The sequence below is a fragment of the Hypomesus transpacificus genome, chromosome 12 (assembly GCF_021917145.1).
Source record: "Hypomesus transpacificus isolate Combined female chromosome 12, fHypTra1, whole genome shotgun sequence".
In the NCBI taxonomy this organism is placed as follows: Eukaryota; Metazoa; Chordata; class Actinopteri; order Osmeriformes; family Osmeridae; genus Hypomesus; species Hypomesus transpacificus.
The window spans coordinates 918,009-1,056,168 of record NC_061071.1 but is presented as its reverse complement, the minus strand read 5'-3'; the positions used below and the strand labels follow the sequence as shown (position 1 = coordinate 1,056,168).

The window sequence follows — 138,160 nt, the reverse complement described above, 5'->3', positions numbered from 1 at the left end:
ACGCGAGACAAAGGTGACTTATCAATTATTCATTCCCAATGGAGGCTGGCATGGCATTCTGAAAAGGAGTTGACATTTGAGCCTTTCCACCAACATCTGCAAAATTATATCCTTTCCATTGTAAGTCAATGAAGAAGAGTCAGCGCACCATAAAAGAAAGTAAATTGCCTTGTCAATTTAATAAGGCCATCGTTATACAGCATTCACTCTTCAGCGCTTCTAACCAGGCTTTGAATCAGCTCTGTCACCTTTCACTTCACTATTTATCTCCTCCCTCTCAGGTATCTCTTTAAAAGGTACAAAGCAGAGGTATAACTTTGATTTTACCTGTTTTGATACCGACTACACCAACCAAACCGGTTGAGGTTTGCTCTTCCCTCTCTTTTTCTCTTCAAATGGATTCTTGGTGGTTTTAGCTGACAGCTCCACACTACTACACAGAACGATGTTTAAAAAAACCAAACACACTGTTTATCCAGGGCTCTTTGGCTAAGTCGTAGATGTCACAACGTCACAAAGGACAGTAAACCCAGTCATTTAGATTGATCAGAGATCTGTGTAGTTTCAACAGTAACAAGAGCATTAACAACAACTCAGAAACAAGTTACTCAAAGCCATGTGTGGAGGTGTTATATTAATGGCCGGCCAGGTAACATTTTCGCTCTATCTCTCTGTCTCTTTCTGTGGCAACCAAGCAAGCACCGGTGGCGGCTCTAAGCTTTGTCCTCATGTAAATCTCTGCTAGGTGTCATTCTCTCTTTCCAAATGTCATCCCTTGCTTTCGTTCCAAACAAAAGACGAGCCTCACTTGCCCGCTCTCTCTCTGTTTCCGTCCCTTTTCCCCTTTTTTTCACTCAGACTGGGCCAAAGCCAGCGATTAAATCTCCCACAATGCCTTGTTTGGTCCCCATGGACGGGAAGCCTTTATGATGCCTTTGATTTGGCCTCATTGTTTGTTATAATGGTGTGTGAACCTTGGGCACCCAACTCAAGAGTGGCGGTTAAGCACTTTTTGCAGAATCATAACTGATCCCCAACCCTGATTTGGACCTCAACCACTGACCTGTTTCAGTTCCTGCAGTTCATCTTTGAGGCCATACACCATGTCCACCAGGGTCCTACAACACGGTAACGGAGGCATGGGTGAACAGTGCTGAACTAAACAGCATGCTCTGGTCAACACCAAGTTATCAGAGACAACCCCTTTCACAGTACTACAAACAAGTCCCATTATATTATAACTATAATCAATTGTGGCACATCAGAGCCCAGAAATGAGAGCCGTTATCAGCCCCCACTGCAATGGAGATCGAAATGAAACAGTTGAGGCAGTGAGCAGCAGTGCGCCTCGTCAGGAGAATGGAAAGTCAGGTGGTTTCTTACTTCTCCTCCATGACGGTCTGGCCGTTACTCTTAGTCTCCTCCACAATGATCTTCTCCTCCTCTGGGAAAAGCATGTGCACACCTGACTCCTTCCTGGATCCTGCCGGTCCAGGATAACAACAACTCAGAAACAAGTTACTCAAAGCCATGTGTGGAGGTGTTATATTAATGGCCGGCCAGGTAACATTTTCGCTCTATCTCTCTGTCTCTTTCTGTGGCAACCAAGCAAGCACCGGTGGCGGCTCTAAGCTTTGTCCTCATGTAAATCTCTGCTAGGTGTCATTCTCTCTTTCCAAATGTCATCCCTTGCTTTCGTTCCAAACAAAAGACGAGCCTCACTTGCCCGCTCTCTCTCTGTTTCCGTCCCTTTTCCCCTTTTTTTCACTCAGACTGGGCCAAAGCCAGCGATTAAATCTCCCACAATGCCTTGTTTGGTCCCCATGGACGGGAAGCCTTTATGATGCCTTTGATTTGGCCTCATTGTTTGTTATAATGGTGTGTTGGAATAGAGAAGGAGTGTTCTTCAAGGCAGTAGGACCAGCCTGGCCTGAGACTGAATAGGTGTATTGTCACCCCACTGTATCTCTTTAGGTGAGTTTCAACAATACCTCCGGGCCCCCCCCGGCCCCAGTCTATATTTATTGTACACCTCGTGAGAATAAAGTAGCCTTTTCAGGGTGATGTTATCAATTTGAATGAGCTGCAATGTTTGACAACAGACAGAATTTGATCCAAAGGTAGGTAGGGGGGGTTCAAGTATGTTTTCCGTCAACAGACAGATGCAGGCGCCCAGCCTCCGTCATGAGTCATGGCCAACACCTTCATCCATCCCTCCATCCCTCCGTTTCCCTCCCTCACAGCCCAAACCTGGATTACCGGTGGGAACAATGGGATCCCAGCAGTGGGCAGAGGGATGTGGACAATGGTGGAATTAGAATGGAGGACTTATAGCACCCCACAGGCTTATGCCAAGACAAAGGTGGGCACAAGCCGTCAAGAGGGTTCAGAATGTTTCAGTACCCTACCTCGATCCCCCTCCACATAAAAGCAGCTTTGCCATGCGGTTGGCTCATCCGCTAGCGGCCTAGACACAGGCCGACACACCATCACCTGCGGTGCCAACACAGCATTAAGACCACATGGATCATCAGCATCAGCATGGAACATCAAATGAACAGGCAGTGAGGAAAGATTCAATTGACTGGTTTTATTCAGAGACACAAACCCGGCCAATGAGTGTAGAGCTACCCCATGACCCTCATTGGATGACAGTGACAGTCCTATACCGCCCCCAACACACATGTAAGCACACGCCCACACACACGCATGCCCACACACACACACACACACACACTTCCGTCAATTTTCTTAAATACATAAATTAATGAGTTAAACATTATACCAGAAAGACAGTCGCTTGCATTACAGTTCATAATTGGTCATGTTGCATTTTAGTCTTTTAGCATAGGAGTCTGCCAGAAATGTCAGCCACTTAGAGTAACCTCTCCAAGGCACACTTCATGACATTAATTTGAAATATCGAGGTTAATTTCTCTATAAATAATAAGTGACAAAAACATTTTTAATCTAAGTAAAAAGATTCCAGGATAGCTTTGTAAATATGATTCCAATGCATCCACAGTATTTATTAGACAATTAGACAGGTTTCAAACCTTTAAAAAAAAACTTTTAAATCACATCAGCATAATGTTCCAGTACTGTATTGCTCGAGTTTTCCATTGGAAACATTTGGAATGAGAAAAGAGTGTTTCCCAGTCAGGGTTGGCCATAGTTTCCTATAGTACAAAGCTTAGAGGAATGTGGGGGAGAAGAGCTTCAAATAGAGCATCAAATGAGGAAATTATTGCCATTGCTATTCTATTCATTGCTATTGCTAGTCTATTTGTGGACAACCTGCCATGTTTGTTTTGGTTTCCCTGAGACCTTGCTCTACAACTCAGAACAGGAAGCATGGTTTTTCCACCACTTCCTGCCAGTCTCAGTTCACAGTTTTACAGCCTTACAGGATGGCTTTGTGGTCATGTGGTCCCCGTTGACACGTTCTGATTGGACGTTTCCTCACCCTATGTGACATCATGAGAGTCTCAGAGGTTGGTCTCGTCCCAGGAAGGGTCGTTCATGCTCTTCAGCACCCTTCTCACAATCTTCTCCAGTTCCTTCCTGGCCCTCTGCTCCTCCTCTAGTGTCCTTCGCATTCTCTTGTTGTCCTGGCAACACAAACAAAGACAGCCACATATTGTGTGAACCTTGGGCACCCAACTCAAGAGTGGCGGTTAAGCACTTTTTGCAGAATCATAACTGATCCCCAACCCTGATTTGGACCTCAACCACTGACCTGTTTCAGTTCCTGCAGTTCATCTTTGAGGCCATACACCGTGTCCACCAGGGTCCTACAACACGGTAACGGAGGCATGGGTGAACAGTGCTGAACTAAACAGCATGCTCTGGTCAACACCAAGTTATCAGAGACAACCCCTTTCACAGTACTACAAACAAGTCCCATTATATTATAACTATAATCAATTGTGGCACATCAGAGCCCAGAAATGAGAGCCGTTATCAGCCCCCACTGCAATGGAGATCGAAATGAAACAGTTGAGGCAGTGAGCAGCAGTGCGCCTCGTCAGGAGAATGGAAAGTCAGGTGGTTTCTTACTTCTCCTCCATGACGGTCTGGCCGTTACTCTTAGTCTCCTCCACAATGATCTTCTCCTCCTCTGGGAAAAGCATGTGCACACCTGACTCCTTCCTGGATCCTGCCGGTGAAACAGAGAGACGTGATAGTAAGAAACAAGCTCAGAGGCTCGATGGGGGTGACTGTAGATAGATTCGCTCAACTGGAGAGACCTGGCATTGGGAGACGTGTCTCGATGTGTCAAACTAGCCTCCTTCTTCTCACATGACACCCCTAGCCTTAGATACACCTCCCTTTCCCTGTTGTCCATGAGAGAACCAGTGTGTGTAGGTGTGGGCTTTATGGTGTAAAGAAGAGTGTTGGAAAGCAGCCACAGACCCATCTGCTGAGGGAGGATCAGGATAGATAGGTGTGCCAAGGCTCCAAACCTGGCAACTCAAAGCGGCTGTCTTATCGCCCATTCATCTCTAACGATCTTTTTCAGACATATACAGTAGGCTTCAATATCAGATCCTCAAAGCAGATACAGTCCCCTGACAGCAGCATGTTTACTGAAGGTCACTGAATGGAGCTATGGAACTCGACGCCCAGTTCTTTGAAGTTTATAATGGAAGAAGATAGGAGGAGGACAGAGGGGAGACTGGGCAATTATCTCATCTTTGTCCACCGAGGTCTCTATGGACTCAATAAAAAGGTGGGGGGGGGAGTTTTTGGTTTCTCCTCTGTCACTGGAGAATGGGTGTGGGGAAGATGAAGAGCTTGTCACTGTAAAAAAAAAAAAAAAAAAGCTGCCTAGTTCGTAATGTTTTACAGGAAGCATCTAAACTCTGAAGTGGCCTAGATTGGTGGGTTTAAACTGCGAAGTGGCCTGGATTGGTGGGTTGAAACTGTGAAGTGGCCTGGTTTGGTGGGTTGAGTGCAGCGTGTGGGAGGGGAGGAGTTGAGGGGGGAGGGGGGGCCTAAATAGGAGCAGCAGCAGTGGTTCTTACGGGAGACAGAGGTGGTCCTGTAACTATGTGCGTTCCAAATACTGTCATAGTCTGAGTCCTCCGATAGGTCGGAACACGGCTCCGCCCCCCGAGTCGTGTTAACCGGGCCGCCGGGGGCATCCGTGCTGGACCGGTCGGCGTCGACGAGCACATGGTTGTGCATCAGGTCGGTACCCTGCCATGCTTGGGTGTGGGGGAGTGAGTCAAACCATACGGAACGGGTACGGGGGAATCGGGTCAAACCATTTCAAAAAGGGGCGGGGGGAATGGGTCAAATACGGATGGAGGAGTGGGTCAAAAAATATCAAACGGGAGTGGTCAAAATGGTCAAACCAGAAGGGAAGCATGGGTCAAACCATATCAAATGAGAAGGTGAGGATATGCATGTCATGCCACATGAAAACAGAACAGGAGGTCAAACCATTTGGAGGTGGGGGTTAAATTATTTTGAATGGAATAGGTGACATTAACAAGATATTTAATAAAAATATGTATTTTCCAAAAAAAAGGCCGTGTCAAACCATGTAGGATGAGAGGCAGGTTTGTGGAGGTGTAAAGTGCAAAGCACAACATTTTAAAAACAAGGAGAAAAAAGGATTTGGGAAGGGGTGTGTGTTTGGGGGGGGGGGGGGGTAATATTGCAAGGAAAGTCATATACACAGAAAAGAAGAGAGAGAAAAGAAATGGGACAAGAAGAGACAGCAGAAAGACCTTTGTTAGAAAATAGAACAGTGTGATTGCTCATTAAGCACACAATTGTGAGTCGACTAAACCAATAGCTTTATACTGGTCTAGAATAGAAATACGATGACATGCCCCAGAGCCAAGATGGACATACTAACATTGGCCGGGTTTCCCAGATTTGTTAAGAAGCTCTTAACGCTGAGAGCTTCTTAGGAGCGTTCTAAGAACGTTCTAGAGCGCTCTTAGAATGTTCCTAAGAAGCTCTTAGCGTTAAGAGCTTCTTAACGCATCTGGGAAACCCGGCAATTGACGGTGGAGATTAGTACAGAAACAGAGAGACCATGCATGAAGTAAGCTGGAAGCAGAATGACAGTTGCTGTCGTTAAAAAGGCTCAGAGGTGAGAGTATATACTTGAGTTGAGTGTCTGGCGTGTTTTAGCGCTGGTGCAGTATGCCTCGATGACTTTGAGAATCTGAGCATCCTCCTCCAGTGCAGCTGCCGTACCTGGGAGGGGAGAGAGAGAGGGGGAGAGAAAGAGGAGGGGTGAGGAGAGGGAGGGGAGGAAAGCAACAGAAAGAGGGAGGGATGGAAAAAGAAAGAGGGACAAACAAGCTGATAAGCCAATCCAAAGCCCCCTAAAAGCATTTCCTTTGGCGGTGTGTTAACATACTCTTCCTGACGCTGAAGTCCTCCTCAGAAGGCTTCCTCTCTGGTTTCCTCTTAGGAAGCAGCTTCTTCATGCTCTTGGGGCTCTTGCTCAGGTCCTGCATGAGAGCGTGGGGGGGGGGGGGAGATGAGTGGTTAGTGTGTGTGGATAAGAGCAATCAAGGCACAGGTAGATGTCCTGTCTTTACATTCACATTTAGCAGACGCTCTTATCCAGAGCGACTTGCAGTAAGTACAGGGACATGACGTCGTTTCGCAAAGCCAGGAATCGAACCGGCAACCTTGAGAGTGAGTATGCAGTGTATGTCCACGTCCTACACCGTACCTCCTTGTAGCAGAGGGCAGCGGAGGGCCTGAGTGGGGGCGCGGGCCGCAAACAGCTGAGGCTCCAGGGTTTGGGGGTGCTGGGAGGCTCCAGTGGGGGCCAAGGCAGGGAACCATGGGAGGAAGGGTGGGGCAGGGTGTGGTAGGTCGGAGCCCCACTGGTCCCCCTGCTCTCGGAGTGCCTGGAAGGAGTCAGGGGCTGGGACGGAAGCTGGGGGCAGACACACGGAGACGTAATGATAAGATGAGACTCGTTAATGTAACGTACGTAGATCGCTTAAGTACAGTACCCTACTGATTCTTCACAACTGACATCTGTGGACATTGAATTGTGTGTGTGGGGGGGGGCGGGAATGGTGGGCGTACCGTGTGACAGGGAACTGACTGGGGTTTAGAGGTGGGAGTGGCCATGGCAAGGTTGTGCTTATTGGTCAAGCGCTGGAGATGCTCCACCCACTCCTGCTGGTCCTGCTGGCTGTCACACACTACTTGCATCCGCTCACATTGGCTGCCTATCACACACACACACACACACACACAATAAGCTGCTGTGTGGAAATGTAGGGTATTGGTCGGTTTAATGAGACCAGGAGAGGAAGAGGTCGTACTAGATATCTCAAAGGCATTCTTCAGGATCTCCCCATCCTCCAGTTTGGAGACCAGCATTCCTGTAATCGGTAGTCTGCCCTAGAAATATTAGGAGGGGGGTGGAAGAATAAGGAATAAGAGAAAAATCAGGAAAGAAAAATAAATACAGATGAATAAGAGATTAGAGAGATTGTGTGTGGTCTGAAGTTATGTATGTGAGGAGAAGGGGGTGAGTGTGTAATGTACCTGGTAGATAAAGAGGGGGGTGAGTGTGTAATGTACCTGGTAGATAAAGAGGGGGGTGAGTGTGTAATGTACCTGGTAGATAAAGAGGGGGGTGAGTGTGTAATGTACCTGGTAGATAAAGCCACTCATTCTGGTGCTGGTAGACAGCATAAGGAGAACTTGAGGGAACAGCAGGAAGTAGCGCTCATTTTTCTCCTAAAAGACACACACACACACTGGCTGTGGATCACCAAGGACATGTAAAGAACCGGACCCAAGGTCCTAGTGTTCTCTGGTTCTAGTACCTGGCTGGCCTGGCTGTGGACCACAGTATGGGACATGTAAAGCACCGAGCCCAGGGTGGTGATGTCATCGCCCTCCCAGCGTCTGATGGAGTCAGTGAGGATCTGCAGCTCCAACTCCTTACGCTTCCGAACCCCCTGACACTGTGCCTGTCACCATGGAGACATACGCACACAGTTTTTCATGCCACTGGTTTTACACTGCATTGTATTCAATCCTTTTTAATGTGGTATGGCACACAAAGACAAACTGAGATAGACACACACACAGTCTAAGCCGGGCACAGAGCCACAGAGGAGGGCAGCCAAACGGAGGCTCTAGCCAGACAAGGGCTTTACGCTCAGTCCTGGATAAGAACCACTGCTGATTACACACACACACAAAATGTCACCTTGACCAACACTACACAGCTCAACAGAGTGGGACAACAAAAACATGTGATATACAGGCATAGAAAAAGGTATAAAAGAGTTCAATTAAATGCTGAAAAACATATATTGATCTGTCAAAGTGACAGAGATAGGGGGGTGGTGAGGGGGGACTTACAGAGAGGCTTTTAAAGGCAGTCATACACAACTGGATATCTGGACGATCAAGGTGGTGATCCTGGAGGTGGAAGCACAGGATTCAGACACACAATCAGTCTCTCTCTCTTTCTCGCTCTCTCGCTCTTGCACTCTCTCTCTTTCTCTCTCTTGGACTTTCTCTCTCTCTTGCACTCTCTCTCACACACACTCACCTCCATGTGCCTCTCCAGTTCTTTGAGCAGGGTGGGGTACTTGTCCAGTCTCATGAAGGCTTTACTGAGACCGGTGGTCAGAGTCAGAATACCTGGACTGTTGGCTCCCTTCCCCTCCATGTAGTCCCCTAGCTCCTTACTGCAAAACACACCCACTTTCTACTTTTAAAAGGAAAGTACTCCTTTGGTCTGCAAGGCACTTCTCCTCTCTGTCACTCGAGCGTGAAACCTCCACCCGCGCACCTACCTGTGTTCAGTGAGGATGCTGACTGCAGTGGGATGATTGGAGCAGTAGGCCATGTAGAGAGCCTTCATCTGGGGCATGAGGTTGAGGAAGAACCCCCCTACTCTCTGCTGGCTCTCTGGAAGCCTGCAGAGAAGCACGCGCACGTCAACACGCGCAACCTGGATGTGCAAAACTCGCATCCTGTTTTGAACACTCAAAAGCCATACCAGTGTTTGCCCCTAGGTGTCACTATGGCCTATTGAAATCGCATAGGGATGTGGGAGTAGCCGTCATGTGGTTTGAAGAACAGTACACCCACATACTGGCTATGAAAGAAGTGCTATAAAAAAGAGCTTAATATAATTCTGAGTTCAGTTTTTAATGGACCCAGCTGGAAAGACAATCTAACATAAGGATATTCTTCACAGCTGGTCTGGAATCAGCCATCCATTTTCTGATCATATCCTACCCCAGCAGAGTGTAGCCCAGAAAACTGACCCCAAACAGGGGAAGTGTTCCATAGGTGGAGGGGGGGATGTTATTGTTCAACAGGAAGGGGCTATTGTCTTGGTTCTTGCCCCTAGTGGCAACCAGGAAGTGCTATTTGAAGCACAGGATAGAGTAGTGGGAGAGACAGCACGAGGGAGAGAGAGACAGAGAGAGAGACAGAGAGAGAGACACAGAGACACAGAGAGAGACACAGAGAGAGAGACAGAGAGAAAGACAGAGAGAGACAGAGACAGAGAGACAGAGAGAGAGGGGGAAGGGAGGAAAAAAGCAGACTAACTTGGAGCATTCCTCCAGGGACTGGACCAACATCTGCTGAAAGGTGGAGATTTCCTCCAGGTTCCCCTGGATGTAACTGACGTCTGCACTGGTCAGTCTGAAAAGAAGACGAGGAGGAGGAGATATTAGCTGTCATGTTAGATTCACATTATTCCAGATTGCATTATTTCTCTCTCCCTCACACACACACTCGTACCCACCCATCTGAGGAGTGCAATGAGCGCAAGTATGAGGACAGCAGGGTCTGTAGCTCCTTAGAGTACTCAGTCTCTGTTTCCAGAATGTTCTGGAGAACCTGTGGGAACATAGAACATTTGATAGTGACACTGAGCCTGATGGACACAAGCACACACACACATACTTTCTTCCTCCTCGAAGAAAAACAAGACGACAAAGGAGACAGAATGAGGACAGTACATTGGTTTGTCTGTTCATCATTATCCCTCTCATGAAGAGTAGCCTTCTCCACCGGCCGTCATTTAAGGGGACCATTAGAACCACAGTGCAGTGGAGAGATCCCCTAATGTCCCATTTTCAACAAATCCCTTTGTTTTTCTGTAGTTTTTAAGTCATTACCAGAGTTCAATAGAGGGACGTTCTTTTTGTATGTCTGTGTCCATCTACTGTGGGTCTAATCCAACCCTGTCATGTCTACAGAACATGCTGTACTGAGGTGGAAGCCTACTGTTTCTATGTTGTGTTTGGTTGTTCCGTTTCCAGGCCTGCAGATCGAAGGGAAAGGGGGCAGGAAGTCCTTCCCTGAACACAACAGGCTCCTCTAAATAATCTAGCAGCACAGACAGCTCTCCCAGGATGCCTTGCAAGCGGCAACCTCTTTTTTTGTAGTTAAACGTGAGACAAGAAGGTTTTCTCATTGATCTAAGATGCCCGAGTGACCCTTCCATTGTGTGACTGACACACACACACAACGCGTCGTCACCATGTTGTGTGTGTATCTGTATGCATAGACACAACAGCTACTCCAAGTGCCCTGAAGAGCAGCTTGGCCCAGGAGCCAGTGAGATGGAATAACCGACCTACATTACAGCACGCACGCCAACACTGACGCACTCTTTTTCTCTCTCACACACACACAAATGATCTCTTTCTACTTCTCCCTCACACACATCTAGTTATGTCGTATCGGGAATTGTAGGCTTGGTTCAAATCAATTTTATTCGTTCCAACAGGGCCAGGTCATCTCAGCTGGGCCTCATATCCTCACCACATTGTAATAGGTCTTGCTGATGGCTGATGTGTCCAAGCCTTTAAGAGGGCTCTTCAGTGTCCCGGACTTAGGCGACACAGGCTTGTCTGTGATAGAGAAAGATGGATACAGTGAGAGAGGGAAAAAGAGGGAGGAAAAGGGAGAGGGAGTCAGGAAGAAAAGAGACCTCTTGCTTTTGTTTGAGTTACTTCTGTTTGTCTGTCTGTCTTTCTGTGTGTCTTTCTGTGTGTCTCTCTCTCTCTCTCTCGCTCTCTCTCGCTCTCTCTCTCTCTTTCAGATGTTTAGTGACTACAGCTTTGGCTAGACGACATTCCTCTTCACTGTAATTCCTAGCCATTTCATCCTCTCTCCCTGGATTAAAACCCTGTTCAGGCAGCTTTGGAAACCTTCGACTGTAAAAGGAGCTTCTGATGAATAGGCCATGGAAATGCATGGGTCTATTTCCTGAAGTAAATCCAGTAAATCAATTTCTGTTACACCATGTGCTTGGCCGGCCAATCAATAGACTGGTCGGGCCCAAAATACACACCCAGGAAGTAAAAACAAGCTCTGCAACACTAAGTGAGAATAACTTGTCGGGGGACGATGGGAGTCCCATGGAGGCTATTGAGCCGTTCCCATGCATTACACATATCTTAACAGACGATGATAGGCACATTTGTTTTTGTTTAATCTTGGACTTAGTTATATTTCCTCCAAGCAAGAAGGTCTGCGTTTACGTTTTTTTTAAATGGCCACACCCACCGCTGCCTTTGACCTCGCGGACGTAGTTGCTCGGGAACCAGCCTGTCCTGCCGCTGACTGACCCCTCCCACCAGCCGCCATCCTCCTGCCGGCTCACGCTGATGATGTCACCCTTGGAGAAGGAGAGCTCATCCTCATTGGTCTGCTGGAAGTTGAAGCGTGCCCTCACCAGAACCTGCAGCCCCCCATTTTCTGACATGTCCTGTAGAAAGAGGGAGTAAAGGAGGTTAGATGAAGAAAACAGAAGCCATCTGTTAACCTTGATATTTCCTCTCACAGTCCCTTATTTGTGCTTTAGTTCATGCTGGATGTGGTTCTGTGTGATTCTAGAAGGTTCTGCTCAGGCTGTATGGTTCTGCTGGACTCACCAGGCTGCGATACTGGTGCTGCAAGAGCTTGGAGGAGCGTCCGTGAGGAGACTGGGTGCTGAGAGACTCGAATGACTTAATCCTCAGAGAGGAGGAGTGTCGTGCACACACGCTGTCACAGTCCAACCCAATATCTGGACAGGAGAGAGACAGGTCTGCAATTGAATACAGGCTTGAATTTGTATTGGTAACAGGAAGTCCTCACTGATTCATCGTTTATCCGAAACACACAGAGATACACGCAAAGACAAACACATGTTTCTTTACCTTCTGTAGCTTTATTCAGGGCCACTAGAGAGTTGAGCACTTTGGTGAAGTTTAGTCCCTGAAGGAGATCATTCACCTCAAAGGGCTTGAAATACAACAAGAGGAGTTGAGGGAGGTGAGGAAAAAAAATTGTTTTAGACTAGCCAAATGGAAAACATTATGCTATAGAATGCAACTCAGGCTTGTCTAGATAATCCACACATATAGTGATCTAGTTATCGTCACAGTTAAACACCATGGCATTACAAGTTAAAGGACGGGGGACTGTGCAATGTAAAAATCACAATAAATAGAGAGACACACACACACCTCCACCACCCTGTCTGGACGGATTAGGTTATCCCCCAGACTGAGCCCCCTCTCTAATCTCTAACCATGTACCCTGAAACACACATGCCACTGAACAAGCCCAAATTCATTCAAACGGACACATCACATGCATCCTGGTGGCCCAATCTGCCCTGACACAAAGTAACCGGGATGAGTGTAACCAGTACATTTCTTGATTTCAGATCAAAATGGGGGGGGGGGGGGGGGGGGGGGTCATTAAGGGAGAGGGGGAAGGAAGGAAGGAAGGAAGGAAATACTGAGAGTATCCTTTACAGAGATTTTGTACTGGGCCAGAAGCTAGAATCGGGTGAAACGAGGTGTGTACTTAACAGGCCTTGTTTGAGAGAGGCTGAAATATACCTCCCTTCCAAACCCCACCTAGTTTGCTAAGAATTCTAAAAGAACAGCAAACGTTAAGAGCACCACCAGACAAAAGAGCCCAAACACAACCTGTCTGATATCTTACCAATGTCATGACAAGGGGAAATAGCCCTACAGTCCTATCAAGCAGCAATATTCCCATCCTCATTTCTTCTCTTGCAATACATGCCAGACTAAGGCATTCCAATCTCTAGTAGGCAATGCATTTCCTTCATGCGTGCATATGTGACGAAATAAAATCAGTTCATAGTTCTCTCAACCCTGCATGGCCATAAAATTTACGCTAACATCTCTGTACTGTGGGCACAATATCTCTGAAATATGACTTTTTTGACACTTTCAATATTGGACTAATTTTGTTAGCCCTAAAGTCTTCATAATAGTCCTTTTTAACGAGAATTTGGGAAAAACTAAACAAAGCTGTACTTAGTATCGGTTATAGCCCATAGGATACTGTTTCGCGGATTAATAGACTACTAAAGGAAATACTCAACTTTGTTTGTAAAACAGTTCATAAAGCATGTCTATGTGTTTACTGTGCGAGGCGCTTGGTATATTGTTGTAAAATCCAGCGGGTTACAATGCTCACCTCTACACGGAAAGAGCCGCAGCCTTTTAGAAACTCCCTGATGTTAACCTGGCACTCGCTGTCATTCCGAGGTTCTTGCAAGACCTGTGGACCAGGAAAGAGTTTTACGAGGTAAATCCCGTCCGTTACACCTGCACAATCTTTATGGTTGCCATGAACAGAAAATGTTCGGTTACAACTCACAAGGTCATATTATTTCTGATGAGGAACGCGGAGAATAGTGTAAGAAAATAAATGCAATTGCAATCTTTGCCCCTGCGAAACCTCCGTTTGGGAAACGGGATTAGACGAGGAGGAAATGACGTTTGGTCCATATTCCACTCTACCGTTGCAAACATGCAACTCCACCTGTGTTCTGTCTGTTTCCCATGAACAACATAGCCTACATGTGTTTAGAATCACAGTTTGTGTGCAATAGATTTATTGGGATGTAGTGCAAAAAGTAATTTGTCATCATGTTTATCTAATTGATGCAATGTTATCATTTGATCATTTTATTTTGACGCTGTTCAAAATCGGCACATTGCCATAATAATAAATGCAGAGCAATAACAGACCATCTGCCCGAGCATTTCTGTACAAGCCTGATGTACGTGCTGTGAGCGTGTATAGCGCCTACACGCTCTCACACACAAATCTGCCTCTTTAAAACGGGAAATGTCAGTAATTTTGCTTCTCAATGTTGGGTGACTGTACAAGCATCAATACAATTAAAGGCATTGGGTTATCACCCCATAACCTTATACGGTTAGTAATGAGACACAAATATTTTAAATTAATTTTCTTGATTATGAAAGCTACATTTTGATAATAAAATAACATGAGGTAGGGTATTAGCTCTAGGCGCACAGGAAAGCCTAGGTTGAAGTAGACAATGCAAACATCTGGGCATATTTGGCTGTACAACGTGCTCCAAACAGTCTGTAATTGTCCCTATTGCGCCCATTAATCATAAGGCCAAGAGTGACCAAATATCTTGTCAGTCTGGTAAGCAAACCCACAATGGTGTATTTAGTGTTGGCTATGCAGAATAATAACTGTACATACTTTTTCAACGGACCCCGGGCGCAATCTCTCCAGCAGCTTGCACAGGACCACCCCATCTTTAAGCGATGACTGCAAGAAGCCCTCTGGATCCGAGATGATCTTTTTTGGCGATTCCAAAACCCCCAACGTTATTAGCCAAGTTACTGTCTGTTCCGCCGAATTCATGACTATCACACTCTCTCTTTTATCCTTCGATGTTTTCCAGCTCACATGTGGTGAATCGCATAACTCAGAATAATAAAATAAGTAGCTATTTCAGATCTCTACTAACTATTTAGTCAGTGGTATCCCAATGTGATTTTCCAAAGCCCTGTGCAAGTGGTTCCTTCGTTTTCGCGTAACTGGTCTGGAATAATGTCAAGTAGCCTACCCCTATCCTGCTCCCTTATCCCGGAACAGTCTGCTGCCGTGGGCCAATAGATGACATCACTTTACTGTCCATGTCAACTATGACATTGTATGTGAATGCCCACGCTCTGACAGTTCAACATTTTACCATATTATTCTGCATCCTTAAATTAATGGCTTGCTGGCGAGTCAACACAACATTTTTACTTTTAGATATCTGGCACCTGCATCTATGTTTATCTTTAATACGTTTCATATTTACCACGTGTTATACTGTTGCAGTGCGCACTATCTCTATCAGCGAAGGCTGTTCAATTACATGGAAAACTAGCCTATTAGTCTACAAATTCCAAAGGTGGTCTTTAAAATAATTTGGAAAAAATATGTTTTAACAAACACAATTAAGTGATTAATTTAGGATCCTTCAAACCCTGCATTATACCGCCCCCTGCTGAATTGCTCGATATGACAGAGCATAAACGTGGAAAATCCATAGAGCCACAAAATAAAAATCATATACATTAGCCAGTTTAAAATAATTAAAAAATAAATCAGATAGTTTTTTCAATTTCTATAAATATGCAATTTCTTTATTGGGGTTGATTGTTGTATTTCTCTTGTACATTTCAAACTCAAGTCAGGAGGGATGCGTGGGGTCACCTTGTTCATTCGCGGTGAGGAGAACAAATAACGTCCGTAGGCACCTGTAGAACCAACTAACAGGGTGGGGCCGATCGTGCTGATATGAGTGGAACTTTTAAAATGACCATAAAAAAAACTGCATTCAAGAAAAGGTAAAACACTGACAATGCAATATTATTCCGACGTTAGAAAACGTCTGTAAAGCAGGTCATCCTTCCTCTTAGCTCGATTCCTCCGCACCTGTGGCCGATCGTCTGCACCTTCCCAGAGCTTCGGCAAACTAGATTCCTCATTGGTGCCGAGCCTTCCACTGACTATACTGACATTCTAACTAGCTCTCAACAGAAAGGTTATGGTCTCTTGGTACATATGGCGCCAAAAGGGCTGCCATATATATAAAAAATAAAAATCTAAATCTTAAACAGAGTTTGCCAAACTCTGGTTCAGTAGCTAGCTGTGGCCCCGTCTCCCCTTTCCATCTCTCTCTCAAGTTCCGATCCTGTCTTGGAAGGGAGGAGTTTTGCATGTTTGTGCAAAAGGGGGGGGGGGGGGGGGCGAAGTCTCAAGCAGAAGCCAGAAGGTGTAGATCGAGGGAGAAGAATAATGAAAAATGAAATTTAAAAAAAAGATGATTTGGAAGAACAGGCACGTTGGAATAGTGTGTCAATGCTGTCTAGACAGTCACTGTTAACAACAGTGGAAATTGCTCCGTTTCTCACAGAAAAACACGTCTTCTTATTTGTCACCACTAATCATTACACTCCCCTCTCCCTCCTGGCGAACAGGGGAGGAGTGAGGGAGAGGCAAGGGGAGGTGCAACCCCGCATTTCTCTCCCCTTAAACCGAGTGTATGGATTCAGTGTGATCTATGCCTTTTCTTGATCAGATGTCACATGATCAGAGTGTGTAGATGAGTGTGTCTGTGTATGTGTTTATATTGATGTTTACACCACGTGGCTGTCTTAAAAGATGGAAAGGGGGGTGTTTTGGGTTCTCCTCAGATGATCTCGAAGGTCTTCTTCAGCTCCATGATGAGCTGCCAGTCGGTCTTCGTCATCTCGTCTCTGAACCAGTTCTTCAGGGCATCGATGGACGCTCGCGTGATCTGGGGAGGACAACCCACCATTTCAACTCTCTCTTTCAAAGGGGTCAAAGGTGCCAAAAGACATGTCTAGCTGGGATTCTGCCTCTTAGCCAGTGCCGGGAGAGCATACCTTGCTGACGATGAAGTCGGTGGCCTCAAAGTGCCGTCCGTACATCTTGGGAGACTCTCCGGGGATGGGCTCGATCTTCACACAGATCTCCTGGCCCTTCTTGGCAGAATCCACCGTCTTGTGGTTCATCTCAATACTGGTGATGATGCCAATGTCCACAAACTGAGAGAGGGAGAGATAGATAGGATGAGTGGCTTGATGGGTGATGCCTCGCCTCTACATTGGGACATGCTGAAAATCTTTCTGCTACTAGTGTGGGTATTAGGACACAGCTATTGGCAGACCCCCTTCAGCTCTCCTCCTCCTCGCCCACTTACCCCTTTGGTGGGTACACAGAGAGGGGTGCCCTGTCGGAGGACGCCCGCCTCCACAGTCACTCCAATGACGATGGGGTCCCTGGAGTTGAAGATGAACTGGGGGAGGATGCGGAGCTTACAGGGGAACACAGCTATGTGTCTGGAGGGAGGAAGATGGAACAGGCCGTTACCACATGCAGAGCTCTGCCATCCGCCAATCTGAAGGCTGACGCAGGCCTTCCCATGAGGATCTACACACAGACACAGACACATACTTGAACTCTTCCTGCTTCTGCTTCTTGTAGTCCTCCCGGTACTTGGTGAAGGCATCGAACAAGTGGTAGATGATCTCGGCGCTGAAGATGCGCACGCCCAGCCCGTCGGCCATCTCCTGGGAGTCCCTCTCCACCTTGACGTCGAAAGCCAGGATGGTGGCGTACCTGAGGGACAGGTCAGGGGAGCACGGTCACAGACACAGGATCATGGCGCCAAACAAGAACAGAACACACAGATGTCATGTAGATGGGGGGGGGAGGGAGTCCCAGGAGAGAAAGGAGGAAGAGTATCGTACTGTGGGTCGTGCTCCAGCATAGCGGAGGCCTTCATCACATCTTTCTTATGGACGGGGCCGATATTGATGCCAGCGTACTGTGGGTCGAGGATCGGAAACCAGCGTTAATAAACAGGTTCTGAAACAGGTCGTAAATACGGTGTGTGTGTGTGTCCACTCACAGGCACTTTGGAGGTGCGTAGGAACTCCAGCAGGGCCTCCAGGGAGCCCAGCGTGGACGCCTGGACGTACACCCCCTTCTCCTCCAGCTTTATGGAGCTGAGCGTCTGTTTCAGCTCGCGCACCAACTCGTCCTGTACACATAGCGGACACAGGGTGTATCAATACTGAGAGTGTGTGTGTGTGTGTGTAGATTCAGGTTCATCCTGCACACAGATACCGAGATTTTTGGTCATTTTGAACGAGAGGAAATGAGAAAGCAAGCGACCCAGGTAGCAGGAGAGAACGAGGCAGAGAGCAAAAGGAGGGTTCAGTGTGTGCTCTTACCCTGAGCACGGGCACCTCGTCGTCCTTGTGAGCCACCAGCAGGGGGAGCCCTGCAAGGGTCTTCTCCAGGTCCTTGCCAAGAATCTTCACCCCCTGCGCGGTGTTCACCTCCTTGTGCTTCTCATACTGATTCTACATACATACACACGCACACACACACACACACACACACACACACACACACAAAATAAAAAAACATTTAGGGAACCGAATCGGGATAAGCCAGGATAGGGAGGAGCACCTTGGCTGAATGAAAACACTGGCTTCCAGACAGGATGCAGATCTGTTCCCAACAAGCACTCTGTCAAGTGAGGACAGGCAGACAAAGAGAGAGCTCATACGGACCTTGACCCTGAGCTCTTTGAGGGGCGGGGGCAGCAGCAGACCCCTGATCTGGGTGACGATGGGCCCCTCCACCCCCGGGACGATGATTGTATCCCCTTCTCTCAGGTGCCCGTTGATAAGAATCACGTCGATGGTGGTTCCCATCCCTGGCAGGGCTTTGACCTGGACACACAGGCACAGGGTTAGGGGTGCCATGTCACCAGACTCATTGGATGGATGCAGGCCCAAACACGTGGGTGTGATAGAGAGGGCTGTGTGGAGGGATGAGCTCACCTCCATGACCTGGGCGCGGAGCTCGTCGCAGTGTGCCAGGCGGCGGGCCAGCATGGTCTGGGTGAGCTCCACCAGCAGGCCAATCAGGTTGCCCATGCCGTCCCCGGACACGGCTGAGGTGGGTACCAGAGAGACGAAGGTTCGTGGGTCCTTGTTCTCGTGGAAGAGAGCAGCGTTGAGACCCTGGGAGAAAAACACACACAGACAGAGACACAAAGTTGAAACCAGTCTGTTTTTTGTTTTTTATTACAAATAACCAATAATAGAACATCTAAGAAGACTGTGAGTGGCTGGAGAATCTGATAGGCGGAGACTGCAGCATGGTGATTGGCCGAATGACTGACCTGCTGCGCAAACTCTACAATGACGGCCTTGGCCCTCTCGTCAAACTCATCCTTGGTGTTCTTCTTCTGCTTCTTCAGAGCGGTCACCACGTCTGTGTCTGGACTCTTCTTCCAGTCATATAGACGGTCGATCTGGAGAGAGAGAGAGGGGGGGGAAACAGAACAAGGATGAGCAAATACAAAAAAAGGACTATCTGGTTTATTTCATACTTCTGTCCTACTTCACTCTCTCAATTCATTCCGGCTATTTGTCCATCCAACCATCCCCATCTATCCCCCCCCCCCCCCCCCCCCATTTTCTATCCCTCTATTTCTCCATCCATCTCTATTCTTCCCTCCCTTCCTCACCTTGTTGAGTGCAACGATGAAGGGACATTTCTTCTCCTTGAGCAGGTTGATGGACTCTAAGGTCTGGGGCTCCAGGCCATGCATGATGTCCACCACCAGGATGGCAATGTCACACAGAGAGCTGCCCCGGTTCCTCAGGTTACTGGAGGTCACACACACACACACACACACACTTTTAGATACAGCACCCAGTCATGGCCTGTGATTGATAGGCAAATGCAAATTCCCACAGACTCACAAAAGCGCACACCCCAAACGCACACAAACCCAAGCTGCACACACCTGAAAGACTCGTGGCCGGGTGTGTCAATGATAAGCATTCCCGGTATTTTGATGGTGTCTTTGTCCAGCTGGGGAGGAAAAACAGTCTACTCATTACCACAGCGCTGTCCCAACAGAAATACTCACAAAGGGCTGCCGGTTCATAAGGACCACAGAAGAACTCCAAAACAACATTCCCAGCTGATAACAGCTGTATTTTAGAAGGCCCATGGGTGGAGCAGGGAACCTTCCCTGCTGCCCCCTCTGGGTGTGGGCCTGAGACTGAGGGAGGAGGAGGGGCTGTTTGGGGGGGGCATGGAGGGGGTGTACTCACGTTTTTCACCATCTTGGTCTGCTCTATGATGGTTTCCAGGGGGACGTTGGTGGCCCCTATCTGCTGGGTGATGCCCCCCGCCTCGCCATCCTGGACATTCGTGTGGCGCAGCTGTAGGACAGACAGGGCTTTTTAGAGCGCTACATGGATGTGGGTGTCCAGCCTCAGGTCAATAGTGCTTCCTTCATTTTGGGGGAGTTTATCTTTGGAAGACAGCATCCGCTAAATTGCAAAAATGTCAATTTAACATCGAAATCAGCAGAAACGTGATCGTGCACACCTGTGTACAAACACACACACATCCAGGGCAGCGTCACACGCACCTTGTCAAGGATCTTGGTCTTCCCCGTGTCGACGTGGCCCAGCACACACACCACGGGCGAGCGCAGCTTGTCCAGGTTGATGTTCCTCATGTTCTCCTGACGCCGTTTCTGTGGGCAGACCCTTGCGTCAAATCCGTGGCTGACCAGGTGTCTGTCTGGCAGTGTGTGTGTGTATGTGTGTGTGTGTGTATGTGTGTGTACCTCTATCCGCCTCTTGGCCTTGTCATACAGCCTCTCATCTTTGGTTCGGCCGTCGTCCGAGTCGCTCCCGCTGCTCGAGTCGGAGCTCTCCCTGCCCCCCTTCCTCCTGGCCGCCGGGGGCTGGGCCACGGCTGGCTCGCCCTCCTTCTTCTTCTCCTCTTCCTCCTCGCTCTCTTCCTCTTCGTCGTCCTCCTCCTCTTCCTCCTCGTCGTCCTCCTCGTCGTCCTCCTCGTCGCTCCCGTTCTCCCCCGCCCCCGGCTGGGGGGCAGCTTTGGGCTGTGCCGGGGTCTCCTTCACCTCTATGTGCACCTTCTTCAGCTCTTTGGGACAGACGGATGAAGGGAGAGAGAGAGAAGGAGGAAGTGAGGGAGGGAGAAATCGAGAGCTCGTTTTTTTTGGTTGCAAAAGTTGTAACAACAACTAAGAACGGCCAAGAACACCCCTTTAACATATCAAAGATTGTAAAGACATGCAGTGTAGACCATGTCGGGGTCAGGAGGGGATTGTATTTCCGTTCCATCTCTAATGGTACCTTTCTCTTCGTCGCTGGCTATGGCCTCCCAGTCGTCAACAGCAGCTTCAGGCTTTGGTTCTTTCACTGACGGGGAAGAGCGAGAGAGGGAGGGAGGGACCACAGGTGTAGAGTGAGAAGAAGAAAACGGTTTGCAGCAAAGACTTCCATGGACTAGGGAGCTTATTGTAAACACAACATGGTGAAGGAGAGCTGCTGATCAGCTGCGACCCCTGGGGCTGTGGCACGACTCAGTCAACCTTCCTCGCTTACCTGCTTCTGCTTTGGGTGTCGTCGCCACTGTCGCCGGCTCGGTCTCCATGGCAATGGGTGCGGCTGTCTCGGGCGTGGGTGATGTTACCTCTGAGGTTTCTGGGGAGGGGGTGGGAGAAGTAATAGCCGATGAGGCAGACACACAAAAGGTGTGTGTGCATGTTGATGTTCTTGGTGCTCGGGGCGGCTACCTTCGGGGGTCTGGGCGGCGGGCTTCTTTTTCCTCTTGTCTCCGTACACAGGCTTCTTCTTCCTCTCTGCCGCCGACTCTCTGGACGGCACCTCCACACCTGCAGGGGACAACAGGTGGTTAGGCTGAGGTAGGGTGAAGGGCACAGTCACCCCGGAGACAAGAGGACAGAGTATTCTGCACGGAGGTCTGCCACAACCGGACTATTTCAAGCCAGGCCCCACGGAGTGTTTCCTTTTCCTCTGTATACCCAAGTGTTCATGTTTCAGACCATGTAACTGGGGTCAGCAGGTTGTGTGCCTGCTGCACTCACCCTGTGCCTGCAGCAGTTTGAGCGTGGCTTCGGCCCTGGCCCTGGCATCCTTCTGGGCCTTGGTGAGGAGCTTGCCCTCCTTCTTCAGCCTCTCCTTCCTCTCCTTCTCCTTCAGCTTCTTCTTCTCCTTCCTCTCCTGCTCCAGGCGTTCCTGTGAGGGAGCAGGGGGAGCACGGAGGTGAGAGGTCGGAAACAGTTCTGGATTCTATTTCGGGCCGACTTTCAGCGTTTCTTAACTCTGTGTGTGTGTGTATATATATATATGTGCGGTAGGACCCACCTGCTCCAGTCTCTGCGCCTCCTGTTCCTCCAAGCGTCGGAGGGTCTCCTCCTCCTCCTTCTTGGCCCGCTCCTCCTCCTCCTTCATGCGGGCCAAGGCCTCCTGCATGGCCTTGACCGTGGCCTTGCTGGGGCCCTTCTTCTTCTCCTCCTTCTCCTTCTCTCCCTTCTTCTTCTTCTTGTCCTTCTTTTTCTTGTCTCCCTCGGCCTCCTCTGAAGAGGCACAGACGTCAAACATGACTTACCGACATGAATGTCACACATTTGATATTGACTTAATGATATCTCTGTTACAATGAGAGATGTACTGTTCTGCTCTCTAATACATTTCACTTAAGCGGTGACTCAAATAAAGTATTTATAAAAGCCAGAAAGAGCAATGGCAGAGCATAAGCAGAGCAGGGAGGAGGCAGAGAGAGAGGAGCTCACCTTCCCCTTGGACGTCCGCCCCCTCCTCCTGGTCCTCGGTCGGGGCGTCCTCGGCTGCTGCCGGGGCCGGCTCAGTCTTCGTCACAGCCTCCTTCTGCGGGGGGCCTCCTGTACCGTCCTCCTTGGTCTCCTCCTTCTCTTTCTCCTTGAGCTTCTTCAGTTTGGCCCTCTCCTCCTCCTTCTTCTTCCTGTCCCGTTCCTTCTTCTCTGCTTTCTTCTGGGCGGCGGTCTTCATTTTGTAAGGTCCTTCCTCCTCCTCCTCATCCTCACTGTCAGCCTTAGCCTTTCCCTTTTTCTTCTTCTGGGCTTTTTTGGAGGACTGGGATGCGTCGTCGTCATCGTCATCGGAATCCTCTTCTCCTCCGACTCCGCCTCCACCACCACCACCACCTCCCCCTTTCCTCGCACCACCACCGTCCTCGTCGTCTTCCCCCTCTTCCTCGTCCGAGGCCGCCTTGCGGCCCCCCTTCTTGCCGGCCTTGGGCTTGTTGCGTGTCCTAGAGCCCTCGTCCTCAGAGTCAGAGCCAGCAGGAGCGGCAGGTGCCGGGCCAGGCTTTCTGTCTCTCTGCCCGTCTCCATTTTTCTCCGGGTCGCCCGTACCCGATACCTCTTGGTCGTTGTCGTCGTTGTCCTCATCCTCGAGGCTGGCGTGCTTCCCCTTCCGGGTCTTCTTCTTTTCTGCTTTGGTGGGCACCGCCGGCTCCGCGGCCGCTGCTTCTTCTGTGGTGTCGGCTTTCTGCGGAGCCTAAGAGACATGACGTAAGCCATTCCACAAACAATATACATGTGCTATACTAAGCCTAGGGCTGGGCGATAATTATTTTTTTTAAGTCATGACTTGCCTCAATAAAGATATTGTAACATTAATTCATTTTCAATAATATTAATGATGTCGATAGAGAATAATTAGGAACAACAGTCCATTTAATTTCTGTGATGCAGCAGGAAGTTGCGGGGAAATGGTAGCCTACGCTCACTAAAATATACTGAGCACCTCAAGTGGAGTAGCTAATGTTAATCGTGGAAAATGAGTCTTGTTGCCGAAAACAGTGGCAGCAATAGCCATGGCGAGGGAGCAACTTCCAATGAAGAAATTATTTTTAAAAAGGGTTTGTCTTCTTCAGTTATTTGGAAGTGGTTTGGCTTTTTGAAATCCAACAAAGAGCAGAGCAATGTTCGGTGCAAATTGTGTAGTAAACAAACAGGTGGCTACCAAGTCTGGTAATAACGACAAACCTTTTTTACCACCTGAAGCAAAATCACTTGTTGGAACATGCAGAAAGTGTGAGTTTGCGCCAAGGTTTTGATAAAAAGCAAGGTTTTAAAAAGCTTAAGTTACTTGACCCCAGGTACGTGCTCCCTGGCCGCAAACATTTCTCTCACACCGCTCTGCCTAAACTTTATGCCGAGTGTAGGGAAAAAGTTGAAGAAGAGACTTATTTTGCTACTACTACGGATCTGTGGTCTATCTTCTTAATTATCGTAATTGAATGGAAATATAAATATCTATATCTATTATTTTTTACCCATATCACCCAGCCCTTACTAAGCCCTACACTGAGGAAACGGCTTAGTGAAGATATAGGCCTACTCCATATGGTGAGAGGGCAGGTTTACCTTTGCTTTTGCCCCTCCGGTTTCTATCGAGAGTTCCTCCAACTCTTTCAAGATGTCGTCCTCACTGCGGAGAAAAACAAAACGTGTGTCATCGCCGAGTAGCTTAAACCAGGCCCCTTTAAGACTGAGCAGATGGAGGAGGTCCAGCGAGCTTACTCAAAGTCATCTTTTTTTCCTGCTCTCTTCTTCTTCTTTCCTTTGACCTGTTCTTTGGCTGCTCCGGCGCCCTCGATCTCGGCTGCTAAGGCGTCAATGTCGATGCCGTCGTCTTTGGCACTGGAACATAAGGGACATTGAACGCACATGCTTAAACGTCCATATTACTGAATGTATGTGAGTGACTGAGTGTAACATTTATATTATCTTTGAGAGGCCTGAACGGCAAACTAGAAAGAAGATACAACTGGCACAATATCACACAAACAAGCCTAATCTCCCCTCTCTACCAGCCTTAAGACAAGGCAGTGTGAAACAGACAGTCATTCATGCAGCCAATCACAGAGCAAGCGGACACTTTTGCAAACGAAAAACCCTGAAAGCGTTTGAATGTACCACATCAACTCTGACACCTGAGGCCAGATACAGACTGTGAAGCACACAGCTGCTGCTGGAACAGAGCCGGCCTGCCTGACCCTGACTCACAGGTGCCACTCCACCGCCAACCACCTCCCTCCTGGCGGTCCCTACATGAAGTCAATAAGAAAGCTAGGAGGATGAAGCTCGTGTGAAAGTGCAGTCCTTGAAAAGCGGTTATCGACGACAACACTTGTTTCCAACACACCCAGCATTAACAGCTACCTCCTGAATACCTCCACGTAGGCCTACGGGCACAAACCAAAAGCACCAGACGTTTACCTGAGGCAGCACATGAAGCTACGAGTCTTGAGGAAAGAGCCTGTGTTTATTGCCTCAGCCCTTTATAGGGAGTGGGTGAGGCTTTTCCTTGCATGCCTCTTGCATCAGCAGCAGTGGGAAGCACCTCAGTGTTAGGAACGAGGGGCCACACACACACACACACACACACACACAGAGGGAGCTGTGCTCAGCACAAAGCCTACTAGAATGACCAAGCTTGGTGAGACATCCAGTGCCTGTGGGATTAAAAACTGGATACATCTGTCTGAATAATAAAGACAGATGTGCTGGAGGTAGAAACAGATTCAAGCTAATGTCCACTGTGTTGAAGCTTACAGACAGACACCTGCAGGTGCTATCTCCCAGGGTGGGTCCACATGTGATACGGCTGGGTGCATCTCAATAGTGTGACATGACTTCCTCTTCTCATTTGCTTCCAACATCACTAGTCTCAGCACTGACATGTAATTAGTCAACAGTAGAACCCTGCCAGTGGAAATGCATTGTTGTGCACTGTTCATGTTATTTGCCGTTTGCAAGGCAGTAGGCATTTAGAGGTTTCAAGCATTCATTACTTTAACTGAGGGAGAGACAAATAAGTTGTTCCAGAGAATCGTAGGCCTGCTATCAAGCAAACTCGCTACCTTATACATATGAAGAGGTCACCGCTTTATTTTCATGAAACAACTAAACATAATGCTGTCCCTATTGTGACAATAATGTTCTTATGTTCATGGGTATATTGCCACGCAGTGTCAAATACTCAAATATGTAGTCAGTATTGGTGATCGGAATCAGAATTAAAATTTTATATCTAGTAACAAACGTTTGTGACCATGCTGACTTTCTTTTAGACAAAGCCTGGTCATTTCTCCATGGTGGCTATTAGGTGACTAGACAATGCTCACCGGCCCTCTCTGTGACAACACAATGAAAAAGATGATGCTGCAGGCCAAGCGCGCAGCCAAGCTGCTGCGACTGCTCCTGTCCTGACTCGTGTACAGTCTTTCGCACATTTGGCTATTTAGGTAGCTAACATCTATGTGCAAGCGAGTTGTTCCGTTGATAAAGTCATTGACAATCACGTATGGCAACAATAATACCATGGTAGCTAGCTAGCTGACTGATGTTCATTCCCATGTCCCCTAGGTTATCTGGAGAATACGTTACACGCTAGCCCAAGTTAGCAAGCCAGGACTTAGCTTGTTCTAGGTTTAGTAGCTGACTAAGTGACAAGCTATGAAATCAAGCTTGCCAGAGTAAACCAGCGCCACACTCACAGGTAACTTCTGGGTGGGTATTGTGGAAATGTTTTTAGTCTTAATGCTTACTAGCCAATGGCTTACAATTATCAATATTTGTCACGTTACCATTGAAAAGAAGGCCTAGCCAAAGCAATCTGCCGCCACATGAAACCATAACGACTGCTAGCAAGTTATCTCTAGTCATGCCACTACACTTGTCACTCTAAATATCGCTTCACATCTTATATGAAATGGACACTAATTACTTAATCTTTACCTGTCTTCCCCTGACTTTTTCTGTTTCTTCCCCATTATCCCGTTTATTTATCCACAATGTACAGCCTCGTTGCTCGCCGATATTACTCGGTTCAAGCACATATGGTTGGTCTCAGGGAAATTGCGCAAGCGCTCTATCAAAGAATGTTCATGCCCATCATCCTGCGCACTAAGTTGCAACTTGCAACCAGCTATGTTCCTTTTTTACTGTACCGCCCCCTAGCGTGCAGGTGTGCAGGTGTGCAGGCGCGTGTAGAGGTAGTTTGCATTTTGCTACCAGGTGTATGGAAGCAAATCAGTGGCATCGTGTTTTGAATGTTAAAAGGCTTTGAATACTTATTATGCAAATGTACACCACCGAATTTGTTGGTTTTGCATTTACCTTTTTAAGTGTGAGATACAGTGGATCCTCCAGCAACGGATATTACGTCAATAAGATAACAAAAAGTAATTCGACTTCATGCCTTGAAGCTGAGAATGCCATTGGCTACTTCAAGTCAGCCGGGCTGCAGGTTACACCGTCGCTGCATGAAGTCGAATGCACCTAATGTCATTGAAGAGAGACATCTTTAAACTGAAGCATCTTCAACCTCTCGCTGACGCTGAAGAAAATGCCCAAACTGTGAGAGACCTCCTGCATTTTTCCGGTGTCCAAGAAAGGACGTCCCAGCACTCTCATTCATTTTTTATTCCTTACTTTTATTCATATTTCTATTATTCCTTCTGCTGCTCTAACTCCCACATGCCTGGGATAAAGTGTTATCTTATCTTAAGGACACGTTACCCCAAATAAAAATAAAACAAAGTAAAAAAAAAAAATGCTTGTTGAAATGTACTTTTAATTTAAAGTTTGGATGACTGTACACAATGCAACAAGTCGTGTTTATATATATTGAATCAACTACATGATCAATATTAAGTTAGAGAGAGTATGCTTTGAGTCTAGAGGTTGTAAAAGTGTTGTTACCATTTGACAGTGTAATCAAACAACAGTAGGTGATTCTGCATCGACGCAGCAGGTGCATGGCAGTGAGCTACCCTACTTTGCCAGCAGATGACACAATACAACAGCAAGATAAACTGTCAGCCTGTATTACTCTATGGTCACAGTCCTAGACAGTCATAGTGTGCGTGTGTGTGTTTTTGTGTATGTGTAAATCCCCTTGAAGTGCCATCTACACTTTAATAGACTCCAAAAGTCCAAAGTCTTACACCTTGAATTTCACCACATCTTCCATTCAGTTTAAAGTTTAACCCTTCGGTCTCTTAGAGGATCTGACTGTTCCGACAGTTATCCCACATGTGACTGCCTCAATGTTCCAAAGTCATCACCATTTTATGACCACCCTTAGTTAACCCTGGTACTTTATAACACATTCTATTGATCTTTTAATGTAGGTTTATGAATGACCTACAGGGAAGCGGAAAACCTTCATAAAGGCAGCAGGCCTATTTGTATTTATTATATTTTTTATGTTGTACATTATAGCTATTTTCTTCTTTATATTTATGTTATTCTACATACCTGTCCCCTTAGTATCAAATCAAATCAAATTTATTTGTATAGCCCTTTTTACACGCAAGCATGTCACAGAGGGCTTCACATGCGCCCATAGAACTGCCCCTCAACTTTGATTTGATTTTGATTCTGATTCTGAAGCTAGGCTCCAAATGCCATCTACCTGAACCAAACCAAGTCACTTAGTTCAAATTTAAAGCATTGGAAATCATAAAAGGCAATACATAGCAACACTAGGCTAGAGGACATCTCTCAACATGGGACAGTCAGTATAACTGACATGGTTACAATATATCTTTCACTTTGATAGAGATATGTGCTTGGACATGATATACTTTTGAATATTTTTGCAAAAGAAACAAGAACTTTAGAAAAGTAAGAACGGCTTTCTGGTCAGTAGTTGTCGTTACACTCAACCAATGTAGATAACCCAGTGATAGTACCAAAGGATTCATCTGTGCGTGTCGGACAGTTTGTGTGAACCTCTGCCAAAGAACTGAAGGTGTTGCAGAATCCCACAACCTTGACAACTGGCAACTCCCTACAGATAATTAGCAATTTGCACTGGATAGATCAAAGAGTGAGACAGAGACAGAAAGAAGTTGAAAGAAAGATTTTTTAGTCAACGTATCCAGACAAATTCGTGAAATTAGTTGCTTGAGAGAAACGACAACCATAGTTCCTGCTGTCTACATTAATTCAAAGCCTGGATTTTAGCACTCAACTCTCATCCTAGAATAAAAAAAATGTTTAACGCCTGAATCCTTGACACCACTGAACAAAACCATATACTTGTGTTATCTCAGTGACTTGGATAGTGGGACCAACTTTAAGCTATACTGAGGCCTCAGTGTGGGTTGTAACATGTGCGTGTCAGTGGTTCTGTCGGCGGGTAAGTACGAGTTTTTCTTTGAATGGGTGTCGGCTGCCAATTCGTCTGGTGGCGGGCTGGAGGATTGCATAACCCGATTAGGCCCCTGGAATCTAAAAGAGACCTCCCATTGTTCACAGCCATGTGACATGGGGGGGTCAAGGGTCAGCTGAAGGCACGCCAACACGGGATCCGGAGGTTGAGTGGAAGCACCGTAGAAATGCGTACTACTGTACGGCTGGACCTGTTAGACGGGATGCTGAAAACCTGGTGTGGAGAATTTTGACAAGCACCAGATATAGCTTGCAAGTGATCAGAATGAGAAAGACAGAGAGAAGAGAGAACAGAGAGGGAGTAATTGAGAGAAAAGGAGAGGAGTTTTGTTGTTCCCATTGCCAAGGTCAGCTCATTCAGATCCCAACCTCCTACACCAGGGTAACCATTAACCCTTTCCTTCCTCTTGGTGCTGCACAAACTTCCTAACGGAAGCTATGTTCCTGCCCTCCAGACCAAGTCCAAAAGCAAATGACTCCTTTGTTCTGAGACACCATCATATGTGAAGGACTCTGACCATGGCATGTTGTGCTTTTCCCAGTAACTTGTAGATCAGCAACTATGAGCTATGTCATGGCTAACTGTGCTAACAGCTCGGCTACCCAAACATCAGAGTGACAAATATGATAGTACGATGTGAGCATCACACCATGTTTGGCAGCCTTTTGATACTTCTCTTCTGCATGTGTGGGGTCTTCTGCACGTGAAATGCGTTTGGTGAATATAAGTAGACAGATATGTAAGAGAAGAGGAAAAAAATTTAAAGAGGGCGGTGAGTTACTCTTTCAGCTCAGGGGGTATCATGCCAGCGTAATGGTTTCTCTGATGCATGCATGTCCCAACTCCATCAGAGAAACCATTACAAAACCATTATGTTCTCCCATAGACTCTGAGTAGCCTATCTGAGGACTTGAACCACTTCATTATTAATCGTTAATGGCAATAAGTGTTATCTTAGCTGCACACACAAGTGTTTCCATAGGCTCTTTCTGCAGTGAAAGTTTAGCTCTCTGGAAAGCATGGTGATGGACCCAGCACTTAGAAAGGGAACTGGTGCTCTAGTCTACACTCCCTCGGCAGAATAAGACCATTGGACCCTATAGGTCGTTAAGTTTATGAGCATGCTACATCCTACTTCTGTTTTACAGGCCCGTTTTTGTCCAGATTATTAATCAAAGGTTGTCCTTAGTGCAGCAGGAATTGAGATGAGAAAAGAGTCGGTTTGGAAGGAAACTAAATGGCATGGGTACTATTGAGCGCTAACTGTTGATGAGAGAATATTGCCATACATGGTTCGGTTTCCCATTGATTTAGACATGCACTGCAGAGTGCTGGTGTGTGGTGCTGGGCTGAGTTGGGCCGGGATGTGGCTGGGCTGAGTTGGGCCGGGATGTGGCTGGGCTTTATTAAAGTCGTTCATCACCAGACAGCATCTGCACTGCATTGGTCTCCTGTCCCCCACTCTCTCATGACTATTCTCATTATATAGGGAAACCCCCGCCAGGGCTGCATAAACATCTATTGACAAACGCGTAAAACGTCCATCAATGTTTCTGCGGTGCAATGTACATTGTCTGAACGTTGCAGGAGCAGTCTCAGTTGAGTGGGCTACTAACAGGGGAAGCATAAGATGGGGGAAAGTGGCCCAGACGACTTGATTTGTGGTGGTGGAGACGGTAGGAAATCCTGGTAGCAAATGTCCCCGTTGGCTTCTGAATGTTCTCTTCCACTGAGCCAGGGAAACCTTTTAGGAAAATAGAAAACGACAAAAGATCTATTTGTAAGCGTTGATGGATGCCTCGGTCGCTGCTACTGTTTGGTCAGCGCTCAGCAGGCGCCTGCATTTCTAAACCCATTTATTTAACCACAGATTGCTGTTTTGAGCAAAACAAAATGACAACAGTGACTATGAAATACACCAGTCATTCGCTACCTTGAGAAGGCTCATTAGCTAAATAGAATCCTCTTGGTACCGTGAAGGCCCCCCACCCACTCTGTCTCTCTTTCAGCCTCCACAAAAACAATCATTAGCTGTAATTATAGTAATTGGAGAAGTCTGTGCGAATCTCAACAATATTGGGATTGGCACAGTTTCCTTACATAGGGTGAGATAGTAAATGTGTGAGAATGTGTCTACTCAAGGCTATATATCTGTCCATGTAAATATATGTCTGAATGTAAACAGGCCTACAGGGTTTGTGTGTGTCCCTGTATGTATATGGTGCATGTGTATACTGTATTATGTGTGTGTGTGTGTTTCTACATGTATAATGTGTCGTGAGTCTCAGTATGTTTGAGCAAGGGTTGTTTCCAGTATATCAATACCCAGCACAATCAGCAATACATAAATCACTTAGAATATCTGCAACTGGCCCATATGGAAATCCATACCAAGCACACATCAGAGACTATCTGTCTGTTAGGACAATTACAGACACACACACATGCACACCTGCACACACACACCTTCATTGCCTTTCCACCGTCTCTGCATCAGACGAAGGTTTAGGAGAAGTGTGGGCACAGAAGACACAAGGAGACCACAGGGTGGTATCTCCATAGTGTGAGGTCACTTCCTCGTTTTGACAAACTCCCCTTTACTGAATGGAAAAAAACAGTAAACTGTGTTTTCTTTGGGTTAGCATAAGCCTAGGCTGGCATAAAAGACATTTGAAACAGTATGGCATATCAAACAGTGTTGATATGCCATACGGAGGGTAGACCTTGTTGGTCTACAGTATTCAACTACAGGATAGGACCCAAACACAAGCTCCTTCTGACTGGCACTGCACCATTTCAGTTCTTCACATGAACGAGGAACAAGAGGGTGGCTGCTTAATTTGGCTTTATTCTATACAATTTTTTTGTTGTTGCATTCTCTCCTTGTCTCTTTCTCTCATCTTCTCTCCTTCTCTCTCTGTCACTCCTTCTGTCTCATACACACAGTCAAACAGTAGTATTTATTATGTATCATCCAAAAATAAATAATCTCAGGGTTTTATAAGAACTATAATCCATTGTATAGGTGAAGCGCTTTCAATTCTTCCCACATCCATTTTGTGAAACTGAACATATCGCTATTATATTACAGTGTCAGCACCACTGGGAAATTCCACAGACTCAAGATGGGTCAATAAACCTATAATACAACTAACCAAAATAAAACTATAATAAAACGAAATAAAATAAAACTATAATAAAACTAGCAAACAACTGCAATAACGATAAGTTTGGAGACAGATGGGGTGGCAATTGAAAGTGATGTTTTTATTGGAAAGTGGAAAAGAAAAAGAAACAAACACACTGCACTGCGACAAACTCTCAATGCAATAAAACAGAAACCGAGCGGATATCATTGTTTATATCTGGAGTACAATTTACAGTGGAAGCAAGAAAATCAGGACTTGAAATGTACGTAATAGAAATCAGAGAACATTCGAGAATCATTTCAACATTTTGACAAACACGAAGGCATCACAAATTTAGGAAAGTTTAAATAGAAATACGTTTATCTAGACCCTGAAGGAGAAAATGTATTTCTGTCCTTTACACCTTTCTCTCACTGTTCCAGTTTTGCACGACCAGTCAGGAACATCTGTGGCAAGACTCAGGCGGCAAGGAGTGGTGCTTGAAACTTCGAACGTGTGAAACAGACTTAACACATCACACAGCTTTCCCCATGAGCTTACAGCTAGATAGTAGATAGGACTGCAGCCAAGGACAATTTTACATCATGGTGGTGATTGATCAGAAAATGTCCTCGTGTTCAAACCTGTTCTGTCCTAAAACAGACTCAAAAACCAGACATATCTCCTAGTCTAGGTTATCAGATGTAGGGCTCAGATTGCTAACAGCTAACACACAGAGACACGGATGCCACCCGGTGAACAGTTGAAAGACAGAGGAAGAGAAACTAGTGATAATTGGAATACTGGAAAGAGGTAAGGGAGAGAGAGCTGAAGAAAGATCAAGAAGGAGAAGAGAGAGAGAGATGGAGAGAGAGGAAGGAGGGCGTGAAAGACAGATTAAAAAGAGATGGAGAGAGAGGAAGAGGAATGGGATGAGAGAAAGATGAATAGAGAGGGAGAGAAAAGGGGGGGGTTAATGCATTCCTTCATTACTGTTAATTTATGTTGCAGAATTGTTAATGGGAAAAAAGCTCATTGAGATCAACTAATGCTGGTAGGCATTAGGTAAAGTATCATTAAGAAATACAATCAACATAAAGTGTTCCTGTCCTAAATGACTTTTAATCATTTTTTGCATCAAAGGTTTCAGCCCTTTTTCCTTCCCTCCTTGTTTACTAGTCCTACTCCACCTTTCCTTTTCTCTTATTCTCCACCCCCTCCACTGTGTGTCTTTCTCTGAATCCCTCTTCCCCCTCCCCCTCCCCCTCCCCCTCCCCCTCCCCCTCCCCCTCCCCCTCCCCCTCCCCCTCCCCCTCCCCCTCCCCCTCCCCCTCCCCCTCCCCCTCCCCCTGTATCTCAGTTGGTTTCACCCTTCTCTCCATCTTCCATCTCCTCCCTCCACCGTTTGTGTTGTCGCTCTTATTGATCACAGCCTCCTCGCTCCTACATCATTTATTATTCATCACTTTGGCACACATAGTACTGTTTGTAGCCTCATGACTGGGAGACACTTTCTTAATATCTCTACTGTGTACTCTATCTCTACCCACATTGCTGCAAACACTAATTCACAAAGGCTGCAGTTTGCATAACCATTTAATAACCCCATTCGTAATACATTTTGGATGGATTTCAATGTATGCATAAATATTCTAACCACATATACTGTATATTGTGTGTGCATGTTTGTATGTGCGTGCATGCATGAGTGTGTTTATGGGAAATAGCTGAAGTGTGTGTTCCATTGTTGGCTCCTCACATGTAGCACACTAAGAAAGGTGAGGCTGATAGGGTAGCTGTGGCAATAGAGCTAAAAATAGCTTTCTTTCTCAACCTCCTATCCCCACCCCTCACAAACACACATTCACACATACACACAAGACCTGCACACACACAAAAACACGTGCCAACATAAAGACTCAAACCACAACTCTCTCTTCTTTTTTTTCATGAACCTCCTTATCAATCTCTCTATATCTCATCTGTCCTCTCTCTCTCTTTCTCTTTTCATATCTGTCAAACTGTTTTTTTCTGCAACAATCTCCCATCGCTGGCTCAGAAAATCGACACGCCTTGTCATATGCTTGGAAACAGATGGCCTTGGTGATAATTACCAAACGCCAGTTGAAAGAAAATCTCTGGATGAGAAAGAGCTCTGTCCTGGATGGCACTGTCATCTCCAAGACTCTGAAGAGCATATGTGAGGATGTATCGTCTGTCTGTCAAACCTGATTTCAGCTTGACTGGGTGGTGGCGAGGCTGCTGCAGCTGCTCCTGAAGGGCTCCTTAAGGCAATGGAAACATGCACACACACACACACACATACACAGGAGGGGATGCAGGATCTAAGAGCTGGCTCTTGTTCCTGGCACTAATATTACGCCTGGAGAGCCAGCTGCTCTCTTCTCCAGTCTGGATCATGTCTATCTCCACAAATCGTTTTTGGTGGAGAATTAAAATATTACCTTCAAAATGCTCCTGTTTTATACACAGTTGCAAGGTCGTCCTATACGGTGTTTGCACATCCTACGTTACCTAAGTTGAATGTAGTATGCACACTCGTTATCTAACAGTGGGTGAGACAGAAATTAAGGAGTGTGCTGAGCATGGGAACCTGGGGTTTTCAGTCATAATTAGAACAGGCTGAAGGCTGATCGTCTGACTCCCATGTTACGTTCATGAGGCGTGACCCCCCTCCCTCCACCTATCCTTCATCCAAATAAACCCTATGTGTGTGCTAGTGTGGGTGTGTGTGTGTGAGCGTGCTTGTTGTGTGTCAGAGTGTGTTTGTATGCGCACATTTGTGTGTGGGTGTGTGTGTGTGTGCCCCACAGGGGTTTACCTGGGTGTTGTCTGCCTCACTGACTCTGCCTCAATTCAAAGGCAGTGATCCATCTTTCGACTACCACATGACATGGCCACCTTAATACTTTATGTGTGTGGGTGTGGACCTTCATTGCTGGGTCCAGTTTTTTATTTTTTTATGTTAATTTTACATTGGTCAATGTTTACGAAAAAAGAAAATCTTCGTAATAAAGGCAAATCCTGTTTCTCCTTTGCCTTCCATGCTCCTTATGTATCATCAATAACGTCTAAAGTTCGCTGTGGTCTCTAGCACTGCATCCTTATTGGCACATCTGTTGGACCTGGTTGCTGGTGGCAATATCTAGAAAATGCTCCCTGAAATCTCATTTCATCTCCCATTGTACAATCTAATCAGTTAGCCACTACCAGGAAGTCACCAGACTATTCTCAGAAACCTGAGGACCAGAAATCTGCACTTACACCATCTGCCAGCAACAAACACCTTGTCTTTCCCCTGTAGCAAAAACAAACCTTTCCTGAAGAAAGGCCAAATGCTTTCTGTATTCACAAAGCTCTTTTAAAAGCCAAAAAGCTCTTAAAAGCAATTCATTCTAATTGTTTCAAACAGCCCGTTGCGTTTGGTAGATGCCTTTTATTTGAGGCTCTGAACAATGCCATGTGTATGTTGAAACTTTTGGTGAGATTCAGGACTTGAGGGGATGCTAATTATGTGTACTTTTTTGAGGGAAGTTTCACAGTGGCTTTGGTGCTGTTTGGGGTCTCTGGAAGGGGCATCCCAGCTAGAGGCTCACAAAAGCTCAGGGGAACAGAGAAGAAGAGAGAGACCCCCATCACTTTGATAAACAGCTCCTCAGTTCTGGAAAAATGAACCCGTTTCCCCCCAAACCGCCTTTGTCCGACACTCAACAAGGACGCCATTGTTTCAACGTTGCTCCCTCTGCCACGGTGCCCCATGCCAGTGCCAGCAAGCTGTGCTACGCTCAGAAAGAAGACAGCCAACCAACCAACCATAGACCTTGTGGGGGTCAGGTTGGGCAGTGGCGTGGTTGACAAAGATTTGGCAGGCAGAGAGGAATATGTGTGGGCCAAAGACCATGACGTCTGTATAGCTAAAGTGAACAACTTCTTCCCATCCCACCAAGTGTCTCCAGACTCTCATACACAGCTGATGTTTATTTGTAAGTTGCCAAGTAGAAAGAGCAGCAAGTAAGGTTAGTATATATTATCCGTGCGCTCAATATCCAATCTGTTTCAAATGAATCTCTCTTGATTAGGAAATTTGAAATTCAAATGGGCTACGCAGGCCAAGTCATTAGCGACAGCAGCAAGTTGCAAAGCTGGCATTAATTTAATCATCTCTCCAAGCCTGCAACAGGAAATATAAAAAAAACCTACAGCATTTTTGTCTGGCATCCTTCTCCACACTTCTTTTTAACTCTCTTTCATTCCTTCCTTCCGCTTTAACCCCCCCCCCACACACACACACAAACACACACACACATCACTCCATCCTATCCATCCACGTTAAGAGGGTCTGGAGATGTGATCAGCTGTCTGTGTGTTCTTGTGTTGCTTCCTCCAGGGGCCTCCTGTTGCATGGTACCAGGATGGATGGGGAGTTTTTCTGATCAGACAGGCTGATTTGAATAAACCCCAGCTCCAGTAGAACCTGTGTGTACATACAGTACTGTATATCATAACACAAAGCAGAGGGAGGGAGAGAAACCCTGAATTAACTGGCTTGCCACATCCAAAGTGACATCACAGAGGATCACAGGTCTTTAACTCCCTTATGCTGGGGACACGCTATACGATTTTTTTAATCTTATAAGATTTTCAAACTGTGAGAGACCACAAACATGAGGACAAAAAATCCTAGATTTAACCGTTTTGCTCCTACAGTGTGTGGTCACTCTTAACACACCTCACACCAAGGGAACATCTGATAAAATCTGCGGAACCATCAAGATAATCGGGACATATGTTACCTAGGATTGTCGGAAGGGCCGAAATCGGCCCGATTATCCTGTGGTGTGTCCCCAGCATTAGTCTCTGACTACTTGAGCCAAAGGCAATGGGCTCTAACTCTGGAGTGGACTATACACTGGATGGGAATGTTGTCACCACATATCTCCTGCTTCTGCCCAGCTTAATAAATGACTCGATTTAAACGGAGCTCAAAGAGCTGACAGGACTGGAACAGTTTTCTCCTGTGAAAAACATCCTGTCTTTTCATGACATGCTCCCTGTCTAATCCTCCAGATTTAGGGCTAATCCTCATCCTCTCACCTGAGTACACTGTACATCATCTACAGGGGTTTCTGCATGTCAGATTTGTTTAATGATTTGAAATATACAGGCCATTTTCCCGGACTTGTTATGTAAAAAAATGCTGGTGATAAATTATAGATAGCTGGGGATGGGTAGCGATTACTGTGACCACCATAATGTCAACTCATTTGCATGCATTGCAGTATTTTACAATGTGTCACGTGACAGTACATAAGTGAGAGTGTGAATGAACTCATCAGATATTTCACAGCAAAGGAAGTTTACTATGACAGTGACACTGGGTAAGAAAGATGGACTCAACCAGTACTAACAGTTCTTTTAAACCAGCTATCCTTAAATAAAACACCATACCTTTATGCCATCTGATTTAGGACAGATGCATCGTCTGCTTCATCCCCAATCATGATACCATTATAAGAGAACTTTTTTTGATTTGAGAGTGTTCTCCTCCTGTAATGGGGGAACTCCAAGGTCTTAATGTGTCTTTGTCAAGCAGCCCATCAGATACCCTTGTCACCCATAACCCCAACCCCCTCCACCCATAACCTCCTCCCCCTCCTTTCCTGGCTCTTCTGCCCTGTTAAGGGTTCTGTCTGCCACTGGGCCTCTCTGTGGATAAATTCTCCTATCCTTATATAGCCTTCGCCTCTCCTGCCAGCTGCATCACAGTGGCCATGCTGTGTCCATAAGGAGAGGTCCCTAAGCTAACTATGCCTACTCTCCCATGATGAATGGCTAACTCAGCTAGCTCCCATCTCTGTTTGTAGCTTAGCAGCCAAAAAACTATTTAGCTATGGGGATGTTTAAGTAATGCTTCAAGACAGTCAAGTTAATTATTGCGTTATTCCGTAGCCCAAATGTTGGATAAGAATTGGAAGGTTTCAGAGTTAGCTAAAGTGAACAACCCTAACATGTATCCCTCACCTCCATCTAACAATTAATGACTTTCTTACAAAGTTACAAAGTTATAGATCCCCAGTGTTCTAGGGTGTGATAACAATAAAAATTTGAAATGATAGAATTCTGTCGTGCAAATGAGCCTGAGGGTTTTAGGTCGGTTGAGGTGCAGTTCAACCCAAGATTGTCTCATCGCTTTTATGGTATTTTCCGATTTGCCAGTGACATGATTTGAAGGAAGGACTTTGTATCATATTAACCTTGAACTATTGTCATGCAAAGACATCTAGACTCTTGAATACAGATATGATAAGTCATTGACTTTTGGAACGACACTTCGGACCCCATTTGAGGATTCAGTTGAGTTTGAAATAAGACAAATGTAAGTGGTGTGGGAGTGGGCACATTGCCACAAAAGCATTTTCAAAGTATGGGCGTAAAACCTTGAATTAGTAAACAGTGTGCTGTCTTTGCAGTCCCATGCTACAGTAAGACTTGAATGATGCAATTGTGTCTTCTGTTTCTTATCAGAGCAATACTGTTGGAGACAGTGGTAGGAGTAAGCTACTCAGTGGGAGGATGAACACCATTTAGCTCTGTAAAAAAAAAAAAAAAAAAACTCATGGCGCATATATTGGATTTGCATTCCATAGCTATAAAAACACTCATGCATTCAGAATGGACTGTCGCTGTAAACTATTATAACAGTAGTATCATGAATGCAGTCTCCAGTGTAAACTGCCAGCCATGGGGTCCTCACAGTCAAGTGCTGCTCATTGATAAAGCTTTCCCTTGTGCTACTGATAGGAGTTAAGTCTGGCTCCACCCCACTGCCTGCATTTCCATAAGCTTGTTAGTGCTGAAAGGTCAAGTAGTGTTTTATGGAACGTGGAACACAGTGTGACCATGCTTGTATTTTTTCTTTACCAGCAATCTACAGTACACATGACCATAAAAACTGATTGATTAAAATTACTTGTCAAATACTTTTCAATAGAACTCTATAGTAATATTCAAAATAAGCACAAGAAACTAGATTGGGACCTGACTGAGCGTTTATTCATATTACTGTTAAAAACAAGTATAAAATTGGTCCTGTTCCAGAAACAAGGCACGCAATGTCAATGTCTTGGTCATCACGATCTCAGTGTTTTAGTATCAAGCATTCCCTATATAAAAACACATCCACATTTTATAGGAGGTTAAAATTTCCGAGCAGCAAGACAACCATGCAAGAAAACTCGAGCGATGCAAACTGGATGCTTTCTAGTAGTAAGTCTCTCTCTCCACCCAACCTGAAACAACAAAAAACAGGATTTAGAGATCGGAATCACATGTGCACCACAGCTAGAATGCCAACTATCAGTGTGAACCTAAGATGGAAGACTACCAAACAACAATCAGGCTTGTTTGACATTTTATCTAAATGTGACAATACTCCAAAAGATTACACTATACAGCCAAAGAGTCTCTGCTGGATCACTGCATCACCAAAAGCAGCCACTACATAGGCACTTCTAGAGCAGTATTAAGTAAACCTAGTCCTAAAATCTACCGGAAAACAGCTATGTTTGGTTTCCCAGGTGGTATAGAAAAGTGCTGGCTTTTTTTATACCACCTGGGAAACCAAACCCAGCTGTTCGGTTGACTTTTATGGTTTGAACAGACAAATCTGGCAGATAATGTCGACTTAGGGCAAAAAGCAATAAACAACAGGATTTCTCTCTTACCTCCCGGACTGCGTCGCAGGATCAGTTTTCGGATCTCATCGTAGATGAAGATGAGGAGGGAGTATGGGAAGGCACAGAACCACCAGTTAGGTCTGGAGGAAAAGAAAACAAAAATGTGAGTCAAAAATAACAGACCAGAGAGAAAATCATAACAGCGGAGAAGTCAAGATAGACCATCGTCTATAATTCAATACTTTTCCACCCTTACTACAAACCAGATGTAATAATGTAATGCATGACTGAAAATTGCCTTCTTTTACTGTATTCCTTTATATTAGGTGGAAGGTATATCATTTTGGAATAGAGACTTTACAGGGTTATCTACTTACTTGAGTGGGTACATTCGGAGGGCAACATCCATTCCAGGGCAATAAGACAGGAAGGCAGCCAGGGCTGTCTCCTCAAACAGACCAAAGATCAGGATCTTGTTCCTGAGGTTGGAAAGATGTGAAATTAGTGACTGTAAGGTTTGAAGGTGGTGGACCTTTAGGAACAGCCAACTCTTAGGATTGAGCGTTGGATAGACAAATTCCATCACTAACCTCATTCCCTGCTGGAAGACAGAGTTTCTTCTGGTCTTACAGATAATCAGATCTGCCCACTGTACAACCACGATACTGGCAAAGAAGGCTGTGTGGCAGGTAAACTCCACAATCTTTCTCTGCTCGTATGTCTGAGGCAAATAAGGAGGAAAACCGTAAATAAATCATCTAGTGGTGTTTAGAGTATCAGACCAGCATTGTGTGTTGCAAATATCACTCATCAATGTAAATCACAGAAAGGTTGGAAGTACTGACCCACTGCTGGCCATAGCTGTCCTCCAGGTCATTGAGAAATTTGTTGTCCCAGTTCACACGGATGCCCAACAGTGTGGAAGGTAGGAAGCCGTTCTCAGCCAGGATCACAAAGTAGGTGAAGAACCCGGCTAGGGCCTGAATCATACCTAAGATAGCAGAAGCAGGCACAATTACCTTCCTGCTTTGAAGTAGGATACTTTTTAGAGGGGACAAGACTGGAATGAAACCCCTGGAGGGGGGGGGGGGGGGGGGACACACACCACCTAGCCACTGCCAAGCCTTTACAGGACCGTTACAGGACCTTGATGGAGATGCAAAGTGTAAAGTTGTCTGAGAAAAACACCTCACCAATTTGGCCGTAGGCTATGCTGATGAGTCTTTCATTCACCAGTTTGTCTGTTTTGGGGTTTCTGGGCTGTCTCTTCATGATGTCACTCTCAGCTGCTTCGTAGGCCAGGGAGATAGCAGGAACCTAGAAGGTCAAGGAATCAAAAAAGTAAATTTCCATTCGGATGAAGTGTGATCAAGCATCATGGTGTATTTTCTTGAAGCTCATGATGACATGAAAAATAATCTCACAACAAATGCTCACCATGTCAGTTCCCAGATCAATACAGAGGATGGTGACTGTTCCCAGGGGCAATGGAATGTTAGCGATAATAAAGAAAAGGAAGGGGGTAATCTCTGGAATGTTGCTGGTCAGAGTGTAAGCAATGGACTTCTTCAAGTTATCGAAGATCAGACGACCTGGAAAGAAAAACAGCCAAGATAAATAACTGAATTATTATTTTAAACCTTTCATTTTACATTCCAAAGACTTCAACTTTGAAAATAACACTCTTTATATCCTTACCTTCTTCTACCCCAGTCACAATGGAGGCAAAGTTGTCATCCAGAAGGATCATGTCAGCAGCCTGTTTGGAGACGTCTGATCCGGCAATGCCCATGGCAACACCAATGTCAGCCTTCTTCAGGGCAGGAGAGTCGTTCACACCATCTCCTGTCACAGCTACAATCGCACCCTGTGGATCAGGAAGTCGAAAGGTTCAGGAAAAAAGGTGAGAGAGACATTTCGTTTGACTGTGCCTTCAGCGAAACTTTCTAGCACTATTAAAACTTCATAAAAAGACAAGAGAGAATAACTACCTGGCGCTGGCAGCCTTCAACTATGATCAGCTTTTGCTGAGGAGATGTTCTGGCAAACACAATCTCTGTGTGGTACTTCAGGATATCGTCCAACTGTTCAGGAGACAGGTCCTTGAGGTCACCTCCATGGACTACACAGGCTTTGGCATCCCTGGAGAAAAACCAAGAAGAATCATATCACTCACTGATCCCTCAAAACATCCTCCCTCCCCAGAATATCACTCTACTGGAACAGACTTCTGTAGTCTAGGCCCAGAGGACAAACAGTGATGCAATCACTGATGAAATTACCTTAAAAAAGGAGCCTAATCCTTAATCTTTTCCACAAGCAGATATTTTGTATCCTTTACACTAGTATTGTAGGAGAGGAACATATCCCTTACCTTGGGTTGACTTCGGTAACTGGAATGTTAAGACGTGCAGCAATGTCCTCAACAGTCTCATTGCCCTCAGAGATGATACCCACACCCTTAGCAATGGCCTTAGCAGTGATTGGATGATCACCAGTCACCATGATAACCTGAAGGATGAAGGGGGGCAAGTTCATAGGTCTGATCATTGAATTCCTACACTAACATTATATTTTTTTGTTCAGGGTGATCATACCTTAATTCCAGCACTCCTGCACTTGCCCACAGCGTCAGGCACAGCAGCACGGGGAGGATCAATCATGGACATGAGGCCAATAAAGCACAGGTTCTCAGTGGGGAAGTTCACCTCTTCACTATCAAACTGGAAGCCCTCAGCAAATTGGTCATCAGGAAGAAGAAAATGGCAGAAACCTAAATGGATACAAAATGTATATTCGGTGAAGGAAGAATACTATTTGATCAAATCAAATGTTTTTTGTATAGTCCTTTATAGAAGCAATGTCATAGAGGGCTTTACATCTGCCATAGAATTTCCGCTCAGCCATTTTATCATGTGGCATTTCCTAAAACCTGTGGGTAAACATATGTATACAGGCCATGTGTTCAAGTCTTATCACATCTGACATGACCAATTACACTCCCTTACCCAGAACTCTCTCTCCCAGGCCACCCAATTCCATATAGGCATTCTGGAAGGCGTCTTTCATCTCATCGTCCAATGGCTGCTCTTTGCCCTGGATCAAGATGGTGGAGCAGCGGTCCAGGATCCTCTCAGGAGCTCCCTTCATCACTAGCAGGTGCTTGGACTCACCCTCAACAGTGTTTTTGTGAATAGAGAGCTGGGGAAGAACAAAGGCCATTTCTGAATACCAGTACCAGTAATAACAGACTTGTCCTTAATGATCTGTTGTTATGTATACAAACTCTTGGTTGAATAAAGGTCGGTTTCCAGTCAACCATTTACCAAGTGTCGGTGCCTTAGTGGAGATTAGTGTGGTATACTTTTGTGGGTACCGATAGTATGGGTGTAACCAACCTACCTGGTATTTGTTGGTGGAGTTGAATGGGATCTCAGATATTTTGGTGTACTTGTCTCTCATCTCCTGGACGGAGCCACAGCAGAGTTCGATACACTTCAGCAGGGCAGACTCAGAGGCGTCCCCGGCCACATCTCTCTGGGACGGGAAGACAAGGACCACACATTGAGAATCAGAAACCCTCTCAACCATCTGATTTGAGATGGCCTGCTTAAGAAGACGCTGATGTAAAATAACAATTATTCCACATAGCGCTGCTACGAGATCAAATATAACCAACACACACAAAAAATAATTAAACAATGGATGCTTCACCCACACGCGTTAAAACTGTGGCAAGAGGAAAATTATCCCAAGGGTAAAATTACATATCACAATTACAGCTCATCAGAGGCTTGGAATAAACAGGTGATTAGTGGAGTGGGGAAATGAGAGGTTATGTTCTGGGGGACTGTGTGAGTGCAGGAGGCCTGAGGCACCAAGGGGCCTCACAGCGGCAAAATGACAGTCACAAAGCAGTCCAGATGAGTCACACACACACACACACACAACCACACACAGTAATACAAAAAATACTAAAGAATCAATATTGCAAAAAGTCTTTTATATCCAATTTCCCTTTCCACAACGGACTTGGTGGCTTATTGTGAATGTGGACAAATCTATCAAGCTCTGACAATGGCATCCCAGCGCTCACCTTGAGGATGGGCAGGTTGGACTGCTCTGCCAGGAAGACAGCACGGTTGCAGAGGCCAGCGACTCTAGCCAGAGCAGCCCAGGTGGCAGAGCTCCTATCAAAGGAGGTCCCACTCTGGTTCTCAGTAGTATCGGCTTCATGGATCTGGTTGTCAAACCACATGTGGGCCACAGTCATCCTGTTCTGGGTCAGGGTGCCAGTCTTGTCGGAGCAGATGGTGGAGGTGGAACCAAGGGTCTCCACAGCTTCAAGGTTCTTTACCAAGCAGTTCTTCTTGGCCATACGCTTGGCAGTCAGAGTCAAACACACCTATAACAGAGAGACAAAGTTTGTAAAAACTCTGAAGAAAACCTGCTATTTAATGAAGAAGGAAACTCTGTAGACAATTTCAGTACTTACGGTCACTGTTGCCAGGAGACCCTCTGGCACGTTGGCGACAATGATTCCAATGAGGAAGATGACAGCCTCCAGCCAGGAGTATCCAAGGATGAGGGAGAGGACGAAGAAGGACATACCAAGGAAGACGGCGACACCAGTGATGATGTGGATGAAGTGCTCAATCTCAATGGAAATAGGGGTACGTCCGACCTCGAGGCCAGAGGCAAGAGTGGCAATACGACCCATAACCGTGCGGTCACCGGTGTTGATGACAATTCCGCGGGCAGTTCCTGTTGGATGGAACAAACATCAGACCCCCTGCGTAGAGACCCCCTTTAAGATTATGAGAGAGTTGAAAACAAAAGTACCTTCAACACAGTTGGTGGAGAAGAAAGCGATGTTCCTGGTCTCCAGGGGGTTGTCATTGGAGAAGTCAGGGGTACGTGTTTGGGGCTCAGATTCACCAGTTAGGGAGGAGTTGTCCACCTGAGTGGGAAGAGACAATAAGAATTCAAAACAGCAATGAATAACATGGTGTGGGTGGCACATGACACATTTGGGTTAGGAGGATTTTGAAGTACCCACCTTGCAGCCGCTGGCAGAGATGATGCGCAGATCAGCTGGGATCCTGTCTCCCCCCTTCACCTCCACCAGATCTCCAATCACCACCTGCTCAGCATTGATGTTCATCTTCTCACCGTCACGGACAACCAAGGCTTGCTATAACATTGGGGGAAATCCACGTTGGAATCTTTGCAAGTTAAATGTGGAAACCTGCCATCTCTTTTTCAAAAGTGTGAAGCTGTACCTGTGGGACCAGGTTCTTGAAGGAATCCATGATCTTTGAGCTCTTAGCCTCTTGGTAGTAGGAGAAACAACCAGTGATGATGACGACAGCAGACAGCACAACACCCAGGTACAACTGTGAGGAGAAAGTGCATCAGATTACTACATGACCACAACTCCCACTATGCTTTAATACTACTTGAAAATATAATATAAATCTTATTCAGTAAATTCCTTCAAACTTCTCTCTTTGACTCTTTGTCAACATGTTGGAGCATATACAAAGCCTTAGTTCCAGCTACATTGAAATTTAAGAATGAGGAAAGGAAAGAGGACTCAATGAATCTCACTTTTTACTCCACCAGTCTTACATTGTCATTGGCTGGTTCATCTTCCATGGCTGCCTGGATACCGTAGGCCAGGAAACAGAGGATGGCACCAGTCCACAGCAGCATGGAGAACCCTCCAAACATCTGCTTGCAGAACTTGACCCATTCAGGGGTAGTGGGAGGTGGGGTCAGGGAGTTGGGGCCATCACGGGCAAGGTTCTCTGCAGCCTTGGCACTTGTTAACCCCTGATGAGAAACAAGATGCTTGCATTAGTTATCAGATGTAATAGCAGGAGTCAATATACTGCAAATGAAGGTTTTACAAACTGACCTCAAAAGCAAAAGTTCAAAGAGTTCTTTTTAAGATCTTACAAGAGAAAATATGGTTTCCTCCACAGACCACTGCTGCTTTGTTTTAAAGTCCATATTGTAGGCTACTAGTACAGCTAGCTATGTTTTTTTAAATGCTGGTAGTTTCAGTTGGTCTTTGTAATTTTGTCATAGTAACCCCCTTGACTTAAGCGGTTCTCACTTCTAGTCCAGAACGCTTTTTGGGCTGAATTGGAACCAATTTTGGGGGTTCTTATCAGGTTCTTAGGCTGTCAAAATGTAAAGAACTGGTTCGAGATTAAGCACTGGCTCTGAACTAGCACCCAAAATGCACTGGTGGAAAAGGGGTATAAGTGTTGACTCCAGGTGAGGAACCAGGAACGAGAAGTAGTTAGCTAGGACTCTGGAGACAATTAAGGTGCTGGCGGTTGCCTGGCAACTTCGTACTAACTGTGAAAACAGGGCCATCTTTCTCCGCTGGGAAAAGCCTGTGAGATCTGGGCTGAGAGGTACAGAAACTGTTGCTAGCTGCCTGGTGAATTATTCAACAGGCTGCTAAACCCTGCTCCAAAGTTTGGAGGCGGTAATCTACCATTCTCCTTGATCTCCTCCATATGATCAAGCGGCCGTTTGCAGGGATGTCAGTAGAGGATTATACCCCCTTCTTCAAATCATCAGATGTTCTGCAATTTTGTATTCTTTATTACACAAAATATTGTTGTAGGAGAAATCTTGAGGCCTCAAGAGGCTGAATGTGCAGCCCCCCCCCATATTAAATTAAGACACTTAAATCCAAATTGATGTACAGGGGAGTTTTGAACCTGAAACCTCCTGATCTGTAGTCAAATCCATTCTATAAAAGGAGAGACTACCTTTGGCTATCCATCATTGTTTTTGATAGGTGTTCTCGAGAGAGCGGAGTATGTGTATTTATGAAAGTTGTCATCACAGGAAACTCAATGAATGATGCGAGGCTAAAGTGAATGAGTGAGTTAAAGTGCATCAGTCCTTGTTGTCGAATGTAGACAGTGAATCGGCTGTGGTGACTCACCCTGCTAAGGTCTGTGCCGTATTTGCGGTTGAGTTCATCCAGGTTTAGTTTATGATCGTCCTACAAGACAAAAGAAGGAAACATTCAGTGACAAGCATCATTTCTTCATAGTTTGGTACAAGTATGGATAATTGGAACAGAGTGAGAGATACAGAGAGAGAGCGAAGTAGGGATAAAGAAAGAGCCACTCACCAGATCCACTTCCTTCTTCAGCTCATCCATGTCCTTTTCCTTCTTCTTGGCCTTGGCCTTCTTCTTGCTTCCCTGCTCAGATGTCGCAGCCAGTTCATACTGCTCACGTCCTTCCTGCAAACACACAGAGGAACATCCTTTAGAGAGACAACAAGACCAGAGTTTCACAACTTCTAGATCCAGTTTTTCCACTTTGGGTGTTCTAGATGTAGTTGCATGGCCAGGGCTCTACGCTTACTTTCTTTCCATATCATTCACACTTTTAAAGTACTGGTGATCTGATCACTGAAAAACTCTGATGTTTTCATAATCCAAAGACCACGAACCACTATCACTCTAGCCACCTGAATCGCTTTTCTTTTGTGTTTTTACAATTATACTATTTGTAAAGAAAAATCTTCATCCTTTTTAAACCAGTTCTACTGTTGGGACAAGGACCTAGATGATAATACTTCCGTTAGACAGCTGAAACGTGTGTGTTATACAATTACCTAGAAACTGGTGCTGCCACAAGATGGGTGAACCAATAAACATCAGTGAGTGGTTAGTTATCATCTATTATTCAGGCACGCAAAGCTGTCAGGGCTGGGTGGTTTAGCTCTGAAAGCTTGTCTTGTAGCCCAAGGCTTGTAGCACTTACAAAAACTAGTTATTGTGAGTAAGCTATTTAGTAGTATGTGTGTGTGTGTGTGTGTGTGTGTAGGGGGGAGGGCAAGGAAAAGTGTATATATTACTGTAGGAAGAAAATCAGATTTTTATGGAAGGCACTCAGTGTGATCCCAAAATGTGTAATTCCTCAATAGGCAGTAGGAGGGGAAAAAGACGTTAGCCTGGAACAACAATTCCAAGGGGCCCCTGAAGAGTCTGCTGTGGCACAGTCCCCTGTGGTCTTCACATTAGCTGACAAGCCCACTGAACAGTCTCGCTCGAAACCCTTGAAAAACACAGATCCATACTACTTCCTGGCTGGAGCAACAAATAATTCAACATGGGGAGAAAGGATGAATGCTTTTACGTTTTCAAACTAGATTGTGTTAGTGACTGAAGGGGAAGCTACACCTTGGTAAACAGGAAAGAAGTGTGGATGGCTGGTGTGGAATCTCACACAGAGCCTCCAAGCATACTAAACCATTTTCCCCTACTTGACTCAGTTGGGACATCAAATGGCCTTTTTCACTTTGCTTGATCACAAGCAATGATGGAAATGGCTTGAAATTGTTAGGGTGGCTTACAACTGTACAGACATGTTATTCAGATCCTCCTGCCTAACCAGGTAATTAGATAACCACTGATCTGAGACTACTTTTGTAACTTGGTCTACAAGTCATTGACAGCACTCTGTGGCTAGCGTCTACATGGCCTTTCTCTCACAGTTTCGACAAATAATATACCGTTACAAGATGTTCTAGAAGAGTGTACTAGTCAAACAGAAAGTGAAAACAATTGAACAAAAAGTCTGAAAGGGGAGACGAAAGATTGAACGCACAGCCTCCATTGAAAGAGAAGAGAGAACCAGTTTGAAAGAGGAACTTTGTTCAGAACAACAAGAGCAGCGACAGAGCAGACCTTCAGTGTGGGGGCCTCGCTCCCTCTTTCTCAGAGCTCAAAAAACAACAGCACCTCCAGCTCAATAAGGTCAGAAAGGACAGTTGAGCGGTTGCATATTTTACAGCTGGGGTTGAATTCCTGCAGACACCATTCCTGGATCTGTTCCTGTACGTGTGCCAAATACAAAAGCTGCTCACTCAAGCATAATGCCCCCCCCCCCCCCCCCCCCCCCCCCCCCCCCCCCACTAGGGACTTTGCCCCGTTGCTACTGGCGACATAACCACTCCCCTTGGATATCTGAATGCTGAATGGGTAGGACCACGTGTTCCTTCACTCCCCTTTTACTGCCTCCCGCCCCCCCCCCTCACAGTCAATCTGCTTCTTTCTTCTGAAAAAAGTTCATTAAGTGTGTTTAAAACTCCACCCACGTCTTGCGGAAGTTCACAACCACAGTAGCACAATGGTCCAGTAGCGGACGGACCAGATTTTCAAACAGTGTTTCTATGTCACTTGTTGTGAAAAGCACAGCCTAGTTTGGCTTACAGTACGCAGGGGCTCTTGCAACATGGTAATTGTAGTTGTATGACAATAATTTTAAGGGGGAGTACACCTAATGTGTGTTATTGCGTCATCATCCTCCCTTACCATGGCTGGCTTGAAAAACATGCAGAACACACACACACTCTCTCTCTCCGAATGTTTGGGCAATGAAAGAGAGAGAGAATGGTGGGGGTGAGATGTGTTTTCTGTCACAGAGATGGGGTGGTTGTGACCAAAGGGCCGCCCGCCTAATACATTGTGACTGTCAGGCAGAAAGAATGTTAAATCCTCAGGAGAGCAAAAGGCAGACGCACAGAAAGAGAGAGAGAGCGAGACAGAGAGAAAGACTAAATGAGTAAAGAGATGATAGAAAGGCCTCTTACTTCCACCATGCCCCCCTGAAAAGTAGAAGGCAGCTGGGGCCTCAAACTGATCCCTTGCAACAACAACGCCACCACCACTAGACCAAGCCCATGAGCAAAGGTTTTTATTTTTTTTGCATATTAGCTGACTGTGCAGGACTAATTTGGCCATAGCTTTTTTAGTGATTTTTAAAATAGAATACTTGGTGGCCTCAACCATTTTCTACTGAATACTGTAGCCTAAAACTTCCATGCGCAATCCAATCCGTTTTTGAATCAGACACCCCACCCCCTTGTGCTGGCGTTGGTGAATGGTTACAATGCAGCAACTGGTGCCCCTCATCCTTCCCTCCGTAATACTCCCCTTGCCGTATCTTTTCCGTTTATTTGCTACCTCTGCCACCCTCCCAACCTCTTCTTCCCTGTGCTTGATTGAGAAAGGCTATCCCTCCCCCTCTTGACTTAAAGAAGGCTCTACTGCTAGTTTGACCATCCTTTTTTCTCATGTCTAGGCATATGTGGGAAGATAATGGACCTAACCAGAGGAGAGAAGGAGTGACAGAAAGGCCAGGCAGGAGACTCCCTCACATTCATATCTTCCACTACATCTTTCTGTTTTTCTCTCCCTCACTGGTTGTGATTGCATAATTTAGCTCTGTGCCTATTGTTAAAGGCAGCACAGCAGGGAGTGGTTTGCCCTTTATATGATGATATTGCCCACTAGACCTCCCAAACCCACCCTGCAAGTCCCTACAGCTACACTAAATGACAATACAACAGGTCGTGCACCCAAATCAATGTATCACCATACCAGGTGACCACGAATTATTCTTCCCAGATGAATTACAATTACCATTTAAATTAAAATTGGGGAATAACATGGAAATTACATTAAGGTTTTAAGAGGTTTAAATATGGTATAAAACTACTAGCACCATGGACACGTAAAATGTCAGCCTCATATGTTCCCAAAACGGCGCACATTTAAAAAGGTCTTACTTTACCACTGAGACAAATCCTCGGGACCAACACATTTTTAAATGAATGCCGACTTGTATTGAACTTTATAAGGCTTTAATACAACATCAAGACAACGCACCGTCAACGTCCACGCACTCAGTATTGTCCCTGTGTTTTGTTATGCACCCACCCAGTCAAACAATAAGGTTATTATATTCACGTGCAGTAACCCCAAACCAACAGCTCGTGGATTACTATATGACACCAAAATGACCCTCTACTCTGAAAATAAGTGTTACCCCCCCCAATTTTTTTTTTAATTTGTAGCAGGCATAAGCTAAGTTTAAACGGTGGAGTCGTATCTGGCGGGTTTTTTAGACGCAGTTCTGTACCTAGTCACAAGATTTCCCGTATCTCTGACCCTCGCGAGTTCACACACTAGGCCAACTTTACACAACTAATATTGCTATTTGCTTCACTGAATCACTATATTGTATCATTCAATCTTTTACAGATGTTCATAGTGCCGTCATTTAAGTCTGAGACATTAAGTCTACGGCGTTCCCATGGCAACTTGTGGAAAACAGCATTTTATTGCTACTAAAACGAAAGTTTTAGCAAAGATTCGCTTTCGAAAACTGAACAGAGCTGCCTGAACAAAACTGCGGAAGTCTTCATCGCAGGCATTTGAGAATGCAGCGGCGCTAGCACATGTCAAACTTGGACAACAACTTTAAACAAAGCCATTTCTAACATTCATTGTTGTTGTTATATAAAACTATTTTCCTATTAAACTGACACGAGCGTTACAATTTCACCATAAGTGAATGCATATGATTTGATAACAAGAAAAAGTTAACTTACTCCTCGCCCCATGTTGGTTGCTTTCTGGAGGATTCAACTAGAAAAAATAAAATCCCAGTTTATCTAATTTTATTTGTATTTAACTGAATTGCCTCCTGGATGTGCCCTCGTCCACACGTGTCACTCCACCCGGACACTCATCCAAGCTTTCTCTAGTTACAAGGTCCAATACTTATATACAGTGAGTTTATTCGATTGTGACGTCTGCACTTCTTGCCATGGTAACATAGATGGGGCGGAGTCATGATGGTTGGACGTTTTACAATGATCAGCTTTCATGAAAAAAATGGAGAGGCCTGTTTGAATCATTGCACCGTTAACATGGGATAATATTACTAAATCCACTACTACATCCACATTCTACTAAATAAATTCCTCTTTTGAATACGATTTATTTCGTTTTTTGTCAGACAGGATTTTATGCATCAAGTAAAGATATATCACAGGATTTGAAGAATTACTCTCTGCGGGTGGCTGACTTGAGCAATCTATTCCACAAGAAGTAAGCAGCTATATGACATTTAGCAGACACTTTTATCCTAAGTAACAAAAGCTTGTGTACAACTACTTTAGCCTGAAGACTGCAACATTTCCAGCAGCTTGAAGAAGAAATAACCCACATAGCCTTGCACCTTTAAGGCCTTGCACTCTCTGGCCAGGGTGACCTTGTTTGAAGACTAATTAAACCATCTGTGTCACAAGATGTCAGTTGTTGCATCTATGAATGATTAACCAGTTCCAGTTGACATCCTAACTATTAACCCTTGTCTCAAGGTCCTTTCTCAAGTCTTAACTCCCGGTTACTTCACTTTCAGTGCAGTAACGTCAAGGTCTAACTGGAGGAAGGCAGATTCAACCACCATAACTGACCTCCACATCTCCTAATGTTGTCCAGCATTGATTTTCATTATCAATAAGAATAAGTGAAGAATGTTCCATCATGCGTGATGACAGCAGAGATGCTGGGCAACAAATAAAACAAATGACACCTGGATGTCAGTGAACAGAAAACAGAATGCAATGCAATTCAATGCAATATAATACAATTCAGTAGACACTTAGTGCACATCAGGTACTAGGAAAATTGTGTTAACAACAGCAGGTTTACGGGGACTTCTTGTTTTTATTCTTAAATGGTTTAGGAAATAAATAACCTTACACAGAACTGTCAGAATATGCACTAGAGTATGAAAACACAATAGGTTGTTTCTAAGGGTTTGTCTGTCAGTTCTTGTAAGATATGTGATGACCAGATGGAGAGATAACACATCAGGTAAAATGTGTCTACGTGTGGAGCGGGAAGAGGGGCATGCCAACAGCATGTGTGTTCTCAAAGAGTGTACTAAAAATATATCAAATTCTATTTACATGCTGTGAGCCAGATCCTAAGGGTTGCCATGGAAACTATCACGTTCCAGTCCCCACTGAGGTAGCAGTAGGACAATGTGTATCCCTTACTTTGTATACTGCCCCCTAGTGTGCAGTCAGCTGTCACCTCTTGAAACAGATCCATGTACATCCCATCAAAGCACTTAGTTTTTACCTTGGCTCCCCTCTCATCAAACCCTTAATCCCCCCATCCCCCAGACTCATAGGCCAGCCTCGAAGGGAGAGACTGAACTGGTAAACAAATTATCCCATTGTGATGGCAACACTCTGTATTTGCATAGCAATTCTCATAGGTACAAAGACACTACCTGAGTTCTTCATACCCTGTCTTCTTTCAGACACTCAGACAATCTAGATTCCTGTCAGGGAACTCCAGAAGCTCCAATGTTTTCATAATAGTGCTGCCATGATTCTGATCAGAGTGCAGAGGAATTCTCACATCGCCCCCATTTTGGCATTTCTGCCCAAACTCCCTGTCTCAAACTCTTATCTGAAAAAGCTATTTGCATACCAAACACAACCCCCATTGTTACCGAGAGAGCCTAAACTTTGCCCATACACTTGGGACTCTAATGATTATCACAGGTCTTGTTCAATAGTAGATAGAGTAGTAGTAAATTCTTCTGATATAACTCTATTTTAGAGGTTTAACCCTGGTCTTTAAATACCAAAGGCCAGGGTTCTTCAGGGGATACAAAGACATGCTGACCTTCATTTTACGTATTGTGGATATCAATATTCAAATGTCAACTCATTTTCCTGTATTTATTTTAATTTTACACATAACTTTTTGTTGCTTTTATATTTATATAAATATAGATTTTGATCTAGGGTGGTAACATCCATTCCAGAACAAGTTTAATTCAAGGACCATGACCCTGAATACTGGTGCAATACAATTCAACACAATATAAAATGACCTCCAGCATTACAGTTGAAATGTTATTTATTTTAGAACCACAATTTCACAATCAGGACACCCCAAATAGACCTCAATGCCTCATCACATTGCTTATTGTATCACAGCAGCCAGATTAGGATGGACTGTAACATAGCTGTTTGAGAGGTATGTGGACTCTGGGGATCTCTGGGTAGCTTCTCTGCCTCAATAGTATGTCTCTTTTTCCACCCAACCTGGAGAAAGACAACATCAGAGAGGGGGAGAAAAATATATAATTTAGAAATAATCCAACAGGGCCATGGTCTTGTAATTGCATCAACAGGTTGTTATGTGGTCAAGCTGTCAAGTGACTGTTTCGAGCCATCAGTTATCGGGTAGAGGATTCATCCTGACAGAGCTTGCTGTGCTGTGATCAGTACCACAGCCCTCTCCATAAGTGAATAGTTATGCTCAGAGATCTGTGAAGATTAGTTCAGTCAACTGAAGTAAGATCAGCAGGCAGAAGACGGAACAATCTTGCATTTGCAGTCAATAAATGGGGTAGATGAAATGTGACATACCTCCTGGGTTGCGTCGCATGACGTATCTCCGGCCTTCATCGTAGAGGAAGATGAGCAGAGAGTAGGGGAAAGCACAGAACCACCAGCAAGGTCTATCAAGAGAAACCAAGGTAAAACATGTCATTATGTATGTGTCAAGTTTTATAGGACAATAAAAAATACAGAAAGCCTAAAAGAGAATGAGCCAAACTGGCTCATCAGAACATTCCATAAAATCTACACTGTGATAAAAAAAAAACGAAACCACTTTCTAATAAACTGAAGGACCCACATTGCTCCGTACTTACTTGAGTGGGTACATTCGGAGGGCAACATCCATTCCAGGGCAATAAGACAGGAAGGCAGCCAGGGCTGTCTCCTCAAACAGACCAAAGATCAGGATCTTGTTCCTGAGGTTGGAAAGATGGACCAATTTATTAAATATGTGACAATTCCAAGGCCTATATTGATGTTGTTGAAAAAGAGTACATGGATAGTGGTTCAGCCATGTGCCGTGAGCTAAACAAATTCACCTTTCACTGTAGGAAACCATGGTACACATTTGTACTCACTTCATTCCCTGTTGAAGGATGGAATTCCTCCTGGTCTTGCAAATGATCAGATCGGCCCACTGGACGACCACGATGCTGGCAAAGAAGGCTGTGTGGCAGGTAAACTCCACAATCTTTCTGCCCTCATATGTCTGAATGATGGAAGAAGTAGTTGTAAAACATGCATATCAAATCAGAATGACTGTAACAAATCATATAATATCATAACCCTTTTTTATCTACAGTTAGTGACATGGACATATTTGACATTAGTCATGTGAACTAATGTGAACGCGTACTAACCCACTGCTGTCCATAACTGTCCTGCATGTCGTTCATGTCTTTGTTATCCCAGTTAACTCTTAAGCCCAGCAGGTCCATGGGGAAGAATCCATTTTCAGCCAGGATGACAAAGTAGGAAAAGAACCCAGCTGTGGCCTGGATCATACCTGTGAGAAAAGAGAGGTCAGATAGCATTTAATGTGATGTCAGCATCAGACTCCATGAATGTAAACATGACAAGAAGATGCAATGGCTATTGTGAACCAGTATCAAGAGCAACAAAAAAATCTAAAGGACTGTTAAGAGACCAGAAATAGTTCCACAAAGTAATAACTTGAGCATTTACCAATTTGACCATAGGCTATGCTAATGAGTCTCTCATTGACCAGTTTGTCTGTTTTGGGGTTTCTGGGCTGTCTCTTCATGATGTCACTCTCAGCTTCTTCATAGGCCAGAGAGATAGCAGGAACCTAGAAGATATGGATCACAATCAGAGTATTAAACTATGGTCACTTTTTGTATTTGCAATATCCCAAAAGTTCAAAGGAACCATGTCTTTCATACACAGGTTAAACTATATATCAATAGACCTTCTGCTGAAGAGCGTCTGCTAAATAACTACATGTAAAATGACTAAATGTAGATCTTCACCATATCAGTTCCCAGGTCGATACAAAGGATGGTGACGGTTCCCAGTGGCAGTGGAATATCAGCAATGATGAAGAGGAGGAAAGGTGATATTTCTGGAATGTTACTTGTCAGGGTGTAGGCAATGGACTTCTTTAAGTTGTCAAAGATCAGACGGCCTGAGGTAAGATGGAGATATGAGGGAAGGTATTAGTGGTTACAGATAATTAGATGACCTATCGAAATAAAAATGATCTTCAGAGCTGCTATTACCTTCTTCTACCCCAGTCACAATGGAGGCAAAGTTGTCATCCAGAAGGATCATGTCAGCAGCCTGTTTGGAGACGTCTGATCCAGCAATGCCCATGGCAACACCAATGTCAGCCTTCTTCAGGGCAGGAGAGTCGTTCACACCATCTCCTGTCACAGCTACAATTGCACCCTGTGTATTGGGGATAGTACTAATCTGAGCTCTCATTCATTGGTTTTTCATATATTTCAGAAGGATAACTCAATTTGTGTTAGGAATGATGTGTTTGTTCGTTAATTATTGTTACCTGACGCTGGCACCCTTCTACAATGATCAGTTTCTGCTGAGGTGAAGTTCTGGCAAACACAATCTCAGTGTGGTGGGCCAGAATGTTGTCCAACTGCTCTGATGTTAGTTCCTTCAGATCACCACCATGGACCACACAAGCCTTGGCATCTCTGAAAAGTCAACCACCAAAACATATAGGTGGGTACTGTGCATGTCTAACAAAACCGAAGGCCTTCTTATTCATGTCCAGGGACATACCTTGGGTTAACCTCTGTAACTGGAATGTTCAGGCGAGCGGCAATGTCCTCAACGGTCTCATTTCCCTCTGATATGATACCTACACTCTTGGCAATGGCCTTAGCTGTGATTGGATGATCACCAGTCACCATGATGACCTGAAGGAGGTGAATAATTTGTCAGATAGGATAACATTGATATGATGAAGAACAAATCAGTGTCTGACAGATTCCATTTGTAAGGCTGTCATGTGGATGTATTAAGTTAAAGAGAAGTTTCAGAGTCCAACCTTAATTCCGGCACTCCTGCACTTGCCCACGGCATCAGGCACAGCAGCACGGGGAGGATCAATCATAGACATGAGGCCAATAAAGCACAGGTTCTCAGTGGGGAAGTTCATCTCCTCTGTATCAAATTCAAAGCCCTCAGCAAACTGGTCATCAGGAAGAAGAAGTTGGCAGAAACCTGAAACACACAAGAACACTTAGTCAATTCTTAAGTCTTCAGTTCAATCAATACAAAATATCGAAATGATTTGGCAGCATTGATGTTTTAAAAGGAATGTGTCAGGCTCTTACCCAGAACTCTCTCTCCAAGTCCCCCAAGTTCAATGTAAGCATTCTGGAAGGCATCTTTCATCTCATCATCCAATGGCAGCTCTTTTCCGTGGAGCAAAATGGTTGAACAGCGGTCCAGGATTCTCTCTGGGGCTCCCTTCATCACTAGCAGGTGCTTGGCCTCTCCTGCCTTGGAGTTCTTATGGATGGAAAGCTGGAAAAATAGAGGAATAATTATATCTGTTTGTGCATTTAAATCCCAAAGACATAATTTTTTTGCTGATTATAAAATAATGTATATAATTGTTGTATCAATGAAATCATAGACTACATTTACATGCACAATGTTTGATCATTCAAAATCAATCCATTCGTAATGGACGATCCGAACTGTTCACATGATTGCTAATTCATGAGCTTTGCTGTTGGGTATTTGATTCCTGTAGGTTTCAAGAGGTTATCATTTTGTTTATTTCGCAAAAGAGATTGACAAATAGAGAGTGGCAACCTGAAGCAATGACTACAAATATAGCAGATCAATAAATCCAGCAACGGCTCCATTTGGGTAAAACTGTTAATTATGTGGTGTTTATCTGAGGGGATTTCATTTATAATCAACTTTATTTATGTCATTACCTGGTATTTGTTGGTGGAGTTGAATGGTATTTCAGCTATGGCGGGATTCTTTTCTCTCATTTGTTTGACAGAGCCACAGCACAGCTCAATGCACTTCAGCAGGGCAGATTCAGAGGCATCACCAGCTACATCTCTCTGTGAAGTCACAAGGATTTGGAGGAATTTTATTTAAATGATTGAAAGAGCTCTGCATTGTTTGTACCATCAATAGTACATACAATGTCTAAGATTATACAGGTGGATAGAGCTACTAGGAACATCAGTCTGGGAAATTACTTTCAAGATTGGGACATTTGTCTGCTCTGCCAGAAAGACAGCACGGTTGCAGAGGCCAGCAATTCCAGCCAGGGCAGCCCAGGTGGCAGAGCTCTTGTCGAAGGAGGTCCCACTCTGGTTCTCAGTAGTGTCAGCTTCATGGATCTGGTTGTCAAACCACATGTGGGCCACAGTCATCCTGTTCTGGGTCAAGGTGCCAGTCTTGTCGGAGCAGATGGTGGAGGTGGAACCAAGGGTCTCCACAGCTTCAAGGTTCTTTACCAAGCAGTTCTTCTTGGCCATACGCTTGGCGGTCAGCGTCAAACACACCTATAAAAGAAAGCAGAGCAATTAACATCTGATTAATATAAAATACTACACCAGGATATTTGCAATGTTACTGAACTTTTGATTTTCATCAATACTCACAGTGACTGTAGCCAGCAGACCTTCTGGCACGTTGGCAACAATGATTCCAATAAGGAAGATGACAGCCTCCAGCCAGCCATATCCCAGGATGAGGGACAGGATAAAGAAGGACACACCCAGGAAGACAGCAACACCAGTGATGATGTGGATGAAGTGCTCAATCTCTTTGGCAATGGGAGTTTTACCGCCCTCCAGGCTTGACGCAAGAGAAGCGATACGACCCATAACTGTGCGATCACCGGTGTTGATGACAATACCTTTGGCAGTGCCTTAAGAAAAACATGAACACAATGGTCTGAATAATTGAAATATCACAGAACACTTTGTCAAAGAGCGTTAGATTTAATCAATTTTAAATCAGTATCAGGCTGATTTGGTTTGGCATTCTATAGCTTTTAAGATTTTTTTTTGTTCAAGTCATTGAACTGTGTACCTTCAACACAGTTGGTGGAAAAGAAGGCAATGTTTCTTGTCTCCAGTGGGTTCTCATTGGAAAATTCAGGAGTACGTGTTTGGGGCTCCGATTCACCAGTGAGCGAGGAGTTGTCCACCTGAGTTCGATGAGATATTGCCCAGTTAAGTCTTTGAATGATCTTAAGTTTGGTAGCCTTGTACATTAGATCAAAAGACCCACCTTGCATCCTTGGGCAGAGGTGATACGTAGATCAGCCGGTATCCTGTCTCCTCCTTTCACCTCCACCAGATCTCCAATCACCACCTCTTCAGCATTGATGTTCTTCTTCTCACCATCACGGATAACTAGGGCTTGCTAAAAGGCAGAAAATACGTGTTTCCCTTGTGAATTTAGAAGCTCATACAGTCGGTAGGTCCATATGCATATTATTTTCACTTCAAATTTCACATTCGATATGAAGCTGTACCTGTGGGACCAGGTTTTTGAAGGAATCCATGATCTTCGAGCTCTTCGCCTCTTGGTAGTAGGAGAAACATCCAGTGATGATGACCACACCCGTAAGCACCACACCCAGATACAACTGTGACAGAGATTAAGATGTTTTAAAAGCTCAACAGTAACTTGTAACAGTAACTATGTCTGAGATTTTGTTTGAAAAAAAAAGAAAATGTACTTAATAAAGGTAGTAAATATTTACATTGTCATTAACTGGCTCATCCTCAGAGGCTGCCTGGATACCGTAAGCCAGTAAACAGAGAATAGCACCAATCCATAGTAACATGGAAAAACCTCCAAATAGCTGCCTGCAGAACTTGACCCACTCAGGGGTGGTGGGGGGAGGAGTCAGAGCATTGGGACCGTCACGGGCCAGGACCTCCTTTGCACGGGATGAAGAGAGACCCTGGATCCAGGTAAGGACAGGGAGGTAAAGGAGAGAGCAGGAAAGGAGAGAGCAGGAAAGAGGAGTAAAAGGGAAGGATTGTACCACCTTGGTTTTTAGAACTGGATGAACAGGTAAGGCGAGTCATTCCATACTCCTTCCCTTCTCCTCTTTTCTGCATACTGCCAGTATATAAAGTTCCTTTGTGAATGCAGCCGTTGTTCTTGAAATTCAGCCTAATCGTCAGATCAAATAGCAGACCATTATCTGTCGACCATCTCTGTAGTGGTGTATTATAGTTTTTGAAAGTCTACCTCCATTGTGCCTTACTTGTGTGGGAATATAATGTTGATAAATCTAACTTTTGTAAAAACTGCTTCATCATGAATATGAGAGTACAGGTCATGCTTGACTACATGACTGTATTTCTGCCCGGGACACTCGAGGAGGTCGTTTGGAATAAACTCACAAGAATTTCCAAATTTCACCCTCGTTAGTTAATAACCTGATCAGAGGACTCAACGAATACTCTTTTATTCAGTTATCTGCAAACCCTGCTAAAAGTCTGTATTATAGTGATAGCCTCTTACTTACTTTCCCAACCCCAAACTCTAAATCCGTGTTACTTTAGTTTCTGCTTAGTGTCAAAAACAAGCAAAAATATTTGTAAACTAAACCTTTTATTAGAAAAAACTGTCAGAGACTATATCTGTTCTTTCTCTGTTTTGCAGTTTGTAATGAAATAAAATGTGATTTTTAAGAAAATGTAAAAAAAACAAAAAAAACATGAAAATGCTACTTGTTCTGTACGCAGCCTATGCATTTCGTTTAGAAGCACATTCATAGCATGCTCAAAACATTTGTGGGCCATTGAAATTTTATTGTTTGACCTTGTGCACTAACCTTCATGAGCTTAAAGGATTGCAGTTTTAGCGGAAACTCTACCACTAGCACACTGACTAGTTTTCCACAAAGAATGCAGTACGCACACACACACATACATAGACTCACCCTGCTTATGTCTGTGCCATATTTTCTGTGAAGTTCATCCAAGGTCAGTTTATGGTCATCCTACAAATGGAGAGGTTAACGGTTAAATTGTAATGGTGGACATATAACTTTCTGGTTAGAAATTCAACCTATATTTGAAAATTCACAAATATTTTTTTGAATAGGAAATTTCAATTCAAATGATTTAATCCTGGAAATTTACCAAGTAAAGATCTTGCTTACCAGATCAACCTCCTTCTTCAGTTCATCCAGGTCCTTTTCACTTTTTTTTCCTTTCTTAACTTTTCCATTGTCATCGGTCGCTGCCAATTTGTAGTCATCTTTCCCCTTCTTCATTAATGAAGAGGAAATAACAGAGGTGAGAGACTGCTCATTTTCCATCTTTTACTAATCTGTCTAGTAGATAGAACAAAGCTGTATTGTGGTGAGGTGTCTTGTGTGTAAGAGAGCTCAAATATTGAAAATACCAAAACAAACTTACTCCATGCCCCATAGCTGCAACTTAGTCCCAAGTAATACGTTTTTCCTCCTGGTAGTGAGAACTCCACCTGCAAGCCGACCACACTTGTCCCTCTTTCCGTTCTTCTTCAGATTTCCCAGAGCTTCGTGGATGGTTGACTAAGCTTTGCCTACCTTTATACCCAACAGGATCCCATGCCCAAAGAGGAGGTGCTCCAGGAAAATTACGAAGGTGAGTGGAGGGGGCTGTTAATTTATTTATTTATGCAACCTTCACCTGTACAGGTAGGTCATTTTGACGACAAGCACTCTGAATGAAAGAATCCTTGTTTAACGTTTACAGTAGAAACAATGTGGTGTGGGTGGGAAAGAGAGAGAATGACAAAGATAGAGAGATATACAGATTTGATACAGATATATGAAGGATGAGTGAGGGTATCTTCATTAAGAATTGTGGAAAATTATGATTCATTACAACATCTAAACTGCAATACGTTTTGGGCATAAAAGTGTAAGTTTTATTACACTTGGGGCTTTGTACTTATTGACACTTGCTACAAGTTTATGTTTGCTATTCATACAAAAGCAGTTGGGTAGCCATGTCAAACTTGGTGTGGGCCTCAAGGGCATCTAGTTCCTGTTTTAGGTGTATTTTAATATAACATTTCAAATAGACAGAGACATGTTCAAGAGAGACATGTGGAAAGACATATTTCATAACTCAATTTGGATTATTTACTTTGATTTTATGCAAGACTACACCAGGATATTCAGTTACAAAGATTAGTAGAAAAGGTGGAAGTGTACACTATTCAAATGTTCACTCAGACAGCCTGACCATTTGGCTTGACAGAACTGAAGGTTGCTGATATTTGGATGTCAGTAGTATTTATTGACCACAAGTCAATAAATGGCTCTTTATGCGTGATGCAGCAGTAATGGCTAATGTGATAGTTACATGAAATAAATAAATGTTAAAGTATTTGAACTATCTGTGTATTTGTATTTTCCGAGACACGTTTTTATTTATGATCCTGAGCAATTCATTTATTTTAAGGATCAATTCCTTTAAGACAGATTCTAATAATTCAAGAGTTACTGTTAAAGTGTTATTTATTTTACAATCACAAAGTCACAATCAGAACACCCCAAGTGCATCCCAGAGCCATATTGCAATGCTCACTGTATCACAGCAGTCAGATTTGGAAGTACTGTAATACCTAGATGTCTGAGGAGTGGAATCTGGGGATCTCGGGGTAGCTTCTCTGCCTCAATAGTATGTTTCTTTTTCCACCCAACCTGCAAAAAGACAACATCAGAGAGACAGTATTTAGAATTGTATGATGTTGAAATCTTTATCTGATTGTTTTGCGGTTAAGCTATCGACTTATGTCTTATGTCGAACAACCTGAATATCAACAAACATATAGGGGAGACCAGGGTAAGATGTCACACTGTTCAGTTATGTCTTTTACTCTTAAACCATAAGGTTGGTTGTCAGAAGTCCAGTTAGATAATTGTTTGCCCTTCTGATTAGAGTTGATCTTATTTAGTGCCAAGTGAAAAAATAAATATGCTGAGAGGGCACCGCAGTCCTATATATGGGGTGGAATAATGGGGCAGACATACCTCCTGGGTTGCGTCGCATGATGTACCTCCGAGTTTCATCATAGACAAAGATAAGCAGTGTGTAGGGGAAAGACCAGAACCACCAGGCAGGTCTGAGAAGAGAGAAGCCCAAGTCCAAAGTGTTAAATCATAACACTTGTAAATGGGCAAAAACACAAAAACAAAACAGAAAGAGAGAGAAAAATGTATTATGCAATATAAACATGTATTAGTTGTCTACTTACTTGAGTGGATACATTCTAAGAGCTACATCCATCCCAGGGCAGTAAGACAGGAAGGCAGCAAGGATTGTCTCTTCAAATATGCCAAAGATCAGAACCTTGTTCCTGAGATTTGAAAGATGGACCATAGATATCATCATACTATGGCAGATATTGCTGCTATGTGTACAAAGGGCATATGGACCTTTATCTAGCCAAGAAATACTGACAGATATAGAAATTTTACTTGTGAAAGAAATGTGTGTCCTTGATTCTTACCTCATTCCCTGTTGAATGAAAGAATTCCTCCTGGTCTTGCAAACAATGAGACAGGCCCACTGGACAAGCACAATGGTGACAAAGAACGAAGTGTGGCACGTGAACTCCACAATCTTTCTGCTCTCGTGTGTCTGAACAATGGAGTTGGAGATGACACATATCAGACGAAGGAATAACGTATGAGGAGTGTCAAATCAAATCAGCAACATCATGCTTTCTGTTGTCTGTAAAGCACATACAGGTTCGGCATGACACATGTTAAGGCATACTAACCCACTGCTGTCCATAACTGTCCTCCAAGTCATTCAGGTCTTTGTTTTCCCAGTTAATTCTAATGCCCAGCAGGTCCCAGGGGTAGAATCCATTCTCAGCCAGGATGACAAAATAGACAAAGAACCCGGCTGTGGCCTGAATCACACCTGGAGGAAACAGGAAGAGGTAAAAAAAAAAAAAAGAAGGTTGGGTGAGATGTTAGTTTTCAGACCCTACACAAGTAAACATGATAAGAGGAAATCACTTTGTCAATAAATCGTTGTCAACAGTGAAACAAAATGTATTTGTGAAATCTGAAGACACAGTGGATAGAGATCCACAATTCAACAGATATTTACCAATTTGACCATAAGCCATGCTAATGAGTCGCTCGTTCACCAGCTTGTCTGTCACAGGGTTTCTGGGCTGTCTCTTCATGATGTCACTCTCAGCTTTTTCATAGGCCAAGGAGATTGCAGGAATCTGAAAGGTAAGTATTAGATTGACAGTCAGATTTCAGTCAGATTTAAAATATATCCACTTATTTTATGTATCTGGAAATATATCAGGAGTTCTTCACCATGTCCGTTCCCAGGTCGATACAGAGGATGGTGACCGTTCCCAGAGCTAGTGGAATTTCGGCAATGATAAAGAGGAGGAAGGGGGTAATCTCTGGAATGTTACTGGTCAGGGTGTAGGCAATGGACTTCTTTAAGTTGTCGAAGATCAGACGACCTGAGGTTAGATGGAGATATGAGGGTAAGTATTAGTGGTTACACATGGTTGCCAGGATGATTAGATGACCTATTGAAGTAACTATTATCTTCAGAGCTGCTATTACCTTCTTCTACCCCAGTCACAATGGAGGCAAAGTTGTCATCCAGAAGGATCATGTCAGCAGCCTGTTTGGAGACGTCTGATCCAGCAATGCCCATGGCAACACCAATGTCAGCCTTTTTCAGGGCAGGAGAGTCGTTCACACCATCTCCTGTCACAGCTACAATCGCACCCTGTGTATTGGGGACAGTACTAATCTGAGCTCTCATTCATTGGTTTTTCCATTTATTTATTATCAAACAGATGACTCCGTTTGTGTAAGGATTGATGTGTTTGTGTTTGGTCGTTAATTATAGTTACCTGGCGCTGGAAACCCTCCACAATGATCAGTTTCTGCTGAGGTGAAGTTCTGGCAAACACAATCTCAGTGTGGTGGGCCAGAATGTTGTCCAACTGCTCTGATGTTAGATCCTTTAGATCACCACCATGGACCACACAAGCCTTGGCATCTCTGAAAAGTTACAAAAACAATTATATAACAATTATAACTATACTGTTTACAATATAATAAGAAATATCATGAGGGGGGAATGTCCCTGTACTTACTGTAAGTCGCTCTGGAATGTCTGCTAAATGACTAAATGTCATGAATACATAGTAAGGTGCTTATGTGTGATTAAATAAACATGAGCATTAACAACATCTAAGTACCTTGGGTTAACCTCTGTAACTGGAATGTTCAGGCGAGCAGCAATGTCCTCAACAGTCTCATTTCCCTCCGATATGATACCTACACTCTTGGCAATGGCCTTAGCTGTGATTGGATGATCACCAGTCACCATGATGACCTGTATGGGGGTATTGACTTTTAGTCAAATGTGATAACATGAAGCGTAATCTATGTTTGCAAATTAATCGGAACAAGATATGACTGTCTTGGTCTTATTATAATAGTACCATATGTAAAGTGAGAGTCAAGTTTCAAAGTCCAACCTTAATTCCAGCACTCTTGCACTTGCCCACAGCATCAGGCACAGCTGCACGGGGAGGATCAATCATGGATATGAGGCCAATAAAGCACAGGTTCTCAGTGGGGAAGTTCATCTCCTCTGTATCGAAGTCAAAGCCCTCAGCAAACTGATCATCAGGAAGCAGAAAATGGCAGAAACCTGAGAAAACAGACAGACAGAGTAAATTCTAAAGTCTTCGGTTTAGTCTGAACAATGATCAACGGCATTGCTGCTTTTTCATAGGAGTGGTACCCAGCCCTCACCCAGAACTCTCTCTCCCAGTCCACCCAATTCCATATAGGCATCCTGGAAGGCGTCTTTCATCTCATCGTCCAATGGCTGCTCTTTGCCCTGGATCAAGATGGTGGAGCAGCGGTCTAGGATCCTCTCAGGAGCTCCCTTCATCACTAGCAGGTGCTTGGACTCACTTGGCGTTGAGGTTTTATGAACGGAGAGCTGCGAAAAATAGAAAAAAAACGTTTTAAACCATTTTACGTTAAAATGGGTAGCATTTAGTCCTTCCCTGACTCAGCTGATTACCTGGTATTTGTTGGTGGAGTTGAATGGTATTTCAGCTATGGCGGGATTCTTTTCTCTCATTTGTTTGACAGAGCCACAGCACAGCTCAATGCACTTCAGCAGGGCAGATTCTGAGGCATCGCCAGCTACATCTCTCTGTGAAGTCACAAGGATTTGGAGGAATTTTATTTAAATTCTTAAAAAGCTATACATTGTTTGTAAAATCAATAGTACAAACAATGTCTGAGATTATACAGGTGGATAGAGCTACTAGTAACATCAGTCTGAGAAATTACTTTCAAGATTGGGACATTTGTCTGCTCTGCCAGGAAGACAGCACGGTTGCAGAGGCCAGCAATTCTAGCCAGAGCAGCCCAGGTGGCAGAGCTCTTGTCGAAGGAGGTCCCACTCTGGTTCTCAGTAGTATCGGCTTCATGGATCTGGTTGTCAAACCACATGTGGGCCACAGTCATCCTGTTCTGGGTCAGGGTGCCAGTCTTGTCGGAACAGATGGTGGAGGTGGAACCAAGGGTCTCCACAGCTTCAAGGTTCTTCACCAAGCAGTTCTTCTTGGCCATGCGCTTGGCGGTCAGCGTCAAACACACCTATGACAGAAAGCAGAACCATTAACATCTGATTCATATAAAATTAGTAGACCAGGATATTTGCAATGTTACTCAACTTTTGATTTTCATCAATACTCACAGTGACGGTAGCCAGAAGACCTTCTGGCACGTTGGCAACAATGATTCCAATAAGGAAGATGACAGCCTCCAGCCAGCCATATCCCAGGATGAGGGACAGGATAAAGAAGGACACACCCAGGAAGACAGCAACACCAGTGATGATGTGGATGAAGTGCTCAATTTCTTTGGCAATGGGTGTTTGACCGCCTTCCAGGCTTGAGGCAAGTGAAGCGATACGACCCATTACTGTGCGATCACCGGTGTTGATGACAACACCTTTGGCAGTGCCTTAAGAAAAAACAAAAGGAAATTATGGTCTTGACGTGTCTGAAATGTAATAGATCTTCATTTAATGTTGAATGTCACAGATTCGGACCATGTTTTTTCTGCATTTCAATGAATAAACCATTGCTCTCTGTTGTGGTAATAAGAATGCATTATACAGTGTAAGAACTGTTCATGTGGCCAATCATTGAGTTGTGTACCTTCAACACAGTTGGTGGAGAAGAAAGCGATGTTCCTGGTCTCCAGGGGGTTGTCATTGGAAAATTCAGGGGTACGTGTTTGGGGTTCAGATTCACCAGTGAGGGAGGAGTTGTCCACCTGAGTGGAAAGAAACAATCCACAGTTAAGTTTCTATGTATGATCTTTTTGAAAAGTTGGTGGTTTAGGAAATTTGATCAAAAAACCCACCTTGCATCCTTGGGCAGAGGTGATTCGTAGATCAGCTGGTATCCTGTCTCCTCCTTTCACCTCCACCAGATCTCCAATCACCACCTCCTCAGCATTGATGTTCTTCTTCTCACCATCACGGAAAACTAAGGCTTGCTAAAAGGCAAAAAGTAAGTGAATCGGTCCATCGTACATCTGAAAGTTGGACACACTGCCTGTAGGTCACCTGTATCTTCTTTTTCAACACACATGAAGCAGTACCTGTGGGACCAGTTTCTTGAAGGAATCCATGATTTTTGAGCTCTTAGCCTCTTGGTAGTAGGAGAAACAACCAGTGATGATGACGACTGCAGTGAGTACAACACCCAGATACAACTGAAAGGACAGAGAATAAGACATTCTTACATACTGCACCCAACAGTAACCCCAAACTATATCTGAGATATTGTTTTAGAAGATATAATGTAATTGGTAAATATTGTACATCCGTCCTTACATTGTCATGGACTGGTTCACTCTCATAGGCCGCCTGGATACCATAAGCCAGCAAACAGAGTATAGCACCAATCCATAGTAACATACAGAATCCTCCAAACAGCTGCCTGCAAAACTTGACCCATTCGGGGGTGGTGATGGGAGGAGTCAAGGCATTGGGACCATCACGGGCTAGGTACTCCTTGGCACGGGAACTAGAGAGACCCTGGATCCAGGTTGAGGAGATGGAGATGAAGGAGAAAGGGATGAGTGATATTGGTAAGGGGTTAGAAAATTACCATTTGCACCCCTTTGGTTCCCCCCCCTTCAGAAATGGGGAAAACAGGTAGGGTAAGCTACTCTTTACCCCAGCCCGACTTCTCTGCATAATACATAAAATAATAATAATAATACAATTAATTTACACAAGATTAATGTCTAATAATACACACATACACTGACTCACCCTGTTTGTGTCAGTGTTGTATTTCCTTTGGAGTTCATCAATGGTCAATTTATGATCATCCTAAAAACGAGAGGATGTTTGCTGAGAGTGAAATAAGAGTGATAATGGTAGTAATAAAGTAGCATGGTAACTAAACGATCAACTGCAATCCAAAATTTGCAGTTTTCTGTCTGGGAAATGGGGGGGAAATCTGGGATTACCAATTTTTGTGATCCCAGAGTTATGGAGGGTGTCCCCCATCAGCCCCCCCTTAATTTGAACCTTACTGTAGTTACAACAGGGAAGGTCTCATATTGGTGACCCACACAGGATGTTCCGTTCAAACAGCCCAGGGTAATACCATTGCAAATTGTATTTCGCTTTCAAACGTAAGGAATCTGTTAATCTATTAAAGTGCTATGGTAAGCTTTGTTAACTAAACTCAACTGAAATCAACAATAGGTGCACGAGCGACTAGCCTACTTGAAAATACATTTTTGTCACAAACCAATACCTGGTTTATGCATCTGGAGATGCATCATATCTGCGTTATTGAATTCACCTCATAATTGAGTTTGATTTATATTAAATTGCACATGTCTTTTCACAAAATAATAGTGTTGTTGCTCACCAGATCAACCTCCTTCTTCAGTTCATCCAGGTCTTTTTCCTTTTTCTTTCCATTCTTATGCTTTCCATTTTCATGGGTTGCGGACAGTTTGTAGTTAACTTTGCCCTTCTAAATCAAGACAATAACACAGATGAGATACTTCTCAATATCCATCTGCTACATCTAAAACATAGTGAACCTAAACCACATAACAAAAACATGACTTTCTTTAAATTTAACAATGTTGTTATATTTATTTTTATGAATATTATGAAAACATGAATTGTGAGATGATTGGAAGTTGCAGAGGGTTAGATCAGATGAAATCCTGATTTTGGAAAAGCCAAACCAAATTTAACCTACTCCATGCCCCATGGTTGTAGCCCTGTAGCCAACGCTACTTTTCGGTCCTTGTTGAGAGTACTCCACCAGAAAATCTTCCCTGTTTGTGTTGCGCTCACTCTGTCCTCAGACTCTGGAGTTCCATGGCTGGATGACTAAGGAGTGCCTACCTTTATACCTTTAAAAGTCCTTGCTCAGTTTCCTCGGAGATGTAATCCAAGGAAATTAGGAAGGAGCATGAATGGGGGCCTCTAATTAGTTTATTTATGCAAACTTTACCTGTGCAGGTAGGTCATTTTCACAACACGCACTCTGAATGAAAGCATATTTGTTTAACGTTTACAGTAAAAATGTGGGGTGGCAAGGGGACAGGGAGAGATGAAGTGATAAAGTCATGAAGGGTAACTAAACTCTATTATCTTGTAATCGAAACAGTTATACCATTTAACAGCATGATGCACATGCATGTATCTTTTGACAGGCATCTTTGTCATATGTTTATGTTCTCTTTCCAGACAATAATAGTTATCAAATGTACATCAATCATCTGAAGTTAAAAACTTCATCAAGGACAATCCCAGTTCCTGGTTTAGGTATATTTGAACATGACATTACAAAAGAAAGGAGTAAGAAATTGATTGGTGGATCAATTGGTACTTCAAATGACTCATTAGATTGTTCACTTTCATTGCTTAGCCGTTGCTGGTAGAGTAGACTATCATATTCAGATCAAAAGATAGTGAGTGAGGGCGGATGTGCATAACCTTGCTATACAGTACACGGGAACACAGATTGTCCCAATGATTGACTCGATGTTCCTGGTAGTGTGTTTAGTAAACGTCTACTTGTTTATGTCTACTCAATAACAGGCCATCACATCTCACCATTTTGCGCCGCATTGATTTACAATATCAGTTGTTATGTGTTAACAGATTCTGTCATGGCTCTAGTCTCATCGTTCGTAGGAAGAGCGCCTAAACACCAGTGATCCACATGATTATCACTGAGGTGATGGTGTAAGTGGTCAATAGTTGATGGTATATTCTTCTGATAGCACCTTTTTTAAACAGGAGTCTACCAGTACCCAGTGGGTCATCAAATATCAAAGTCCAAACAGACTCCTCAGGCTGACCTTTGCAGTGTCAGTCCAGATCTTTGGAAATCTTCTAACTGCACATATTTCATTTGTATTTCCCTTCCTGAACAATGAGTTCACCTCAAGGACCATTGCCTTGAAGACAGATTCTAAAGAGTTACTGTTGAAGTGTTATTTATTTTAGAATCACAATCTCACAGTTGGGACAGCCAAATACATCTCAATGCCTCGTCAAAATGCTTATTATATCAGGGAGTCAGGTGGCTGAGCGTTGAGGGAGTCGGGCTAGTAATCAGAAGGTTGCCGGATCGATTCCCAGCCGTGCCAAATTATGTTGTGTCCTTGGGCAAGGCACTTCACCCTACTTGCCTCAGGGGGTATGTCCCTGTATTTACTGTAAGTCTCTCTGGATAAGAGCGTCTGCTAAATGACTAAATGTAAATGAGTCAGAGTGGAGTCTGGGGATTTCGGACAGCCTCGATAGTACGTTTCTTTTTCCACCCAACCTGGAAAAAGACAACATCCATCAGACACAATGAATTTAATTCAACACTACACGACCATGCATGTCTAGTAATCTGCATTAACAGATTGTTTTATGGTCAATCAATCAAGTTTTCTTTTTAGCCGTCAGTTATTTGGGTGAAGTATTCATCCTGGCAGAGCTTGCTGTGCTGGGATCAGTACCATAGCACTCTCCATAAGGAAACAGCAATACTCTGTGATCTGTGAATTGGAACTGAGTCAACTGAGCTTAAATCAACAGCGCGAACATTAACAAACAATAACCTGTTTTGTCATGGAACTATTGTATATTTCTCAGGAAAGATATAATTGTGATTACATTTTTGCTCCAAGTGCACTGCTGTTAATGTATGGGGTGGGGCAACAATGGGGGGACATTTTGTACCTCCTGGCCTGTGTTTCATGATGTACCGCTTGGAGAGAAACAGAATAAAATATGCTGTCATGAAGATAACATTGGAAATACAAACAAAAAAGCAACAAAATATTGTACATTAATATGTTTGTTTGTGGACAAAAGTTAAAAATAAGTTTTGTTCAAACAACTATTTTTCTCATCAGGTTTTAGTTAACATTCAATTGTCCATTCACCTTGACCAAAGCTAACATAAAGTGCATACCCTTGACACACCAAGTCATAGATGTTGTCCTTTTATGCTGCCATGACTAGAGGTTACTGATCAGACTACTGTTGGAAGTCTGTTTGGTAAACATCTGGTTGTTTGTGGTTGCTGGTCTGTAACAAGAGGCAGTTTGTAAGAAAAAGATGGGGGAGGAGATGGAGAAAGACAAGAGAAGAGTGTTTGAGAAGTGCGTGAGCAAGTGAATGTGAATGTGTATACTTTTATGCCTGTGAAAGAAATGTTTGTCTTCGCAAAACCAACCAACACATGCTCATTGACTGGACTGTGTGGGCAATAACTTGTACATTTAGTCCCAGGAAAATGTTTGGTGTTTTAAATGTTGGGAGAGAGTTTACTGAGGATGGCTATGAGGAGAACTGTATGGTTTTGACCAAGGGGAATCATTTAAACTCTTCCTGCCTCTGATATGACATGATAGGTTTAATCTAATCAGAGCTATATGTTTTAGATGTCCCAATGATGATTGAACTAAGTCCTACCAATCCTTGACCCAAGAGGTAAGTGACAAAGTGAGAGTAAGACATGGAAAACAAATACAGAAGAAAGAGAGAGGAGAAATGCTTCATCAATCATTCCTATTCTGATTGAACTCAACCCGTAGATATTGCAGTTCAATCTTCTTTTTTTGGGTGATGGAAGTTGTGCAGAACCAGCATTTGTTCTAACTAAGATGTGGGAGAGAATATCTCATTTGTGGTTGAAGTGTCACATAAACAAATACACAAATAGACACACACACGCAAACATATACACACACATCTGGCAAATACCAGCCTGGCTTGATCCCTTGATTACAAATGAGGAAGAGACTGTGGCATGAAGAGGGGGTGGGGAAGTGAAGTCAGAATGGAGAGATGGAGGAAGACAGTAGTCTGAGAGGATAGAGAGAAGAGTGGGGGAAGGCTGAACGTCTGAATGGAAACAAAGAAGAGAGAGAGAGATTTAAATGAAAAGAGAGGGAGAAAAGATGAAGATTCTCATTTAATTGTATACACTATGTGTATCTGGCCAGTGTCCCCGTCTCTCAGAGCTGCCATGTGACAGAGCTAAACTTGTCCCTCATGTTTAGCTTACTCCCAGAGGAAAGAAGGAGAGAGTGAGGGAGAAACATGAAGCAGAGGCCTTAGCAATAGACCTGGCACGACAAACAAAGGGCCTCTGTCCAGAAAGGACACACACATACACCCACTCCTACACCCACTCCTACACACACACACCAACAAACAAGCAAACAAAAGCATTTTCCTAGCCAACCGAACTTCACACATTGAAGACAGTCTGAGAGTGCTTCTCTCTGTTGCTCTACTATGAACTATGACATGACCTATTTGGCCGGTATATTTTCAAGCCCAAACCAAGCCTTTTATTTTGTGCAAGCATTTAGTGTGTGCATGTGTATGTGCAAACAGTGTCTTCTCACTGAAGAAAGAGTCGGTGACCAATTTCTTGGTATTGAGAGTCATGTCACACTTGAGTTGCTTTACTGCCTGTTTTGTGGATTCTGTGTGGTTTCTGAACTTCCCTTAAAGTAAAGTGGAGTTCCAGGGAGTGAGTCAAACAGAAGGATAATCAACCTTAGGCTATGGTACTTTGAATACGTTAACTCTATCAATACCTCAGAGACAAGACATAGCTGACAACTCTCACAGTGGAGTTGGCTATGGAACTGGGCTGTTCTTTTAAGGTCAAAAAAGCTGTCTTGTAAAAGTACCAAATAAGTTATGTGAATTACATGGTAGTGGTTTCAAATAACAAGGCAATTCTGTGAGACAGAGAGAGAGAGAGAGAGAGAGAGAGAGAGATAGAGAGAGAGAGAGAGAGAGAGAGAGAGAGAGAGAGAGAGAGAGAGAGAGAGAGAGAGAGAGAGTCGAAAAAGAGTGAGGCAGTGTAAATGTGAAAGTTACATGACAGTTGTAAAAAAATAGAAACGTCTTAAATAGGTATGTGAGGAAAGTTTGATGAAGTAAAAGGCAGGAAAAAAATGCAAGAGAGGGACAAAGGGAGTGTAGTGAAAAAGTTAGCAAATTCTTGCAGGTGGGGGGGCTGGTCTGAAGTCATGTGATGTGTCTGTCCTTGAAGAGGTCATTGCTGTCCCCTACAAACACTCTCTTTGTCTATGACTGTCTCTACCCCCCTCTACCCCACTGTTTCTTTTCACCACTTTCTCCTTCCGCTCTCTTTTCTTCCTCATCTGTTTCGTTTCTCTTGCCTTCTCTCTCTGTTTCTTTCTTATCCCTCTGTCCCTTTCCCTTGCTCTCTCTCTTTCTTTTTACTTCTCCCGGGTCACTTCTCCCTCTTCCTCTCTCTCTCAACTTCCACTCCTTTTTCTGCATATTGGACACCACTGAATGGAGAGACTCCCGTATTTTTTCTTGCAAAAGTATTGTGCAAAATGATGAGCATACACACACTCCCTAGGTTTATGTTCAGTCATCCCTCCCCATTGTCCCTTATCACCCCCTCCCTCCCCTCCTCCAGATTCCAGACCAGAACCCTCCTCTTTATGACTGACCTAGAGGGTCCCCTGAGATTTTAGCATTCCCTCATGGAAAAATACCAGAAACCCATAACTCACTCACATTCAAATTCACACAGACTCGCACACAACATACACACACATGCACACACACATTTGACCTTTGTTGCATAGGACTTCAGAGGGAGACAGAAGAAAGGAAGGAGAAAAAAAGAAGTTAGGAATAAATAGAGGGGGAAGTGAGTTCCCTCTCACAGACTCAGAAGGAAACATCTCAAAATAATAAAAAAATAAGTATTTAATGAGACCCGCATAAACCTAACCATGTATGTGTCTAGGCAAGGGGGAGGAATATACTACTACTGTGTGTGTGTAAGTGTGTGTGTGTGTGTGTGTGTGTGTGTGTGTGTGTGTGTGTGTGTGTGTGTGTGTGTGTGTGTGTGTGTGTGTGTGTGTAAGTGTGTGTGTGTTTGTGTGTGTGTTATTAAGTGAGGCCACGCTTTCCTCTCCCCATGAGGCCACTTCCCCAGATGGGCAGTGCGTGATCTGAAGAGGTACTCTTCAAATGTCATCTACCTCTTTGTCAGATACTGAAACACACAGAAAATCTCTATGCCTGACCAGTCTTAAAGGAAGTGGTTTCCAAGTGTCAATGTGGCGAGATGTTGCTTAGCAACAACGGATAGTCATGGTTGGAGAAGCTGGGGTCAGTTCTGACTGTAAAGTGGAAGGTTGACAGCTGAAGGTTGTGTGGTGTGCTGTGTGTCTGTGTGTCTTCCTGTGCTGTGTGTCTGTGTGTCTTCCTGAGCTGTGTCTACCAAATGCCATGCTACACGAGAGTCAATGTTATTTTAATGCAACACACAGGGCATCAGAGCAGTAACAGGGCTGGACGAGAGCTGGTAGAGATCGTCTACCAACATGTCTCAGGGGGCTAATTAAACTTCAGGAGCAAGAGGGAGTAACCACTGGGATCTGATGTGTGTGTTTGTGTTTGTACAATGGCAGCTTTGACTTGTCTTCAATCATACATACACCAAACACAAGTCTCTGCATTTCACTCAGAATTGTCTTTCTCTTTCTCTCTCTTTATCAATCTATCTCGCCCTCCCTTCCTTCCTCCCTCTCCCTCATTTGTTCTCTCTAAACACACCCTCTGGACCCTTTTCATTTTTAACCCTCGAAGCTCTGTTTCCATAGCAACAGTCTTCACCTCATTTGGCTGGACACATTCCATAGTTGAATCAACCCCCACTCCTGATGCACACACACACACACACACAACCTCTGCTCAACAATCTTGTGTGTCTTCAGTATTCAGATCTACTCAACTCTACATCATGTGAATGAATAATGAATAATCCTATGATTTACAGGTATTGTGTTGTACAGATTGTGTTGTGGTTTTAATCAAAGGTTTGTGGTAGACTTTTGCGTTGGAAGCTACCAGCAGCCAGAATTAAATTGAACTCAGAGGAGTGTGTCTCTCATTTGCTGTTGTTTTCGGTGTCCATTTCTCTCACTCTGTCACTCTGTCTTTTTGTCTCTCTTTCTCTCTCTTTCATGTATACGTGTGTGTGTGTGTGTTTGTGTCTACCACCCCACCCTCAAACACACACACCATGTCAACTGAGTGTGAGAAGTTATGAGGAAGATGGTTGAGCAGTGAGGCTGACCTTTCATTGTCTGTGAGAACAGCTGGATTCTAACAATGACTGGGGTCACACTTCCTTTCCTCTTCCCTAACCTCCATTTCCTTCTGTTTCTACTGGGCAGGTGAGGTTCCCATGGAGATGGAGGAGGGCAAAAAGACAAGTGTTGGGGTACAATTAGATTAACAAGAAAATAATTCTCATCCTGCTTTTCCTCACTCTCTCACAGACACACACCCTTAGACTCGACTACCCCCCCCCCTCACTTAGCCACACATCACACCACTATGGCACAGATGCTCAAGAGCTAACCCGTCTTCTAATTAAAGCCTATGGAAGGAGCCATCAAGCTTGCATGGCTTGCAGGCTAATGATGGTTTTAAATAATTTCTATATTAATGCTAAAGCTGAGCTCGACACGTGCTAAAACCAAATCTCAACAAGGAACATAGGGTTTGATCTGACACCTTTATTTATAACACACAGCTTCTCTTCTGACATTTACACACCAGCAAAATGTCAGGAATGTTTGTGTTTGGTTAGAGGAGTCGATCATGCACATCCATATGTCTTGAGGACAGTTATAAGTTACTAAAACAGTCATGTATGTAAAAAAAGAGAAATAGAAAAAGAGAAAAAGATGAGAAACACCCATTTAGAAATAATATAATGATCAATTATATATTTTTTGTAATCCCAAAAATGAAAGCAGAAGACAAGCATGCGTACAGTGTCTCCTACAGCTTCACAGGGCCAGTTTTACAATAGGTTTGTGCTGAGCAGACAATTTGTGATAGATTGCACGAGTAAGAGAGGATTATTTTACCTCATGCGTGCTTTCCACCAGCCCCGATGCAGGCTGTCATATTTCCATGACATTTATGATGCCTTAGCCACAGACGGGGGCAAACAGGGTAGGGGTGGGGGTGGATCATCCTTATCTTGTTCTCATCTCTGCCACATGTGTTGGGCTGTTGGGAACCAAACAAGCTTAATTAAAAGTCTGAGAGTGAGAATGATAGAAAAAAGAAAGAAAGGAAAACAAACATACAAGCTCACCCACAAACAAACAAGTGAACTAAGAGAAGGAAATGAAGATAATATTGTACTGGCAATACTAACAATCCCTGTATAATGAGGTTTTATATTTTGGTTAATAATTCCCCAAACTAACCCAGCTTCCGTTCTCTCGAAGTGGGAAAAGGTGGAGAGATTGAGGCTTTTATCTCTGTGTGTTTTTTGTGTGTGTGTTTTCATTCATGTTTTATTCATGATCCTTTTGCTTTTATCTATGTCATTTTTGCTTCAGAGAGAGATCACATCTACAAGTGTAGGTCTATCATGATCTTGTCTTACCTAGTAGAAATAGGTTATACTATTTAGTATATATTTACTATAGGAATCAGCTCTACCTGCCAAATTGAAATGACCATATTTATACACATAAAATCATTTTACTAATACGATTTATAGATATTTAATGGGGTTGTTAATGGAACAAACACAAAACTGCAGGTTGACACTACAGACCTGCTACTTCAGTATCCCTCTTGAAAAATAAATAAACCTTTGCAGCTCTGATCAGCAGAACTGTGAAATAAAGAATAACAAACAATGATAGGGCAAATAGATGTCATTGCATTTATAGATTATAGATAAAGCATATCAGCTTTACATTAATTGGCAGTAACATCTGGCAGCTATGATCACAACAAATTTCATCAACGTTTTAGAAGCACTGTCTGTTCATATTTCAGGTGGATTTTTACTGTGAGAGATGAGAATGTTCCAGTCACTCATGCATACCTCTGATTACAGAACACTCCACAGTGGAATTCACTTCCCTCCTGCAAGTGAATCACTAACACAGACACAAAAAAGTAACTGAACATTGTATATAGGTACGGGTTTGGCATGTTGAGAGGTAGAATAGATCACAAGTTACTAATTTAAGAGTGAGGTAATTAAGGCCATCCGGCCACCAGGGGTTCAAAGAGAGAGAGCAGCTGTGTGTGTTCTCATGAGTATGTCAGCATGTGACTGCCATGGGGTTGGTAAAGATAAACATACATGAATGTATGATGTCAAATTCATTAGACACAGAGTTTGACTTGCTGGAGGCCATATGTGTTTGCAATGTGGTCCACACACACATCTTGGCTTCATTCACAAAAGCGAGTGAGGCTAATGATGTTTGTAACATGTTCTGAGCTCTGTGTGGTTTTAGTGACAGCTGTTAAGCCTGGGGGTAAATTCAGGTTTTTGCCATGAAAAAAGTGTGAATACATACATTTCCACACTTCCCTATGTATGTGTGTGTTTGTATGTGTATTTGAGCATGTGTAGATATAGAACAATTTAATATATGTGTGTGCATGTGTGTTCATACATATGTGTTAGCCTGGTTAAGCAGGTAAGCGTGAAGTGATATAGGACAGGGCCTTATAGGCTGCAGATGCTAACTTAGGGCATCAGGTGAGGTGATGCTTCTGTTCTGTGTGTACTTTTTGGAGTGAGTGTGCAAACACCTGCCTCAATATACCAAGTAAATGTGAATGTTTGGAGACTACAGGCTGGTGAAAGCAAGTCACTTTAACAAATGGGAATACCATTTTGTGAAATTAAATGTATACTGTCTATGTTTGTGGTGGTAGGAGTTTAAGCAAGTTCAGTGTCTTCCAACTGTATGCGTGTGTTTTTGCGCATCCTCATTCCATCAGATGTGCTTGTGTCCTATCCAGGAAGGAATACACTGCTCAGAAAACAAACCCATTCCAATCCTGCTGCCGTCCATACCTCCCCAGGACAAATAACCAGTCTCTCTTTGCCCTAGTCCGAGCACCATGAAGACACAGTCACAGATGTTGTTGTTCTTGCAAGGCCCTCCTTCTGCCTTTCCCAGATTCCCCTGTTGTTTCTCTCAGCATGCTTTGGGGTCTGTTGGCCCATTGGGTGGCAAAGTATGTGGCGAGGTAGGGGGGGGACGTGGTCAAAGGCTCAAAGGTCACTGATCCAAAATGGGGTTTCTCTCCTCTTCTTCTCTACTCAGGTACGTATTTACATGTGAGTCATCTTCTCTCTTATCTTATTAAACAAGCTGCCTGTCATTATTCTGCTCTCCTACTCATTCCCTCCATCATTTTCCTGTCTTTATCAAAGCTCTGTAAATAAAAGAGAGGAAAGAATGAGGGGACAGACACACATGCATGTACGCACGTACATACACACACACACACACACACACAGCAGCGGTCGGAGACCCCTAGTGCTACCCCTGTTAGTGTGTGTCCTCTTGGGACTGGTGTACGTGTGTGCAAACACTCTCACTTGTTTCCAGCGTTACCAGGGTACACAGAGATACGTACTCACAGACATAGCCTACATGAGAAATGGAGCCCTTTGAGGTCAACCTAAAGATAGATGCCCTGTCAACACATCAAAACCATAAATGCTGGGTGGTGTTTAGACCTATAGAAATATTCTCTGAACAATTGAAAAAGCCACACAACCGTTGAAGAAAGCACAACATCTTTAAAAAAATAAATAAGTGCCATTGTCTGGTTTTCCCAATCGTACAGTGTATTTCTGATCTCAAACATGTTATTTTCATCCCCTTAAAGACACGGTCCTTTAAAAGTTCAAACTCATTCCAACAATTCGAAGGATAGAACATTATAACGTCGTAACGAGCAGCAATAGATTGATGGATCATTGGTGCCCTCTATAGGACATCACAGCAGAGGCTCTCTGTGATTAGCTACTCTGCACCATGTGAAAAGCTTTGTGTACATATGTAAATACATGATAATATATCGTTCTGGCATGATGTTTTACAATTTGCGTGGAACATCCTTGGTTTACTATTTTATGCAACGCAGTCCCTTTCACCTAGACTAGATAGAGCTAAAATATTTAGCTAATTCATCCAAGCCTCCGTATCTACATCCGCACTACATCCGGCAATTCGTAGCCTCTGCCTTTGGCGTTGTTCTCTGGTTGCACTCACTGTTCTTCAGAGAAAAACGTGTTTTAATGGTAACCGGGAAAACGTCACCGCCACTTTTTTAACATGTCAGAGAAATCAGAAGTGGATTTAACTGGTGCTAAACAGAATACTGGTGTATGGCTGGTAAAGGTAGGGTTGGTTCCAAAGCTTAAGTTAGCTCATATATTGCAGCAAATAGCTTCTATCTACGCTACTACTAAGCTAGCTAGAGCTAGCTAACTACACAGTTATTATCACTAGTAGTAGCCTAGTGTAGAGTGTAGGCTACTTAATTACAGTTATTCTACTCATTCTACCCTGTACTAATACAGCATGCATGCAAGCAACAAAATGTCATTGTGATACCAGCTCAGTAACCGAGCCTTAGTTAACTAACTTATTCAATTCTATGATGATGGTTAGCACAACAGTGGCCTAGCAGAGGTAGAAAAGTACGGCGATAATCATACTTCAGCATTTGTTAAATTCGAGATAACTGGTAATGTGTCATGTGAAAGTGATAAAACGCCTTTTTAAATTTGCATGAGTAAAAGTCTTGAGTATATGACCTAAATGTAGCTAGCTTTAGTTCTAAGCTACTTCAATATTGTAGTAATATAACAAGAAGATTAAAATGAATTGAAAACTGGCATACTTGTTTTTTTATATGAGCTTTAATGTCTGTGGTTTTGCTCTGTTGTCATTATGATTTCTGGAATATAAAGCTACATTAAACTCACATTATGATAATTCGCACATCAATGCATCCCTGTTAATTAACTTAGTTGCGTTATATCTCCCTGTAGTAAATAGACATTACAAATTCACATCTAAATCTATCAGACCACGTACCTTAAATCACAATGTTTGTTTTTACTTACAGGTGCCCAAGTACCTGTCTCAACAGTGGGCCAAAGCGTCAGGCAGGGGCGAGGTTGGCAAGCTCCGAATTGGCAAGTATGTTATCCCGCCTATTTTTCGATTTAGTGCTAAAGCATTATGTGAAAGCTGACAGATACGTGTCTATTAACACATAATAATCTAATCATTGTTTTCTTGTATTATATCAGGAACCAAGGGAAGGCAGAGGTAAACACATCAAATCTATGTCAAATTGCCTGTAAGTTGGTAGCACAACACAGCGTTACTGAACAAAATGACTGTTCCCATATAGGTGTCTTTCACATTGAACGAAGAGCTAACTGTGATTGATGGTATCGACAAGACAGTGCGGGCACCTCGTGACCACCCCTTCACCATGCAAAGTGTAGGGGGTCAGACTCTCGCCGTTTTCACAGAATCCTCGTCAGGTGAGGAGCATCACCGTCATACCGTCACATTCAGCAAATTATGGATTGTGTGTGTCACCAATGTACGGTGGTCATGAAGGATGTACAATAGGGTGTTCCTGGGAGACCCTTGTTTTACACTTTACACTTCGTCTACGAAGTTGTCATGAATTTCAGGTTGATTATTTCTTGTGCTTTGTTTTGGTGTAATTGTGTGTTATAGAGCAGCCCAGGGGTAAGTCCTGTGTGTGCTGGTGGAGGTGGCCTCCCCAGTACCACATGTGCTGTGCTGCTTGCCTTGTTTGGCCTCTCCTACATACTCCCTCATATCTAGCCTCTTCACCTGATCTGACCTGTCTCTCTCCTGCCTCAAGTCTCTAATGTTATTCCTCATCACTCCTTCACTCTCCATCTCTCTATCTTTTGTTCACCCCCCCTTCTCTTTCCCTCTGATATTTGTTGGATTTGCACCAATCAGAAATCAAGCTTGTTTGAGCTAATTCCATTCAGGTTTGATGCTTGCTGTTGCTAGTGCCAACAGAGGACTCTCCTCAGTGAATCATCTGACCTATTCCAATCTACCAGACCAGTAGAGCTGGCTGTGCTGCTGCTTCATGCACAAAAGCAAGCCAACAAACCAACCATTGAATCCTCATGGATCCTATCCTTTCATCTTTATTGATCTGGTGTGGTGGTCTTGATTTTTATGCATGGGCCTGTTACTTTGAATGTGCGCACACCCTCTCCTGCAGGCCAGTTCAGCACAGACTGTGAGCTGGTGGGGGCGGAACGCCCATCTTTCGCGTGTCAAAAGTTCTCTTTGGCATCTGCTGGCATTTGTCTATGTGTGTTTGTTTGGCTAAACGTGTGTGTGAGAGAGCGTGGCCTTCAGACATTTCATGGGTGGAAGATGGATGCCCTGGTGTGCATGGGCCACTGTCTCAGCACTGAAGGGGAGCAGTCACTAAATCCTGGTGTGATGGTTCTTACTATCCGACCCCCCTTCCTCCCCTCCCTCCCTCTTCCTCCCCTCCCTCCCTCTTCCTCCCCTCCCTCCCTCTTCCTTCCCTCCCTCCCTCCCTCCCACCCACACTCCCTCCCTCCCACCCACACTCCCTCCCACCCACACTCCCTCCCTCCCACCCACACTCCCTCCCTCCCCACACTCCTTCCTTCCCTGTAGGCCAGTTAGAAGAGAGATCTGATGGCAGCAGCTCAGTTGCAGGGGCGGGGGCAGGTCCAGGTGAGTGTCCAGTCCAACTGTCTCTCTCTACCCCCCCCCTCACTGAGCGGCTGGGAGTACCTTGCCGGGTGGGGGGTCAGGGGTCCTTCACTGAGGGGCCTCTAAAAGCCGCCCCACCTCTCAGTTACAGCCCCTGCTCTCACTACAGCTAGGCTGACGGCTTCACAGGAGAACCGTTTGTTGTGTCTCTGTTCACCGTTCAAGACCACTGGACTCTCTCTTGTTCTGTGGATGTGACTATCAACACTGACCACACACATCTAGCTGCCAGTGAAAAGGAAGAATTGTGCCGTATCACACACACACACACACACACACAGACACAATGCACACGTGTATGCACTCAAGCAGAGAAAAAGTCCCTTTTGCCAGACGAGGTAACAATGATGTCACCAGCGTTGACCACGTCTCCTCTCCACAGACAAGATAGCCCTGGAGGGGGTGGTGGTCCAGCGGGCAGAGTGCCGGCCTGCTGTCAGTGAGAACTACATGAGGCTGAAGAGGTGGGTGTACGATGCAGACACGCACATACAGAGCAAGGGGTTGGTCAGAAGAACTGAATGTGTGTGTGTGTGTGTCTTTTTCAGAATGCAGATCGAGGAGTCCTCCAAGCCTGTTAGGCTGTCCCAACAGTTGGACAAAGCTGTCACCAACAACTACAAACCGGTGGCCAATCATTCCTACAACGTAAGTGCTCTTATCCACACGTCCACTTTCTTGCTACCTCTGCACCTACTTTCCAGTGAAGTGAGTCAATTGTGTGTGTGTATGTTCTTTCTCAGCTGGAGTATGACAGGAAGAAGAAGGAGGAGGGCAAGCGAGCACGTGCTGATAAGCAGCAGGTGCTGGACATACTGTTTTCCGCTTTTGAGAAGCACCAGTACTACAACATCAAAGACCTGGTGGACATCACGAAACAGCCTGTGGTAAAGCAGCTTTTGGTGCTACAACCTCTATTGCATCATTATATGATAGCCTTGTCCCAAATTAGTGATGACATCATAGCTTTTTCCCAAACTTATTTTCACTACTTATTATGTCTTATCACTTTGTTTTGTCCGGATTTAAACTCTTCGTGAGGGTTTGGATGCAACGAGGCATTTTAGTACAATTTCACTTTGCAGAAAATACTTTGAATCATAAACGTTTGGCCTGGAGATCCCATTCATCCGTTCCCCTTCCAGATTTACCTGAAGGAGATCCTACGTGATATCGGCATCTACAACGTCAAGGGAACTCACAAGAACACCTGGGAGCTGAGGCCAGAGTACCGCCACTACCAGGGTGAGGAGAAGACCGACGAGTAGGTCACCCTGCCACCTGACCACAAGCTCACCCACCATGGGTGGAACTGGAGCCTGCTTCTGGTTGACCTACACCAACCACCAGAGGGCAACAGCAGATGCCCCTCCACAAGCCTATGAAAAGGGGACAATGTTTTTAATGAAGAGGTGCTGTTAGCGTAGTAAAACGTGTGTTTTACTGTTTTTATGTAGTGTTGGAAATGTAAACACTTATTCTTCAGACTCCACTGGGCATATTTTTATTATGTAAAAGCAAACGGCCACATTACACATACAGAGCTATGTGTTCAGTCAGATCCCAATGCATTCATCGTTGCAAAGTAGGGATAGTTTTGCTGACCAGTTGAATTAGGTGTGGATAAAAAAAAATTCCTAATATTTGAAATAGATTTGGCTACAATACATTTTAGGAGACTAACCTTTTAGAAAGGAACAGAAGGGTTTGTTCTGGTGGTGGTTCTGTACCTACATACTTTTTTTTTTACCACACCCTTAAGGGAAAATGCAGCTCCTGGATTGAGTCAAGGTTTTATGTAATGACTACTGGAATAAAATCAAATTTTTTAAGTGGTTTTATCAAGTTGATCCTTTGTTCCACAGTGGTCAATTTACCACCTTTTGTCAGAATGTACTCCTGAAGCAAAACTAGATTTAACAATTCATAATCTGTATATGTATCATCAAATGTACATTTTATTACTGAAATTAATGGCCAGAACCAAATTAATTCGCAAACTAAAAGTTTTACATATTTTCAAAGGAAACTTTTTTTCTCAAACTCAAGACGTATAACTATAAATATGCAAACCACGACAGCCATTGACTCCGCGACTAGTTTAGTGAAATCCACCTTTATCCTCTAGAGGAAGGGACAGGACATGGGTACGAGTAAAGAACAAAACATTAAATGTATATGTATTGGCATTAAATAATATTATTGGTGTAATCCATAATAATTTATAGTAAAAGCAAGCACAAGTAGATGGTGTTTCAGCCTTAGGCCCGTTTATTTAATCCACAACTAGTGTCAATGAGTCCTTTTGTGATGAGGGGTATATGTGACTGTACGTCTGACATACACCCCCCCACAAGCTTGCGTGGTTAAGAGTCCATCCAGCAGGGAAGGGTGGGAAGGGGCCCAGTTTACACTGATGCTGCAGCCATCAGTTTACCAACTAGACACAACGTCACGCCAGCCTCCAAGGACCAAGCCGAGGAGACTGGCAGGGAATTGAGGAGCGTGGTGGGGTACCAAAATAAAATCAACAGCTTTTTTCCAGGCAGCCTGGGAATGCAGAGTCCAAAGTCCATGATTCGGTTGGCGGTAACAAACAGGTCACATCCGATCAAGGCACTTCCAAATGGGAGTTTTGATGATTTACTGTGGGTGGACAAGGTCAGAGGGGAGAGCACATTAGAATTAAGTATGGACTAACCTGCTAAACACTGAATACCTATGCCTTTTTACAATCTGACAGGAATGCTACCAAATATATAAGTTCATCAACAAGACTCTGGTCCTTGATAAGCCAGATGGTGTTCTCCTTTCATCTATCCAGACTGCCACAAGGCAGTCAAGAGAAAGTATAAGGAAAGTTGATTTGGCATCCGAGTGCAAACACAGAAGCTATGGTGATTGCAGCTTCAGGTCTATCAGTGGATGCCGGCCATTATACAACTAGTGTCTTAACTATTCAAAATGTGTGTAGTAACTTCCGTAACCATCCATCTTAGAGGTCTAATATAAACAAACAAAGCAATACACATGTGTCCATCATATTTCCAGCCAGTCCTTCATCAGTATAGAATGGCAACACTTAACGCCTGATCTACAGGCTGGCGTTAGCAGCTACGCAGCACCACAGGGGAAACTGAATGAGCACACGTACAACTTTCTCTGCTTCCAGTCCATCCTTGAAGAAGAGCATGTAGGGTGTGACACCATCCTCACGGTAGTCCAGCAGGCCGATCATACCGTCAGGGTTTTGGCCCTCACCCATGAAGAACTAAAAGAGGAAAATTCCAAATAAAAAGGATAATTAAGACAAGGACATCTCTGAAATTCTTTTAAAGTATTATTTTAAAGCCCCCCTCCGCCCCTTTCAAAAGGAGGGCTGCAGCATGTTCCTTTTCATATGGGGGGCTTATCATAAAAGGTAGGCAACAACGTACTCAGATTTAATATGTTATTTTCATGGGTCAATACCTCCAAAGGTGTCCTAAGATTGTCATCACTGTACGTTCCATTATAGTTCCATAGTTACACCATCGGTGCACAACACCTGGATATGAAATAGTCAATGAAGGTGATTCACACCTGGTATTTGTCGATGTTCTCCAGGATCATCTTGACACACGCTGGGGCCTTAGCCATGAATTCTTTAACTCTGTCTGGGTTGGTCTCCTCCAGTTTGGCCTTGACGCTGTGGATGATATGAGAAACACTGTTAAATGCCAAATCCTAGTATGCCTTGCACTAATTATAGAACAGCCCTGCCCTGTTGAATCATAAACCGGTTTGTTCTGTCGTCCCATATTCAATCCGAGAAGCCACGTTAAGGCATGCAGAAAGCGCAGGGACGTCAATGTTGCATCACTATCATTAAAACCCAAGGCTCTCCACTGAAGTGGGAGGTTCAGGCTGTCAAGGATGCAGTGGACAGTCAACAATGACCGTAAGTTATAAAGCTTGAAAAATCCTAACGGTGGATGTGAAACACACTTACTCCTTGAGGTACTTCTTAATGTAGCCGCTGTATGCTTTCTTGTCGTAAGGGGAGGTTTCCTGGAGGTTGCTGTTTAGGACGATGTCAACACCACTGATTGTGCTGCCAGCGCAGCCTTCGTCGCCCCCCTCTGCCGACGCATTGCCCCCGATCATGGAATCGTCAATGTTGTCTGTTCTGCTGGTTAGCTGATAAGTCACAGGAAACGAGGCATATCACATTAAAATAAAGTAATAATCCAACTGATGTTAAGTCTAGGGCTATACATTTTAAAATAAGATTATAACTGTCACGGGTCTGCCCTTTACTTGGCTTGTCTTGGGATGGAAAATACTCGATTGAAAAGATAAATCTGAAAGCACACAAATTGTCTACTCACCTTCCCTGTGACTTCATACATCATACCATCGGATGTTTCTTTGACTTTGAGCGAGTCTGAAAACATCTCGTCTCCTGTTGACGATGAAAGGGAAAAATCTGGTGAGTCATACATATCCATTTAACGCATTGAAGTATTAGGACTCGGAACAAGTAAAACTGCAGCTGACTTGCTAACTAGTCAACCAGCCTTATGGCTTTGTCTCGTAATTTCAGCACAGCCATTTATGAGAAGTGGTCGTTGGCTGGTTAGCTGGTAGCCTAAATTGAGTGTAGCGACCAACTCCGCCCGTAGCATACTTTTTTATCATGGTTTGTTACTCGATCCGAGCCGGTCTAGGCCATGCCTATCCTATGCTTCGTCATGATAAGCCTGCGGTTTTTGCCGCTAGTTCTGACGACCAGTCCATTTGCCGGTTAAAGGTAGTTAGCAACTGTTCAAATATTTCAAAACGTTCCCCAAACCATTAAAACCATCAACTGAATGTAACTTGTAAAAAAAAATACGCCAAAATACATGTTTTTGGGACTTTCATTAACAAACATAACTCTTCTCGCCCCACAAAGGCACTTCCGGTACCGGTAGGCCTCTGAAATACAATGCTTATTTATAAACACCTTCTATCGATGGAATGGCTACAAAAAAACACACCAATATGTACAAATATAATTACCGGTGATGATACACTTGTAGATGATCATTTTGCTGGAAAACTGGCGTGACGTTTAAGGGAAGATGTTTAAAGCTCCCTACTAGTCGAAGGACTCAGTGAAAAAGACCGATCACAGAGATTTTGCCAACTTAAAGACCACGGGGAAGTTGACGTCATCGTTAGTACACACAGTCGCCGCCTAGTGGAAAGTTTCAACATTTTTCCTAACTTGTTTGAATTTACTTTTACTCAGAAAGAAACCACTTTATCTAAACAAGCACACCAATTTCCCAACTCTTAAATATATCTGTAATGACCAAACTAACACAACTATTCCAGTTAAAAACTATTCCAGAAAGTTCAGTACGGAGATGAGATTGATTAATACTCGATTCTGATTGGCTTGCACTCTTTTCATTCAAGCTGCTCGTGCTTTACGTCGCAAATGACGAATCACAAGGAGCTTCTTTAGCTCTTCCTGGTTGGTAGGAAACCAGGAAATAAATAACAACTCGGTTCTTCGACATATTTTCTTGGCACTAGCTATCAGCTTTTACTGTGAAGCGTATTGACACGTCGTACATCTACATAAAAAGAAATTGTCGCCAGGCAGTGATAATGGCCTTTTTAAAGAAAAAAACAGTTGATGGTAAGTGAGCCCAGTTCTATGGAAATTAAATGGTAGCTAATGTTAGCTAGCTAAAGACTAAAGCTAGTAGGCTACTAGAAGCCCTCAGCAATTGTTCAAGCTTTCGTCTGTTAGCCAGCGAACTGAAGTTAATTTTAAAGCTAGTTCTAGTATTAATAGTTAACTATTACAACTGGAATGGGAGGAGGGGTGTCAACATATTAAATCCACCTATACTTGAGCTAGTTAACTATGGAAAGTAGTCTGTCTAGTATATAGTTCTGTGTTTTTGTGATACTGAAAATGGCAGATAATGTGGCTTGACATCATGGAATGTATATCATAGACGTCATCAAAGAACAGACCAAAGAGCTGAAAGGAACTCAAAGACAGATCACCAGAGACAGATCTGCCCTGGAGAAACAAGAAAAACAACTGGTGAGTCAGTGCAAATCAGTTATTAGTTATTCCAAATTCTAGAATGGAGTACATCTGTGGGTTGTCCAATAAATGTTGAGTAAGAATGCTAAAGAAGTTTTTGGTTCCTCTTGTTATGCCGGCACAGGAGATGGAGATCAAGAAGATGGCTCGAACAGGAAACAAGGAAGCATGCACCATCCTGGCCAAGCAGCTGATCCAGCTAAGGAAGCAGAAGAACAGGACATACGCTGTCAGTTCAAAGGTCACTTCCATGTCCACTCAGACCAAGTTGATGCACTCCCAAATGAAAATGGCAGGAGCCATGGCTACCACCACCAAAGTAAGACTGTGTGTGTATGCGTGCCTGAATTGATTATTGACTTGGTTAAAGTCAACTTTAAATATCACCAACCATTATTTTAGATTTTCTATCAGTCTTAGACTGTAGAGCTGGCATGGTGTGTATGAGAGGTGGTGAGCACTTGTTGTCTGTAGGTCAGAGGGTGTGTGTGTGCTTTAATAGGCTTTCCCTCCTTTTCAGACTATGCAGGCAGTGAATAAGAAGATGGACCCTCAGAAGACACTACAGACAATGCAGAACTTCCAGAAGGAGAACATGAAGATGGAGATGACAGAGGAAATGAGTAAGACATTACATTTGACATGTTTTTAATTAGTGGATGCTTTCATCCAGAGTCACATAACACTATAGTGCAAATGCACAGACCTCACATTACCATACACAAAATACATTGCTTTGTTCCAAGACTTCAGGCTGGGTTTAAAGTTCTGCTAGAAGAATACTGTTCAATAGTACGTTGTGCATGTTTTGCATTCTAGTGAACGACACTTTGGACGATCTATTTGACGAGTCTGGGGATGAGGAGGAGTCTGAGGGAATAGTCAGTCAGGTCCTGGATGAGATTGGCATTGAAATTTCAGGAAAGGTGAGAACCATGAAAATGTGATCCAACTGCATGGGTTCTAGTGTTTACCACACTGTCCTCAACATAAACTGTTGTCACTCTGCTGTAAAACCTCTCCACTGACAGTCACTGTGGTTAAGCAGGAAATATTATAGTCTTGTTGTAGTTGTACATGCTTGGTGAACCTAATGGTTTGTTAACTCTCCTAGATGGTGAGCGCACCCTCGGCCAGCAGAAATCTCCCCAGTGCTTCTACCTCAAAATCAGACGGCATCTCTGATGAAGATATTGAAAGGCAGCTCAAAGCTCTTGGAGTGGACTAAAAAACACACGCTTAGTTACACACATACAGTCACAGACACATACCTTCATGCTATACATACACTCACTCAGTGCCTGGATACATGCACTACACAAACAGCAAGTCTCACGTTCAGCATGTAACCACCAACACTTCAAGCGCACACTTAATGTTCCCTTGTTGAGTGTCCAACTCTTGACTTGCTTTCTCTGGGATAACAGTAGTGCCAATAAAGGCACGTACCATTTTATTTTGTTTTAATCTTCATGAAGAGAGAACCGGCTTATTCATTAGGTTTTTTTGGTACATTAGGTACTTTTTGTTTAAAGTAAAGCTAATATCAGGTTCAGTGAAAATACTTCACTAAAAAGGCTTTTAAATCCAGTACCAACGTAATCACTGTTAAGAAAACAGGTACAGCATGAAACTTTTCATTTAGGTAGGGGTGGGATCTTTTGTCCTCTAATTTTGCTATTTATCACAATGCTACTTCCCCAAGTAAGACTCCTGTCCTTCACATTGGTCACTTGAGGAATAATATGTGGTCTGGATGCCATGGAGTGGTTCAGGTGGAATTTTGGAAATGGGGGGGGGGGGGGGGGGGGGGGGGGGGGTAGTCCAAAGTAGGAATGCAATTAGATGGTATAGGCCTACTGGTGTTGGTGTATACGCTTGTGTAGAGATGCGTCATTTTCTGCCACGTTGGTGTTGCGATTTTAAAGGAAGAATTTTGCATGTGTGTGCAACACACTGGTTGTTGAACCTCATAGAGTTGCTGCTCTTTGTTCTGATTTTACGGTCAATACTCCAATACAATCAATACCAAGGCATGATAAACTTCACTTAAGTTACAGGCCTAAATATTTAGCATTCATTCTAACACACTTCATTATATGTTCTTACACACTAGTATCTAGGGATAAGGGGTTAGGGGTTGATTTGGGAATTGGTAGAAGATTGCCTCCAAGGACAATTATACCCAGTCAACTTAGTCTGTATTCTGCACTGTCAACACCTAAGAGGAGGGCGCAACACCCTCATGAAATATAGCAAGTAGTTCTGTGCAGGGGTTCACACACATGCTTGTTTTGCCTAATGTGAATATAGTTAAAATGCAGATTGAAATATGCAGACACTTTATAGCCAACTACCATATCCTTGTTTTTTTTTGTTTTGAGGAAATAATATCAAGCACTTCAGTTTGTCATCTGTATATTGTTGCAGCCAGAATCTCAAGTCATTCCAAAATTCCTGGAATACATGTCCTCAAACTAAAATTTCACTGGAGAAGTTACGAGGTCCAAGAAGTTAGACAGCATGTAATTGAAGGAAGACTTAAGATTGCTAAGAACCTATTGAGAATCATAAGTACTGTTTATCAGATATATTAAGTATGTTTCATGTAACAATAGGTTAACAGAAATATGTGTAACATAGGCAAAGATTTTTTTAAAGCACTTATTTTCATTTTTATGTTTTATTTAATTGAATGACAAATCTACATTTTTTCCCTTCAAAGTTTTCCTTTCATATTCATTTAGTTTTGTAAATATTGCTGGTGTGAATAAGGCAAAAATAGCGTTCGGCAATGGGATTCTATATCATGACTTTTATAATCTACCAAAAATAAAGATTTTATTTGTTTCTTTGTGTGGCTTATATTCCCTAACATTAAATGAAGTGACCTTGCTGGATGATAAGATATCCAACTTTTCATGTCGACTTGACTTGTCATTTTCAACTGCTGGCCTCGGACGTCTCTCCTCAGACCCCAGGCTGTGATTGTATGACTGATCTGCATGTATCAATGTATGACTGACTTCCTGCAGCTACACCTGCATGAGAGGGGCCTGAGAGAGAGAGAGGTCTGCAGTTGGAGCCATATCAGAGAAGTGAGATGGTTCGATTGCATTCAGGCTTGATTGCTTTATCTATGCTCATTATAAAGCTCATGATAGCACGTGTACAACACGCAAGGTGATTGAATCGAGATTGAATACAGACTGTTCTCGGGAGTTTACGTTAGTTTGGAATGAAAACAAGTTATCCTTTCAGGCGCAGGTAAGGAACGACATTTGGGAAGGAAGGTGTTTGAAATCCTTTTTGCAAAAAGTGCTGCAAATATGTGTATGTTTTGAAGCAATTTCAATATGTAAGCAGCCTAAATATCAAATAAATGCACATCTTCAAGTGCGCCTGTGCGCATCCCATCGGAATGTTGAGTGTCCTGGGGAGGGGTGGAGGGGGTTGGACCGAGCATCTTGAGCCAGTTTGTCGTCACACACAGCGCTTGATTAAGTATCTCTGTAGAGCACACCAAAAGCAATCTCCAGCGACAAAAAAGAGGACGATTCTTTGGTAAGTTCCTCAATCTGCTTATTGTGAAAGAATAATATAATGATAACATAGGCCGACCAGACATTAACTTTCTGCTGCATTCTGCATTTTTCTGGGGGGGGGGGGGGGGGGGAACTCTAATTGTTCAGTTCTAATGAGAGTAATTTGGATGTTGGAGGTGTTGGCACTTCTAATAACAATGAAGACAGTAGCCTATTTCTCATGCCATTAAATAGAACGGCATGGTGTGGTAAAAGACGTTACATCTTCCACAAGTGGTTTATGCTATCACACAAGTAATAGATGTGGCATCGTGCAATGTTCGAACTCAATGCTTTAATTGGACATGCTGACAAAATCTATAGACAGAATTATAAAATCGTCGGGGACTTTATTTTTTACTAGGATAATTGGTGTTACATTGACGATCGTGCACGTCATGTTTCAGTCCTTGTGAGACAGTTTGTCCATACTCATGTTTTAATGACAGACCTTATGCAGATCAAATGCACTTCAAGCAGTTGTATAGTTCTAGCTTGATCTTTAGCTAATTGTAGGATAAATCGGTTTTCCCAGAGTGTTACATTTCTTAAATTAACTGCACGTTTGGAAGAGTAACAATGCTAATTCCTTATTTGGTAACTGTAAGTATCAACTGCTATTTCACTCACCACAGGCTCTGTAGCATGTGTGGCCTGCATCTAGTTAAGTTGTTATGTTATGTTCCATCAACACATGAGTCTCAAATCTAGACCCTTATACTGTATCCATGTTCACAAGATGTTTGGGAAAAATCTTTATCTTGTGTATCTGAAAGCTCAAAATTGTATTGGACCAACTCTCGGAGGTCCATGGGTAGTGACTCACTAGGTTTTCTCTGAGGGGAGTAGATGGAGCTCTCAAGTTGTTCTTTTATGCCATTCACCCTCTGTGGCCTCTAAAGAGAGGACTGATGGACTGTCGGTTCACTCATAATGGGGTTAGACACACACATGCACCTTTAGATACATAAGGTTGTGTCTCTTGTCGGCATTTGTCCCATCAATAAAGTTACTTTAAATAACACATCTGTGTCATGGTGTCACAGGAGAATCTGCAGTACATCATTCCCCTTTTGAGGCTACATACATACGTACTGGGTTCACTGAGTGGCTGAAACCTGCTGAATTGTAGTCACCCTCATAAATTGTAAATGTGTATAGGTTATGGACAGATTTAACAAGACATATTTGATCAGGCAGAGTGCCCTTAGGATGTCAGGCCTAAAGAGATTGCAAAAAACTGTAAAACATACAGCTACAGTGAGAGTCTACCATTATTGGGTTTTGACTGCTTAGAAATTGGTGCAAATAAAGTGAAATATTGGTGCGAAATGTTTCACCTTCATAAAAAATGTACATGTACTTGTAATATATATATATATATATATATATATATATATATATATATATATATATATATTAGTTCAGATTGTATTCCTGTTGCTCAATAAATAACAATGATAGTCAGACTACTTTCTAAATCGAACATCACCAAAACAACCCTTCCTGATTCCATTTTAAGGTCTTTGGGAGGTTTTCTGTACCAAAAATCTACATGAAGTTTAGACATTTCTCTCCTTGTCTTGATGTGCATGATTGACACCCATCAGTGAAACATGTGAGAGCAGTGACGGTGGCAAGCCATCTGGTTCTACCAGGCTGGTTGATAAGCCTGCATGCCTTGCCCTAAGGTTGCCACAAGGCCACCTGCTTCTGTGATAGACGGCGTCAATTACACCAGGAAAACTAGCTACCGTCACACTAGATGACACCATGAACTCTCCTGCCAGGCCATGAAGTGAAGAGAATACTGACAAACCAGAGAATTCCATCGATGAGTGTCCACATAAACCACAGAAAGTTTCCAGAATTGTATTTCTGTGTACATTTTAAAACCAGCTGGCCAATATCCACAGAGAATCCCCTGCAATTAGATTCTGGCTCCAGGTAGCTGCCAGTGTTATTTTTGTCTGACATGTTGAATTCCTACCCTTTACATAAACAGAGATTTGTGCAGGCAGTGATGGTGAGTCAGGGGGAGATGCTGCTCACCAGACACACCTTGGCTTCGATGGCACATGTTTACACAGTCCAGCTAGAATTTTTTTTCACAGCCGACACCTGTGACTGATGCAAGTGTACTCTGCTGCTGTCACACCTGCCACCTGCCTCATTATCCAGGGACAGCTAGTCTGTTCAGCTGGTTCTGATATTCATACTGACATCCCAATATCCATACTGATATCTATGTTGACAGCAGATAATTCAAGATGTGGTAGAGAGGGTTCTTATGGAACAATATGATGTGGACCGCAGGAAGTGTTCCACTATTCTACATGCAACAATGGCACATTTCACACAAAAAATACAATGTTATACTGACTTTCTGTTTAATGTTCATTTGTTAGATCTCACATTTGGAAGCCCCTCTTCTTCAGAATCAACATGGACCTTTCCAACTTCTCCAGCCTATCCTTACCTTATGCTGAGCCCCAGGCTTCCAGAAGCAACCTCTCGAAGATCCTGCTCACCCTGGCCCTCTCACTACTAGCGGTGGCCACTACCTGCATCAACTCTTTGGTCATTACAGCCATTGCTGTGACCCGCAAACTCCACCAGCCAGCCAACTACCTCATCTGCTCCCTGGCTGTGACTGACCTACTGGTGGCTGTTTTGGTCATGCCTGTTAGTATCGTCTACTTTGTGGAGGAGACCTGGGTCCTTGGTCCAGCCATGTGTCACCTGTGGCTGGGCATAGACGTCACCTGCTGCACCTGCTCAATCCTCCACCTAGCAGCCATTGCTCTTGACCGCTACCGGGCCATCACCGATGCAGTGGAGTACGCCCGCAAACGCACCTGTCGCAGGGCTCTGGTTACTATTGCTGCAGTATGGGTCATCTCTGTGTTCGTGTCACTGCCCCCTCTAGTGTGGAGGAAGCAGGGCACTGAATGGCCTGAGTTGATTGAGCAGGTTGGAAATGGACAAGAGGTAGAGGATGGAGGGATGATGGTGGATGACTCATGCCTCATTGAGCATGATCACGTGGTCTTTACTCTCTACTCTACCTTCGGGGCGTTCTACGTCCCACTGGTTCTCATCTTGGTCCTCTACTACAAGATCTACCGTGCCGCCACAACACTAAGCCACCGCCGCGCAGCTGGCCGCACCCTTTGCCAGCACACCGTCACCAGTCACATCCTTCCTGCGGAAAACTCAGACCGAGAGCTTCCCCTTAGTCCTGACACCCTCAGTCCCACTGAGAAGTCCTTCTCCGAGCCGTCTGTAGAGGGGGACCGTGCCCATATCACCACCAACGCCTTCCATCCACTAAAGGCCTGGCAACGGAGGGCTCAGCCTGGGGGGAGAGAGCATAGAGCAGCCACCACCCTTGGGCTCATCCTGGGGGCCTTTGTTGTGTGCTGGCTGCCTTTCTTTCTGAAAGAAGTGGTAGTTAACACCTGTGAGTCTTGTAGCACCTCTGCTGCGCTGGCAGACTTCCTCACCTGGCTGGGCTACCTAAACTCTTTCATCAACCCCCTTATATACACAATTTTTAACCAGGACTTCAAAAGGGCTTTCCAGAAACTTCTGAGATGTGTTCACTATTGAGACTATGGAGAACAATTCACCCTGATAAAATCTTATCATCTTGCATTGAAACAAATATTTCAGAGTCATTCAATGTTGTTGTAATGGAAGTACTATAACTTAGCTATTCCTCTTTCATTATAATGATGCATATGGGTACAATTAACCCTAATTTTATACAATTGTAGTGTAGAATTAGACATGCCATTGTTGAGATGTCATGAAGAAATATATTCTTGATTTTCACTTGACCTTTTCAAAATGCAATACAAATCAACAGTGCCTCTTGAGGCTAAACTAGCAACTGCTACTGGTAGACCTCAGTTAGAAATCTGCATTCAACTCAAAATATACATACAACATCATTCCAATATCCTGTATCATGTAAATACATTTATTGTTTATACAAATAAGTGGCATCAAATGTAAATAGTAAAACTTTTGTCTCTTTTAAAACCAGGGCTGCACCTTAACAGCTCAAACATATGAAGTTCCTTCCTTTCTGTGATCAGGAGCAATTTTGTATCTGGTGGCTTCTTCAGCTTTGTTTAGTTGACAGGAGCTACAAAGAAGCCCTCCTCCAATCACCATGAACACAGCTGAAGCCCAGCCAATGAAAACTCCTGCCCCCAACTCCCTCTTCATGGCTTCGTGTACAAAAGGGTTATAGAAATCGGTAATGACTTGATGGGCGGTCCAGCTAGGTGGAATCAACCCCAGGACACCTGCAGTGAGGAATAGAACCCCTGCTGCGATAGCAACTCTGGCTTTGCCCGAACCATCCTCCAGGCAGTTGGTCCACTTCCCCCCAGCGATGCCTGCCAGACCGGCAACTAGAGCGACCAGTAGAGAAATAACCAGAATGGCCCTGGATGCCTTAAGGTCCAGAGACAAGGCCAGCATGGAATCATACACCTTAAAATAAAAAAGAACAAACAAATGTTATTCATGTACATATAGTTAAGGAAGCATTTTGTGATGGATATTTAAATGATTGTAGTTTTATGGGAATTACAAAATTGTCATGTAGATGACCAATAAAGTCATACTGCACATATCCTGCATTTCATTAGACATTGCATTTTAAGACTTTTTTTTATCTAGTTCAACAGCATTACAGTAGTCACTGGAGATAGAGATATATGGAATGGACTGCATTTATATAGCACGTTTATACCTTGGCAGCACCCAAAGTGCTTTACATTTAGCCTCATTCACCCATTTATACTCTGTACTCAAGGACAGTCAAACCAGTGGGGGTAAGCTACAACTGTAGCCACAGCTGCCCTGGGGCAGACTGACAGAAGCGTGGCATTCAATCAGCGCCTACGGCCCCTCCGACTACCGCCAACATTTATTACCAACATTCATACGATGCATGTCTATGATGGTGGGGGAAACCGGAGTACCCGGAGGAAACCCACTCAGGAAGGCAACAATGCTGCAACAATGCTGTTCTAACACCTGATCTGTAAGATGCAACACTAAAGGACACCAAAACATGATAAAGTCTTTCAAATGATAACAAACCCACCTTGCACTGCATCTGTCCCGTGCTCTGAACCACACAGGTCATCCACAGGCCTTCCCAGAAGATCTGTGCTGTAATAATGTTGTTGCCAATAAAGGCTGTGACTTTCCACTGTGGCAAGGCACAGGCCACAATGGATCCCAGCCAACCCAGGATCCCCAGGGCCAAGCCCAAAACCTGGATCCCAGAAGACATGCTCAAAGTCCGGAAGTGTGGGTGATGGAGGATCAAACCTGGATTTGGAAAAGCAGACTACGATTTTTAAGTGGCCTAGACGCATACTTAAACACAGTATTTAACATTCACATGTTAAGTGCAGCATCGTCATTTTGCATCTCTTGTTTAATAAGAGAATTTAAATGGCTTTGTTACCTTTTCAAATTGACTGATTTACCTGTACCTCCGCAGCCAGAGTTCTCTGATCAGAACTTGATCTGCACGCTACGTGTGTACTAAAACAGCAGCGGAATTTTTATTCCACCGTGATCGCAGTTTATATGATCCCGTAGCCAGCAACTGAGTAACCCCTACGTTTTCAAACGTGTGTTTTCCTGACAACAACGTATACAATATGTTCATGTTGACTGATGTTATATTGGTTGGAATTTTAGGAAAGCAGCAAATTAACAATCTACAACAGGTGTTATCAATTTGGTAATCAGCGCTGAGCTCGATCAATTAGAATGACCAATCGTTCAGAGGCAATACACACGTTTGCACTGGAGCTTAACTATTGTAACTAGACCTACATTGTTCACAACTTTAGTCAAATATATAATATATATTGGCGATATGCATTATTTAACCCACATTGTTATTATTAGATATAAAATGAGCAAACTCTATAGTAAATGGACGACTAATAAATAATATTTCATTCCATAATATGGATGTGTATGCAGCTTTAATAAAAGATTGCCTGGCCATTCTATTAATTGGTCGCTTGATTGTGACAATGTGGTCATGAAGGGATGAGAACGTTTAGGTAATGCAATGTAGCACTGTAAACAGAAGCTCTCATCAGTTTAGGGAGGGTTCGAAGCTTTTGCAGTGGCAATGTCCAATCACAGGTCAACTCTTTTGCCTATTTTAAATATCGACGTACACATCATCCAATCACATTTTTAAACGCAACACGCATTTTTCATTGTCGCCTGCCGTCGAGTTGTAGTTGCTGTTGTACGCGCTAGGCTGGACAAGCAGTATGGCGGAAGAAGACAGTGAATTTGAGTTAGAGGGATTTAAAAAACAATTGAGGAGTTTGTTTGACAGTTTTTTACGAGAGGAACTCGGACGCGAAAGCGACATATATTGTGCAAGGTTTTGCGAGGTAAGACTTGAGGGGTATTTGGGACAGAATATAGGAACTGAAATAAAGCCCACTTCGTTGGCTAGCTAACGTTAGTTGTCGGAGCTTGCCAACCAAATTCCCCTCCCCCAGAATTGCCTGGCTGGGTTTAGCTTGGAAGCTAACAACCAGTTGTCTCTTGCTGAACACATAATTTCAACTGTAAAACCAGTTATACTATAGCGATGTCTGTTGATTTTCTGTAGATGCAAGTACAGCTGCTGGCAGGCAGTCCTCAACGTATTGTCAGCGAAATGTAGTTTTAGCCATTTGCAGATCTAACTAGACAAGCTGCTAACTGGCTAGCATGTTGAGTTACTTACTAGCTTGGTTCGAGAGCCAGCAAAGTGTAAGCTATATTACTAGCCAGATAATTTCGTCAAATTCATTTCCAAGCCCATGGACCAGTCAGCTTTTGAAGAACTAACCACACTAAGTCAACCACTGGTAACCAAATGTAACTCTCCTTACTCAAAAGTTACCCAGTCTCAGATATAAACTGTTGTGTGCCTTCCACACCACTGAGCTCCTTCCCCTTATTTCATTGTCCCCCTCCTGGTCCCCCCCCCCCCATTCCTCACCTGTTTCCAACGCCTGCCTCTTTCGTCCTCTTTACTTCAGCTGGTGGAGGAGTTTACTGGTCGGTGGCAGGAGCCGCTACCTCAGCTCAGGTTCCTCCAGAGTGCGCTCTGCTTGCTTGTCCAAGCCTCCGCCTGCTTCCCCTCAGACTGTGAGCATGTGCAATGCACCCTGAGTAGCCTGGCACTGTAAGTATTCTATGCTGAAAGGCTTTAGGTCTGCATTTGTATGGTTGGGTGTTTGTGAATGGCAAGTAGGTTATGTTGCATTGCACTGCAGTTCCGTCAATGCATCGTTTCAACTGCCAGTCACGTTCTTTTGCAGGAGTGCCTTTGAGCTGTTGCTGTTTTTTGGTCAGAGTGACTTCCTGAGGAATCCATTGAAAGACATTCTGGACTCTCTTCAAGTAAGTTCTTGTTTATTTGCTGACCACTGATAGACACTGTACTTAATATGAGGAGAGGATTTAGAGTTTTAGAGCCCCTCTTACACATACGCTGTAGCTCTGAAATCAGAAAAAAGCCTCATAGACATGGATGCACGCGTGTTACAACATGACTAACATGATAATAACATGGCACCACTTGATGCTAGCAATGGAACTGAGGGACTTTTCTCCACTTTGCTTTCAGGAATGCTGTTCATCGTTTGCAAGGCACCAGAATGTACACCTACTGCAGGTGATGCGGATCATCAGAGAGGGTGGATCCTGGGCAAACCCCACCCTTCACGCCATCCTGACTGAAAAAGAACTACCTCGGGATGAAGGTGGGTAACGTTCCGTTGCATGTACTTTCTCTGTTACTGAATTGTATGGGTTTAGCAGCGTCCATTGTGATTGAGAAGCTTCATGGGAAATGTGAGCTTGTTTTTTGTCAGTTAATTCTATGGACAACAAGGGTTTAGACCTCAGGGTCTAAATTAATGTATGTTTTAGGTCTGATTGTAGACTCAGCATTGCCCCTCCTTTTCTCACCACAGTGGACAGATACCTTGGCTCTGAGATGCCTGTATTCCTGGAATTGAGGGTACGGTACCTGATGGCCAATCAGAAAGTCTGTGAGGCCACGTCCCTGGCTAAGACTTGTGCTCAACACTCCAGTCTGGGGCGACACCTGTTTTTCCTCCAGGTCTACCTCACCTTCCTATGGAAGGCCTCTCACCACGACCACCTACGCAAAGTGGTAAGTGGACTGTGTAAGCTGTTTTTAGAAAATGTTGCCTTTTAGCTGTAAGCATCCTAATGACTCAACGCTTCTGAGAGTACACTGACCTCTCTGGTTTTCCCTCAGATAGCTGAAGCTGATGCGAAGGATGCTGTGGATATCATCTGTTATATGGAAACTGAGCATGATGATGATGAACTGGTGCTGTCCCTGTGCAGAGCCTTCCTCTCCCAACAGCTACGGAGAGGAGACATGTACTACATGTGGTATGTAAAGTATACATGCGCACACACAGTACTAGGTTACCCCAGAGTTCATCATACTTGAACAATGAATAGAACATTTTAGTATACTGATGGACATCCTAAGTAATAATAGATTTACCTCCCTGACTCCTTTCAAAACAGTTGATTTATAATGAACACTCTTCCTAATCTCCATCCTCACAGGCAACTTGTGTTCATATGGAGTAAGCTTCAGCTGCGTGTTAACTCGTCCAAACAAGCACTCCTGGACCAAAGCCGTCAGCTGATGCTGTCGTCCACCAATGTCAAATCCATTTTCCCTTTCATGGGTGTTATCGTCGCTGAGGTGAGAGCAGAGCCTAACTTGTTGTAGTGACTCACTGGATGTTTAATTTTGAGACGACTGTTTCAATATTTTGTGTTTTTGTGTTTCTTGCCCAGATGGGCAAGGAAGCCCTGCAGTTCTGTGTGGAGCTGTGCACCCATGCCCTCCAGTCTGAACTCCCCTTTGACCCCTCCACAAAGTCTCTGATTTACAAGACCATCGTCTACCTTCTACCCTCTGACTTGGAGGTGTGCCGGGCATGCGCCCTACTGGTGTTCTTTCTGGAGCGCAGCCTGGATGCCTACAAGACTGTCTTCCTGCTCTACCAACACCCAGACCAGGAGTACCACGCAGAGGCCGGCCCAGTGGGCAACCATGTCCGCTTTGAGATCCTGCAGGTCATTATACATATATAAAATTGAAATCCAGTGGAAATATGGCGCCTGCTATAGTAGTTGCTTCTAAAGTATTAGTTTAGTTTTCAATTCTGTTATTATTGTAACACATGGCTATTTGTGCATTGTAGAAATGTTGCACAAAGAGACTTGCCTTTTTAGCTAATTTCTTTTTCCCGAAGTTTGGTTGCTGATATCCATTTTTGTTTCTTGACTTCTGTCCTCAGGTCTTGAAAAGGGGTCTGTACTTTGACCCGGAGTTCTGGAACCTCATGGCCCTGCGGACCAACTGCCTGAAGCTGATGAGTGAGAAAGTGGGGAATGCTGCCCTGGTGGAAATAATGGAGGAAGAGAAGTGGTTGCCCAGCTACTGCACCAAAGAGTCTGTCTGCTGCGGGGTCAGTTCCTCCACCTCCAACCAGCTGCCTACCAAGCCACCGGCAAATCACCAGACGACGTCCAAGAAACGGCTTCACAAAGGAGACAAGAATCATGTGAACAAACGGGTAAAAGCGCGTCACGAAAAGAAAGAAGACACAGAGTTCTCGGTAAACCACGCTGTGAAAAGGAGGGGAAAGAAGCCAGGTTTGCCGCCTGCGAGGGACGTAAGCTGCGTTTCCTCCCTGAGACGATCATTCAGACAACTGGACTCCTCTCCAGAGAACCTTGCACGGCCATTTGTTGACCGACAGCATCAACACATGACCCGCCTCTCAGAAAAGAAACCCCCCAAACGTAAGATCAGAAAACCTCGCTGGCTCATGGAGGGGGAGTCCACTCAGGCTGAGAACAGTGCCCCAAGGAAGGGCAAGAAACCAGGGAGGAAGCCTCAGCAGCAGAAGCAGCGCCGCACCGCAGGGGTGACCAGGAAGTCCATGCCTGGGCTGGTCAGGAATAATACCAAACAAAAGACTGCAGAGATGCCTTCTTGTTTAGCAGAAAAAGAACACCAGAAGGAGTTTACCATGAAAAACAGTTTGACCTCATCTCCAGACCAATCTCTGGAGGTCTCCCAGCCTGATAATGACCTTTCAGCCTCTTTTATTGAAGATGTGGATAATACGCAGAAGTCTCCAGAACCACCTTGTGAAAAGCTTCCCGTCAGTCCCATGCAGACAAAGGCTCTACCCAACAATGAGGTGATCATAAGAGCCAGCGATGCATGTACCTTTATACAGAAGATGCACAGCTATGCACGACGTTCCAAGGTGAAATGTGGTACACCAGTAAAGGATAACCAGGCCTCAGACTTGGCAACAACTGTCACTTGCGCTTCAGATCACAGAAGACCACTGGTATCTGTGGTTCCGAAGGACAAACCCTTAGTCGTGGCCTCACAAACCCAAATCTCATCTGAGGTTGAGGTTCCCTCCAAACGGCACGAGGGTACTGTTGTTCCGGTATGTGTTCCCAGGACTGATGAAACTTCCACAAAAAGAAATTATCAATCAAATGACACTACAAGCTTCTCTCCCCCTCAAAATGTAACTGTTCATAAGGAGTATAAACACACTGAAGGTCTGGTGGAGATGTTGACTAGTGTTCCAAATGTGACCAATCATACTGACACACTAGCTGTTCTTAATGAACCACCGGTTAGGGAAAGTACTGATGAAGTTTTTCAAGAGACAATACCAACTAATGTAACAGTTACAGAGGAACAAGCCATAGATGCGGATAGAGTTGTTTCTAACCAGACACTTCCTTTTGGGAACACCACAACTCTAAAAGAGTCAACAGACTCAGAGGAGCAGGCTTTTAACAAGTCAGTGACTGCTGAAGACACACATGATCAGGCATCAGTCCTTTTCACAGAGGAAGCTCAAATTGATCCGGTAGAGTCAATGGATACACACAGTGATGCTCGCAAACAACCCACAACAGGAGATGTGCATACAGGCATAATCCCTGATCACACAACCTTTGTGCCTCACTGTGCAATGTCCAGCAACTCCAAAGACCAAATTGTGGAACAGAATAGTTCTCTGGTCACTGAGAACAAGCAAAAGCCAGAACCAACCACAGGAAGTGGACCACAGGACACCCAGGAGGTGGAAACCCTGGGACACCCTTCTAATCACCCCACACAGGACCCTGAGGACTCTCACCTCATGCACCATTGCAATCTATGCAACAAGGTGATCAGAGGGAAACGTGTGGTGGTGGCCCACTCCATGTACCACTACAGCCAGGACCAGTGCATGTTCTGTGGCATGTTGTTTAAAAATAACATTCTGGCCATGATGCATTTGTCTGAGCACATAGAGAAACTGAAGGGAAAAGTGCCATTGGAAGGAGACCTCCAGGAGAATGTTTCCCATAAGACAGTTGATCCTGAACACCCTACACAGTCTAGCCCAAGGAGAGGCAATCATAAGAGGTCTACGAGGAATGTTGCCGAGCTAACCTGTTCTGACAGTAGGAGGTTAAGGTCAAGCCATAACCAGACAGACACAAAATTAGTAGATCGAAATAGAAAGCCTCGTAAGCAAGCTCAGAGGGTAAATGGACATTTGAGGGGAAAAGTTGAGAAGATTAGGGTTGTTTCGCCACCAAAGGAAAGAGAGCGGCAAACTAGTAGTGGACGAAATAAGCATTATTCTGATTCAAGGGACGTGGCAGAAGACTTATCAACTTCAATGAGGGTTACCAGAGAACTACGGCGAGATTCTACTCTTAAACAGACTGTTGACAAGGAGACAGCCAGCTCATCTTCCTTAGTGGACAGTGGAGTAGAGGCAAAGACAAGGCGTCTTTCTACCTCAAAGAGCATTGATAAAGAAAGGGAGCCAGCTGCTATAGTTGACACAGCAGGTGCTCAGAAAAACGTATGTTGCCCTGTGGAGGGTTGTCTTTGGCCATCAAACCAGCCTAAAAACCGCCAATCTCTCCTCAACCATGCTCTGGAGGCTCACTATGGGTACACCAAACCTCTGGAGTTAGCCTTTAGCCTGGGAAACAGGTGCTGCAGTACCTGCTCAAGGGTCTGCTGGAGCTTTCAGCATTATCAAGACCACATCGAGAGGCACAGAGCGACCCCCAGACACCCCTGTCTGCACCAAGGCTGTGGGGCCAGGTTTAAAACCGGAAGAGAAATGAGACGCCATACAAGAAGGCATTGCCCCCTTCGGGCAGGCTGTTGTTTTTCAGGATGTACCAAACTGTTTGCTTGTCTCTGGGCGCTCAACCTACATGAACGAGAGCATTACGGAAATACCTCTCCCACCTCGACAGTGGAAAAGACCAAGCGGTTGAAAATAAAGCAGACACGGAAGAACACTAAAGATGTTAAGAAACGATCTGGTTGTAAACCAAAGGATTCCCTCACAGATGTTCTACCCACTTCAAAGGTCAATAATAAGTTGAAAAGGGCAAAAGCTAACTCTAAACCGAAAGGTCCTCACAAAACCACAGCAAAATTGACTCGGAGGCATAAGATTAGAAACAACTTCAAGAAAACTAAGGCTATTAAGAAAATGAGTGGTCAGGCAGATAAAAAGGATTCTTCGGTTTCTTCATACACCTCATCTACCACAGATGTAGAAACAAACAGACTGCAGGAAATGCAGGCTCTTTCAGTCAAGGATAGAAATACTATCTTAACCACCGCCACCAATCTGTCTACAACAAGTAGAGCACTAACTAATGGATTAAAGAGAACTTCTGCTAAGAAAAAGAAACAAATGAAGAATCAAAGGAGTCAGATTACTACTGTGATCTCTCGTAAAGACGGTGATGAATTGAAGACAAAGGAAATTGTAAATCCACAGTCTACAAATCTGGAAACCTCAACCACTACTGACCCCACTCCCGCCAGTGCAGAAGAAACAAACAAATTAAATTTGAGTGCTATACTGAAATTAGATATTTTAGATGGGCCGTTACATGATACTGAAGATGCCTCAACTGTTTGTCCCAGTAAGACAGTCAAGGTGACTGATGAAGTGATCAAGCTGCAGATTGACGAACCGTGTGCCACTCTGGACAAAGCTACACCATCTACTTCTTCTAGCACAACCACACATTTGATACAGTTAAAGGTGAATGATGCATTGAATGAAAAAGAAATTGTCAAGAAACTTGTCAAACACTCACAAACTTCAAGGGAGCCTGCTACAAAAGACCTCTTGAATATCTTAGTTCAGCCTAATGATGAGGACCCTTCTGATGCCTCAAAGCCTGAAAAGGTGGAGACTCCAGTATCAGATGAGCAGCCTGACAAGGTTGTAATGGATGTTGCAAGCTCAAGTAGAGGGAGTAAACCAATGGTTAAAGCTTTAGATTCTACAGTGACAAGTCCGGGTTACCATGTAGTTAATGGACACTCAGCGAAAGGTGACACATCAAGCACAGAGGCAGAGCAACACAAGCCAGAGCCTGAGGTCGATTCTGAAGCCATGAAAAGGACGATTGCAGGTCCCTATGTAGGGAAGAAGCCATACATCAGGCCCCCACCGACATCCTATTTAGACGAAAAGTACACCTCCATGACCAAACGCAGGAAGAAGATGTCCTGGTCGCCTTTCTCCCCGAAGTGCAGTACTTTGCTGGAGGCTGTCGCTGTAGCCACACCGGCCCAAAGACAACGCTGTGCCAAGTGTTTCTCCTCTTTCAGCAGACCAGAGGAATTACAGGCTCACTTGGAGCTAAAGAAGTGCACATCTCTCTTCGGTTTTGACTCTGATGAAGAGAGTGAGTATAAAACCGGGGAAGTAGTTTAAAGATGTATGCAACTGGAAGGCCTTGATTTTGCTTTAACTACATGTTGGATGAATGCAGTATATTTTTGCAGTATATTTTTACAGCTGGGACAGCTTGAAGTACGTAGATTCAAGCATTTGCTTAACCTGTGATTGAAGATATTGTGAAATATTTTTGGTTAAATATGAATGTTCGACATGTTGTCCTTTTTTTGCCTGCTATAGTCATGTCCTAATTGGTATTTCTGTATTTCAGGTAATGGGTAATCAAGGTGACTCTGGAAAGGTGGATGGATCTCTTAAGATCTAGAAAGAAGATCTGCATCTATAGACTTGCTGCTAGGGGGTTCCTTGTGGACTCCTCAACTTAACCCCCCCCCCCCACACACACGCACGCACGCACACACACACACACACACTCACACACATTCCTATGGAGAAGGCCATGGAGGATCAGGCAAGTCTGGGCCCTGGTGCAACGATAGAACATAGAACCAGAGTTTACAAATGCCTGGGGCATGTCTATTAGCCAGGTCTGATGACTATTAGGCAGCCATAAGGACAGTTAATGTGGATTATATGTTCGGAAGAAGTGCCTGGAGTAAACCTGCAGGGTTTGGCCTGCTACTTCCATTGTTTGTGGTCCAGAGTTACTAAAGGGGTTGTGACTTGCTTTGAGCTGATTTCAAGTGACAGTTTTGATACTGCAGGGAGGCACCTGTAGCAACAAAGAAAAATAAATCGTATTCATCTTTTTTTTCAGAATAGACGCAATACGATGGTTTGTTTGCGTTTTGCACTCCGTTGTATTTCCATCACAGTTTATAACCACTTGCACTTCAGTAATTTTCTGTAATCATGATATACATATAGATTTTTACTATGGTATCACACACTGAGAAAGTGGCAGTTGAAAGCCATGTTGTTCAGTGTTTGCTGACTTTGCAGAGAGCATTTTCTGTTGACACTTTTCTTGACAGTAATGTCAGTACTCAATGACATGATGAGATTTAAGTTAAAGGCCCAAATGTTAAATGGCTGTGATATTTCTGAGAAATCAGCTGTGTACTTCTGTTTTTAAATCATAATGTTCCAAAGTTTTGTGAACCTGAAATGGTTTACTGTGAACATTGTATTCTTCATTCCTTTTATTATCGATAGACATTGTGAACATTACTTCTCCAATCAACTACAATTAGCTGCCATTGCGTTGTCAGTGCTTTTAGCACACAGGAATTTAATGTGATATGCTCTGTCGGCCTAATGGCTTAATGTAAAGAAAAAAATGTACAAAATATTTTGAGGTTGCTGGAAAGTGCTGGAGGAAAGCAAGTTTATCTTGGTGTCACAAAGTGCACAATAAACTGTGAACTATTTCGTCAATGAACAGGGGCAAGGATTAATTTATTATAGCTTTGTTTTATATTTAGCTCATGTAAATATTTGAACAGTTTGAATGACATCATTATTCATATTATATTTGGGTGTTGGAAACGGGTTTATATAACAGGTGTATATTGGGGGGGGGGGGGGGGGAGTAAACAAATAAAACATTTGAAATCGGAATGTGTCGCTGTCTGGTCTGAGTTCAAATACAATGTTTTTTAATGAAGAAATACGGATTTTTTTTAAATTGAAAGATGAAATTATTTTGAAAAAAGTGGGATGCTGAGTTAACAAAAATAAATTAATACATTAAATCTGTTGCATTCATCACACTTGCTTGGTCATATCAGAGAATGTTTAATGTGGGTCCACAAACTGAAGGAAACACCGGAAGTGACGAAGGCAAGTCTGCAGCCATAGCAGCAAAATCGATAGCATAAACAAAGCTACCAAAATCTTTAGCTATCAGGGCTCTGGTGGTATTATTTAGCTAGATGGCTAGCTTGCTGCATTTCTCTACGAAGTTGGATGGTTTAATTGGAAGGATCTTTCGATTGGCAATTATTTGACACTTTTCTGATTTGAATCTGGTTCCAGCGTATTGTGGGTTGTCTATTAATGTGTAAAGCTGACAAGCTTTGAGCCAGATAAATTGCTGCTATACTAGTATACAGTATTGTAGCTTGCTAGAGCTAGTTACTGCAATGTACACGTAAAGCAGCTAAGCTATTGCTCCGTTATCTGAGCTAGCTAACACTAGCTTGAAGTTCCATACTAGCGAGCGAGCTACGTTGCCAACATCGCTTTCTGACGTTGCCGCTACTGTAGCTACCATCCTATAGTTGTAACAGTACTGTACTTATAGCTATATGCTTAGCATGAACCCATTATTTGCAGAAAATACCAAAATGGGGCGATGATTATGGGTAGGTTTAACACAGCCACGTAGATAGTTAATCTACTGTTGTTTACCAATATTACAAACGAAGGATTTGGTTATATATTTTGGCATTCGTGTTTTAACTAACTAGAGCTAGGTACCTTACAGTAGTGTATTAGCTAGGTGAAATACAGATGGCGTTTCATTGTAAATCAAAGTAGGAAAGAAAGCTATATGATCCGTTTCCTCAAACAATTTGGATTTTGACTGCAATGTTCAGTCTGATGGCGAATTGTTGCAATTGGATGAAACGCTGGCGTGAGCCTGCAAGGTGAGTTGTAAACATTTTGTCTATGATTTGAAATGAATATAGCTACTAATGAGCGTAGTTACATTTGTATAGAATCAACCAGGTATTAGCGTGTGTAATGCAATGACCTGTCCTTAGAATCTGCCCAGTTAGTGACAGTTTTTTTTTTTTTTTTACTGATTCTCAGATATAAACCATTATGCTAAAATAGTGGAATTCGCTATATGGTCCTATATGGTAATTTATTAATTGTAGCCTATCTGCAGTGTTTGGCTGAGACTGGGGCCGAGAGAGGGGCTTTTCCTGGCTCTTTTACTGTGGGGTTTCCCCAATCAGGGACTAACCAGCCTACTGTTTGCCTAATCACATCACTCATGATGCGTGTCACTTGGTGCCAAATAAATTGTGTGTCTGCATCACTCTTCCCCCACTTAGACCTTGATAGCCAGGCCACAGGGTGATCCAGTGAGACAGTATGATACTAAGAGCCAGTATCTGGAAGCTGGTGGCACCACATGGTTCACTTCAGGAACCATATGCTCAGGGAGTAATCCTCTGCTAATCCAAGACCTGGCCTAAGAGGCGTGGGGGAGGTTGTGTTTGACTGTCTCAGCCTATATGTATGTGGGTCGTGCGGGTCGTGTGGGTCGTGCGGGTCGTGGTGTGCCCAGAGGTGGGTGCTGTACTCTAGGGGACAGACAGGGATACTCAAAGGCCCGTCCACTGCAGGTCTGGTCGACAGGCTTCCCCATGAAGGCCACTTGGCTTCAGAGGACCGTCCACTGGATAGTGCGCTTGATGTCCCTGCGGCGCAAGTGCCGTAGTTAAGTACTTTGGAGATGGAGGTTGTTTACAGGCTATGTGTGTTTGTTTCTAGTGATTGTATGTCCCCTCCTGCCATATAGTCTGTGCATTTGTCTGCATACTATGTGTGTGTGTGTGCTTATTTTACTTGACATGAGTCACTTTTTCAATATTTGTTAGCAATGTAAAGATTAGCCTTGTTTTGTTCTGTGAGTTGATAGTGAAAGACGCCGTACGCGTGCCTGCATTTAAGTGCACGGTCATTGTTAAATATGGGCTTTAGCGATAGAGGCTCCATTGGCTCCATTTGCCTTCTATCAGACACATGTCAAAGGGTTGAAGAGGACATTGGAATTGCCAACAAAGTAGGCCAAAAATGTTAAAGCATCTGATTTAGCAGGTAACCAGTCCATTGCAAATATTTTTTTTTTTTTACCTGTCAAGTTTGAAACCAGACAGCGAGTTGGAATGGAATGGAAAAATATGTTAAAACCTTCCCAGTGACTGCCTCAACTAAGCTGTGTGGCGTGAATGGGGGAAGTGATATGTTCTGTTGTCAGCAACGCTGCATGACTGCATTATTACACTGTATGGGTGTGTGTTTGTGGTTAGGTTATGTAGATGGACAGATTTATTATAAAGAGCTTAATGCTGACTCACTTGACTTCAACTTGTGGATAATCTTCTCTGCAATCCTGCAACCCAACATCCTCTGCTCTGCAATCCTACAACATGGCATATTCTGTATCCAGTATATCATGTAACCCATCACCAAGTTTATGTCTGGCTAACATGGATGATTTCAACACAACATAAACACTGAGTCGATTGAGACCAGCTTCACCAATTCAAGACTTCTGTTGAATTTTCATCACTCTTTGAATTCACAGGAAAGTGACGCTGGTCATGGTGGGGCTCGACAATGCAGGGAAAACCGCCACCGTCCGAGGGATCCAAGGAGGTTAGACCTCTCCTGGACAGGGACTTCCCAGATTGCTTAGTCATAGAATTCTCAAATGTTGTCATTGAGTCCCACTTTTTACTTCACCATTTCAATTCACCATTTACCAGTCTGTACCTCCATTGACAACAGGCATGCTGTGCTAAACAAAGAACCGTCTATGTGCGCGTGTGTGCTCTCAATTTCAGAGAGTCCAGAGGACGTAGCTCCCACGGTGGGCTTCTCAAAGGTGGACCTGAAGCAGGGCAAATTCGAAGTGACCATCTTTGATCTGGGTGGAGGCAAGAGGATCCGGGGCATTTGGAAGAACTACTACTCCGAGTCGTACGGCGTGGTGTTTGTGGTGGACTCGAGCGATGTGCAGAGGATCCAGGAGACCAGGGACACCATGGCTGAGGTCCTCAGACACCCGCGCATCGCTGGCAAACCTGTCCTGGTGTAAGTCTTTTCTAGAATCCAAAGTGCAGCACTAAACCACTACAACGGCAGCATTTGGTGATTTCTCAAGTGTCCTCTGTCAACAACACATGTTGTTGTCAGTTCACCCGGTTTCCACACAGTCACTTCTGACATCTCTCCGTTCCATCTATTGGCTCCCAGGCTGGCCAACAAGCAGGATCGGGAAGGGGCATTGGCCGAGGCGGACATTATTGAGAACCTGTCACTGGAGAAGCTTGTGAACGAGAATAAGTGTCTCTGTCAGATTGTGAGTGTGTGTTTTAAATGAATTCTTGGAAACTGTTCATTACATAAATCATTCTTGTCTTATGTTATTGCCAAGGCGAGTTATGTTAAGGTTAAGGGCTACATGCTTTGTGTTCATGCTGTAGTCTAGTGAAAACCAAGTTAGAACCCATGTGAAGTTTGATCATAGACCAAAGCTTTTTAGCTGGGATTGCAAAAAAGAACATTTAAAAAATCAGTTTTCCTTAAAAGGAACTCTTATTGAAATATTGTTAGCCTTTTTGTATTTGTTTTGTTTTCAGGAGCCTTGCTCGGCCGTATTGGGCTATGGCAAAAAGGTGGACAAGTCCATCAAGAATGGCCTAAATTGGCTGCTCAACAATATCGCCAAGGACTACGAGGCCATCACTGAGCGTGTGCAGAAGGACACTGCAGAGCAGAGAGCCATGGAGGAACAGGAGAAAAAAGAGAGGGCAGAGAGAGTACGGCGTATAAGAGAGGAGAGGTGAGGAGGAGAATGTGCCGGAGGAAGGGAATGAAGAAAGGGACCTTAGAAGAAAGAGAGCTAAACAAGTATAGTAGACCTGAGGACAAAAAGAGAGGATGAGACTGAGTGTGCCTGTTCCGTTCCTCTGAAAACAAAGCATCCTGTTTTTTCTGCCCAGGGATAGACTAGAAAAGGAGGAAGCGGAGCAAGAGGGCAGGCCCATCCAGGTGGAGGAGCCTAATGATGGCAACATGCCCAGCCCATTTCAGCCAATCATCACCGTGATATCTGAGGTGTGTATGGGCTGTTTGATTGATGAAGTTATCAAATTACAATGAAAATACATGTTAATCAGTGACCCGTCTGTTTCATTTACTGTAAAGTGTCAGGTATTAGAAAACAAATGTCAGATGATTCTGCACACATAGGTACTGTGTTGATGATGTCAGCCAGTCGAGGATATAGACCTATGTATTCTGCCATGTCGTGTAGAATGAAGACAAACAGAAGATGGAGATGAAGAGGCTGCATGAGACACAGGAGGGTGGGGCCAACCGGCCAAGGGGCGGGGAGGAGGAGGAGGAGGAGGATGAAGACGAGGAGGAGGAGGAGCCTGACAGTGAGAGACAAACGCCAGAGAGCATTGGTACAGGTGTGTTCTGTGTGTGTGTGGTTGTTCGAAAAAAAAGGGGATGGCGAGAAAAGAAGCCACACCCTGATTGTTTGCAATCCCACTTCAATCCCTCTTCTTCACCTCCTCCCCGCGCAGCTTCAGGCGACCAGACCAAGAAGAAGACCAGGAAGCTCCGTCTGAAGAGGAAACACAGGGTGGACCCCCTGAGGACGGAAGAGGGCGCTCCTGAAAGCCCCACCCCTCCACCCCCACCTCCAGGTATGGGCCCAGGAGCTTCACTCTTCATGGGGATGGGGGAGGGAATTAAGTTAGCAAGAAGAAGATTGGGTGGAGTAGAGAATGCTGTGTGTTACAATACTGTCAGTATTATAAAAAGGCATATTTGTCCTTCGATCCCTTGGCAACTAGGCTCGATATGGCAGACTATCTTTGGTGCCATGATCATGCCTTTTGACTTAGTTATAATGCAACATCTTACACCTTTTTATTGTCACTGTTTTCTCTCTTAGTCGGCTGGGCTACTCCCAAAGTTTCTAGGCTGCCTAAACTGGAGCCACTGATGGACACAAGACGTTCTGGTAAATGAATGTGTTCTCACACTGCAGTCCTGCTGGTCTCCCCTGCATGTCCATACAGTCTCGTGGCTGTGTGTGAACTCACTCACCCACATCAACTACCTCCCCACCCACTAAACTACTTACCTTCCTAGCCACTCACCCACCCATTCAACTACCTAACTTGGCTGTCTCTGGATCATGTTCATCCACTCATTTAACCCCCTCTACCTCCTTCCAGGATCCAGGGTAGGCTGACTTCCTCATCATTCAGCACTCTCTGCATCCATGACTGTGCCCTTGTCCCTTTCACTAACATCTGCTGTTTGCCTCTTGTAACACCTTCTCCATTCTGCTTCCTCCAGGCATGGTTGGTTTGTGTGTGTGTATGTTCATGATTTTTGAACTGGACGTCTGCTCAAATTGTTCTTGCATAACATTTACATAACATACGGGTTTTGTATCTTATCTTCAGTTCTCTTTGTGGAGAATTGACGACACAACATCTGTATTACAGATGACAGGTTTCCCTGGGCTTTTCTAGTGTAGTCACAGCCTTTCCTCCTCTCTTTCCCTTCCGCAGACTTCTATGGAAAGCCCCTCCCCCCTGTCGCGATCAGGCAGCGTCCGAACAGTGACACTCATGATGTCATATCCTAACCCTGCACCCCCTCCTGACAGTTCACTGACCCTACCCGTATCCCCCAAATCACAGCTCTCTTCTTTGGTTTCTGTTCAAAGTGCGTGCTGTATAGAAAAAGGTTCGCCAACCGAAGAAGGCATGAGATGCGATGGCCAATCAACGTGGAGCTGATGGTTCAGTTGAGAAGCAAAGGATGTGAACCAAACAACATAATTTCCCAGACTGATAAATGCAGTTCAGAACATGGACTTCAATGCTGAAATTGCTCAAATCTTTTTTACTGTTTATATCAGTATTATTGTACACTAAACTCTAACACATCTGTTTTATAACATATGTTTACACCAAGACAAAGAATGTTAATGTCAATTTTAAATGTACATTTGTTTGTTTTGTTTGTCTACATCAGATGTTGAATGGTATGTTGTTGCATAAATGTGTATACTGTCGAAATCACCCATTTACTATTAAGCTAACAAAATATGCTTTTGAATGATACTTAAAATATATTTTGTATTGTGCTTATTTTTGCACACAATTTTTTGCAGAAGCTGGATATTGCTGGCATATAAGACATTTTCTATAATAAATATTAGATACATGTAAAACAATATATATTATCAAGAGGATCATACAAAAGCTAAGGAGTTGTGTTGAGTGTGAGGGCTTTTTCCTACTAAACTCTTGTTTGCTTGTTACTGTGCTTTTTACTGTGGTTTCATTGCCCCCAATGTTCAGACTGTCTTACTTCACCTAAGTGAGTATTGAATTACCAGCTTTATCTTATAGCGGTTAATAAGCTGTGCAGCAAATATTGTTTGGAGACACTAAGGGCTACAACCACCCATTTTCTTTGAGGAATATTACATTTAAAGAGACACGTCTTGTATGCCGAAAGGAATAGGATCATGCAGAAACTCTAACCTTTACTCCTTAATGCTGCAAAACTATGTAAATGGTAAATTTTGAGGTGTAAAAAATATGGAATATTTAAAGAATAATATTTTTATGCTTATTACTAAACCAGCAAACCCATCACAGTGGACTGTTTCTTATTCTTTTGCTGTAGAATATTTATATTTTATTTTACTGTATTACTTTCAGTAAATACATTCAATGTCAAATATTGTATCAGTTTTTACATCAATTCCAAGTTCTTAATTGAGACTACAAATACATGTAGTCTACCAATATCTCATTTTACTGTCTAGCCTTCGCTTCATAGTTACTTACAGCTGGCCGTCTCTGATTAAATTGAAAGTTTTCTTGCATTTGTATGGTTACATTTTATACCTTGTTTGAATTTTGTTATAAGAATAAAAGAAAACGTCAAGACGTGTGTCAATAATTTGTCCAGCACGTTTACTGTATAATGTACTGTTACATATTTTGGGGCATCCCTTGCTTAAAACATATATAATTCATATCGTGCTTATACCAAAAGACTGACATAGAAAAAAAAAATAGTGATGAAGCTTTATCATAAAAAACCGAATCTTAACAGCATTTGAATTAACGTCGGAAGCAGGAACTGAGTTCAAGCGGTAAAGGAAAATTGGAGCATATTTAAAGGACGGACCAGAAGACGTTTCATGGAATGTAGAATGCAAAGATTTTTTATTTCAAGAGAATTTTATGTTCATAAGGGGCTCTCCAAAGTATTTCGAACAACTGCATATCTACAAATAGTCTTATCTTGCAAATTTATCATCGGTTCGAATGCGAGACTGTCAAAAAAGCAGGCAACGGTCCCAGTCCAACCGGTAAGAGATAAACTGTGCGTGTTGTTACTGAGGATACCCAGGTTCAATGCAACGTTTTCAAGTCCAAAAATGTGATTTGATTAAAGGTTATTACAAAATCTGCAAAAAGGAGACAGGTCTGCCAGCTCATATTGGACCAGTTTGAACAACAGTACACCAAGGAACTGGGCCCATTATGGCTCTCTGCAAGGTAAAGTTTTTTTTCTTGAATTGTCATCATTAGCTTGAAATCAATAACAGCCAGATATGGTGTATGGTGTGTACGGCCTATGCAGTCATGGTACCTTTGTTAGTCCTGTTTCATGTATTACTCTCTCTATAGGGCTGTGTTGCTGAACCCTCAGTGCTGGCAGTACGGCGTCATGCTCAACCGATTTACTTCAGTGGCAGACATCACACGGATCCTCAAGTTGCAAGGCTTCACCAGCATACTACCCAGCTCAGTTATCTACACCCCGGACCCTGTTGATACCCACACACCACAACCAGACACCCATCCTTCATCGATACTCTCGACCAATCAGTCTCTTCCCTCTCAGAATTCGCCTGTCCCCATTCCAAAGCATAACTCAGAGCCCAGCTCTCACCACCAACCCCCCCCTATGCCTTGTGCGGACCCAGGCCCTCAGCCCTCTCCATCCCCCCATCCCCCTCCTGTCCCCTCCCTGCAGTGCCTGATCCACACCTCCCCAGTACGGTTTCCCTCCCAGAGTCACAGGCCGGGCCAGTTGAAGCAGTACTACCTTCTCAATGCAGCCTCCCTCCTCCCGGTGCTGGCTCTGGGGGTGAGGGATGGGGACAGAGTTCTGGATCTCTGCTCAGCCCCTGGAGGAAAAGCACTTGCCATCCTGCAGACTGCTAACCCAGGTTTTTTACAGTTTATTTGACCCACAATATCTATAAAAAATGGGTTTACACATTTTACCTTTTCTTTTTCTTTCGCCTATATTTAGTTTTAAGGCCTGTTTAGGTCTACAAGGCTCTAGGCTTGATTTAATTATACTCATCATAGTAGCAGTACAATACAGCCTAATACAGCAGTGGTAAGGCAACAATCAAATGGTACTTTGCTCTTGCTTTAGTTTTTGCCTTGTACTAATCTGCTGAGACTAAGTACTGCTTCCCTGTGTTGTTTCAGCTCTTTTGTGTTGTAATGAGGTGGATCCTAACAGGAGGGATTGGCTTCTTAAAACCCTGGAGTCCTTTCTTCCTCACTCGCTAAGCAACACAGTCACTGTCTGCAACCTAGATGGTCGCACATTTGGGGAAAGTCAGCCTGGAATGTATGACAAGGTGATGAACACAAACAAATCATACAAATCATATTTTGCTATAAAAAAAAAATAGAATCCTTTGCTAGATTCCACAACACGAACCCCATATTTAATCCCAAATCCTAATCTGTAGTTCATTCAGATAACCAGACAGGGGCGCTGTTGATCCTTAATCAAGGTAAAGATGTGGGATTTTAAAAAGTGCATGAAGACATCAAGTATTGTTTGACCTTGACATGCAGTCTTTCATATTGGTTTTGTCCAACCTTGTAGTCTACTTTTACATTAAGAAAAGGCTACCCTAAGGCCAGCCAATAGTATGGTTACTGACCCAGCCCATGTTCTACATGCTGAGCATGAGCCACTGCCCTCCGGGAGGAGATTCAGTGTCCTCTGTTGCAGATAAAATAGATTTAAAAATGTATTTGTCCCTGTGTCAATAAAGCATATATATATCTGTAGGTAAGAAAAGGAGGAAGCCAGGATGGACACAGGAGGATCTTTGTTTTTGTTAAAGGGATTGGTGCAGATCTCTGCTCTTAGTGACGTGTTTGTATTTTATGTTTGTGAAAATGTTCTTTTAAGAACCTTGCTGTATGTTTTTATTCACGTTTGAATGTGGAATGGTTGTCTTTTACAGCTGCAGCATGGGGTAAAAGCCCACACTTGGTTTGCTTTCCTGCGCCTAAATGATTCAAGCCATGAACCTAAGATTATTTTACTTAATTAACTATTTTTGCTCAGTTTACACAGAAGCCAGGAAACTTCCCCCCAAATGAATTTTTCCAATAAGCATGTGTGCTTTACATTTACATTAATTAATTTAACAGACGCTTTTATCAGATGCTTAAAATGCTAAAAGCTAACTGCCATTAGTTACAGCAGACAGGGCTGTGGTGTTAAGTGAGATAACTGCTGAGCAGTAGGGGGCTGTGTGTATCTGAGGAAACTGCTAAGAGGCTGTTAGTAAGTGAGCCAATGGATAATGAGACTAGCGGAAAAGCAGGAATAACCCCAACAAATCTCTTTCTAAAAGCAGATTAGAGAGAGAGGAAAATGGTAGCTAGAGTGAGATAAAGGAATCAAGGTGGGGAGGACAAAGAAAGGTGTAGGATTACTTTTTGTTGTCAGATTTCTCACCATTTCATCTCTCCAAGGGGGTCTGTGTCTCCCCCAATCCTCCACCATCACACGCTGTTCTCTCACTTTGTTCCTCTCTCGTTCTTGGTTAACACCCCTATAATGATTCTATACTATCTTTCTATCTTCATTCCTCCCTTTGTCTTTCCCTCCCCTCTCCCCAGGTGTTGGTCGACTCTCCGTGCTCTAATGACCGTAGTTGGCTGTTTTCCACCCTGAGCCAGCAGGGGGCGTCCAGGCTGAGAGAGAGGAGGAACCTACCCAGCCTTCAGAAAGCTCTGCTCAGGTAAATATCCAAATCAGATACCTTTTGATTTTCCCAAACCCTCTCCTTTCCCATTGTTCTGAGAGGACTGTATTTTCTGTAGCTAGGGGAGGACATGCTTTCACTTGTTTCCTCTTGATGGTTTATAGCAGAGGCGCAGCAGAAAAACAGCCCCACTGACTTCACTTCCTGCCCCTACCACTTTAGGTCAGCTCTTCAAGCAGTGCGTCCAGGGGGTGTGGTTGTGTACTCCACATGTACTCTGTCCCGTGCTGAGAATCAGGAAGTGGTGGAGGCCGTCCTATCGTCTGTTCCGGGGGCGGAAACTGATGATCTGGAGGAGGAGCTGGTACTCCCACTCTCAGACCACTTTACCTTTGCTCCGCCTGTTCACGCCCCCAGTGGTATTCTAGTAGTCCCTCATCCGGGCAAGACCTGGGGGCCCATGTTTGTGTCACGCATCAAGAGGACACACTGAACCTAAGTAGAAAATGGTGTCACCCAGCCAACACATCATACATGTTTATTCATGATGTACAACATGATGTACAATGATGGTAATTGTTCTATGCATCTGTGAAAGCATTTATTTATTATAAGGTTAAGACAATCTCCAAGGTTATTTTGGGGGAAATATTTGTCAATTAAAGAGTTGTGGAAAGCAACCATTATACAATTTGATGGGTTCGGGATGTCTAGAAAAGTCTGTGCCAGCACATCACACCTGAGGAAGGTAGAGCAGGTTTACCTGACCTGACCTGAACAAACAAAGCTAAAGCACTAAACAGGCAGACCGGTTCAAACTAAATTGTACATGAGTATACCAGACTACACTAAACAAAACTAAAGCAGGCAGACCAGTCTAGACCAGGCCATAAACACTGTAAAGGAAAATGAAGGGATGTTGATTTGTCAAGTCATGCACGACACCCTTTTTAATCACCGCCCAGTTCATTCACCCAGGAAATGAATAGTCATATTCAGACCTCTTGCAGGGGACGCTTTCACCAGTGTGAATCAAATGTGAAACCAGGTTTCTTCAAGTGATTGCAGTGCGAGTTAGATGACTGCTGGACTGGGAAATGGCCTTGGCAGCTTCGGCGCTCGCATCACAGTTGACATTTAGAACCTCCCTCTCATCTCTGCTGCTTAATAATGTCAAAACCTGTTACCAGCAATGCCTTCTGGGGGAGAAAGAGCTTTTTCTAGTCGTTGGGCAGTTTGTGGGCATTATACAATATGTCTACTGTGTCATGACCTCAGAAAGGCTAATTGATGTTGGTTTAGAACACCTCCACTGAACTACAGTCATGTCCAAAAACTGAGACCACGAGACATATGCTTTAATTTTGCATTTCACATGTAATAATAAACATTTTCATTGCTAATGATATCAGCTTAGCAGTTTAAGTGAAAAGTTGAAACTTTGTAAAATGTACATGAATTTCAGAATATCTTACGTTAGTATTTGGTAAGTCTCCCATCATTCTATCCCAGAATGATGTTCCGATTAGCTTTTTGTGACGTCACAGAAGGCTTGGCTTTCTCAATCTTCAGTCCTCCCATTAATTAAATGATCAAGGTGGTCTCAGACTTTTGAACCCTACTGAGTGCCATCCTCTCAGGCTATCCCTCCATATGATAAGAGAGTCAGATGGCTTTGCGGTTAGGGAATCGGACTAGTAACCTGAAGGTTGCCAGATTGATTCCCGGCCGTGGCTAAAAATGACGTTTTGTCCTTGGGCAAGGCACTTCACCCTACTTGCTTCGGGGGGAATGTCCCTGTACTTAGTGTAAGTCGCTCTGGATAAGAGTGTCTGCTAAATGTAAATATGATAGTCCTACTGAGTTTTAGTTTTACTGGCGAAAGTGGCAACTGCTCCAGCTTGCCCCCACATTAGCCAAATAGCACTGTAGTCAGATTTACATATAGAGGAGGAGAAGCAGGGACTTGATTTGAGATTTGGAGAGCGTCCATGTCCCACCCACAAACATGAGATTCTTCTGGATGTCACAGAACATCCCTAATGGCCTCATCCGTCAAACAGGCAGGTGAGCAACATTGTCGGAGAAAGGCACTTTGGATAACCCTGATGGCCCATTACAGGAGATGAGGGAGGAACAGGAGAGAAACGAGAGAAGAGAGGACTGCAGAAAAAAGAGAAAGCAGGAAACAAAGTAGACGAGTGAATAAGTATTTTTGGCTCTACTTTGCCTTGAGATTACTCTATCTAGCAGACAGTCTGTAGCCAATGTTATCTGTGTAAAAGGTATTATGGCTAGCATGACAGTACATGTACCTGTTACACAAGTGAAACTAAAAACACGATACCATTTAATTGCATAGCAATTCCTATGTCCCTGCAATGTTTTTTTCTATAGGCTTGGTATTGCTATGTAGTTATATGGTAGCATAATGTAACCTTAATGTAGGAGGACTCCCAGGACTGCCTTGGATAGAAAGTGTCGAGAAAATCCCACTGTCTTCAAATATGTCATATCCACAAGAGCTCTTGTAAGGTTACTGATGTGTGAACATGTGCATTCTATGAGTTAAAGAGGCTGTTGGTTCAGTGGAGAGCCCACGGTTATAAATGTAATTGCTGTCTAGAGAATGATGGCTTCAAATGGCATTGTGCCTGTGTCAAACACCCACACCAGTCAGACACTCGTACTCGCAGATTATTGGCTGTTATTCTGATATTGCTATTTTTATTGGCTGCCCTAGTTTACTTGCAATGCTCCGACTCCCTTTGCAACAAATATGTCAAACGTATCGCCGTGCTCGAACGAACGGACCACCGTTTTCGCACAAAGCAACTTTGAGAGGGATGCGGAAGGGGGTTGGAATGGGGGCTATGCTGAGGTCGTCCATGTTGTTGACCCCCGCGTGAACTCTGAGTCTTTCTCATTCCCAGATTACTGGGTGTCCTGGGGGTCTCCCCATTTCTCGCGCTCTGTCAAGCAGTAGCCCTCCGCCACTTCAAAGGGGGAGAATGTAGGCCTACTTTGCATAATCATGTGGAGAACTGCTTTTGCCAGAGAGGCGGGAATTAATTTGCAGCGCCTCCAGATGTAGTCATTAAAACGGCGCTGGCTAAGATGCCGGGCATGGAGATGGAGCCAAACAACGAAGACAGTGATTATAGTGGAAAGGGAGAGGAGAGATGAGGTGAAATAAATATTAGAAGAAGTAAGAAACAGCATTTAAAGGTATTTGAAAATAAGGAGGTGTGATTGATTATAAAACAACTCTTATTCCTAATCTATTTGAAAGCTCCGCTGATACGCTGCCAGGAAAGGTCAAGAGCATCTGTACTTCTATTGTCCTACCACTTAGCATGACAAGGTGCAATAGGTGTTAGTGCATACTGATTAATGAGGGGTTTTCTGACTCTTATCATGACACAGCTCTCCTGTGAGACTAAATACCTGAGTAGTGGAGGTAGAAAATTATTTTCTAAGTGGAAAAGGACAAATGATACACTGCAACACCTGGACTGGTGATAATTGGCTGCTGACATTCTTCCAAAGTGGTTGCACTCACAACTCCATCCATTCAAAGACACCCCCCCCCCCCCACACACACACACACACACAAATACAGTTTAAAATCATTTCAATGACTGTCTGTCGGCGGTGGTTTGAATTAGGAGCAGTCCATTGATCCCATTGTGCCAGACAAGAGCGATCAAGTACATATGAGTAAGATATGATAGATAAATGATTTCTGCTTGTTCTGTATTTCTACCACGGTTTGACACTCACCAGTGGCGTATCCACGAGGGGCCCCAGGGGGGCTCAGGCCCCCTCCTGTCCAGATTTCTGATTGCTTTCAATGACAAGAATTAAGCAATTGTTGGTAAAAAATATAATGTTTGCGTTAACTTTACTTGTACTGAAGTGGCAGCCTAACAAAAACTTTTTTGTTAGCAACTGTGTATTAGCAACTGTGTTGCTAATACTCTCCAACTATAGAACAACACTAAATCCTGATAAAGAGACAGAGGCTGGTTAGAAGGGGATCATCGATCAGACCTCCTTTCTCTGATCACTGTAAAGGTGACACAGCCCTCAGATAGTTTTCTCAGCAGGCTTGTGCACCCATCACTGTCAACATGGAGAGAGTGCCCGAGGGAAGGCCAACACACACTTTTCCAGTAAAAGGAAAACTGATTTAAAAATTCGACGCCACCAGAAAGGATTAAGAGTGGGGCAAGGATTGTGTGAGACGGACGCACAAGTGACCTACTGCCAACTTTGCAAAGTTTCCATGCCTCTCGTACAACCTTTCAACTGGAACTTTTATCATTTGTCAGTATTCTCTCTATGGCATGAAAGTTAATGGATTAACAGACAGACGAGCTGACAGGCAAATGGACAGACATGAGTGGACACGTCCCGAACAAGCAAAGACCGCCTCACCCCGCTTTCACAAACACGCCGTCTGTCTGTCTGTCTGTCCGTTTGTCTGACAGTGGAAGTAAATATAAGAGTCTGACAGTCAGCGAAATTGACACACCTTCAAAGACCGTTTGCTCAATCACTCACCAAAGGCGTCAGGAAGACAGAAATAATGATGAGATTCTCTTGCCTCACCTGATGGACTTGAAGGGTTTTGATTGGACCTTAGTCATCAATACCATATGTCCTGTGTAGCTGTCAAAAATATAGTAACATTTGTTTGAGATCATTTAATGGTACATGACATAACAGTTGATTCATTTTACAAATGGAAGATCATACAACAGTGCATATAGGAAGTATAGCACACAATTAAAGATCAGAAGTGCAAAGTTCAAACAAGACTTTGTCCAGTCGTGAATCCTAGTTATATCTGTGAAATATGGATGGTTCCATTTTCAATTATAACAACGAAGACTGGTTTCCTGTGTAGAATTGCTTTGACATTTTGTTGTTGTTGAAAACAGTATGTCTTGAAAGCAGACAAATCCCAGTTTGTTGTCTGTGTAGCTCTGGATCTGCTGTGGTCAGTGTGTTTCATGTTGCTCGGCCTGTCAGCTGATCCCTCTGTAACGACTCCTGTCTACCCCTCCATCTGACCGGGCCTAGACACTATCAGCTCATTCAGTCATTGAGTGGAAGGGCAGACAGGTTGTTGTGCTCTATACCACTTTTTAAAACATGGCGTAGTGTCAGACTCTCAGACTTCAAAGCTTGTTAAAAGTGAAAGTGACACATCGAAAGGAGGGATGAGTATAAATATTGAATGATTCGCCTACAGGGAAGAGAGGAAGAAGTAGGGGGAGGAGGGACGGGGGAGACAGAGAGACAGACTTCATAGTTACTTTATGTTTTCAAACTTGAGAGGGAGAAAAGTTTGAATTGCTTTCTTCTCTGGAGTCCGTTTCACATCTATATTTCTGTCGTGGGCTTGACATACTCTATCTTATATACATTAACCTATGTCATTATATCTCCATACCTCCATCATTCATCTCACTTATTACCCTTTGATAAAAATGGTTGTAGTGAAAATATAACAGATTAAACCTTTAGTTTTTCAGAACAACTACTGTGTATATTCTGTACAGACGCACTGGACTACAAGATAAGTATCTGTTTTAATACTCATATCACATCTTACTAGTATTATAGACAAGGTTGTATGGTATCAGTTTTAGATGCTTATTGATATTCATACCACTCTCCATACTACTGTGCAGTCCACAATGACAGCTGTGTAGGAAAGTGTTCTGGAGTGCTGTTATCTTTATGTTATTGATGCTAATGAGCACAATCTACTAATTAGTGTATTATAAAGACTGGGTTGTTGTCAAGTAGCCTTGTTGCAAGGGTGACATGTGGAAAACAAGAGAGGTCAAACAGAGTTCATTGTCATGGAGGATCAAAGGTTTTGGAGCTCTGAGACAGCATGTAGCCAATGATCTGTCTTCCCTCCCTCCCTCCCTCCCTCTCTCTCTCTCTCTCTCTCTCTCTCTCTCTCTCTCTCTCTCTCTCTCTCTCTCTCTCTCTCTCTTTCTCTCTCTCTCTCTCTCTGTCTCTCTCTCTCTCTCTCATTCTCTCTCTTTCTCTCTCTCACTCTCTCCCTCTGTCTCTCCTATTGATGCATGCCTGTGCTCACTTTATCTATCTGATTCGCACACTTTCTCTCTCCCCTATGTGACTTTGATCTTGGTCCCAGTGCAGAGGGGAGTGATACAGGCCTCCCGGCTGTTCTCTGTCTGTGAGCGTCTCCTCTCCAGCTCCATGTGCTGGGCCTAGCGCTGTGTGTCTGCCCACACCTCATATCCTCACACTGCACCTCTAATGGCATTACTACACACTAGATCTGTGTTGCAAGAATATGGCACACATGTAGGCATGTCAATCTTATTCCCTGAAAAAGATTTAGGAATGCCTTTTCAATTTGCTGAAACACCTTTTACTGCTCGCTTGCAAAATAACCTCTAAATAAAACTGACATAAAAATGTCAGTTTGATATGGGTATTAGCATGCATGTGAGAGACTGAATAAGGGAAGTAGAGAGACATCTTTGCTGTGTCTTTAGAGAGTTGATAGTTTGTCTAGAATTGATCGTTTGAGGTCTAGAATGTTGATATGAGTTCAGACATACAGTATGTAGAAGAAGAAGTTGGTGTGATGAATGTAATATCTAGCTAACCCCTTAATCACAAAGGCAATGTGTAACAAGCAGCCTTAGATGATCATTAGAAAGTCCTTAGTAATTTGTCATTGTTAAAAGGGGGTCATCAATGGACGGGAAATTACTCCTGTTTACACTGCAGTGATTATGGTTAGATAAGGCACAACAATTAAGACATTGTAATTTGGGTATAGTGAAATGCACCACACCTGTAAAACATTAATATAGGACAAATTGTGATGTTATAATGACAATTCTTGTTATTTTATTTTAGGGGCTCAAATATCCATAAATACTTGAAATACTTGGTAACACTGAAATAGTGATATATGATTTGTCTTTGATCTCAACGTTTACAGTGTTGAGAATTTAACTGTAAATTTGAAATGAGTGGATGAATTTAAGAATGTTTGGGAGATGTATTGAGGTGTTTTCGGTTCAAACGTGTATTACAAAATGATTGACAGCAGAAGAATGCAGCCAGCAACGTCATGCAGGTGAAACTTTAAACTCCAAATAAATGACCAAATTGCAGGGGCGGATCTAGAGATTTTCAGTCGGGGTGGCAATGGGGTGGCAGAAGGAAGTTGTTGGATGGCCCCCTGGAGGCGAATCAAAACCGAAAATAGGGGGGTACAGTACTCCCAATGGTAAATTATTAGGCTATAACATTGTAGTTCAAATTAAACAGTAACATTAATATTATTTATTGAAATGTTCTGTAATGTACAAATAATATTTTTCCATGGGAAGATTGAGGTTCATGTTGTTTAATTGTAACTTGCAACTAAATGCTCTTATGGTTCTTCACTTTGGGACTTATTTGTGTTTTCACAATGCATGCTTCATGTTTTTGCTACCCGCAATGTTTGGGGCTATCTCGTTGTTATAATCAGTGACCTATGCACTTTTGTAAAGATCTCTCTTGGAAGTCGCTTTGGATAAAAGCGATTGGGGTGGCAGTATTTTTTATTGGGGTGGCAGCCGCCACCCCTTGCCACCCCTTAGATCCGCCACTGACAAATGGGATATTCAAATATTTCATGCCAAACAAGGGTAACGAAAGAAATGAAAATAAATGAATATCCAGCTCTCCAGGGACCTGGGCTCCTAACCCAGTGTGACACAAACAGTTTGAACATCAAGAGCATTATTCAAATGAAGGCAATAGCCTGGAGATGGAAGGAAATCAGAATGATAAAAACTGCTGAAGTTGTAAAGAAATACCTTTCTCTCTGTCTCTCTTTCTCTCTCCTTGCCCTCTTTTGAATAGTGTCTTTCTATCACCATCTCTCTTTCTTTCTCCTAATCCCTCCTCATTACCTGTCTCTGTTTTTTCTCTCCATTTTTCCATCCAGCACACTTCCCTTCCTCTCTCCTCTTTCTCTTCCACATGGCTCATCGCTTAATCCTAAGAGTCAGCCTTGTCAGGTGAGCAAAATGTAACAGAATCTCTTAAACCTCTCTCTCTCTCTCTCTCTCCCCCCCCTCCATCTTTCTGTGGCTCCCAGGGAGATCAGTGGAAGCAGTATGAAGAAGTGTTCAGGGTAAATCACGGCGTCAGCATGGCACATGTGATCTGGCCGCTCCGTGGGAGGCTGTCTGAGCCCTGGATCAATACGACCAGTGACATGCCCCTCCCTTCCGCTTTACACTGTCGTGCCTTACAGTTTAAAACAGTGTTTTAAGGCAATGGTACACAAGATGTCCAATTACGATTCGGAGACATAGACGTTTGCAGGTTGCAAATTAGTATTAAATATGGGCAACCTTCTTGCTGTGCTCCTTTCTGCAACCCCCCCCCCCCCCCCCCCTACATTCCTCCCCCCTGCTGTCTGTTGCATCACTCAGTTGCCATGTGTGCCAGTTTTGCTCCCGGAGCCTCGGCCACTTGATAGTGTTTTCATGTTCCAGTGAGGCTTACAAGGGCACTTAGCACTCAGCTGCCATAACATACACTGGCTAGACCCTTCCCCCTCACCTTCCCCCTCACCTTCCCCCTCATCTCTCACCATCTAGTCTGCTACCCTTCTTCTTCTCCTCTCTCCCTCATCTCTCTCTTTCTCTTCATTCTCATCTCTTTTTCCTCTTTCTCTCTCTGGTCTTCCTCTATCCACCATGACCCCTTAACTCTGTTTATGTCCTTGCCGTCCATTTCTCCCACTGTCTCTCTACTCCTCCTTTTTTATACTTGTTCAATGGTAATATAAAAAAAGATTTTGCTGAAAATGGGGAAACTTATTCAACTTTCTCTACTCTTCTAAGCTCTCTGTGGTTTAGCAAAAGCTTCTGGTAACTTTTTTGTTGTGTTGATAGTTTTAAGTGGAAGGTAGGGGAGGGGTTTTGCACATTGAGGGAGAGAAAGTTATTCTGTTGTTACGTGAAAGTTATGTGTAATGTTGGTTGTTATTGATGGGGCGCTGCCTGTGATTGTTTGGCTGCCTTCTAAGATGTTAATGTTCGTAAATAATGAATGTAAAAAAAGACTGTAAGTATTCTCCAGATGGGGACTGTGATTGTGTTGAGGTTGTGTTATGGGTGCTGAGGATTATATGCTGGGGTGTTTTTTGGGGAGATTAACACTTTGTTTCTTGCAGTTTGTGTTACTACCGCTTTCAGTGAAAACCACTCATTGTCATGTTTTAGTTTTCAAAAGCATGTTTGACTAGGCCTACATTAGGGGTAAAATGTATATTCTGTTAAAGTATGATCTATTCTATTATAGCCTAACATTTCATAGGCTATTCTATGCTCACTCTATGCACCACCTAATTCTGTTTTATTGCGCGATCACTTACCATCAATAACTCGAGTCATAAAATACCTAATTTGTTCATCTTACATGCCCGCTTCCCTTGCCAAGCAGCCAGTAGTATGTAATTGTCTTCGGTTGGCCCACCAATAAGAAACAACCATGCAATGGATTAAGAGTACAGTCGACCGCAGACCAAGTAATTAATGATAATCTAATTACTAATGTCTCTAACATTATACTCCGAGGCAGTTTTGCAGCACTTACTGTTAACTGTGTATTTAATTTCATGCTACCAACTCAGGCCCTGTAAAAGGAATGAGGTTCCTTCATAAGAAAAGTATTTATTTCAGTTTAGGCTACGACTTTAACGGCATGATGTCAAGTGTCTGAAGGACCTAATCAGAGGGAAGAGAGGCAACCAAAGCACGGAACCGGTCTGTAAACAAAGGCTATTGTTTACAGCTTGTCGTCACATTCATTATGCATTAACTTCGTAGAATGAATAATGCAAAAGACTAACATGTTTACACAAGTCGTTAAATTGTCACATGAATAACTGATTCATGTATAAAAGGTGCTAAGGGATCTAACGTAATGAAACAGCAAACACGCTTCCTCTGACATATCTTGGTATGTCATTTAAACACTGTGATTGTAAATAATCATAAAATAAAAATTATCTATTCATAATCTATTTTAGACCACTATAGAAAGTGGTTAGTGTTTTATTGACAGTAAATGCTAAACTAATTGGATACAGTTTCAATAAAGAAAGGGCTAGCCTTGAATTAAAATATGTTATTGAATTTGTATGTGAACCTGCTGATATATCATGACACATGTCAAACACCCCAGGCTTCTACCATAAGGCTACCAAATTATGGACTCACTTTGCTGCAGCAAGCTCAATTTAACACTAACTATCTGAATGAAAAACAAACAGTCCATTCAAAGTGCAATTATGGCCAACATTGGGAAGAGAATGAGAGGCAGGTCAAACAAAAGGAAAAATCCAGCTCATCATTTTAGTTTTGGCGGAATGGAGAGAAAGGGTCATTCGAAATCTCAGAAGTTTCTTTCAATGAGAGACAATATGGATTAAGGTCAGTGAAATGCTGAAGGCCTTGTGCGACACCTTCAGAGCAGTATTGTGCTTTTCTAGAATACTCTGATAGAATAAGGCCAATCTTCTCTGCCCAATCCTAAATGTGAGATGAACTCATATGGAGAAAGACGTCTGGTAGAAAGGTGAAGCAGAAAAGAATGAAGGTGGAATCGTTTTATACCAACCGAACCAGAGTAAGAATGAGAAACAGAATGAGAGACAGACAGCAAACGAGAGAGAAAGAGAAGAGATTTCGAATTTTCAATTCCACACAAGTCATCTGTATGGATTTGGAATACTAAATATGCATGGATAGCTGTTGTGGGCCCTACCAAAGGAAAGTGTTTTTTAATGGAAAGGGTCAAAGACAACCACAAAGCATCCAGTACCCAGGGGTACCTGCATTGAAAAGGCACATTTCAACACTTTGCCACCCATCAGCTACTCCCGTTGCCACATTGATCTGTAAACCATCCCTGTTTAGGTGAGACAAGGGGAATCTGTATTGATTTTAACCTTAAGGGTGCAGATTCCCCCCAGTGGGGGCTGTTGAGGAAGGCGTGTGTGGGGGGTGGGGGTGTGGTGTGTGTGGGGTGGGGGTAGGGGTGCGCGCTGCCCGAGTGCCATGCCTGAACTACGCTTCTCTCATAAACAGTGACCCCAATAGTTGTCTGAACTTCCATGTTTTCCTCCAGGTTAAGTTTGATTGACAGTGGTTTCACAAAATAAGTCAAGGAGGAAGACTCGCCTTACCAAAGACGACTGACTGAAACGGGATTTTCTATTGCACCTTTAAGTGACATTTCATGAGACAAAATCTAAATTAAATCGTAGCTTGTCAATACATCATTACATTTACATTTAGCAGATGCTCTTATCCAGAGCGACTTACAGTAAGTACAGAGACATTCCCCCAAGACAAGTAGGGTAAAGTGCCTTGCCCAAGGACACAATGTCATTTGGCACGGCCAGGAAACGAACCGGCAACCTTCTGATCAATAGCCCGATTCCCTAACCGCTCAGCCATCTGATCCCAATACGACACACAATGTTAAATCTGCCCACTGTACTCAGGTGAAGACAGCTGTTGACAATGTCATTGTGGGTGTTTTGTGGTATGGCACTGGGGAAAAAAGGTGCAAGGTGAATGGAAAAGGATGCTAATTATCTTAAATAAAGGTTAATGTGGTGGAAACTACCTTCATGTGGCAAATCTCCCCCCAACACCACCACCACCTCTACCTGCCATGGATTTTTTAAGTGAAAGGGGTTAGTATTGAGGTGGGATGTGTTTTGGGGGTTGAGTATGAATTTATCCCCCCTCCCACACACACACACACACTTAGATTCTTGGCGTGTCTTGGCTGAAAACATTACCACACTTTAACCTGCCTCACTCTGAATGTGAAATGATAGTCAAGCTGATTTAGGCTCTGCGTAGACTGCCAGATCTCTGTAATGACAGCCTATCAAGAGTGCCTTGGACAGTGCCGCAATGTCTGCCCACTATCCGAGCCATCTCTCGGTGAGCCCGCCGATATCTACTCACTGTCTAATGGCATTGTCTGCATGATGTGGAAACTTCTGAGTGACTGATTTACTTTCATAGACAGCGTGCCTAGTCCGGGAAATAAAGGAACATGATATTGTACTATCTGGATCAAAGGGGATTCTTCATTTTTCCATGTGCAGATTGGGCCACTGCAGTCTCTCCTCTCAACCAGTTCATCTGACAGTCTTTTTTTCCAGTGTGCAAACTGACAAGGCTTTTACTTATCTAATATTTCTGAAGGACGTTAAACCTCAGACCCACTCGACAGACAGCGCTAAAATCCAATATCGAAATCTCAACCTCTCACCCAAACTATCAAACACTGCTAAAAATCCAATACAGAAATCTCAACATTAGCCCTTACTCCCCTCTCTCTCCAACACCAACCAGATCGATCGTGTCAACAGGGTGGGGGGTTGCGGTCATACTTTCATCGATGTCCTTTCTCAGCTTAAAGAGCAACAGGAAATCGACTCAGCAGGGAAAGGAAGCAAGGGGTTCCTTCAGGGTTAAAAGGGCATTGGATTTGTCCTTGCCTGTTGGGGTTCTGTGGTTATCTTCCTTCCTGGTTCCTCTCTGCCTCTCTGTGGAGGTCGGTGATTGAATTCTCCCCCAGAACTCCTGGACTCTCGTGTGAAGTTGATTGAACCAATGGGCTTCAAGGCTGCTCCTCTTATCCAGCACGCCTCATCCTCTCAGGCTCTGACAGAGCTGCTCTCACACCTCTCACAAGGCTGGAGAGGACAGGCAGAAAATTGGGAATGAAAGTCTTCAATAGAAATCTGATGCCTGAAGTGTTGAAGCCTGTGTGTTTAAAAAAAAAAGGCCTGTCACCATCAAACCGGTCTTTTTATGCAATCCTGATCAAAGCCATGTAATTGACTAACAGTAATAAAAAAAAAACGTTTCCAAACCAAACTGTTTTTTTTATATATCGTTTTCGTCTGTCAAATCAAACATCAAAAATTTACATTGTGTAACAATGCAAGGCACAAACAAACCTTTTAAAAACCTCAGGTTTGACATAAACATCTAATTATTTACAACTTATTCCTATGAGTTAGTAGGAGATAGTCAGGAACGAGTGAGAGACAGAACAAGAGAAGAATTGTTACATTTCTGGAAAATTGCGTAGGAAGGAAGGTTGGCAGAAGTGAAAAAACAACTTTTTGTACTGTAGCTTGTCCATTTATGTCCTGTCTTTCCACACACATAGAATCACACCCACTTCATGTTTGATAAATCAAAGTTGCAAACCATTCTGACACACACACCAACACACACACACACACACAATCACCAGCTGATCTGTGTGGGAGCTACCAACGCCAAGTACTTTGCTTGTTATTTGAATCAAAGTAGAATTCTACAAATGATTATATTCATTTTCAACTGAACTTCAGGTTGCCTAAGAAAAATGTGCAGCAGGTGCAAGATTGTTAAATTGCGTATGAAGGTTACTGGTTTAGGGTTGTTTAGCCTAGTGTAAGGGCACAAATCTAATGATGTAAACATTAACAAAGCAAACAATATTATAAATGATCATATTGTGCAGTTCTAATCCTCAGAATGATAGTGTTGCAGAATCCCAATTAGGACGAAGAGATGAAACCCACTTTCCTACTGCTTAAAAGCCTGAAAATGACCCTGCATAGATACATGTAGTAAGTAGTGGAAAGACAAATAGATGCTAGTTTACATACCCCCGCAGAAATGGGTTCACCATGTGTCAGTGTTAGTTAGAAATAATTACCTTAGAGAACAGTTAATATGTTTTATTGATGCAGAATAAGTAAGTGCTTGAGTTCCTCGAGCCAAGCATTCAGATTCTATTTCCAGCGAGACTATAAACATTTCAATGTAGCTGGCATTAATGCTGGTGGAGGTGAGGAGTTCTGAGCGTAAAGATTGTGCCTCATTTTCCCCAGATGGGAGCTGTGATGGAGGGTATTTTTTATTGGTCGAGTCCGCAGTCCACCCACAAGGTGTTCTCTTCTCACAGCCAGAAATAAGCTTTTTGTTCTCCATCAACTCTTACCAAAATGTGAGGTATTGTTCCTGATTTTTATTTCCCAGACCAAATTAACTGCAAAACTGCTAATGTTCAATCTCTGACCTGGCAACAATTTTATCTCTAGAACCTAGCTATCACGACTGCAGTACTTAAAATGTGTTGACTAATATTTTCTATTAACCCCAGAGATTTAAAGTGACTCAGTAATTAAGAGTGAGACTGCTTTAGTTCAATTCTGTTTGTGTCATATGATAGGATAATGTCGAAACGTGTGTGTGTCTGTGTGAGTCACACTCATCCACCCCTTCATCTCTCACTATATCCCTGAGTCATGTCTGGTTGCTTAGGTAAAAGTCTCTGTAGTCTTCTAATGGAGGATTTTAGGATGAAATCCACACACTTGAGAGCAGAATAGCCACACAGACTCATAAGGATTTGGATCAGATATCTGACCACTCTGAAGACCCATTGTGATCCCCGGGTTCTCACCAGGCGTGCTGTTCAGTGAAGGCTGACAATGTCTTAAAGACTGTTTTGTTTGAGTTTGGTCTTCAGAACACCTGTTTTCAGAACACCCTTTTTCTGTCCATCTATAACTCCTCCTTTGCCTGTCCCTGCTCCCCTTTCCTCCGCATCGCCAGTTCAATGTCAGCCCTTAATTGTGTTTTGATGTTCCCTCAGACCTGTTCCATTCTCGCCAGCCCAAACAGAACAGACATTTGTCAGTTCACATGCATCATGCGGTTCCCCTCTCTCTTTTTATTTTCCCCTCTCCATCTTTCTCTCTCTCTGTGTCTCTCTCTCTCTCTCCCTCACCCCCCTCTCCATCTCCTTCCATCCCCTACACTTTCCCTCCTGTCGTCTTAAGCTTGAGTGGGCGTGTGATGGTGCAGTAACATCAATACAGTATGAGACCAGGGCTCGTCTCCCCCCTACTCCCTATCCCAGCCAGGGCCTTCAGAGACAGGGAGGGTGTGTGCCAGTGTGTGTGTGTGTGTGTGTGTGTGTGTGTGTGTGTGTGTGTGTTTGTGTGTAGACTTGTCACATGGAATCACTGTTATTTATAAGATCCGCTCGTCCAGCGTTCCATCCCCAGACCTGCTCCTCTCCCCCGCCTGCCTTCCACACACTCGACCCGGGGAGTAAATATTTGCGTCCAGCAGGCATGTTGCTGAGAGGTTCTCCTCACCTCACCACTGTGTCACCATCCCATAAAAGATTCAGAGGGAGGAGAGAGAGGATGGAGGGAAGAGAGAGAGGATAGCGAAGGATAGCACAAGGAGGAGATGGAAGGAGGGATCTGGGGACAGAAAGATGGGGTGGGAAAGCGTTATAGGGAAGTATGGATTATGATTAAAAAAACAGCAGAGGGTGGTATAGAGGAGGAGTCAGAGGGAGGGAGGATAGTGGATAATGAAGCAGAGAGGGGGAGAGATGCAGGGAGGAATAGAAGGCAGGAGAGTCAGCGAGGGTAAAACAACACTTGCGTCGTTCAGGAGAGAGAGACTGAAGAAGAGAGGTGGGCGAAAGAGTGAGTGTGCAACACAGCGTAGTGGGTGGGGGGGGGGGGAGGAGAAAGATTGGCCAAAAGAAAGAGGTGAATGAACAGAATAGAGCTGCAACAGAAACAGTTGGATGGACAGACAGACATACAAACAGAACAAAAGACAGACCAATAGACAGACCAATAGATGACAGACAGACACGTGATGTAATCACAAAATAACTACAATAATAGGATGTCCTCGGATGTCTATTAAACCAATTGGATTACAGACAGTGATTTTCTAAAGCTCTTTACAGTTCCACTCAGTGACAGTTCTACCTGTCAAATCCACTAAACTCTAAAACAGGGGATTAGACTATGGAATCAGTGGGAGCCTAGCTGTGCAATGTCTGAATTTATTAATATGGCTCACATCAGGACTGATAAAAATCCATGAACACTAAGCACACCCTCACCTCTGTCTGACCACAGGAAATTGTTTAGCTTGTGATAATCTCGAATCTGCAATCCCCAAATAAGTCTATTTTGAAACCATCTCTGTAAATTGCTTCGAAAGACGTTTTCTGTTGACCGAAATGAATGATAAGCATCCCTAACACATTGATAAGCGTCATGAAAGAATACATGGAAAACACAAAAGGAAGTATTGTGAACTGTGATGAAAGGCAGTGCTCCCCAGGCTCTCTCTCAATCTCTCTCTACGTATGTCTCCCAATCCTCCTTCTCTCAGACGGGTCAAGGGTGGGCTGGTGTGTGGAATATTAACATATTTAGCTACTCTTTTAGAGGCTCTGTCTACTCTCAGGGGCGGACCCACACACTTATACACTATCTTTTATCAAAACCAAACAGCCAGTTTGCAGTGTTGCATAGTACTAGATAAACGTCAGTGTCCAAACTATGGTCACCATGGGTCTGCAATTGTTTTGGAAATGGCAGTCAGCAGGCTATGTGGTGGCTGTCAACCGAGTGTGTTTCAAATAGTTCCCTTTCTGACATAGCACCCTGCCACACTTTTCATGGAACAAAATAACATATGTCCTCTCCTTCCTTTAATTGCATATCTCTACACCTCCCACCTCCGCCGCCACAGCCATGAGGAGGACACTGTGAAAATGTATAAACTGAAAATATACACAGCCTACTATTGTATGGCTGATGATGTGCCTTCATAAAGCATCATTTCTCATCCACACCCAGATGATTGATCCAAGTGTATAGGATCCCAGGATATTTTATTCATCCTCACAACTTGTACATGCACTGTAACTCTTACAGTGGTATTGGTAGTATACTGTCCTCAAAAACAACATGTTGGTTGAAATACCAAATTGCTTCAGCCGAGCCCTGCACACATCCCTACTCAACGCATTTTTATTTTGATATGATAAACATGTTAAAATGGCAGGATATTTATAACACTGTACTATCTGAACTGACCCCCTGCTGTTCTCCAGAGCTCGGGAGATGCTTCCTCCCTCACGTTAGAGCCACTCCCTCAGAGGAAAGAAAGTCTTTCCTGTTGAGGGATCTGGAGGCCTGGACTTGGCTGCAAGACACAGTAATGGCCCAGCTCTAAAAAAGATGAATGAGTAACATCAAGTTTGATTTGATTTGATTCTAGTTTTGGATTATTGTCACAAAGTATGTCTATGTGTGTGTGTGTGTGTGTATTTGAGAAGAAAGGTGTCAAGTGGCTTTAAACAACATGCATTCCTAACAGAAACACTTACCCATTCTGCACTTGCCGGGAATTATATGACATGAATGTTCAATTAGATGGCTGGTTCCTCTCTAGCAACCTCCGCTTTACCCCTCCCATCCACTCAACTGCCCCTCAGCACAAATCAATAGTCATCCCCCCTCTTGATTATACAAAAATCCTCTCCAATCCTCTTTGCAATTCCAATGTTACCGCGCCAACGGGCCACAAAGCAGGGATTTGTCTCTCATCCAGGCCTGCATGACAAGTGATGAATGCTGTAGAAAACAATGGGGACAAAATCTTTGCCACTATGGCACTACTAAGTACTGTCCATGCTGAGTAAATTAAATATGTTGGAGGATGCAGATCATTGGTCTGAGAAACAAAAATCCATATTTTATGTATAGCACCTATACTATATTTGTACATATACTGTATATGTATATTAAGGAATACAGAGAGATGTGTAATATGAATATTAGGGTTAATAATGTTATATTCTGTCTGCATGAGGTAAATGGTTTTGAATTGATCCATGTGTGGCTGGATCGATGGCTGCACGCCTGGAGTCTCTCAAGCAGCAGGGGAGAGGGGGGGGGGAGCGAAGGGGTGAGTGAGGGGAGGGAAACCTGTAGTGAGACAGATAGAGGGAGGGATGCAGAAAGAGAGAGATGCAGAGGAAAAGAACCAGAGAGAGGTAGAGACAGGCGGTGAGCCATGCACTGATAATGTAAGAGAAATGTAGGTTGAGAGAAGAACAGTCAGTGAGACATGGAGAGAGCCAGAGACAGATTTAGGGAAAGAGAGACTAGCATAGAGACTGGGAGGGGAAAACAAGTGGAGCACAAACATTTTGTGTTTAGACTTTGTCATTTTTAAAGTGATTTCACAAATACCCCTTTCTAGATTATATTTACTTGGATTAATACTGCAGGTTTGCCTCTGAGGCATAAAAAAATATTAAACTAACAACCCGAAAGGACAATGAGCGATTTGGGGATTTCAAAACAATCCAGGTCATGTCAGGTACCTTCCTTGTTATCCACAATTAGCCACTTTTTCTACCATAAACCCTGCATACCTAAAGACTGCTAATCAACACAGAAAATGCACAAGGATTCCTGGCTGCAGTGTTTACTTGCCTAGGAAGCTGTGATGAGTTATTGTTGTGTAATTGCACCATACACCACAGCCTATTATGCAGAATCAGCTTCAGGAAATGGTTGCAGCCATAAAGAATCTTGTCTAGGAAATCATAATTAGGGACCTGAATTGGTCCCATGTGACTAACTGCAGTTTTATTATTAACAACATTAGAATAACTAGGTTGGTTTTCAAGGGAAAAGACTCAAGTTCATGTTTTGCTTTAAGCAACAGTGGTACACATCTTTCTTGAGTATCTGATGTTAGTCGTCTTTAAAGTTTTTCACTATGTTGTTCTGTTTATTATGCCTTGCTGTTCTGAACAAATGGTTAGTTGAAATGGTTTGTAATACTGATCGACACAGGCGACTTAGTGTATGTTCAAGGCTGTAAGACAACACTTGAAAAAGTTGAATGAGAGTTACAAGGGATGGACAGCCAGTCTTAAAATTGAAAATTAGTTATGCAGGCACAAGAACAGATGTGAAGAAAAGAGAAGAAAGGTATATTACAGACATGAAAACAGTGAATAGAACAAAGGATAGTGAAAATGACAAGAGGGTTAAAAAAAGATGAACAATTGAGAGAGTGAAATGGAAAGTGGGATAAAGTGTGCGTTGTTTCTGGGATGGGAGGGCCACCTGGATAGTTAGAGCCCCTTTAGAAACCATTTGATCCAGCCTTCTGGCCCCCTGGGTGTGTGTTCCATGGGGGGGGGGAATGGGTGGGGTGGATGTGAGGGTAGGATGGGCAGGTTCCAATCTGTCAGGCTGCAGATTGGAAGACTAACCCTGGCAGAGCTCACTGAGAAACTGAAGGGCTCACAGCAATTCCACTGGCACGATGTGCAGTGTGGGGGGTGGGAAGTCTGGCACCCCGTCTAGTGAGAGATTTGTTTAATTTCACCCTTGTGCCACAAAGATCTTTGCTTGATCCTTTGGTTTAATCAACTGAGAGTCGTCAGTCTGCCTCACAATGTGCCAGAAGAAGAATTCCCTGTACAAGGAAGTTTTCAACAAAGATTCCCATGATTATTTTTGCCCTCCATATCCATTCCATCCCATCCCATACCATTCCAAAGACCTACATTTCATCTTGATTGAACCGGACTGCCTTTCTGATAGGCTGATCCTTAAAAGTAAGCCCAGGTGGTCGATGTCACACATTAAATCAGACCATTGGAAATCACTACTGTTAATTTGCTTAGAGTCTCTGGTGTGGTGCAATCATTACCTACCTTACTCACCACATGTGTGTAGACAGGGTCAGGGGGTCAACTAGTTCTCTTTAGAGTATCAAATTGGTCATAGCCTCAAAGAGCACAAGCTGCACATCAGAAATAAGTGTGAAATAATGGAATGTGTCGTTCCATATCGTCTATAAGTTACGTCAGGTCTAAAAATATCCAGTATAATGGGCTCCATACAGCGAAGTGAGTTATAGTGCATTTTACTGCTGATTCGAATTTCAGTCTGACCTGAAACGTCTGTAAAGGGAATTCCCCAGGACTTCCCTGCCCACAAAGAGATCTCTCGATCAATAGGATATCTTTTCTACCTGTGAATGAGCCTTGAGCCAGTACACAGACTGGTCTGTCAGTCTCTCTTTCACTTGCTCAATCTAAATGATGAGCTTAAAACCCAAGTCAATGCAAAGTTAGACCTTCCTCAAGCAAACAGCCTGTTTGTGTTGGAACTATTGAAGGTAGGTTAGCTAGGGTCAGGCTTGACCTAGTTTGTATCAAATAATCTAATTGTATCAATGAACAATGAAAAGGAACCGAATTAACCACCCTGGGGACAGTGGTAGCCGGCAGGGGGTAATGAAGTCAATTGTGTTCTTGTCGCTGTCCGTGGTGCTGAAAATACGAGTTTGGGCGCTCATGCGTTTAACCACACTTTCAGAGACCAAATCGAACTAAGCCTATACCCTACAGATAACGTGACTTACTGTTATGAACTCACAATATATCAGAACTATGACTTTTGAATTCGACCAGTTGGCAATATGACCATATTAAAACTTGTAAGCAGTGCCCATCAAGTCTGACAATGTATAATATAGTTTCTGATGCCTCGAGCTTCTTGAGGGTCAGATGCCCATCTTGGAACTCCAGCCCAGCTGTGGAACCACAATATTTGAGTTTGCTCATCCCCGCTATCGCCGTAGATTAAAGTTCACAGACCATTAGCTATGGCGGGTAGGGGCGCGTGGAACCCCAATGGGGGGAAAAATGTGTCTTTTGTGTCAGGAACGCTTTGTCCCACCGCGGAAGCTTATCCCCGTGACGAGCGCACAATTACTTTCTAACGATTTCACGCCGGTTCATTACAGGAGCGGGCGCCTGCCGCAGAGACATATAAAAGGTAATCTGACATAATTACACACACGTGCACACTAGCACACACACACAGGCTACACACTCAACACGTTCGTAGTCATCAAAGTCTCAATTCTCCTTCACTAATGGGTTTGGAAAGCTTATCTGCATGTAAAAACAATACGTACAGTGTACCACACTGTGTACTTGGCACCTGTCGTGCCAAGTGCTGTCATCAAAACCGAAAATATTTTTTTATTTGATGACTATTTAGCTCTACTAAGTCTACACAATGTGCATGTTACTTTTCATCATCTATATGAAAGACACAAATCAAAA

The 138,160-nt window shown here is 43.7% G+C and overlaps 13 protein-coding genes and 2 non-coding genes across 23 annotated transcripts; 6 read left to right on the top strand and 9 right to left on the bottom strand.

Annotated features, from left to right (window-relative positions):
• Window positions 1–2,575: 2,575 nt before the first annotated feature.
• arhgef7b (Rho guanine nucleotide exchange factor (GEF) 7b) lies at window positions 2,576–14,910 on the bottom strand. Of its 3 annotated transcripts, XM_047031432.1 has the most exons (22): window positions 14,524–14,910; window positions 13,477–13,560; window positions 12,177–12,261; window positions 11,910–12,043; window positions 11,542–11,743; window positions 10,795–10,883; window positions 9,770–9,864; window positions 9,571–9,666; window positions 8,805–8,927; window positions 8,558–8,696; window positions 8,365–8,424; window positions 7,821–7,967; window positions 7,645–7,731; window positions 7,311–7,389; window positions 7,069–7,214; window positions 6,704–6,913; window positions 6,383–6,476; window positions 6,124–6,216; window positions 5,028–5,210; window positions 4,060–4,159; window positions 3,740–3,794; window positions 2,576–3,611 (listed from the first exon to the last, which is right to left on the bottom strand). In XM_047031432.1, exons 1-22 carry the CDS (start codon window positions 14,686–14,688, stop codon window positions 3,489–3,491), a joined length of 2,589 nt encoding a protein of 862 aa, XP_046887388.1. In that variant the 5' UTR covers window positions 14,689–14,910; the 3' UTR covers window positions 2,576–3,488. The 3 variants fall into 3 exon arrangements, with proteins under 3 accessions (XP_046887388.1, XP_046887386.1, XP_046887387.1); XM_047031430.1 differs by lacking the exon at window positions 5,028–5,210; XM_047031431.1 differs by lacking the exons at window positions 5,028–5,210; window positions 10,795–10,883; window positions 11,910–12,043; ... (1 more) ...; window positions 13,477–13,560; window positions 14,524–14,910 and having other exon boundaries at window positions 11,542–11,722.
• Window positions 14,911–16,047: 1,137 nt separating this feature from the next.
• eif5b (eukaryotic translation initiation factor 5B) lies at window positions 16,048–26,616 on the bottom strand. The gene is made up of 24 exons (XM_047031177.1): window positions 26,498–26,616; window positions 24,278–24,397; window positions 24,122–24,185; window positions 22,505–23,249; window positions 22,077–22,288; window positions 21,797–21,947; window positions 21,485–21,583; window positions 21,294–21,392; window positions 21,042–21,107; window positions 20,510–20,829; window positions 20,309–20,416; window positions 19,986–20,096; window positions 19,673–19,740; window positions 19,391–19,532; window positions 19,043–19,174; window positions 18,699–18,881; window positions 18,426–18,587; window positions 18,081–18,212; window positions 17,756–17,887; window positions 17,595–17,671; window positions 17,299–17,463; window positions 17,045–17,183; window positions 16,728–16,889; window positions 16,048–16,618 (listed from the first exon to the last, which is right to left on the bottom strand). Exons 1-24 carry the CDS (start codon window positions 26,530–26,532, stop codon window positions 16,511–16,513), a joined length of 3,732 nt encoding a protein of 1,243 aa, XP_046887133.1. The 5' UTR covers window positions 26,533–26,616; the 3' UTR covers window positions 16,048–16,510.
• A 12,504-nt stretch (window positions 26,617–39,120) lies between these two features.
• Window positions 39,121–51,388, bottom strand: LOC124474386 (sodium/potassium-transporting ATPase subunit alpha-1). The gene is made up of 22 exons (XM_047030439.1): window positions 51,202–51,388; window positions 46,928–47,041; window positions 46,736–46,795; window positions 45,397–45,600; window positions 45,048–45,161; window positions 44,825–44,959; window positions 44,608–44,725; window positions 44,261–44,529; window positions 43,862–44,170; window positions 43,168–43,302; window positions 42,774–42,966; window positions 42,363–42,538; window positions 42,140–42,276; window positions 41,757–41,907; window positions 41,464–41,632; window positions 41,203–41,357; window positions 40,959–41,082; window positions 40,611–40,756; window positions 40,356–40,486; window positions 40,143–40,244; window positions 39,814–39,905; window positions 39,121–39,378 (listed from the first exon to the last, which is right to left on the bottom strand). Exons 1-22 carry the CDS (start codon window positions 51,211–51,213, stop codon window positions 39,350–39,352), a joined length of 3,075 nt encoding a protein of 1,024 aa, XP_046886395.1. The 5' UTR covers window positions 51,214–51,388; the 3' UTR covers window positions 39,121–39,349.
• A 2,130-nt stretch (window positions 51,389–53,518) lies between these two features.
• On the bottom strand, window positions 53,519–61,075 carry LOC124474387 (sodium/potassium-transporting ATPase subunit alpha-1-like). The gene is made up of 22 exons (XM_047030440.1): window positions 60,930–61,075; window positions 60,671–60,778; window positions 60,449–60,508; window positions 59,255–59,458; window positions 59,024–59,137; window positions 58,777–58,911; window positions 58,576–58,693; window positions 58,143–58,411; window positions 57,735–58,043; window positions 57,459–57,593; window positions 56,844–57,036; window positions 56,555–56,730; window positions 56,287–56,423; window positions 56,048–56,198; window positions 55,764–55,932; window positions 55,515–55,669; window positions 55,210–55,333; window positions 54,885–55,030; window positions 54,603–54,733; window positions 54,339–54,440; window positions 54,052–54,143; window positions 53,519–53,724 (listed from the first exon to the last, which is right to left on the bottom strand). Exons 1-22 carry the CDS (start codon window positions 60,939–60,941, stop codon window positions 53,696–53,698), a joined length of 3,069 nt encoding a protein of 1,022 aa, XP_046886396.1. The 5' UTR covers window positions 60,942–61,075; the 3' UTR covers window positions 53,519–53,695.
• A 927-nt stretch (window positions 61,076–62,002) lies between these two features.
• LOC124474388 (sodium/potassium-transporting ATPase subunit alpha-1-like) lies at window positions 62,003–68,960 on the bottom strand. Its single transcript, XM_047030441.1, has 22 exons — window positions 68,824–68,960; window positions 68,482–68,589; window positions 67,872–67,931; window positions 67,428–67,631; window positions 67,193–67,306; window positions 66,953–67,087; window positions 66,745–66,862; window positions 66,279–66,547; window positions 65,870–66,178; window positions 65,595–65,729; window positions 65,318–65,510; window positions 65,038–65,213; window positions 64,756–64,892; window positions 64,405–64,555; window positions 64,109–64,277; window positions 63,848–64,002; window positions 63,627–63,750; window positions 63,289–63,434; window positions 63,016–63,146; window positions 62,761–62,862; window positions 62,537–62,628; window positions 62,003–62,206 (listed from the first exon to the last, which is right to left on the bottom strand). The coding sequence occupies exons 1-22, from the start codon at window positions 68,833–68,835 to the stop codon at window positions 62,178–62,180; spliced, it is 3,069 nt and encodes a 1,022-aa protein (XP_046886397.1). The 5' UTR covers window positions 68,836–68,960; the 3' UTR covers window positions 62,003–62,177.
• Window positions 68,961–79,136: 10,176 nt separating this feature from the next.
• On the top strand, window positions 79,137–83,583 carry LOC124474507 (general transcription factor IIF subunit 2-like). Of its 3 annotated transcripts, XM_047030704.1 has the most exons (10): window positions 79,138–79,330; window positions 80,064–80,137; window positions 80,251–80,269; window positions 80,355–80,490; window positions 80,693–80,704; window positions 81,653–81,712; window positions 82,134–82,215; window positions 82,300–82,399; window positions 82,495–82,638; window positions 82,897–83,583. In XM_047030704.1, exons 1-10 carry the CDS (start codon window positions 79,265–79,267, stop codon window positions 83,017–83,019), a joined length of 816 nt encoding a protein of 271 aa, XP_046886660.1. In that variant the 5' UTR covers window positions 79,138–79,264; the 3' UTR covers window positions 83,020–83,583. The 3 variants fall into 3 exon arrangements, with proteins under 3 accessions (XP_046886661.1, XP_046886662.1, XP_046886660.1); XM_047030705.1 differs by lacking the exon at window positions 81,653–81,712 and having other exon boundaries at window positions 79,137–79,330; XM_047030706.1 differs by lacking the exons at window positions 80,693–80,704; window positions 81,653–81,712 and having other exon boundaries at window positions 79,137–79,330.
• A 416-nt stretch (window positions 83,584–83,999) lies between these two features.
• LOC124474509 (translationally-controlled tumor protein homolog) lies at window positions 84,000–86,910 on the bottom strand. The gene is made up of 6 exons (XM_047030708.1): window positions 86,795–86,910; window positions 86,122–86,195; window positions 85,743–85,930; window positions 85,334–85,439; window positions 84,906–85,022; window positions 84,000–84,397 (listed from the first exon to the last, which is right to left on the bottom strand). Exons 1-6 carry the CDS (start codon window positions 86,820–86,822, stop codon window positions 84,395–84,397), a joined length of 516 nt encoding a protein of 171 aa, XP_046886664.1. The 5' UTR covers window positions 86,823–86,910; the 3' UTR covers window positions 84,000–84,394.
• LOC124475086 lies at window positions 84,551–84,682 on the bottom strand. Its single transcript, XR_006956886.1, has one exon. It is a non-coding gene; the product is annotated as a small nucleolar RNA SNORA31 (small nucleolar RNA).
• On the bottom strand, window positions 85,184–85,256 carry LOC124475085. The gene has a single exon (XR_006956885.1). It is a non-coding gene; the product is annotated as a small nucleolar RNA SNORD58 (small nucleolar RNA).
• Window positions 86,911–87,243: 333 nt separating the features above from the next.
• Window positions 87,244–89,296, top strand: chmp2bb (charged multivesicular body protein 2Bb). Its single transcript, XM_047030707.1, has 6 exons — window positions 87,244–87,422; window positions 87,748–87,839; window positions 87,967–88,161; window positions 88,363–88,465; window positions 88,662–88,768; window positions 88,957–89,296. Exons 1-6 carry the CDS (start codon window positions 87,392–87,394, stop codon window positions 89,068–89,070), a joined length of 642 nt encoding a protein of 213 aa, XP_046886663.1. The 5' UTR covers window positions 87,244–87,391; the 3' UTR covers window positions 89,071–89,296.
• Window positions 89,297–93,871: 4,575 nt separating this feature from the next.
• Window positions 93,872–95,038, top strand: htr1fb (5-hydroxytryptamine (serotonin) receptor 1Fb). Its single transcript, XM_047030859.1, has one exon. It carries the CDS (start codon window positions 93,872–93,874, stop codon window positions 95,036–95,038), a length of 1,167 nt encoding a protein of 388 aa, XP_046886815.1.
• A 357-nt stretch (window positions 95,039–95,395) lies between these two features.
• Window positions 95,396–98,563, bottom strand: cldng (claudin g). Of its 3 annotated transcripts, none has more exons than XM_047030860.1 (3): window positions 98,478–98,563; window positions 96,552–96,781; window positions 95,396–95,932 (listed from the first exon to the last, which is right to left on the bottom strand). In XM_047030860.1, the coding sequence occupies exons 2-3, from the start codon at window positions 96,741–96,743 to the stop codon at window positions 95,495–95,497; spliced, it is 630 nt and encodes a 209-aa protein (XP_046886816.1). In that variant the 5' UTR covers window positions 96,744–96,781; window positions 98,478–98,563; the 3' UTR covers window positions 95,396–95,494. The 3 variants fall into 3 exon arrangements, with proteins under 3 accessions (XP_046886816.1, XP_046886817.1, XP_046886818.1); XM_047030861.1 differs by lacking the exon at window positions 98,478–98,563 and adding an exon at window positions 96,921–97,130; XM_047030862.1 differs by lacking the exon at window positions 98,478–98,563 and adding an exon at window positions 96,921–97,116 and having other exon boundaries at window positions 96,552–96,800.
• znf654 (zinc finger protein 654) lies at window positions 97,728–105,689 on the top strand. The gene is made up of 10 exons (XM_047030858.1): window positions 97,728–97,878; window positions 98,518–98,663; window positions 98,800–98,881; window positions 99,108–99,243; window positions 99,457–99,659; window positions 99,768–99,907; window positions 100,091–100,232; window positions 100,328–100,609; window positions 100,834–105,298; window positions 105,563–105,689. Exons 1-10 carry the CDS (start codon window positions 97,753–97,755, stop codon window positions 105,571–105,573), a joined length of 5,733 nt encoding a protein of 1,910 aa, XP_046886814.1. The 5' UTR covers window positions 97,728–97,752; the 3' UTR covers window positions 105,574–105,689.
• Window positions 105,690–107,094: 1,405 nt separating this feature from the next.
• Window positions 107,095–112,856, top strand: arl13b (ADP-ribosylation factor-like 13b). Of its 3 annotated transcripts, none has more exons than XM_047031373.1 (10): window positions 107,095–107,903; window positions 109,577–109,647; window positions 109,836–110,085; window positions 110,248–110,353; window positions 110,634–110,836; window positions 110,997–111,111; window positions 111,311–111,470; window positions 111,588–111,710; window positions 111,962–112,030; window positions 112,748–112,856. In XM_047031373.1, the coding sequence occupies exons 1-10, from the start codon at window positions 107,845–107,847 to the stop codon at window positions 112,759–112,761; spliced, it is 1,170 nt and encodes a 389-aa protein (XP_046887329.1). In that variant the 5' UTR covers window positions 107,095–107,844; the 3' UTR covers window positions 112,762–112,856. The 3 variants fall into 3 exon arrangements, with proteins under 3 accessions (XP_046887329.1, XP_046887328.1, XP_046887330.1); XM_047031372.1 differs by having other exon boundaries at window positions 112,590–112,812; XM_047031374.1 differs by lacking the exon at window positions 111,962–112,030.
• Window positions 112,857–114,212: 1,356 nt separating this feature from the next.
• Window positions 114,213–118,417, top strand: nsun3 (NOP2/Sun RNA methyltransferase 3). The gene is made up of 6 exons (XM_047031015.1): window positions 114,213–114,412; window positions 114,499–114,602; window positions 114,735–115,279; window positions 115,551–115,705; window positions 116,991–117,112; window positions 117,299–118,417. Exons 1-6 carry the CDS (start codon window positions 114,242–114,244, stop codon window positions 117,567–117,569), a joined length of 1,368 nt encoding a protein of 455 aa, XP_046886971.1. The 5' UTR covers window positions 114,213–114,241; the 3' UTR covers window positions 117,570–118,417.
• The last annotated feature ends 19,743 nt before the right edge of the window (window positions 118,418–138,160 follow it).

Excerpts from the sequence above, each read along its gene's own strand:
- LOC124474387 (XM_047030440.1), bottom strand. Across the intron at positions 54,734-54,884 it reads ACAGTTATGGACAGCAGTGG|ACATATGAGGGCAGAAAGAT; the intron begins GTTAGTACGCGT and ends TCCATCATTCAG. Across the intron at positions 54,441-54,602 it reads ATCCTTCAACAGGGAATGAA|GAACAAGATCCTGATCTTTG; the intron begins GTGAGTACAAAT and ends TTCCAACCTCAG.
- arhgef7b (XM_047031432.1), bottom strand. The coding sequence starts at position 14,688 with ATGAATTCGGCGGAACAGACAGTAACTTGGCTAATAACGTTGGGGGTT. Across the intron at positions 13,561-14,523 it reads GCCCGGGGTCCGTTGAAAAA|GTCTTGCAAGAACCTCGGAA; the intron begins GTATGTACAGTT and ends CCTGGTCCACAG. Across the intron at positions 4,160-5,027 it reads CAGGACCACCTCTGTCTCCC|GATCCAGGAAGGAGTCAGGT; the intron begins GTAAGAACCACT and ends TTTCACCGGCAG.
- eif5b (XM_047031177.1), bottom strand. The coding sequence starts at position 26,532 with ATGGGGAAGAAACAGAAAAAGTCAGGGGAAGACAG. Across the intron at positions 20,417-20,509 it reads AGGCCAAGAGGCGGATAGAG|AAACGGCGTCAGGAGAACAT; the intron begins GTACACACACAT and ends GTCTGCCCACAG. Across the intron at positions 19,175-19,390 it reads TCATCGTTGCACTCAACAAG|ATCGACCGTCTATATGACTG; the intron begins GTGAGGAAGGGA and ends CTCTCTCTCCAG.
- LOC124474509 (XM_047030708.1), bottom strand. The coding sequence starts at position 86,822 with ATGATCATCTACAAGTGTATCATCACCG. Across the intron at positions 85,931-86,121 it reads TGTATGAAGTCACAGGGAAG|CTAACCAGCAGAACAGACAA; the intron begins GTGAGTAGACAA and ends GTGACTTATCAG. Across the intron at positions 85,023-85,333 it reads AGAACATCGACAAATACCAG|TTCTTCATGGGTGAGGGCCA; the intron begins GTGTGAATCACC and ends TTCCTCTTTTAG.
- htr1fb (XM_047030859.1), top strand. The coding sequence starts at position 93,872 with ATGGACCTTTCCAACTTCTCCAGCCTATCCTTACCTTATGCTGAGCCC.
- nsun3 (XM_047031015.1), top strand. The coding sequence starts at position 114,242 with ATGGAATGTAGAATGCAAAGATTTTTTATTTCAAGAGAATTTTATGTT. Across the intron at positions 114,603-114,734 it reads CCATTATGGCTCTCTGCAAG|GGCTGTGTTGCTGAACCCTC; the intron begins GTAAAGTTTTTT and ends CTCTCTCTATAG. Across the intron at positions 117,113-117,298 it reads CTTCAGAAAGCTCTGCTCAG|GTCAGCTCTTCAAGCAGTGC; the intron begins GTAAATATCCAA and ends CTACCACTTTAG.
- znf654 (XM_047030858.1), top strand. The coding sequence starts at position 97,753 with ATGGCGGAAGAAGACAGTGAATTTGAGTTAGAGGGATTTAAAAAACAA. Across the intron at positions 99,244-99,456 it reads AGAACTACCTCGGGATGAAG|TGGACAGATACCTTGGCTCT; the intron begins GTGGGTAACGTT and ends TTCTCACCACAG. Across the intron at positions 100,610-100,833 it reads TCCGCTTTGAGATCCTGCAG|GTCTTGAAAAGGGGTCTGTA; the intron begins GTCATTATACAT and ends TTCTGTCCTCAG.
- arl13b (XM_047031372.1), top strand. The coding sequence starts at position 107,845 with ATGTTCAGTCTGATGGCGAATTGTTGCAATTGGATGAAACGCTGGCGT. Across the intron at positions 107,904-109,576 it reads CGCTGGCGTGAGCCTGCAAG|GAAAGTGACGCTGGTCATGG; the intron begins GTGAGTTGTAAA and ends TTGAATTCACAG. Across the intron at positions 110,086-110,247 it reads GCTGGCAAACCTGTCCTGGT|GCTGGCCAACAAGCAGGATC; the intron begins GTAAGTCTTTTC and ends ATTGGCTCCCAG.
- LOC124474386 (XM_047030439.1), bottom strand. Across the intron at positions 42,967-43,167 it reads ACTCCACCAACAAATACCAG|CTCTCTATTCACAAAAACAC; the intron begins GTAGGTTGGTTA and ends GTTCTTCCCCAG. Across the intron at positions 40,757-40,958 it reads CATAGCCTACGGCCAAATTG|GTATGATTCAGGCCCTAGCC; the intron begins GTGAGGTGTTTT and ends CTGCTATCTTAG.
- LOC124474388 (XM_047030441.1), bottom strand. Across the intron at positions 67,932-68,481 it reads TGAAGAAGGAGGTTGATCTG|GATGATCATAAATTGACCAT; the intron begins GTGAGCAACAAC and ends TCTCGTTTTTAG. Across the intron at positions 64,278-64,404 it reads TGGAGGGTTTCCAGCGCCAG|GGTGCGATTGTAGCTGTGAC; the intron begins GTAACTATAATT and ends CCCAATACACAG.
- chmp2bb (XM_047030707.1), top strand. The coding sequence starts at position 87,392 with ATGGCCTTTTTAAAGAAAAAAACAGTTGATG. Across the intron at positions 87,840-87,966 it reads AGAAACAAGAAAAACAACTG|GAGATGGAGATCAAGAAGAT; the intron begins GTGAGTCAGTGC and ends ATGCCGGCACAG. Across the intron at positions 88,769-88,956 it reads GCATTGAAATTTCAGGAAAG|ATGGTGAGCGCACCCTCGGC; the intron begins GTGAGAACCATG and ends TAACTCTCCTAG.
- cldng (XM_047030860.1), bottom strand. The coding sequence starts at position 96,743 with ATGTCTTCTGGGATCCAGGTTTTGGGCTTGGCCCTGGGGATCCTGGGT. Across the intron at positions 95,933-96,551 it reads CGGGACAGATGCAGTGCAAG|GTGTATGATTCCATGCTGGC; the intron begins GTGGGTTTGTTA and ends TTTTATTTTAAG.
- LOC124474507 (XM_047030704.1), top strand. The coding sequence starts at position 79,265 with ATGTCAGAGAAATCAGAAGTGGATTTAACTGGTGCTAAACAGAATACT. Across the intron at positions 79,331-80,063 it reads CTGGTGTATGGCTGGTAAAG|GTGCCCAAGTACCTGTCTCA; the intron begins GTAGGGTTGGTT and ends TTTTACTTACAG. Across the intron at positions 81,713-82,133 it reads AGGGGCGGGGGCAGGTCCAG|ACAAGATAGCCCTGGAGGGG; the intron begins GTGAGTGTCCAG and ends TCCTCTCCACAG.